Source organism: Chaetodon auriga, chromosome 8 (assembly GCF_051107435.1).
Source record: "Chaetodon auriga isolate fChaAug3 chromosome 8, fChaAug3.hap1, whole genome shotgun sequence".
Taxonomy (NCBI): Eukaryota; Metazoa; Chordata; class Actinopteri; order Chaetodontiformes; family Chaetodontidae; genus Chaetodon; species Chaetodon auriga.
In genome coordinates, this window is record NC_135081.1 from 22,718,707 (window position 1) to 22,862,885 (window position 144,179).

Genomic DNA, 144,179 nt, shown 5'->3' on the forward strand with positions numbered 1-144,179 from the left:
AACAGGCATAGATTTAAAGGACCCAAGTACATAATTTTAAAGGATAAATCTGGTGATATTTAATATTTTTATTACTGTCTACACATCCAAAGACAAGACCAAAGCCAACAATGTGCCTGAAAGTATTATGACAGACTTGTTTTTGGTCCTTTCATGGGATTTGTTGACAAAAACAAAAAAATATAATATTGCCAGCCTTGTTCTTTATGGAAAACTAACAGAAATGTGGAACTTAAAGTCAACAATTGAACAGTGTTTCTTCGAAAAGTTGTGTCAGTAGTTCCCCAAAAGTAGCTGAATTATTTTTGCTCTATAACAGATTGGAAAATATTTGCCCAGACAAGCTGTCTGCAGGGAAAGGGTAAAAAATGTCGAACATCTCTGAAACTCTGACTGAGAAATTACTTCATAAATCTGCTACTGTAAAATCAAGAGACTACAGCCACGTTAGCAGCTCTGTGAGGCTGTACTGTGACACAGTGGTGCTTTGAGCTAAATGCTAACAGCAGCATGCTAACATGCTCACAATAACAGTACTAACATGCTAATGTTTATCAGCTAATGTTTACTATGTTCATAATTGTAGTTTAGGATAATAGCATGCTAACATTTGCTAATTTGTCATAAACACAAAGTGCAGCTGAGGCTGATGGGAATTTTGTGAGTATTTGGTTGTAAAGTATCAGACGAACAGACGTTTTGACCTGATGGTGGCGTTCATGTCTGCATCAAAGACCGCCTATCAGACTGATATTAGCACGCCGCTAGCATGGCTACAAATATTCACAATGTGACATTAGCTAACTGTCTTGGATGAGAAAAGACTGGAGTGGGTACGTTCATATTAATTTTGTACAATAATTCCATCAAAATGATCTGTAAATAATCAGACTCATTATAGATATATAGCCATACTCTGAGGACTGACAAGTGTACAATAACTGAAGAATGGCTGAGAACTAAGTGTTAGAATGGTCCATCATAATTCATGCAGTCCATAAAACAGAAAAGACTGCCTGCTGATCCCTGACAGCTCAATATTATCTTATCACTGTGTCTGCTTCAGTGGCGCACGCACACACCCACACACACACGTGTTTCCATCACTTTTGAGGACACTGCATAGACTTACAGTCATTTCCTGGAGACTTACTATAACAATAACTCCACTTGCCTAACCCTAACCCTTAACCTCAATTTACGCTAATCTTAAACCAAGTCTTCACTCTAAAATTCAATGATTGACATTTTGAGGACTTGTATTTTGTCCCCATAAGGAAGGCAAGTCCCCACGACGTGACTGCGTAAACATATTTATGTCCCCACAATGTGAGCAATAAACGTTCACACACACACAATAGGTGAGTCACAGATTCAGACTCTTGTTTGTGGCGTGCTCCATATTCTTGAGCTGCATATAAAGAGCAGTGCACTGATTCATGAGACATCCATGAGAAACATCAGCGAGCGGTCTTCCCTCGGTTGACCCCCAATTATTCAACGTCTTTCAATGCATTCCATGTTTGTCTTATCACAGCTGGATTTCCTTCCCAGAACTATACGTATTCATGTTTATAGAGATGGGGACCAGTGAAGGTCTAACAGAAGGAGAATGGGTGGTCTGGTGTGATTAGAGAGAAACGTGACTGACTATTTATAGTCAGGGCCTCAGAGTTGCTCATTCCATAGTCTAAGCTTGTTATGAGCTTCTTAGTACTTTGCACAACGACATATTGGGAAATGTGCTAATTAGCTTTTTGTTTCCTCAAAGTTAGATAATAAGATTAATACCAATCCCATTCTTATATATAAGGTAATTATGAAGCTACAGCCATTAGACAGTTACATTAGCTTAGCATTGCATAGGGACTAGCAACATAAGTCCCTGTAAAACAATAACATCATTTTTAAACTTTGTTTTTTGTTTTTGCGTGTTGTTAATTACCACGATTTAGAGGTGCTGCAAGGTAGACATATTTTGTTAGCTTTGGACAGAGCCATACATTTTCCAGAAGCCTTTCAAAGAGCCAAATATTCACTCAGCAGACAGTCAATCACAGGCTATGCTTACATACACAACGGTTGTGGTATTACTAATTCAATATTTGCTGCTGACTGTGCCCAGCAGACGCCAAGTCCTGTGCTGGGATGGCCTTCTGGAGCTGGCGGATCCTCTTTTGCAGGTTGACATCTGTGCTGTGTAATTTCTCATCTGGGGGACAGAGGAGATAGTGGTGTGCAGCCTGTGAGTCAAGTTGTTTTCCCTGTATATCATCATCCACCCTCCTATCAGAGAGGAGGTTAAAAGGTAAAATTAAAACGTGACGCTCAAGATACAGCACTGACGTCAACATCCTGTGAGGCGAAAATGAAAAAAACAGCACTTCGAGAATCGTGCCATCATTCCTAATCTTCTCCATAAGTCTCCATCTAACATGTCAACACATCCTTCAATTCTTCTGGTGCCTTAATGTTTGCAGTTCAGGCCTCTTCGTGAGTTCTCTCTGCTACCTGACCTCTGGCTTCACCTCCCACAACACAGACACACCCTTCACATCCTACACGTGAGCCCTGACACAGCACCTCAGTCCTTCCTCACCAGGCCTGGCTTTCTCTTGGTGAACTGCTCCTTCTCCTGGTGAGAGGTGGAACTGCAGAGCTGGTTATAAAACCAACAAGGCAGACATTACTGCTAAATGAATCACAAATCAAACTGAGGTTGGATTTCAGTCATTCCTTCGAGAGGCTTTATTAATATTTTACTGTAAAAAATATTGCAATTAATACATCTGCGTGTGTGACATGGTTTGTTTGTGTTACTGACTCATCTTGTAACGTTGTACAGTGGTGGAAGAAGCAGGAATACCATAGTGAACAGAGTTCAGCATTTCAAATGTTTCTTAAGTACAAAAGTATTACCAGCAAAATTTACTTTTAAAAAGTAAAAGTACTCATTTTGCAGAACGGCCCTTTTCAGAATAATGCATATTAAATGACTGGATTAAGATTATTGAGACTTTAATATTTTCATCACTCTAATGTTGCAGCTGGTAAGGATGGGGCTCATTTTACTTTTATTTAAATATATTTTATGTGTATTACTTTACATACTCTTGGGTAGCTTGTGAATTCCCCCTGATGATTCATAAAGTCTTACTGAAATAATAACACCGTCATTTATTTGTCAAGGTCAATGTCACTCAGAACTGTTGGTGACTGCCGCATGTTTGCAAATATAAAACTGTGGCATTTTTCTCATGACTTCACACACAGCCTCTACTGAACCAAACAAACTGAAAAAAGGGAAACTTTTTTTCTTTTCTCACATCACGATGACACAAGCTTCTGCGATACCTACAATCAGTAGATCTTGAGCTAATTTTGTCATACATCCTGTTAAGCTGCAGTTTAGTTTCAGATGAAACTCGGCTCATTTTCCAGCTCAGTAACCAGGTCCAGGTTAGCAAGCAGCTGCTTTTTAAACCCCTGCAAGTTTCAGTTTAGCTGGACCTGTTCTAAACAGCAGCTTGACACAAAACACGCTTTATGCATTTCATTATTTTTGTTGATGGCTCATCAACATCCTTGATGGTTTTCAAAGAACAAAAGTGGACAAGTAGAAACCTCTAACAAAACTGCAGCAGGAAAGCAAGACACACACTCTTGAGCAGGGAGCTCCCACTCTTTTGCTCCAAATCCTTTCTTTTATAGCTGCCAGGTCCAAGTGTTGCACAGATGATCATCATTAGCTCATCAGGGAAACCTGCAGAGATGACAGCAAGAAGTACAAGAAACAAGGAAAAGAAAAAAGAGAGCAAACCAGGGCACATGCAACATTGTTTGTATTCACTTCAAAATTAAAGTTTTCAGTCAAAACAGCCTTTAAATAGAAGAAAAACGAAACAATAGATGGAAGGGATAAGCAGCTGTCTGTCCTTTTCACCTAATCAGCTGTATGACAGACACCTGCGTAGCTCAGGCCGCGGTTGTCAGATCTATTTGCACATTCAGATGCCTGGTAAACTCATTTATGAAAAGGGTGATTCAGAGCTATATTAAAGCTGACACACATTCAGTGGGTATTTATTTTAATTAGAATCATTTATGTAGCTGCTGTGGAAATTATGATAAAGTGTTGGCTGCCTGAATTGCCAGTGCATCAGTAGTTGACTTTCCAAAATTATATAATGTGGCAAGGGAGAAAGTCTCTAACCAACATGACAGATCCCACCTACACTGAGTGAAAGACTTTTAAAGGGATCTGCCAAACAATTTAATGAACCTCAGCCTCAGAAATGCCTGAATTAACGCCTCTGACAGTCTAAAAATAATAATGATGATGGTTCCTGTCACAAAACAGCAGGGCTTGGCTGCAGTTTTATTTCCCTCATCATTTGTCGACAGTGGTTGATAATTTCCAGCCTGACTATGTTGTTTTATAAGATAAGATGTTTGTGCAAGTTGTCAAAATCTGCCATGTGGCTATGAGGCTGACTGACAGATCCAAATATTTACTGGCATTTCACTTGATATATGAAATCACTAACATCTAACAGTGTCAAAGCTACACAAGGCATTTTTTCATTAACAATGGGAGAAATTAGTAATTTTTTTTAATAACCTGCAACTTAATCTCTCCATTAAAAAGCTATAAAAATCAATTGTACGCAACCCATCCAGCACCAAATGGCAGACAGAAGGCAGAAGTTAGCAACATTTACTACCTGCTAAAGGGCTAAATATGTCTCTCAAAAGTTGGTGGAGGCCGAGCCTCATCTGACAAGTTAGCACTCCGCTAATTCAGCAGACATCAGAAAGATAAGAAAATTACTAGTGCGACTACAAACCGCTGCTGACTAACAGTAACCTGAACTGAGCCATTGCCAATCAGATCAATGAACCAGATGACTAGCAGGAGAGCGCTGAGGAGGAAACAAGGCACAGTCTGAGGAACCCCGAAAGCTAGCAAGCTAGCAATCATTGAGTGCTAACAAGCTACAAGTAGGGTGGATATTGACAAGCATGCACCAAGTAACCAGAAACACAACACCAAATGAATGCTAATGCTGCTGAGCGTCTGCAGGAAGTGTAAGTAGGTTATAATGTGAAAATGTTCTTCTAACAGTTTACAGCTCAAACCCAGCCTAACCTAATCAAACACCTGGCCTTGGCTCTGTGCAACCATTTGTTTCTTATTGGGCAAACCTGATTTGACAGCAATGATGGCCAGAAGTGCAATTACAGAGCTGTTTCTGTTTCACTTTTCTGTTCCATGTGATTAAGTGCTGATTTAACAGAGGGTTTGGTCACAGTGCTCCTGTACCAATGTAAGCTAGAAACTGTGGCAGCTGTATTTAGGCCCACAGAGGGACACCTGTTTGACTAAACAGTGGCTCTCAATGATGTACGGAAATTAACACCATCATTTTGTCAGTTGGATGTTGTTGGGCGTAGGGGGACCGGGCTGTTTATGACAGTTAGGATGTGAACATAATCAGTGTTGAGTCCCACCCTGCAGAGCATCTGGTTTCTCACGGAGTAGTATCCATCTCTCTGTGTTTTTAATGATGGGAACTGTTGCTGCTCAGCAGTTGGTTATGATTCTCTCATTATGCTGTGCTCCAACTTAATGCATCCCTAGTTTCTTACAAATTTCCTAAAGTGAAGAAATGTTTCCACAAAAGAACAGATGATGAGTAAACCAATGCTGATGCAAGCGTGGCCTGAATTCAGCACAATTCCACACTTTCATAATATTATACTATCTGCCTTCTTTTGCAAAGGAGTTGCTCGGTGTCCAGTACCTGAGGTCTGTGGAAATACATAAAATTAGAGCGCGTATTTAAATGTTAAAGAACTATCAAATTACAGGGCTGATCCTTCCTCAAAGTGTGAATTTCAGAATTAGCATGGTACAAGGTCTATTCTTCCATCTTGATGGGAAACCTACTGTGAAATGAGGAAAAGAGCTATTTTGTATGACCTTCTTGATAATACTGCAGGGCTGCGATTTCTTAAGCCCTTAACATTAACATTAAGATTTTGCTCATAAAACCTGTGCACATATTAAATGGTTTTCAATTATTTAAACATTACTATTATTCAAAATTCCTTTCAAGGCAACTGCACATTTTATAAGCCTCGCTCGCCCACACAGGTGTTCTCGATTATTGTGGCTGATTAAAGCTCTGCTCGCACTGACGCCGTGTGGAGATAAGTGAAATCCAACTTCATGTACTAACCAGAACAACGTAGGTATAATTTGTCGCAACAGGTGCAACAAAGGGAAAGAGGCCAAGGGCTGTGGATGTTTGCCATGGCTGTGTGAGGAGGCTTTGAATGTGACAGATCTAACAACTGTCCTTCTCACTACTTCTGTACACCCTGCTCACACGTCTCACCTGGAAACACTCTGGCTCGTCAGTGGAAACAGCTCTGCAGAGTGTCAGTTCGGTTGTTTTCAGGTGTTAATTAACTGTTGCTGACTAGACTGGCTGGCTGCTTGCTTGGTTGGTTGCGATCCTCCATTTGCTGCCTGCTAAAATAAAAACTGTGTCTTTAAACTGGATTCCTTTTAAAGTATTCCTATTGACAGATAGACACTGGTGACTTGTTTCACTCTCTTTGTGGGATTGCAACACATACAATGTCAACATAAAGTAAGAATTTTACATATTTTGTGTTGAACCAACAACAATCTGGTAGTTGAGTTTCTTCTTGGGCAGTTCACTCAGTTGCATTTTGAAACTTCCTGTTTCTCAGTTATTCAAGGTTTAATAGACAAATGCAAGCTTCATATTTTCATCACTGTGCTCCTCATGTGACTTTTTTTTTTCTTAGCCTTGCTAAGAATATGGCAGCTGACATCGCCATCCAGTGGAGGTGTATTGAATGGACTGCCATTAAATTGTGTACAGGTTGTGATGGTGTGCACGCGATGAATCCTAAAGACTTTGTTGACTTTTCCTCTGGCACCCCCATGAGGTTAGTTTTATTTAATGACCAAATTACCTGCCAGGCTAATATCATTCACATCAGATGTAAACTAAGATGATGAACATGGTTGACATTGTTGCCGCGTCCCAAATCCAGTCTACATACTGATTCATAGGATGAAGTGTGTTCCCACCAGAAACCTAAAAATATACCACAAAATATAGTTTAGTCAAAGCAGACAGCAGTCATACTCAATACTCCCACGCTGCAATGCACGAAGGAAATGTAGGATCAGTTCACAGCTGTGGAAAAACATAAATGATGAGTGGCGGTGAAATAGCTTGGGACTCAGTGTATACCTGCTAAACATCAGTGTGTTATTGTCATTGTGAGCTTGTTAGTATGCTGATGTTAGCATTTAACTTAAAACACAGCTGTGCCTAAGTGCAGCCTTGCAGAGCTGCTGCAGTGTGGGTTCAAAGAAACGAGGTTAGATTTAAGTTACTAAAGATGAAAATGCACTTGTTATTGTGACAGATCTACATGTTTCTGCTGCTACTGAGTGCACTCCTGCATATTTTGGTTCCTTTTATTTCTTATAACCTGAAATATTTCTGATTTTATACATACAAAATGGCATTTTATATTTCAAACACTTTATTACCAAGACAAGCAAGGTAAAGCAAAGCATTTTATTGCAAGTATTAGTCAAAGATACACTTCAAACTGAAGCAAAGCAACACTAAAAGGCCAACAACCTATAAGAGAGAATTACAAAAGAAAGACATTTAAAACTGAAAGGAATAGAGCTGTTGGTACAACAGAGCCTTTGCAACATACAGAGAGACTGAGACATGGATCATCTGGTGATGAAGGTTCGCTGTTCCACGAGTACGTCCATTTGCTGGTGCCTCCCTCAGAGGTATCAGAGCCCAAGATCGTTAGCTTGAAATAAAACTGACACAAGAGTGAGATGCTACATTGAAAAAATGATGACATCTGAACGATCAGCACACACAGAAAAAATGTTCTAAATCCTTGGCCACTGTCAAATATCTGTCTTCAAAAACCATTATGTGTATACAAGGGAAAAAACAGCATCAGGAGCCTAATCTCTTGTGCAATATTTGGTTCAAAGTCATTATTGGAATGCTAATGGGATGAAAACAGGTTAAACATCTGATAGCCATGGGAGTAAACATTACAGTAAACATTTCTTAAACCAAAACGATTGGTTTAATGGACAGAGGGCCCATTTACTTTGGAACAGGACTGACAACACCAGACGCTCCATGTCTCTGATCCTCCAATGGGGTGAGGAACAACCAACAAAAAAATAATACAAAAAAAAGGAAAAAGAAAAGAACAGCAATTCATCACAACACAACTCATCCTTGGTTCATTATACAGGCACAGGTCTCTGTAATCCAGCACTCTGGGGAACGTCCTGGTTCCTGCCAGGCCTGGGTCAAACCATCTGAAAACACTGCTCTTTGGATTTGCCATCAACGACAACACAATGACAACCAGCAAGTTTACACAAAGACAGGGAAGTGTATCAAAGTCAAATTAGCATAATGATTTCATGCACTCAGAATTTATATGAAACCATGAATGTGCAGTGATGGATGGATGGATGGATGGGCGGGCTCTCTGAATTGTCCTGAGGCAGTAAGCACTGCTCATCTGGTTAAAACAAAACGCCAAGAACGGTTTCCAAACGCCGTTTGACCCAGACCTGGTTTCTGTTCAGACATCAGTAAAAACGGGACAATCAATCTCAGAAAGCTCACACGTGTTCGTACATCAGAGTTCTCTAAGTTCTGTAGAAATGTTAGTGGTTTACATGAGAGATGAGAGGAGATGAGGATGCCGGTTGGGGAATCAGGGCAGATCAAGTACGTAGGCTTGTCTTCTTGGTAGGCCACCCAACACAGGCATTGCAAAGTCACACAGAAATCTCACGATTATGTAAGAACGCACTTAAGGCTGAGGCATGTCTTTTCTTGTGGAATGAGACCTGTTCCTGCTGTAAAATGTTGTGGCACAAGGAAAAAAAACTGACAAGAGACAATTTAAGAGGAAAGAAGCAACACCTACGCTAAAATTTTCACCGCGATCCAAAGAATTCTGCCTGTCCGACATCTTTCCTTCCTTCCCCGCCGCTTTTTCGTTTTACCCTCTCTCACCTGCCCCTTACTGGCTCGGGGAATTTACATGGATAACGTACCAATTAGCAGCTTGGGATGAGCAAAAAAAAAGTCAGCTATTCAACACTCAAGTCAGTGTGGTTCATAAATGGTTCCCTTCGTCAGAGATGAGCTGCAACATGTGGGGGTTGACGTTTGGCCTTCTCTGGTGGTAAAAGAAGAGTGGAGGGTAAAAAACATTAAGAAAAGGAGGAGGGAGGGTTGACCTGTGAGTATCAACCAGAGCCTGACACACGGCGCTGCATCGCCAGGTCAAACCCACCTCCTCTCTTTCCTCCACCTCGCACCCCCCTCCATATTGTTGTGCTTGCGTGTCGGAGAATAAGGCGTCAACATGGAGGGGGAGGGGCTAAAGGCCTCGTCCTCCTGGCTCCGCCCCCACCATGCTGCAATATGATGCGGAGACTCCAGCCGCTTGAACGCACTCTCAATAAATACACCATAAAATATTCCGCATATATATATTTCATATATAAATTTAAAGAACGACACATTTAAATAGGACAACAAAATAAAAGTCGGCTCAAGAACAATTTCTCAAAATCGGATAAGTGTTAAGACAAAACAGAGAATATTTTTACAGTTATACTTATTTTGACTCTAAAATAGTTACTGTATAAGAATATCGCAATCAGGCATTACTCAAGCATTATATGTCATAATAAAAGCAATTTGCAGTTTTCTTTCATGTAGTATAACATATGCAGCATACCAAGGTAAGTGAGGTGCAGTGTTTTTAGAGATCTCTTGTAATAGAAAGGTTTCACCCCCTGGACTGAAAAGGTACCCACAGAACGACAGACCACCCTTGGTTTTTCAGTCCACACCCTACCGGCTCAAGACAGGGATACTGCTGGGCACATATTCCCTCCATCGGGGACGAGACACATGGCAGGGCATTGCACTAAGATGACAGAATCACATGGGCTGCTACCAGGGCTGGGCATCGTGAGAAAAGCTTCAATACTGACACTGGTTCTGTTGATTGCATCTCTATACCTGCTGTAAAATGACACTTGATTGCTAGCATACTTCGCTACGCAACAGACTACATTATTTTCTGTCAGTCATGCATTTTTCCTCCTTATGTTGGTTTCCTTTAGAAAAAAAAAAATGCCCTTCAAGAAGAAAAAACTCGATTCCTCAGTGCAAGAATCCACTGCTGTAAAACCATTTTTGGGGATGCTTCAAAATTCTGATGCCAAAATCTGGTATCGTGGTTTGACACCCAGCCCTAGCTGTAACAAAGTGTCAAGCGGCAATTCCAGAAGGAGAACCGCCACCGGAGAGCGGGCTGACTCAACCAAGCCGCCAACAAAGTCACGAGAGCATGAGGCACACTTTTAATGACCGACTGCTTAGTTTGGTAACGCCCATCCCTTCCGACTCCTTGTTTACACTGAGGTTTGGATCTTCTCCTCCTCCCTTCAGGAGGTAGAAGGGGGCTGGAGGGGCAGAGATCAAAACCTCTTGGCTATGTGTCTGAGTGAGAGTGGCAGTCTCTAAAGTGCTGTGCTATGTTTGTCATTCGTGGGCTGGGTTGCATCACACCACGCTAGTGTCAGCTACGACCCCCCCGACCACCCCACCGCCCTCCCACCCGAGCGCACATTCCACTGTACCAACGACACCATTGGTCCAAGACGCTAAATGCACTAGGAAGCGAAAGCTCAACCACAACCATATACTTGGCATATATTCTATTTCTATGTAGGCTTAATATCTAAATACATGAAACACGAGTTTGCATTTGCTGTCTCTAAAAAAACAAACGTGTACAGTGAGTGTGTGGAAACGCAGCCATTCCTGCGCTGCAACGTGTTCTTGAAAAGGAGATTCTACTTGTTTGATTTTACATTTCATCTTTCAATTGACAGCACCATCAAGAGGAAAGGCACTTTCTGTGGACTTTTTCCAACTCCGTTGCTACCTTCCACTGCAAATAGAGAGCAACCAAAATAAGGGATATTCATCGATTACTCGAAATGGAATACACCTTTACTTCCATTTACAAAAGGGAGACACTGACCTTTTTAAGTTAATTTAGCCATTTCTCTTCACCAGACAGTTGTCACTTTGTGGGTAAGACGTTTGTTCTTCAGCTTCCATAAAGATTCATCTGTATTGTTCGGCAATCTTAATTGAGGGCCAAAGGCCACAACTAGCGGCAAGCTGTGAGCTGAGTGTGCCCTTTAATTTCAGTCCAGTCAAACAAATCATTTTAATAGAACCGGAAAGACAAACAAGGACAACCCTGCTGTGCGACACAGATGTCTGTTGAGGAAAAATTGACCAAATAAATAACATCTTCTTATCCCTTCAAGCATTCACTTCCACAGGCCCCAAATGGTCTTGCTCATGTTAGGTCACTTCTCTACGAGCTAATATTTGCAAAGCAGAGCTGATGACATTTCAGTTGTAAGCGAGGCAAACACATCTGCTATGTAAACATGTGTTCAACTGCCCTCGAGAGCGTAGTTTATACACAAACTGAACATCCATTACAGACAGCAGACATAGTGAGTTATAAATGGATTCTCGCAGTCAACCTCCAGACTTGTTCAACTTCCAACGTGACCTGCCGCATAAAGTTACCGTTGATCAGGTTTGACTCCTTCCAAATCACACATACTTGAATGAATAGCAGATCCCACTGTATCTTACTGACCAGACCCCAACTATTGTCCTTCAGCTCTAATCTGTCTTACGCCTCCCAGGGGGATCGGATGGGATTGTACAGCCATGGAATGTACTCCTTGGCACAGGGGAGTAAACGGTCGGGAGTAAAGGGAAAAGAGGGCAACAATAAGATTACAGGCTTTGTCACACCGCAGATTTACCGGGAGGCTAACCCTTTGTATTTGTGAGCACATGAAGAGGCTCGGTTAAGGAGAGGAGTCTGAGGAAAGCAACAGAGGTTGCAATCCGACGTAAACCCTCTGAGGCTTTAACACAAATGGAATGGAGAGCTTTTGCCCCGTGTCACGATATTGTTTGATCACACGTGTGTCCTTGAAATAGATCGACAACACTCTCAAAACCACTTGCCCGTTCCTTTCCACTCTCGCTCTTGATAGGGAGCATGCACCAGTGGAAGGAAACCAGAGAACAGAGAGCAGAAACTCTGCTAAATGCATCAACCGGCTCTTCTTCCATTCTACCGTTTGTCATCCCAACGAGGATGTAAAGTCTAAATACAAAGCCTGTAGGAGTACAGTATGTAACATCTCTCTCGAGACTCTCTCTGCGACAAACCTCCGACTGTACGAACATCTACAAAATAGGAGAGAAATAAGCATTCAGCATCTTGCAGCTTTTTTTCCAAACATCAATGCAAGAGGCGGTTTAAGTCCACATCCCTATCGATAACAGTATGACAGTCCAAACACACGTCACTAGTTTTAACAACCCCACCACTGTTCACACATACACTGCACGTTATAGTGACACACGAACAAGTCAACAGTCTATTGCAATAATAAAACTTTGCTATTATCTTTTTAACCATTAATTATCATGATACATTTGTTACTAAGATTAATAATTAGACTACATTGTTTTTCTGTTAGCAAAAATAAGTGGTGTGCATTACATAATTTAAAATGTACAAATATACTTTCGATCTGGCTTTTAAAAAGGCTTTCAGACACAAGTGAATTCATGAAGGCTCAAAGCCACTGGCTTCCACACTGGAAGGCTTGCCTACGAAAGGCGGTCAAATGCAACAGCGGATGCAGGACCCTACATTACACCTCACTGTCCAAGGAAACGTCTGCCAGTGTACCGTTTTACAGGTTCTCAATGCTGATCGCAACTACCGAGTAAAATCTCGAGCTCCCTCGCACCAACCACAGCAGAGCGACCGTCTCCTGCCCGAAGCGAGTGAGGTTTACCTTTCTTCCTTCGACCCTTCCCACCTGCCCATCTACAGTCTCATATCGAGGTTCAGCTTCAGCTTCTAATTCAAACAGAGTAGCACCACGCCTGTGTTCGCTCCTGAAACACAGCTTCTTTTAGTGCAGATAACTTTCACAAAAAAAAAAAAAAAAACACCACCTAGACAAGCTTCAGGTCATCAGCGGCACAGAGGAGCTAAGCGGTGACTATAATCATGATCATATCGACAGTCAGCCGCAAATATAGCTCACTAACTTAACTCCTCGGCATTGTTCTGAAGCCAGTCGCAACTTTGGGCCGGTTACATGGACAGGAGTTAAACCTGGTACTGGACTCAGACTTGTATTGAAAGAAACCGTTTATTGAAAGAATTAAGTTTATGACGAGGCTGACTCCGTGCCCATGACCCCGGCCTTTTAGGTACAAACACACTGTAGCAGCTGGATACATGTCTGGTGACGATTAAGCAAAAAGACAACTCTGCTGCTCCAACAGCTAACACTGCTGTAAAGGCAAACACCACGAATGTATTGATCTTAGGATGATCTGAATGAGATGTATAGAAAAGTCAGTAGACGGTTGTTGAGAAGAATAAGAGGCATCGGGTGAAACTTTCTCGCTTTAAACCATCTTATGCTGTCCATTTGTTGGAATACGCCTTTTAATTTTTATCCCAGTGAAATGGGATCCTCAAAACGAGTTATGCAGCTTTTGACCATTTAACACTGAACTTCCACCAGGCACTTGAATACTACCTCTTTATGGCCTTTATACTCCACTTGGCTGCAATCAGGTGAAACGCTTTATTAATCTTAGGAATTAAGAAAATCAGCCTCATTAGCAAACTGATGATCAGGAATTCTGAAATGATGCCCGTTGAAGATAAAGTATTCTCAAACCACAGAGGCGCAAAACATCCTTCAGTTCAAGTAAAAACATGAAAATCACCAAAACTGCAGTTGCACCATTTTTGCCCAACAGCAAGGGCAAACTCATAAAGCACGCTGATCAATCGTCTCACAGAGGAGCAATACATGAAAGTGCCAAGTAAGTGGCGAACTTTTCTCTTTTCGAGGACACTCACTTTCAAATGAAATGTGTAACTGTTCTTTTGAGTCGTTCGAGTCCCCTACAATCCTCTTCCCTTCGCTTCGACTGATTATTGCACGAGAGGAAACCATTGACGTGATCTCTATTTACCCACCATCTCAAACTCAAGAGAGGAAACGTGAGATAAAGCACTGAGGGAAATGAATGCACGACGACTATTACGATTAAAAACATAAGTGTGCACGATTTAAATGATTTAAAAAAGTCAGAATCATAAAATGTTTCACATAATGTAGAAGAAAACTAACAACCAGAATTAAATAACAGTGTTATACTTTAAATGAAATCCATAGATGGCTGCAGCTGAGCAATTGATATATCAGCCAATATAAACTGCCCCTGTTTAAATGTGACAGCTGACTGCTAAAGATAAATATGGGCTGATCTGAAACCTTTTAAGACAAGTCCTTGTTGTGACTTTAAGGGGGCATTTATACCTCGTCGCCAACAGGTGGCAGTGTGCTCAAGAACATGTTGCTCCATACAAGTAACTGGTGATTTCACCCACTAGTAAAAAGTGACAGAAGAGAGGAAACAAGAGGAAAAAGGAAAAATAAAAGTGGCAACTGGTAGGACCTGTAGTCCGATAAAATAATTATATTCCAAAAGAAATCACCACTTAACAACTCCAGAGTCTGACCCTTCCTTATCTGCTCCCCCTATTCCAACACTGGGGAGAATCAACGACAAACTACAGTAAAACTGACAGAATGTAAAAGTGCTGCTGCTCAAACTGACTTGAGGTACTGCAGATGGCAAAGGAGCAGATTAGTAGACTATAGAGAATGACTGTGCCAAAGGAAGGGAAAAGTAAAAACAAACTAAAACACCCTCTAGGCCACAAGTAAAGGAGACAAACAGGGAAGAACAGATAGGAGGGGCGATGGAAAGGGGGCCTGATAAGGGTGAAGATAAACTGGTTGGCTGGTTTAATATTGCATAATAGTGCTGAGTTTCTCTCTTGTTTGTTTTTAAAGCAGCGTTTGCATCCTCAGTCCAGTGTGGGGGTGCCTCCTCCCCTCCCTCCTCCCTGCTTTCCTCTGCACAGTGTCAGGTCCGGATTGACTAGGCGTGTGGGGGGGCGGGACTTGCACATATGAGGACTCCTTGACTGGCAAGCCAGGTGTGCATGGTTGTCAGTGTGTGTTTGTGTGTGTGTTAAGGGTGGCGATGGTTGGTGTAGCTCAGGCGAAGTACATGGTCCTCAGGGTGTCGTGGTGAATCTGAACAGCTTTGGCCAGCGCCTGGGGGTCCCGACCGTTACTCTGACCAGACACGTGGCTGCCCTCAGCGCTGCAGAGTGGAGAGAAGAAGACCGGTTTTGATGGATAACAAACAATAATGGCATGCATGCAGGAAAATTGGATGCGTTCTGCAAGTAATACAAGACAGCTGCTATCAAAACACACACAGAGTTCAGGACCTTTACATCCACAGTCAAGCAAGAAGAGCCTCTTGTTTACACTCTCACTTCCTCACCTGTCATGTTCTTTGTCAACCAGATGGTAGCGGGCACGGAAGGCCACCAGGTGGGCGTAGTAGGCTGGCGCAGGGATGGAGACTGAGCGGGTACAGCGCACATAGGTGTGGCACAACTGGTAGGTGAGCAGCTGGAACTCGTCAGCAGTAAAACAATTGTCGTCCCACAGTACATGGTAGTGGGAGGGCCGACTGGTGCCCTGTGAGAAGGGAATTAAATGACACGCAAATGATACAGTTTGTTGAAGAAATGATAACAGAAACCACAGGACATCACAAAACTACACTGAGATTGAAAACATCACAGAGACAATAAATAAATACAACAAGCTCTTGCATAGCGATGTTATCTGCACCACAAATCAACTATGATGTGTATCACTATTTACATACCATTACAGTGTCTTACAGACAAGAACAACAACATTAGGAGTTAAAGCAAACAGGATCTGGCTAAATGCTGCTGCACAACCTTGTTGCCTAGATCTCATGCTGTTCAGTCATTTAAAAGAAGGAGGAAGTTTGAGTTCTGATGCTTGTACAGCTTTGTCAATCCGTTTACTGTATCATGCTCAGTAATGCGTTGAAAAGAAAAGACACCTGAAAATGATGAGGGGGGTAGAGTATTTCCTCTTTTCCCTTGTGGTCATTTCATTTCTGAATCCCCTTTACTGCCTATTTGCAACAATGCACAGCTCTGTAAAAGCACAGAGGAGACAAGAGGCCCGTCTCACCTGTATTCCAGCGTGACTGCAGAGGTAAAAGTCAAACTCGTAGGGATGCGTGATGTCCGTGTCCACGGTAGTACCAGCAGGAATGTTTCCACTGCGTCCAACCTGACAAAAGCAATGTCCACCTTGGTTAGTCTCCACTAATGCCCTTTCTTTTTTCCATGTTCCACCATGAAAGCAAAAAACAACTAGAACAGAAAATGGAAGATGGGGAAAAAGAGCAGCTGAAAAAAAAAAAAGCTTTTAAGGCACTAAATGAAAAAAGAACTAGCTGATGGACCGTCCCAGGCAAAGGTTTATCAAGAGCTTCCCAATCAACCAATTAAAAGCCTAATGCTCTGGAGAGCCTAATGCTCCGTATGGGAGTGACTGCACTGAAAATAAGGTTGTTACTAGCTGAGTCTTACTGTTGGGGCCTTGAGTGCCACTCCAGAGCTCTCGGTTTGCATTGAGCCCTAATGCTTTAATCGAAGGTAATTACAGGGGTTAGAAGGGTGAACAGTCCAATTGACAACAAAAGGTAATTAAGGAGACCCATTTTGAGTACTCAACGTGCTGGCACAGGGCATAAAAAAGAATATGGACTAGCACATAACACACTGTACTGACTTAATGGGCCGCGTCGTGTTATACTAAAAAAGAACATGGATGTGCTCGCGTTTGTGTGTGAGTGGCGGGGACTCACTCTCTCGTTACGGTCGGCACAGAAGAGGCGTGTATGGTGGCGTTTTTGCACAACAATGTAGGTGATGCCTGGCTGGTACTCCTTCTCCAGGCTTATACAGGCCTCACGGATGGCCAGCAGCTCATAGTACAGCACCTGAGGACAAAGAAGTTTAGAAAAACTACCCCTGAAGAAAACCCTGTCTCCACCTTCTTCATACATTGTACAATATATATTATTTTGTCCTTCTTTATATACAGGATTTTTATTTCATTTCTATGTTATACAGATGATCTGGATCTTTACTTTCTACAGACCTACTGTACAACCAATCACAATATCAACTTCACAGTTCAAATCCAAGGCAAGTTGGGAGTGTTGTCTTCCTTTTGTGAAAGAAAGTGGGAGCTGACCTGTCTGAACTGGCCCTCTGAAACTCCATCCCTGTAGAAAATGATCCTGGTGGGCTTGTAGCGTGTTGATTTATAGAACTGGATGAGCAGTTCCCGCACCATGGAGGCCAGGTCCTGGATGACCTCCTGCCTGGGCCTCTGGACTCGCACAGTGGCACAGTACCTGCTGGGGTGGGCGTCCATACTGCCTACCACCTGATAGACAGACGGGAGGAGCAGAAGGGATGTGAGTGAGGGGGGGTGATGATGGATTGCAAGGAAGGAATGCAGGAGAGAGAACGAAAGACGAAAAATCTGATGGAAATGTTAACTGACAGTGAAGGTGAGATAAGGTGACCATAAGTTAATAAATACAACCAATAGATCAGAGACTCACTGCTGCAATTGAAGGCTTCTTCCCATCTCCAGCAGGTGGATGTGTAACATCTGCTCCCAAGAAGATAACTGGCTGCTGAAACACTGATGGTCTATTGATTTAGACACAAACACATTAATTATATTGAGTTACATGACAGCATATTGACCGTTTCCTCACAAGGTACCATGTTTGCAACTATATGCATGTGTTTTCTTGTTTACTTCACACTCCTGTACACGTGACAAACAGTTGAAAACAAAATATGAACAGTCCGAATTACGAGAAGCCATTTAAAACCAAGTGTGAGGAGGAGGAGGAGGAGGAGGAGGAAGAGAGCATGACTGACCGTTGGTGAGGTACCAGGATGTTGTTGATGCCTCCCAGCTTCACATTGATCTTCAGGCAGAGGTTGGAGAGGGTCTGAGGTGACGTCTTCACCACGTTCTTCACCTGGACGCACTGCGTGGCCATGCCCAAGAGGGTGTCTCCCACACGCTTTACCTCCGCTACGGGCATCAAAAAAACAAAACTTCGTCACCAGAGCAGTCACACATGGGATACTTTAGGGTAAAAAAGGAACAGACTGTATATTTCTCTAATGCAATGGAAAGAATATTCTGTTATAATACATTCTCCTCAGTATGGTTCTTTCACTAACATACATTTGGGAAGCTGAGGAAGAGAGAATATTACACCAGCACTCGGTCCCAGAATAGCACTGGTGTTTCCGCAGCCGTAACCACAAGCATATCTCTGGACACCACTGTAATATTTGTTATGAAGCAGTTTTCTAACCATAGACAGGAGTCTTTCCTGGCAGGATCACGATGATGAGCTGCAGTCCGGCGTAAGTGTTCTTCAGGTGTCTGAACATGGGCTCCACGCTGTCCGCTCCCTGGGCGTATTTACAGAAACATGGCTGGCCCTGGATGGGCATCCCAGCATCCTTAGAGATCTTACGCAGCTGGTCTGTGAAACCCCTACATGAGGAAGAGGCAGGAGGAAAGGATGAAGAGTCATTAGAATGATGAATCAACTAGAATCAAAGCTCAAAGCTTCTGTCTTTTTTGCTTGGGGGGGGCGGCGGAGGAGCATTTTGTTCCTTGTAATCCAAGAAGTTATGTTAATGTGTTATCTTAAGATACTTTAAATTTCATTTTTGTTTAACCATGTTTGTATTATCTTACAAAGCCAAAAATCTAATTTCAGTGTATCATTGCATTTTTCCATGCAGGTGTCAGAATTTTTCTTTCTGATGTCTCTTGAACGCATCATGCAGTTTGCAGTTTTTAAGGGCACGCTTTTAACATCTGGTCAGACCACAGATGTAAACTATCTTTTCGTCAACCTTTGACATACTTATGGTCATTTTCTAGGAACCTGCATTGTTCCTTTGGTATTACAGAGTAAACAAAAGATAGAAAATAAAATTAAACTGTCAGTTCTGCAAACTGCTGAAATAAGAGATGCTACAATTCTTCTTCGTATTAATTGAAACAGAAACGATTAATTCATGCCAGATTACTATTAATGAAGACAGAAATATACAAATGAAATCATCTCTAACATCATTACAGATAAACAATGGAGGCAAAATAGATAAGTGACTCCAATAGTCTAACATGTCTTTTAAAGTATCATGAATATAATTCAGGGAACAGCCTCACTGCCCCCACGGTGGCTAAAGAATCTCAGAAAAGGACTTTACAGGAATGAAACATTTGTAAGTAATCATACTTTAGGATTTCTTCCCGACACTGCCTCTGTGTGGCGAAGCAGGCGATGGCCCACATCTTGATCTCCACCCCGGTGTGGAACTGCTTCCCCCTCATGTCCCACACTCCGTGGCTGGGCGTGGCTACCGTGCGGTTCTGAAACAACATTGCAGTCTCACCACATGTACTCATGATTATGTAGGCAAACACTCACATTCATACTGTTCATACAGATTCAGTGTGCACGCACTCACACACACACACACACAAACACACAAACACACACAAACACACAAACACACAAACACACGCGCTTACTTTCTGAAAACTCATAGAATCCACACACACTATTCATCCATACCAAAATATATTAACACTCATTTGTACATAAATGCACACTCGATCAAAGAAACAAGTCTTTGCACCAGAGAAACACTTAACCTTCAAACTGAATAACATATCATTAAGTGGTTTTGATGCGAACCTTGAATTGTATTGTAGCGGTAGTGTGATGCACTGTGTGATGGAATGTATAGTATGTTAGATGCAATTTGGTGTGTGTATCACACATAATGTGCATAATAATGTCATAGTCCTCAGTAATACACACCAAATGTACAACAGTAAAAGCATGCCTCCTCAGAGAAGGTAAACAGACAGATGTTAATCGGCCCTGTGGTTCAGTCTCAGTAAGTCGCTTCTTTATCCAACTTTTGCATCCATGTTCATCTCTCGTCTTTTTGACTTTAACAAGGAAAATTAACATAAGCAAATCCTGGCCAAGTTTTTTGCAGTCATGATTTGGGCATTCCTTTGTTTAATCAAAAGGACCCTTGCGGCAGATGGGAAAAAATGTTTGCACCACTGAGACTCGACCACTAGAAACTAAGCCAAAAAGACAGACACCATGAAGTACAAACAGAAGCCAGTGAGTTAGTTCCCCTTAAAGACAGTGCAATTAAGGCTGAGGAAGGGGAGAGCGTGTCAGACAAACAGAGAGAATGGGCGTGATTTAAAGGAAGGGTACCATAAAGTGCTCTGTGCTCACCCTGCCGCCGTACTGCAGCATGGGGGCGGGTAGCACTCGCCCCGTCACGTGGGCCATCTCGTCGCGCACTTTGAACTGGAACTCCTGCACAAACGGGTCTGCCTCGTAGTTGGCACTGCGCACCTGCGTGGAAACAATTTGACACAGAGTCAGGTCACGGTGGTTAATGACAGCATCATTTAAAGACCACTGCAGTACTGAAATGCTATAGCATATTGTCATGCATATGCTAATCGGAACATTTTACTACATTTGCACAGATCCAGGCTGGCCGTTTCCCTGTTTCTACTCTGTATGTTTAGCTAAACACCTGCTAGCTGTAAACCAATATTAATGGAAGATAGTAGAGTGATATGGTTCTCCTCATCTAAATTCCCAAAGCAAATACATTTATTTCCCACAAAGTCAATCTACTTAAAAGAGGAAGAGAGCAACTTCTTCCAGATGTTGTACAGTAGGACAAAATTAGTGTATTAGGAGACAGCTCTGATTCCTCATAAGAATGAAACCAAAGTGCAGCAATAGTTCAGTGGGAATTATAGAATTAAAAATGTGATCTCTACAGTGCTCGCCTCTGTGTCAAGTGCTTGGCCATCACTGTTTTAAACAGACCTTATACCTATGCTTGTAATGAGGCATTGCTTCTGTACTAGCTGGCATGCAGTATGTATGGGTATTCATTTTTCTTTATGCATTTTCTCTCTTGCAGTTCTCATCTATATTGTTTTCATGCTTTTCTAAGATGCTGGTGGATAGGAAAAATGGTGACATGCCAAGAGATGTCAGGTGCTAGAACTCTAATCCAAAATGACTGCAAGCGCAGTGTACAGTACATGATCAGTCCAGCTGGCATGTTATCCAAATTTATTATGTAGCTCTGACAGACACAGCTTATCTGCTTGATTTGTCCTTTTCTGTCTCTGAACCTCTGCTACTCCACCCACACTGCTCTATCAGTTTCAAGCAACTGTGCATCTAAATGAAAACGCCACCACAGTGATGTCTACAATGATTTCCTGTGAGCAAGTCCAGTCATTTTGCTCCTGAGTGAAGAGATAGGGACACATGGTTTAATAAAGCAACAACAGGTACTAAATGTGCATTGCTAATCTGATGGTGGCCAGAGGCAGTGCACAGTCTGTCAATCTTTCCATAAACAATATGCTGCAGACACTGTAGCAGCCTCACACACACATTAAAGCCATTATGACTGGCATTTTGTTGACCCTGGGCAGGCCAAATGCAACGGACAAGCATGCAGACATGCCTCTGTTCACAATATAAAATGAGAATCCGGGAGAGGTGATTACAAAACAGGCAATTTAATATCAAGATGAGCAGCATGGCAACCGAGCATTGACAAGCTTAGCAACGGGGGCATTTCACAAAGCCGTTGTGTAAATGCAAATGTAACATGGTGAAATCAACACAAAATGCTGAAGGCTGAAATATACCATGTAATGAATCGATGTTTCCGCTTACTAGACCTCTACAGGTACAGAGACTTTCTTTCCCTGAATTTAGCCATCCAGGCATTTGTCTTTGGCTGTGACCACACACACCTGCTTTAAAGTTAGAGACCCCAAAATGGCTCTAACGTTAAACCAACCAATCTAAACCTAACTACATGAATGACAGTACATGCTCAGGGCACTATACAACATAACACAATGTTCTTCCAACTGGATGTGTTTCAGTGGAGAGTTGAACAGTACATGATACACAAATACACTTTGTTTTTGTTTTCTGTTACTCCACCTTTTAATAAGACAATACATTACATTATGGTAATAATGTCAACCACACTCCTGGTCCCAACTCACCAGCCTGCTGATCTCCTCCTGTCTGTCGGGTGCAGAGCGAGCTGTGGCTTTGATCATAGTGGAGGTCTGATTATCAGTCAGCTTCTTGATGCACCGTTGACCAGCTACAATGTTACACACCTGTAAGAAAAAAAAAAAGTTTGAACAAAGGTTGGAACAACATAACTAACATTTTAGTTATCATGTTGCCAGTAAAACAAATTCTGGGCATACTGCAGGTGCCTGGCTTCATATTTCTACACTTGATACACAGGCACACCTGGGAGCTGCCCAGTAGACCATACACTGCAGATTTCATCACACTTGGAGTTATGTTTAAACTAAAAGCCAGTTAAAAAAAAAAAAAAAAAAAAAAAAAGAGGAATAGCAACTTATGTTCTCTCACCTCCAGAGGCAGGTAGGTGTGCTTTTGCTCCTGGCCCACCTGTAGACAGGGCAAATGTGGGTACTTCAGCTGCAGGTTGTACTTCTCCCTGAAGTACTGGGCTACAGTACGCTCTACAGTCTGACCATTTTCCAGCTGTAGAGGGAACCTGCGAGAAGCAGAGATGTGAAAAACTAGACTGCCACTCAGGAAAACTAAATCAGACTGATTTAATGAATGCACGTCAGTCATCATGTATAAAATCATAGCTACCGCATGCATTAAGAACACTTAAAAAGTGTGCAGCCATCTTCTATAAACCTCACAATCGCTATTCAAATATAATTAAATAGCTTTACTGTTAATATTGTAGCAGCACACTGCTAAACGCACCATTGCTTTATATATGGACCATCCTTTCTGATGGTATGGTGATGTAAATGCCATGTAAACGATAACACACACTAAGGTTTCCTGCTACGGATCACACTGAAGATCAGCAGCTGCACACAACAGCTAGTTCACTAACAGATGACTAATGTTGACTGCATGGTTGTCAGATGAGTCAGCCATTATCTGGTTTGTTTGGTGGTGGTGAATTGGTGATTGCATCCTCTGCGGTCCACGTTCCCCACCCCCACCCCGTCCACACACTCCGCCCAGAGTCTCCTCTTCCCTCGCCCGCCCAGAGGCTGACTCACGTTTGATGGCTGGCAGGCCGACGGGTCACGTTGCAGACACGATACTTCCTCCGCATGGTTCCACAGTGCGTCACCTCCACCTTCAAACCTGGTGAATAATATAAAGTGTTGGAGTGGCATGGAGAATGTGTCTGTGTGAATGGCTGCGACATGTGCTCTCCCTGCTCCTGTTCAAACTCTCTCTCTCACCCACGCACATAATGCACTTTTACTCATCTGATTTAGCTCTCTTTCTCAGATGCAAGCACACATTACACCCCTGTCTTCACCTTTGATTTCTTTGGTGAATTTGACCCGGTGTGAGTCTGTGAGAGGGCGAGGCTGCTCGTCTATGTTGTGGATGTCCAGCACTTCACACATGAACTGGATGACTGGCTGGGCCTTGTAGAAGGCTGTGGCAGACACTGTAAGACAAAGCAAGGACAAGAGTCATTTCAGACGTAGCAACAGTATAATATACTACACTACAATGAACGACAGCAACTTGATTCTGTAATCCACTGGCTGCAGTTATATCGTAGTTTGAATTTGATGGTATCCATGTTGAGTGCCTGCATGAAAAGAAAAACTGACAGAAATGAAATATAAAACGTTTATGCAGTTCCTTAAAGTAGGAAAGTAAAGGCAGCCCAAACAACTGCAGTAATACTTTTCACCAGTTTTTTAACTCCTTCAGAAGACCATGTGTTCAAAATGATATCTACTTTCTCAAACAAAGTGAGACTCAGCTTCAAGTAAGACAGGCAAAGCATGAACACCAGATGGACTGCAACACAGGGATGGAATATTTGTTCCTTCTGTTCTGATGTGATGGACCCTGAGAACTGTAAAATATGACAGGCGACATGGCAGAGCAAGACATGCAACATCAGAGAGAAACTAAAATCTAGGGCAAACAAGAACACATGTGACAAAACACAAAGGGAGATAAAAAGAAATCCAAAATTGGACATAGAGAGCTTGGTGCTTCGGTTGAGGACGTTGTTGAGGAATAATCTGGCTCAACTGCTGTGATGATAGAAATCTCTCTCTGACTTGGATGAAAGCTCTGCAGGCGGCCATCCATGAGCGATGCCTAACGAGACTACAGACGACTGCATTGTACACACACTCTCTTACACCTCTGGTTTGCCTTGTGCGACATGACAACCTCTCACCAGAGCCAGGAAGTGAGATCACTCCTGACTGTCCTCTCCATGCATTGGGTCTAATTTCTCTGTGTGTTTGAGAATGTATTTGAGTCATTAATGCAAAGCCAAAATTGAATGGTCTCATCTGTCTGTCATTACAATTATTTGGTATATGTGTTTTGGCTCACTCATGAAACTGCCTTCATGCACATGCATTCAAATAGGCTTAATCGTTTGCTTTGTCAATAAATTATGCCGTACAGAAGAGTTAGAAAACAAATGCTTTGCATACGCTCGGAGCTTTAGTTTGTTTGGCGGAGAGCGGACAAGAGACTTGAGCCGACCAATTGATTTCCAAGGATGAGAGGGCGGGAAAATGAGACAAAGAGAGAATCAGAGAGTAGAGTGGGAAAGGTTCAAATGCAGATAGAGGCTTCAAGCACTTGGAGCAAAACAAAGGCTGTCTCAAGGAATTGCTCCACACAGCTACCCTCCTGACCCCAGCAACACCCACCAGTCTCACTCATGCAGGCACAACCGCACACAGACAGACAAGCGCGCGCACGCACACACGCACGCACACACGCGCACACACACACACACACACACACACACACACACACACACACACACACACACACACAGAGTAGCTGCCTTCTGTCTCCACAGCAACCGACTAGTCAGTTCCCATCCAGCCAAGAACCCACCTTCCTCCAAGTTCCTTGGTCTCTCCCATCTCTCCAACAACCTCCTGCAGTGTGCATATGGCAAAACACATTCTCCACCACCCTTTCTGCCTCTTACTTTCCACAAATAATAACAGGCTGAAATCGTAGCTCACTATTCCAGGCCATCAAACACAGTTTTTCAACGCACAAGGGAGCAGAGCTGAAGCCAATTATCAGACTACATCTTGAACCATTCCATTTGTTTCCGAGAAACTGGTTCTCAGCCAAAAAAACAAACAAGACAAATTGGTCGACAACTCAATAACCAGTGATGTGATGTGAGTAGGAGTTATGCCATCACAGCGTAAAGAAAAAACTTGACAGACTTCACAAGTAACGCAAGCAGCAAGAAGAGTTTCAAGTTTGATTTGAAAAAAAAAAAATGACCAAACTAAAAAGAAAATGTGGTGGTTTCACTATAAAAAAATGATTTGGTTCACCGGCACCGTTCACATCAGCCTTCAGCCTCCAGCCTCCACAGTGATGAAAGAGCCTTAAGTATCTTGCAGACATTCAGCTCCAATGAAATCCAGCCATTAAATTTCCTCAAACATAACATCAGTGAAGAAAAATTGATCATGCAAAATAAATATCTAAAAAAAGCCTGTATCATGGAGGCGCCACGTCACACTAATCTATCTGCTCAATTATTAAAATCTCATTTCCCCAGCTGGACAAGAGGAACAGAAGATTTCTGTGTTGTTTTTTGAAGCAAGGATCGAAAACATTGTGAATCTCGCACTTGTATGAAGATTTTGAAACGTGGCTTTTGAAACAGTTCTCACTGTGTTTGAGGCGGTAAGCAACAAAAACAGCTTGTGTATTTACATTGTTGTAGCTGTGACAATGGATGCAAGAAGTCGGGGTGCTGATGATGAGATGTTTCATATATCCTCTATGAAACATCAGCATCCTGCTTTGACATACAGTATGTTGGTGTTCAGGTTTGCTGTCCGCTGTAGTGTAAAACATACGCAAATTGTTTTAAATAACTATTAGACATTAGTTATCCTTCAAATTATCATTTAGTATGACTTCATTACATAGACTGACCTTCCCTTAAATGGTAAATGGACTGTATTTGTATAGTGCTTTTCTAGTCTGAAGACCACTCAAAGCGCTTTTACAACTCAAGTCTGCATTCAGACATAAATGCAAGGTAGAACTCGGTTCTCACCATCAATGTTAAGCATCATCTTCCACATGGCAGGGCGCACAGATTGATGGAAACCGAACCAAACCTCTCTGCCCCCTCCCAGGGGATGGTCGTAGCCCTCTGGAGCCGAGAAGAAGGATCGACCCACCGGAGTGTACCTAAATGGAGATAAAGCATCGCAGTTATGGAAAGAGCGAAGTGACTGAAAGAATGAAAGATGATGTCGAGGTAAAAGCAATGAAAGGCTGTGAAAAAAGGCACAAGATGAAAAGGAATACGGGGTAAGTGGGAAAGGGTGCACGAGATGGCAGGAAATGTAACATTAGTTAACACGTCCTGAATTGAGAATGTAGGTCAATATGTGTTTATATGGTGTCACATTCAGCTGCTCTTCACCGTGGCCTGAAACTACATCGGTGAAATGAGAGGGTAGTGACACTGCCTGGACCTATCGACCTCATATTACTCTGCCCAGGAGACACATTAATAATTACAGGTGGGATACATTTTTCTTGGTGACTCCTGGACTGTCAATGTGTCATCATGCCACTGCAATACCGGTTCCCCCGGTGGCTGCAAACAGAGCTAAATGAAAAGTGTCGATATAACCACTTTTTAATAATGCTCTGAAAGAGATTTTCATTAAAGCACTGGTGATATTGTGTTCAGCTGTGCTCTTGCTGGGGCTTAGGAAACAGATATCGAGTGGAAGATGGTGTGAGGTCAAGCACGGCTCTCCGTGAGAGCCCATGTAAGCTGTGTTTGATTTCCGTTGGGATCTGAGTGCTAATGTTAGTGCCACTATGACAAAGCAAATATATAGTATTTGCTATGAGTATCAGAGGGGTCATGTGTTCTCTATCTTTTGACTTTGTTTGCTGACTGAAGAGGACTGAGGTGGGCTGATTAGGTTAGGACAAACAGACTATTTCCTTAAGACTGGATCCGCACTTCCAGACTTTTAAAGATCATTCTTTAATAGTATCTCCAAAATATCTAATAACAGCAATAAATGATATATTTAGACCTCCAGTTGTCATTAACAGAGTGAACACAGAAGTATTTAACATTTTTTTTAAAGAACGGGCCACAATAAAACATCAGCAGCTCACTTCATGGAGGGCAGGTGTCGCAGCACTACATCTACTGCGTGCACGGGGTTGGTGCTGATGGGTTTGTCCAGCTCCAGGGGCTCAGGCATGCTGCGGCCAGTCAGCACCTCGTGGAGCATGTGCCAGCTGACCAGAGACACGAACTTGATGGAAACTTTGAAAGGGCGATCTTTCCCTCCCTCACCTGGCAGAGTGACATCCAGGTCCACCTGAGGGGGGAAAGAAAGGAGGAAGGCGAGACAGGAAAAAGAAGGTTAGATCACAGCAGATGCATTTGGTGAGGGCTGGTTTCAAGCAGTGGTTGTCAAGATTTTGTGTATTTGTACCTGTATGTGTGTATACATGAGCTGTGGGTGATATAACGCAGGTATACAGGATGTTTTACAGACATCACACAGGGTCTTCATTCAGGTTCCACTGAAGATAAACGTTTTTTGTGTTTTTATGTATGTGTCTGTGTCTGTTCTCCACCTCACCCCTGTAGGTGCCACAGGCAGTGGGTTAGCAGTGTACAGGCTCTTCTTTCCATCATAGACTGGCCTGCGATCCCCGAAGATTGTCACCTTAAAGTGCTGCACCATAGAGTCAACCACCTCCCTGCACAACACACACACAATCTGAGTTTCAGTTATACTGTACAAGGCATGTTTAAGACTTCATAAACAGTGTTTATACCAGTTATCATCAATGAGTGTTAGACATCAGTTAAATGCCTATTTCTAAATGTACGAGATAAGTTTTAAAGATACTATTCAGAGGGTCCAGCCTACCTGTTGACTCGCCGTGGGCACTTGTCAGGCTTGATATCCACCTCGTAGAGGTAGACATCCATCTTGGGGATCTCCACCTGGAAGCAGTTGGCCAGCAGCTTGATGGGCTTCCCCATGGTGCCATAGCCAGGCCGCCGAGGCATGGAGAACAGGGACTGGGCCCCAACGGCTCCTGAGACGAGAACAAGGAGGGGTGGACAAATGTTAAATAAAACTTCATCTACATCTGATTCAGCCATTTTATATAAAACAAAATACGTAAAGCTTGGCTGATCCATCAGCATGCTGACATTGACAGATACAGGCTTATCTCTGATACTGTAATGGTCTGTGTCTTTAAAGTTTACTGATATGAGGTAATATCCTGCCTCAGTAGACAACAATTTAATACCCAAATGAAATCTCCTTGTCAAAAAAATACACATATGTTATTTGTTTATGTATAAAATTAACATGTGAACATCAAAAGAAATGTTCCTTGTTGGGCTCTATAAACAAAAAAGGGAAACTGTTAAAAAGTTAGCACTAAACAATGCCAGCTGATTTAAAAGGTAGTACAAATAACAAATACACGGTCAATGGTTTTTTAGTACTGGCTTGTAAAAAACACACAGTATAACAAGTGTGATGGTGGAAAAAAACAGTGAAGCACCAAATGTCAAGATAAGTTGCTGTGTAGGGGAGACACCAAAAATAAACAAATCTCACTTCAACATGTTAAATATTACACAACACAAACGCACACCCACCCACGACACTCTCAATGAAACCATACAGTGCCAGTTCTCAGTAACACGCACTTTACATATATGATGTGACCTACTGAGAAAAGAACAGAGATGATACAGACGCATCAGTGGAATAAAACCGCTTTCAAAACGAACAACACGCCCATGATGAAAAAAAAACAAAACACTCAGGATGATGAACACTCCTCTGACACGTGCGTGAGTGTTTCATGGGGCACCAGCTCTAAAGCAAACAACAGTACATGGGCCGACATGTGTACTGAAAACACACCCATGACTCAGGTGCATTGACCATATATGCAGCATCTAAATGAGGAAGTCGACTGCTTGGCTGGCGAATGAAGCAGATTTGACGCAATATGGCGATACAGCAACGCTGCCTTCTACAAACACTGTCACTGTCACATGTTATTTTAAAACACAAGAGCTGAATAATGTGACTTTGGCGGAAAGAATTTCCACTAAAACTATTTACTTTCACTGTGGTGGAAGTAAAACGAGGCTTTGTAAGATGACAGATTGAAAATGACTCACATTTCAGATGACGTAACCTTTAACATTGAACGTTGTATTTTATTGAGAATTTTGCACAATAGGATGTTACTACTAGCAGGCAAAAAAAATCAATGCATAAAGCTTAAACTGAATAAATAAACTGCTTCACACTTGCTCTGGGAATTGTTCTACAATAGACCAACACAGGGCTACGCTAATGACTGTTAATTGTGTAGTGCTACTCACAACAGAGCATGTGTTCGACAATCTACTTACTGGGTTAGAGTTTTCACATCTGTTCTAAAAACAGCATTACTGTGCATGAACACACACAGGCCATGAGATGTCTCAGACGTGAGTCACTTTGATCCAGAAAAAGCGAGTTCTGTTCAACTTAATGTGCCACACTCATGTTAGTGCTATTTTTGGGTCTGCTGAGGCTTGCCCTCCACATCACACTTGACAAAACAAAAGGCTTTGCTGACGTGCCAATGCAGTGTTTGGATTAAAGTTCTGCTATCAGACGTTTCGCTATTGTCATGCAATAGCCATTTTTACACAAAAACTCAGATGAGAGTCATCCATTTGCTTGGCGAGTGTTACTTTGTTTATGCTACCCTCCACCCCCATGGCCTTTTCTTTTTCAAGGCTGCCTCATTGTGTCTCCACAGCACTCTCCAGTCTCTACCAAAAAAAACCAAATGTGTCATTGATAAGTGAGACTCATAGTTAAGTGTGATTCATCACCGATTTGACTCATAGGCTCACATCTGTGGGTGATGTTAGGGTTGAGGGCCCTGCTGAGGGGAAGTTCATAAAAACCTCCCACCACCAGAACAGGAACCTTCTGTGAGGTAACAGCAGACAACATGAGCAACCTTGTTTGTTTACAGTCGGGCTTTGGAAGTATGCGCCTTGTGCCCTGCTCTCTTTTTTGGTTCCTTCTTTGGTGGACTGTGGAGTGAGGGCTAACAGGGTTGATGGAGGGTGAAGGCCTCGTGTTTGAAATAGCCTGCTGGGCTAAAATGATGAAAGAGAGGAAAGTCTGGAATTCCTGCCACGGCTGTCCCTCTCACACTAAACTATGTGCACACAAACTTTTGTTATGGTAATTCCCTCGGAGCCCTCGGTATAACTTGTGAGGTAAGCCCAATTTCACACACACGCGTGACAAATAGAAGGAAGACATGTAGTCTAGTAAATCTTCATTAAAGCTACATAAATTGTCTCCTAGGGCTGGATGAAAAAATAAAATAAAAATAGATTCACATTATAGTGTCAGTTCTCTTCTCCGAAGATTCAGAATCAATTCACAAATGTCAAAAGTCGATTCCCTAAATCTTAGTTTAATAAGGTGATGTTACACTGTCCGTTTAACCTAAAAACTCTGCACCTGCTTACGTCTTCTACAATGATGGCTTTTCCCGGAGCTAACAGCACAGAAGAGAGGCTGCTCTCCACTGCCGGAGCTATAACGTTATTAACACAGCAAAAAACTCCCCCTCATTTTGTTATTCACAAACAGGCAGGAGAATGTATGTATGCTTTCAAATTAATTCATTAATTAATGCTGTTAACTGTCTTAAATGAAAAGTCTGTGGATCATTTATCTTCATTGCCAATTATATTTTATATTGGATTTCATTCGTAGTGGACTAGAAACACCAGTGAATAGTCTGCCACAAAGTATGCTGGAGCAAGGGACTGAAAAGAGGTCTCGCTTTTCTATTCATTCAATCAAGACGTGGGTTTGAATCAAATCAGACACCCAATAACAAGAACTGAATGGCATTAAGATTCCCAAAGATTCACACCCTGTCCCTCCTAATTCCATTTCAGGACAGAACTCACTCAAGAAGTTCTTCACACAAACATCAAGACAGCTTTCTGTTGCAGAGAGCACTTTTTTCTGTCCTGTGATGGAAGTGGACAAGTAGGAGGAGGGTAGCAGGGAGTGGCAGGCTTAGAGAGTGGGCAGGGCTGGTGTTTTCCGGCTTTCATCTGCCTCTCGGAACTGGCTTCCATTCAGCATGAGTCACAGAGCCACCACAGGCAGAGAAACACACAGTGGAGCATCCTTGAGTCCCTGCTTCTGGATTCAGTAGTGGATGAACTTCAGTAGCAATGACAGGGTCTTATGGTGAGAAAAAAAAAAAACCCACACAGGCTTAAGTTTTGGTATTCCACCCACTTGCGCGCACACACACAAACGCACGCGGCCAGTTGGTTTAGTTTCAGTCTCAAACCCACACACAGACGCACAGTAAGTAGCTGTGGTTTTGCACAGACACACTGATAGAATGGGTTTAAATTTCCCATATTACATAGAGAGTTTATACTTCTGGCATTTTGCACAAACACAAGGGCATGTTCTCCCTCGTGGCTTTCAAAACCAATGGACAGACATTGACAAACTGCTATGAATTCTCACATTCACACAAATTATTCCTGACACAACCCAACCTCGAATAAAACAGTGTCAGGTCGCTCAGACTAACCCACCACCCACAGTCATGACTTGTGTTTGACTGGTGGTAATCTGACAAGATGCAAGCGGGCATCAAAACAAACAAGCTGTGTGGGTCTAATCAAAAGCCTGGCCCCATCGCCACGATATTTGGCTGGCCTGCCTCTGCATTCTTTGGCTCCCTGTGATCATGACAGTCCTCTGGGTGATTCTGTCACTTGCAGAAACGCTTTCAGAAATTGTGATATTTAAAATTCAGGTTCTCTCCGCATGCAACAAAGCTGTTCATACTTATTTAAGGGCAAATGGTGAAATGTTACAGAAATGTAATAGGTTAAGATTGACTAAAACGTGACTTGTACTTTCTTTACTGGTAAAAAACAGACTCAAACTTCCTGTGCGGGCTGGAGGATTTCTTGTTTCATGAAGCACAGTTTGGCTTTCTTGATTAATCCAGCATACAGCAGCCACTGGAGCAACCTGTTGTTTAAGAAAAGCATTCATCTATGGTGATTACTGCTGGCTGTGAACACAGATGGGACCTTACAACATCACGCACATGGCAGGCGACATGCTGTGATGTTGAAAATCAACGACGCGTGTGTTTTTGCAGGATTTTTCAACAGTCAAGCCGATCCTGATCATTCGCCAACACATCAGCTACCTCCCTCCCTCCTATCGGCCCTTCTTGGAAACTGTGTGTCTCTGTTCCCTCCGCAAACAGACATAACAAACGTGCTTGTCCTGCACAGCAGCGAGGGGGTCAGGGAGGGAGGTTTAACTGTCACTGGGAGAGCAGAGTACTTCAGTCTCAAGCTTCAACAGATTTAAGTAGGTCTGTCCAATAGTTACAAAATGCTACCAGCAATAAAAGAGATTCAAAGACAACTCGAGTAGTAATTACTGAAAACTGAATGTTCAGCAGTGTTATTGTTATGCAACTGAAACCTTGACTGTCAAAATGGCCATTCTCGGGGGTTGGTAGGCGCGTGGGAAGCTGAACAAACCCCTAACACACAAATACGCTTGCATGAGTTTACAGGAAAACCCAAATTCTGCAAGACAAAATACAGAATACTAATCAAGAACACGTCAAGGATACAATGACCTCCGCTGTTGAAAGGTGACGTGTTATATTTGGCAATGACAAATAGTGAAAACCACAAATCTACTCAGACACATCAAAGGCTTTTCAGATCTTTGTACAGTGAGTGTAAGGGTTCAAGGAAGCCTCCCCAGTTGAGTTGAAAAATGCCGTACTGACTGCGTTTGTGTGTGCGTGTGAGCTTTCAGATAATTACAGGAAGGACATGCTTTAACAAACAGAGAGTAGATTTCATCCTCCCCTTGTCTATCAGTATGATTCTCATTTCCTGAGCCTGGACATACAGCCAGTGAGAGACGACAAAGGAGTGCAAACTCTTCTTGACCATGAATGAAATTAGTGTGTTTCAGTGAAATTACAACAATTGAGTGTCATTGTGTGGATGGAAATTGCCACTCAAGCACTCGGCCTATTGGATCCTGCTGAAACAGTATCTTAAGCGTCTTTTCTTTTTTCAATCCTTTCTTTTGCAGACAGCATCACATTCATTCTATAACCTATGCCAGTGCTGCTTATCAATATAGAAGCTGTTGTTTAATGAAGACATGCCTTAACATTTTAAGATTCTGTCAAAAACAACCTGAAATGAAAAGATATACTCCAATTTCTTTTCATTTACTCCAACTGCAAAACAAATCTCAGGCGTAAAAGCAGTTGCATTTAGAAAGGATTATCACTTAATATGACGGCTGCACAATCACAGGTGAAGTAATCCATGTAAATCTGCAGGAAACTGTGTTGGCTGTGTTCTTCATTACACAAGTATTTACAAGGATCAGAAGAGATAATCATAATGTAGTAAGGTGAAATATTTTAATGCTACCAATATTCTACGAACTTTAAAAAGGTTATGTGCCAACTAAAATCTATGCTTTAATATGCTTAAACCCTGCAGGCTTGAAAGGTGGCTGTTAAACATTGGTAGTTTCCGCTTTCAGAGAGCAGCTGCTGCAGTCAGCCTGAATTCATGTCACATACTCTACTCCAATAGTAGCATAGTTTCATGGCAGAAATACTGTATCAAAACACTGATGGAAACTTCTCAAATTACTCCTACGAGTCCTGCAACATAATCCACTTTCTCACTGTCCAACAGCGTGCCCAATATGCTCCATACTCATATTTTTGCCAATTTTTTGCTGAACACACAGCATCAGTTTGCTGCTTGTGCACTGAGCTGATTTTGTGTGTCATTTGTAAGGTTATCTGGCAACCCTACTTTTGGACATATTCTGTTGCATTTCACACAAGTCAACTGGCCGGTGTCTTCTACGCTTTAAGGAAACCTCAAACCAACATACACACATATATGACATACTTATCTCGGTTAGAAATGGATTTTTGGCGCTGTTCTAACCCCTGCCTGGCAACTTACTGATGTTTGTTATCAGCAGTTTTCTGAATTCATTATAAGCAGTTGGAAAGTTTCAGTCTCTTCCCTGAGATTGACACATTCCTCATTAGTCATATCAGGACCAAACAATCACATAATTCACATGCAAATCCATGGTATGTGGAGCCAGTAACATTAGATAAGTTGCACTGGTGGTCTTTGTATCAACGGAAAATGTGTGGCGCGCACAAGGGTTGAATTTAGTCAATTAACTGGAACCATAGCTGAGCGATACCATCCAGCACGTGAGGCACCAGTGCTGCACACAATAGTGCACATGGAGTAAATAAATCAAAGACTATATAACAGCAATGATTGTAATTTCTTAATATGTGAATACGTTGTAGAAACATCTCAGAAAATGTGAACTCATTCCACTCTGCTGCTTTCCAACACACAGACTGTACACAGTGGGCTGCAAGCCAGAATAACTGGATAGTGAGAAGCCAGGCTGACACACAGTCCCTGTTAACCCCCTCAGCCACGTCTCTCCAGTATACAAATGTCCACACTGCTAACGAGTGCACGTCCACACATATATAGGCCCGCTCACCAACTCACACATACACACACAATACAGCTGTTGTGTTTCTAATCCAGAGAGGCCTGAGCTGTGGGAACAGGGCGAGTGCTCAGTGGTGAGGCACAATGGCGTCAGTCACAGCAGGCAGAACCTAGAAACATGCACGTGAGCATGCACATGCACAGACACACACACACACACACACACACAGAAAGGCTGATAGCTGGCAAGGAAGGATTGATGCACATCACACACAGTCAAACTCCTCCCTCCTCTTCCCCTCATCAAGCTCAAGAGTGTTGCATCTGGCACCCATGGGAGTCGATGCCACTCTCTGCCACAGATAAACACCCACAGGCAGCCACACACTGACAGGCTGACGAGGGCCTGGTCAGTCACAACAACATGCAAAAATGCTCAAATCCCCCTCACGCCGAACCTGAGTGCATGTGTGAGAACGAAGGAGAGCACATGGCAGAGAAATATTTTCAGAGAGCAGGAGTGAAGCGGGTGAGGGGATTTGGAGGGGGGTTAAGAATCAACTGTAGTGAGAATCCAGTTCTGACTCTGAGGCATTACAGAAGGCCTGACAGTCTTACTGACACAGGTAGGTGATGGATGGATACACACGCATATATTCACACACACAAAGTACCGGCTTGTTAAACTGATCAGGAGATTCTACTCGAGCAGGTTAAATGGAGCCTTCTGTCCTCACAGTCTCGCTAGTCCGACCTGAGTGGAACAGTGGACAGGGGCCAGGGGCTGTTGACTTTTTCTGTTGACTTGGGCAGGATGACTGCTCTGTTGCTCTGAGAGTTTACATGCGCTCTCATAAATTAATGAGAACCAAAACAAGTAATACTCAGATTGTTGCAACTGTCATGTGAACGTCTTCACAGGAATTTCTTGCATTAGCTTGTCCAAATCAGAAAAAGTGGATATTAGCAATGATGATGTATTTGCAGGAGCTTTGCTGACATCTCAGCCGCCACCCTGGTGCAATGGGGGTACCTTTTCATTTGTGATGCTCATAACGCTGACTGTGAGCATCAACACGTCTTTCCAGAGACAATGATCCTGTTAAGATGGACAGTCCTCATCCCTGCCTGCATAAAGTTTCAATGGGACTTTTTTCCCCACATAAGAAACTGTCCTGTAATTCTTCAGCTGATCATTCAAGGTCTACTAACACATACTGGGACTAACTTCTTCTCTCTGTTAAATGGTTGATGGCACTGACAAAATCAAGGTGTGTCCACACTGCTCAGCAAAGTGCACTTGTTTTTTGGCAAAGAGACAGCCGCTCATTTGGTCTGAGTAATCTATTGGCAGATGGATGGAAGGAAGACAATTGCTACCCCCTTAAATATTTCCCTCTGGTTTCTGTTTGTTGATGTTAAAACTGAACATCGGAGTAAAAACAGGGCTACATATTTAATTGCAATCAGATGAGAAACATTTCAGTCAAACTATCTACAAATACACCTTTAATTTATGTGGTAGTAAATTGCTGATTGTCCCTTTTAAATGTGAGAAAATGTAGTTGCTATTGAATTCTCTTAACGAAATAATTAAGAGATATTTGCAGTATTTCTCTGCCACTGACAGACAGACTTATGTCTGTCCTCCTGTGAGCCCCCCAGCAAAACACACAGACGTCCCCCTCCAGGTCTCTTTCTTCCTGTCCATAAGCTCCCCCTAAAATGAGCCCCTTGCAGTTCCCCCAAAACACAGATCTCAGGGAGGGGAAAAGCAGGAAGAGCAGGAGGAGGAGGAGGAGGAGGTGGTGGTGGAAAAGAAGTGTGGTCTGGCTGTTCTGGCTTCAAATCTCTGTGACACATCACAACCTTCAGCCCTCCTACTCCTCCTCACACTCCCCCACCACCATCACCACCACCACCTCCACACACACACAGTCCATCCCTTGATTTCCTCTCTGTCTACCCACTTGCAGGAGTTTGCTGTCTATCCCACACTCTGACAACAGCATGTGTCAGCCAGAAGAGTTGCCTCTCAGTCTGCTTTACAAACACATGATTAAGACCTTTTGGTGAACATGAGAAAAATATGTTCACACAGTACAGAAAAAGCTTCCACACAGCAAATTTGAAGCATGTATTGTTGGTATTTTCCAACTTAGTAGAACACTGGAAGTGCTGAGCTGAAACAGCACTTTTTCTTCCTGTTTAGTAGGTCAGAAAGCAGAAAAAACAAGACTAATGACACATCAGTGGGGATTTAACGTCAAGCAGCACTTGCCCAGGTTAAATTCTGGCACCGCTCTGCTTTTCAAATTTTAACAACTAAAAGGAGGCTTGATATCTACGCCATTTGTAAAGGCTGTCAGAGCAAAGTCACATTTTGTGGTAATACAACTAGCAAGCAGATCTGGCTCAACAGAAGAAGAATTGAGGATGGCAAAAAGAGGCAGCGTGCTACTATACATGTCCGACAAAGTCTGGAAACAGGGAAACTCTTCATTATTCAGAAATATATACAATGAAGGACTTGAAGGAACACTGTCTTTGTTGTTCAACTTATGATATTGAATATCAAAGGCAGCATGAACTGTTCAACAAAAGTAAAAAAAAAAAAATCAACCAGAATATACAAAACAAGCCATATCATGTTAAAGAGGTGTGTGTTTCTAGTCAAGCATTGTAAACAAGGAGCGGCGTCCATCAGACCCACTTTGCCTTGTGTGTTTGAGCTGCATATGGAGGCTGTCCTGCTGGACATCACAGTGATAAAAAAAAAAAAATAGTGCAATGCCATGTTATATCAAATGAACTGATATCAATTAAATGTTAAATATTTTCTTATTGAACTGTTGAAATTGTATTTTCCAGACTGAGATTTGAGTCTTTGCTCAGCAGCTCCCTGTAGGCTCTGCTCCTGAATACTTTTGATTGATAAACTATTTATTATCACCAGATCTTAACTATGGCATATGATCTGATGGAAAAAGTATCGCACATGAAAAATTTCAAAGAGGGGTTAATAGGAAGGGTTTTGAATTTTCTTCAGTAAAATAAAGGCAAGAGTAAATCTTTCTCATACAATGAGCCTCAAGAGCAACGGAAAACTGCATTCTCCATAGAAACCTGCAACAATATGCCAATGGTTAGCCTTATGGGTGGCTGGGGTTGCAGATGGGGGTTGTCTATTGTCAACAGGCTGCTTGAATGAACTGAGCATTATGGGGAGAGACTGCAAATCAAGTAAGCCCTCCCTCAAAGCCGACCCCACTGTCTGTACAAAATCCACAGAGAACCAACCAACAAGGAGAATGACAGGGAAGGCAGAGTTTCCCACTGAGGCACAGAGAGGGAAACAGAGGCAGTAACCAAGGAAGGGAGGGGGCAGCGGTGACTGTCTGTGAATCAAAAAAGAGCGGGAAATGTGGGAGTGTGAGAAAGAATGGGGGTATGAAAGAGAGGCGGGCTGGCTGAAGGACATGAGTAAGACATCAACAGGACAAACGACAGAAAGTAAGCTCATTTCAGATGTTCTGAAAAATACCCCAGAGAGACGTGACCCTCAGTGAAACTAGCACCATCCCTCTTTAGTGTTGTGCTAGTGCTGCCATTCATATCAAGCTGAGTCATCTCCAGCCAGCTCATATCCCACCTGGTTACTAAGTGTAGCATGACAGGTGGAGGGTAGGGGAAGACCCCCTGCTGTATTCTACCTGACATTTCATTGACTTCCAGTAAGCTGCATCTCTCAATATGGAAAATACAGCTCAATATGTGTACAGGGGATGTCACCACTGAACATTTTCTATCATGGTAAGAAAAATAGTTTATTCACATTAAACTACTACCACACTTTTTCACAAACACTCTGAGAATGCTCTCAGAAAGCTCTTAACTTAGCCTAAAAATATCTGGCCCTAGCTTAGGAGTGATAGACCTGTAAACCTGAAAAGTGGCTCCGCTTCCATCAGTTTGCATGTTTGCTGGCGTTATAGCGTTACTGCACTGGCTTGGAGATATCAGCACATCACTAATCAAATCAACCACAAACATTATCACTGCGCGATCTAATCTGTAGCATTTCATTAACTCACTGTCATTCAGTGTTTGGAGAATATTTCTCTAATCTCTTGGTGTTTCTGCCATTTTCTCCTCCACTTAAGTAATGCTTAAGCCTCTTAAAAGTCCTCCTCCCTCACAGTTTTTCACCTTAGGAGCTCTCCAGAGGGCTAAGATGCTTTGTAAATAAATTTTATCTTTGACAGGATCTAGTCTCAACTATAAGGGGAAATTCTTAGGAAATGCCATATTTCTAAGAATTGTCTTGGTACTCTGAAGCTTTATGAATACAGCCCCCTGATGTACAACAAACCACGATAAAATGTGATGAGTGCATGAAGACTGTAATAACAGAAGGGGGAAATACAATTAACTTATTTCACCACCTCAAGCAGAAGCACCCGGATGAGTAAGAGGGGAGCCTTGAGTCTCACAAGGGCTGCTTGACAGCTAGAGCTCTGAACCAAGCAGAGGAACGACATTGGCTCAGCATAGCATCAACGAATCCTTGGCAAGTTCTACTCCCTAACCTTGTATTTTGTCAAATAGTAAAGAAAATCATTATCGCAAAATACCCTGAAATGTTGAGATATTATTTTGGGACCACACCGCCCACCCCTACTCCAGAGGTAGCAAAATCTTCTTCCCAGCAGCTCAAAAGCTTACTAATTAACATGTTATATCTTGTTTGTCATCACCTTGAGGTTGCCAGATTACCAGCAGAGACTCTGGCCAAGAAATAGTCCACCACATTACGCCCCCTAAAAACCACAACCTGACATTTTTACATAGTGTTTTTGTACAGATTGAAGAAACAAGATATAAAGTGTTAATTAGTGAACATAAGAGGTGCTAGTAGCCAGATTTATTTACCTATAGACAGAGCCAGGCTAGCTGCTTACCGCCTGTTTCCAGTCTTTATACTAAGCTAAGATAACTGGCTGCTGGTTTAAGCTTAATACTAAACAGACAGATGTGAGAGGTGTCAATCTTCTCATCCAACTTGCAACAAAGCAAATAAACATACTGTACTTCCCAAAATGTCAAAGAGTCCTTTAAAGGCTGACTTGCCACTGAAATCAGCATTTTGTATAAAAGTCAAAAATGTTATGTAATAAAACATCTACCTGTTTGTTTGAGTTTAGGCTTAACAACAAGGCCTCCAGCAGCATTAATGAGGTTAAACCTATAATTTGAAATTCCTGACTAGTTCTGGCTTTGCAACTCAGCCATAATGTAACATCACATCAATATCAAGTGACAGTCTGTTTGTGGACATACCTCGGGGTTAGCACATCAAAATGGATTTGATTTGCTTAAGGCTCGAAAGCCTTGCACTCATTATATCTGCAGTGCTAAGCTCTCCAGAGCCATGGTTTCCATGCCACACGCTGATGCTTAGACTACTACCAGGGAATAGGGTGAGTCAGTTTCTAAGTACGCTCTCTGGGCCACTGACTTATGGATGGAGAGCCCCCTTTTAATCACTCACCCAGGCATCGGACTCACTGTTTGGCCTGTGGTGGTTCACGATATGTGACAATGAACCAATATACACAATATCAAGAGCTGGCGGCAATCTACATGGACAAACCACAAAATGATATCATAAAATGTGCCTCTGTCTGACAATATTAATGTATTAATGTCTTCCATAGAGAAAGCATCAACGACGCTCCTCAACACACTCAGTGTCGGACTGGCTAGAAGTATAATCTGCATGAAACTGCATTTGCTGTGCTCACAACCTGCTGTGGAATACTGTGCTGCAAAGCAAACACCGTTAAACTCTGGCAAGTCCCAAGGTCTGTTTTCTACGGTCAGTGCTGACTTGAGGAGCTTTTGATGAAAGTAGACACAACTCAAGTTCCTCGAAAGAAGAAATCAGTAATATCTGGTTGAACCTAATCGCATAATATTCTTTCACAGTTGCAGCCACAGTGTTGGAGAAACAGCCAACATGGCTATGCCAAAATTCTGAGTTGAAGACAGAATTTTCACACTTGGAAATCTGGTGCTTCTTTGTGGTTGCAAACTTCTCATTCGGTCTGTGAGAACAGACCAAATTTACTGTTGTTCACTGGATACTGTGAACTAAACTTGCACACCTGCCCCAACACATAACTGTTTTAGTCTATTTGTCATTACAGTAGGTGCTTGATTACTGGGAAAATACCTCATGTCCCCTTATGCTACCAAAGCTGGGAAGTGTCCCACCTGAGAGGTGCAGAGAGGCTAATGAGACAGGAGGCAGCAGAGAGGGATCTCCTCTTGAGAAGGGGGGGTGGATTAAGAACCAACTGCTGTATCGTGTGTCGCTGGCTGATCAAAAGTACCTGGCATTCAGTTTATGGTCACATTAAGTGGAAAGCTTCCGTTACAGCTGAGACAAAGCCAGACGGTCCGGACAGTTTAACTGCCACTATGACCAAGAAAGAAGCAGTTTACTAGCCATGGCCTAGGTTGACAATTTCAGGACAAGACAGCAAGGTTTTGTAGTTTTGTTTTTTCTTTTTTAACACAAACTGGTGTGTGGGTGGAAAAGCAAATATGTGAGATAAACCTCACAGGTTAAACTTGCAGCTTCCAAAAACAACCAAACGCCCTGTAAATAAGACAAACACTGCCTACCTACAAAGGCTACATTTTCCATTCACATAGCATGGGCAGGGCAAAACTGGTTAAATCTCAAACTGGATGTGCTAGAGGAGAATGACACTGCTAAATATGTTAAGGTCAGTTTGGGGTCAGAGGGCGATCAAGACCTGGACCTGGGGGCCTTGAAAGGACAAAATATACCCACTGTCTCAAGTGACTGGCTATGCTAGGTTTGAGCTGAACACATCCCATCCTGCACCATGACCACTAAAACAATGTCATCACTTAACACTGTGGAAGTCTCTCTGATAACGCAGGGGAATACCGAGCTTAACCTCAGCACCTCTTCGGTGAAACCCATACACACACCTGGCTGATGATGCCACCGGTGAGTGAGACTGAACTAACTCCCCAATACCCTTGGAGAATGGTTTATAAAATGATTTCAACAGCCAAATACTTTACTTTTGAGTGCAAAGAAGTTTAATTCAACGTTGCGTCACCGGGAGTGTTAGTAAAGGAAATTATTTTGATTGCCACTAATGACAAAGTAGCAGCAGAGGCTGCGAGACTCCAGCTACAGTTAAACACCTTCAGGCTTGACCCGCGGCTAGCAAGCTCCAACAGCCCCCATCATCCCGGCGTTTCATCTCACCAGCTAATTGCAATCCTCCAGGAAATCCAACGTTAACTTCCACTGACACATGTACTTTAAAAACAACTTATTAAAGAGACGATGAGGAATTATTTACCTGTAGTTCCGATTTCCATTCATGAGGTCCCTGCCCGGTTCACTTCCCGGATCACAGTTGTCAAACGTCTGGGACTCTTCCTCCGTTCAATCCGGTGTCTCCTTCAGCCGTGCACCGCCTCTGCAGCGCTGAATGGCGAGGTACCCTGGGCTCTGCTAGCTCCTGTCCCTGCGTGCTGTCAAAAGGGCCCTTCGGTACGGTCGTTTCGCCGGCCGGGGGTCTCCGGCGTCCCCACACACGGTATCCAATAGGGTTTCACTAAAACGGCGAAAGCTACTGGTTGCTCAACGCGACCCTGTGGCAGCGAAAGCCTGCTAGTTAGCCAAGTTAGCTCGCTAGCCAGGCTTTGGAAAGTGGCTGGAAAGGATGAGAGGAGCTGTCAGGATATCATCACAGCGGGGTCACGGAGTCCAAATGAATTCCTACCGACAGCCGAACATTAATAGAGACGACATAAAGTCGTGTCTACGGCACGGCGAGCGTCGGATAGCCACAGTAATTAGCTAGCTGGCTAGCTCGTCTGTTGGATAGTTGGAATTCTGACAGACGACGACTACTTTTATCGCGTTAAAAAACAGCCAACGACGCGGCCCCCTCTCCCGGGCACCATATCCCGACGACGTCGTCTTCTGAGGTTTGTATCCCGGCGCTAATATAAAGCTGTCACCACCGGGCAGTTTTCGCCGATAAGTGTCAAGCTTTTCAGTCCGGTTGACAGATCAACTCTGCGGGGCTTCGGCAAGCCAGCTAAATATGGTGAAGTTGCCGTTCTGACACCGACAGGAAGAGGTGGGCTCTGTGTCACCAGACGTCAGAAGAACCAGCTCCGCCTTCACTCAAAGGTAACCTTACGTTTACAATACTATGAATAAATTAGTGGGGGAATAATGTATTTTTTAAGCCTGACGTATTTTAGAAAATACGAATTTTTGGCTGCATTTCTGTTGAGACTGAACGTTTCGGCTTGTTACATTTCCTCTGCTGTGATGTGAAAATGTGTAAACGTCGAAAAGTTCCATTTTATTTTCTGCTGTCGTGAAATTTTTGAGCGTAGATTAAAGTAAAATCCAATCCCAGTGCACAGTACAGTATTACAGAAAACGAACAACAAGCGTAATAAAAAACAATTTTATTTTCTTTAAAAAATAACCCGCCCCAACAGAGTTCCCATACTATCACATACAGAGCCAAAATAATATGCTTCCATGTCCTTTCATTCAAATCTATTGGGAAGTGCTATGACAAGGACTGTTCTTGATCAGTGGCTTCAATATTGCTTAGTCAGACAGTGAGGCTGTGTGGAGAGGAGTGAACTCTCCCGTGTCCACATGATGCATTTCCAGGGTGACTGCCATTTCGTCTCCCCCCTTTGCAAGGTGCTTTGTGGCTTCAGTGAGTGAAGAACTGCATCTGGTTTCAGTGGTGCCCCAAAATGCCCCCAGACTGATGTTTTTTTTTTCTTTTTGTTCTTTTTTTTATGCACAGAATGAGGGATTGAACACTGACCCCAACTGTGAAAGGCCCGGCAACTGGTGAGCCAAAATACATAACAGGTTAATATTATATATTTATATATACAAATCACCTTGGACACAATGAAGGATCAGTAAAACGGTGTACAAAGGCATACTGATTATGCAAGTTAATAAACATGATTTAAAAATCAAACTCATCTGATCTCTTATCTTTTGATCCCTTTCAGCTCAAAGGGGCTCTGACCATCAGACAAGATTTGAGGCGCTTAAAGGGCAACTGAGGTGGAATTTTGAGACAGTCTCTACAGTGCCCTCTTGAGGATACACTCTGACACTAGTCACAATATTCATAATAATAATGACAAAGGAAAAAGCAGTCTTTATAACCATTACACAATCGAGGCAAAACGACTGACAGGCAGTGGTGAGCGCAATGCTCCTACCGCTAAGGAAACCAAAATAAGGTGGCTCAGAATATCCAGTCATAAAAAATAATTACATGCATTTTTTTCATAAATCCAGAAAGTGACTAGATGTAAAGGCAGGGCATATTAAGTAGAAGTAATAGTGGCCCACCCTGTCCAATGTAGCAATCCCCTATCTGTGCCGCCCATGCACACAGAGCACCAATGGGGATTGGCTAACACAAGCTAGGGGATTGGGGCAGGGGATGCTGCAGGTATGTGATGTTAAAAGTGAAACCGCGAGGACAGAAGGTGATGATGGGAAGGGTAATGAGTGATAGTTTGGCTTAGAGGGAAATAAGGGAACAAGTGCATTTGAAAAGGTTGCTCTGCATGCTAAGAAAGAGACTGAGAGGGCAGAGATGTGTGTGCTTCTGCTATCCAGGCTGGGTTGTAAAATGCCTGCAGAGGGAAGAGCTTTGTGTAAAAATGGGGATAGGTGTGTACAGGTAAGCACAGAAGTGCCTGGGTGGAAGTTTAGAGTGCACGGTGTGGCGTCATCTCCACTGATACATGTTGGAATGTGCAGAACGATTGGAGCAAGGTCAGTTGCTGAATGAGAGTTCAGCTTTGCAGCACTTGAGTGATCACAGACTTTATATTTGCCTGCATTCAAATCTACAGAGGAGTGTTGACCTTGCCTATTGCCTTAGTTACATCTTGTTCTGGAAGTTATGCAAGTGCGGGTGTGAAACTTCAAAGCAGTCCGTGTCAAGCCTCAGGACAGTCTCACCATTCTGAAGTGAAATAAATCAATAATAAAACAAAAAAAGTGCCTCGTATATCCTAAAAGAGCAATACAGAAATAGGAGATTATCTTCCTGTTTAAGTGCCCCTTTTCCATTGGTTGGCATCACTTTTGGCTGGTTAATAATGCTGGTTTAGGTGCATGGGGTGCAAGTATATTTGATACACTCTATGCAAATGGTCCCTCTATTGTTATGCTAAGCTTGCCTCTATAGGCTAAATCTCTAAGGGACTGGCCAACCAGCACAGAGAGTGCGGCAGGACTTCTCTCCTGCATCTACGATATGCTACACCTGCTCTTCTGTCTGCTAATATAAAGACCAGAGGGCTAGCCTCACAAGTACTAACAAACTCTTATGTGCAGGACTGGTGGCACCTACATGCTATCACTAAGTGCTAATGTACCATACCTCAGACTCCTCAATGCTGTTTAGAAAAATAACATTATTCAAAAACATTAAAAACATGAATGTCGTTCATGACAACGTTTAAATGATACATGTAAGTGTGCGTGCCCAGTACCACCCTCTGGAGGGTCCCCACACTAAGGGGCTTTGAACACTGGCATCCGGCTTTCGGATGGGTAAAGAGGCAGCATCGTGGTGGCAGTTAAAAAAGTTTTTTGTGATTTTTTTTTTCTTTTTATCGCCTATTTTCTTCCCATCCGTATTGCATACTTACATACACAGGAGTGTGAAGGTAGCGTACAATACAATAACATAATAATACCCAAGTTTTAAAAATTCAACATAAAAAGAGCAATAGTCCTGGAGAAGTAAAAACAATAAAATGACAATAATAATAATAATATTCATAACCTTTTGAGTGCATGAGGCTGTAGAGTCTGCCTGTATTTTACAGGTGAAGGGCCTTATGTTTCTTGGATTTGGGTGAATGACTGGCAGGTCTGCGGAGAATGTGTGGTGGGCAGTCATTGGGAATAAGGGATGGGGATGAGGTGGTAGTGGTGGGCTGAGTGCCCACTCAGGTAGAAATGAGGTGGAAGGGATCAATGGTGGTGATGGTTGGTGTAGCTCAGGCGAAGTACATGGTCCTCAGAGTGTCGTGGTGAATCTGAACAGCTTTAGCCAGAGCCTGGGGGTCCCGACCGTTACTCTGACCAGACACGTGGCTGCCCTCTCCACTGCAGCGAGATGACAGGGACAGAAGTCGCAGAACAAAGATCAGTGACACTTCAAATTTGACCATCACAATAAAGGAAAGTAAATGTGTTTTAGATTTAAAGAAGGCCTCGGTCACACTTAAATTTACGTTACAAAAGGAATATTTCCCAATTGCTGTGGTGGCAAACCAAGAGCTATCAAAGCTTGAGAAACCCTGTGTTAAATCTTCGATAACCACACTAACCTGTCATGTTCTTTGTCCACCAGATGGTAGCGGGCACGGAAGGCCACAAGACGAGCATAATAGGCTGGCGCAGGGATGGAGACTGAGCGGGTACAACGCACATAAGTGTGGCACAACTGGTAAGTTAGAATCTGCAACTCATCAGCCGTGAAACGATTGTCGTCCCATAAGACGTAGTAATGAGACGGTCGGCTGGTACCCTGGAGACACAGAGAGGCAATAAAAATGTGATGAAACATGCAAAAAAAAAGAAAAAGACCATGTAAAACAATGCAATATGTAAGGTTTGGGGGTTGAAGGCATTCAGTCTTATTATAATCTGTTGCTGTTGTTAGTACCTGTATGCCTGCATGGCTGCACAGGTAGAAGTCAAACTCAAAGGGATGAGTGATGCTGGTGTCCACTGTAGTCCCTGCAGGAATATTCCCACTCTTCCCAATCTACCCAAAGAAAACACAAGATTATATTTATTAAACATATGAAAACAAGTGAGCATGAAAAGAAAACTTAAAAAAAAAAAGTGTTAGAACACAGAAAGCTCACCCTCTCAGACTTGTCAGCACAGAAGAGGCGCGTGTGGTGGCGTTTCTGCACCACGATATAGGTGATGCCTGGCTGATAGTCCTTCTCCAACTTGATGCATGCATCTCTGATGGCCAGGAGCTCGTAGTGGAGAATCTACACACAAAAACATTCTTTATTAGCACTCTGACTGACTTAGTTTCTTTTACAGAAAAATACAAAAATGCACTTTATGCAAGTGAAGTAATACGAAATACATTATTTTGGACAATCCAGTGGAGTCCAGTATATCAACCCTTAAAGAACCACCATGATGCCATCTTACCTGCGGCAACTGTCCCTCAGGAACTCCATCTCTGTAGAAAATGATCCTGGTGGGCTTGAACCGGGTCGATTTGTAGAACTGAATCAGCAGTTCACGCACCATGTAAGACAAATCTTCAATGATCTCCTGCCTGGGTCTCTGGACTCGCACTGTGGCACAGTATCTGCTGGGATGAGCATCCATACTGCCTACCACCTGGAATTGGGTGACAGAGTTAAACAGGTGACTTGATTCCCAAAGCATATGCAAAAAGAAAACGTGCCATTGGGTATTATACTTTGCATAGAGGCATCCATCAAATGTGTGATGGAGAAACAAAGAAGTATAATTTAGAATAATCAGTTTGCACAGACAAACATAAAAACATGAAAAAGAAGAATAAGAACAAAACTGTTATCAGTGGTTTGTCCCAATGTGTGTATTTGTAAACACCATGTACACAGGCAGCCTCTAGTCTAGAAGATGCCTCTAGCTTCCCCTAGAGGCTGCTACTGGAAAGTGTGGAAGGCTCAACATCCACCTTTTATTTTTCTTCCCTCAAATCCTCACCCAGCACTACAATCACAATTTTTCACCAGTTTTCTCCTCATTCAGGAGGATCAAGATAGACCCACTCTCCTCTCCCATCCTCTGTGTCTGTGTGTGTGTGTGTGTGACTCAAGCGTTTGTCATAATTGCCAGGCAACAACGCAGCCAACCACAGCTGAGCTGAGGTCAAGGGCGGACAAGAGTTGACGTCATTTCCTTTTTGAGCGTGAGTCAGTGATGAGCCATTTGTTTCCCTTCATCCCTCACTAACGCCTCTCTTACTACTCTTTTCTTTGTTCAGCCTCATTTAGTTTGTATCCGAGTCGAAAAGTCGGACTGACTGCAGATGTTTCTCTTGAAATGGACTTCGTTTAGGTGAAATGTTCTGATCAGCCAAGAGACTCAGAGAGTTCTTTGGGCTCAGTTGCTTGATAAGCTCTCTGACTCGTCTGACGGGACACGATACTTAATAAAGCTGTAAGGAATCATTGCAGTTAATGATGGTTTTAATGGAAATGCCAGAATGAATTACAACTGCCTACCCAAGTTACCAGAGCCCAAAGTGATGAACTCATCTCATCAATCCAACAAATCTAATAGTACAACACCGATTCCAAAAAAGTTGAGACACTGTGTAAAACATAAACAAAACACAATGTCAATTGTTTTTTTTTTTTAATATCTGCTTATTCTGAATCTGATGCAGCAACACATTTCAAAGACTGGGAAAGAAGTGGGATGCTCCAAAAACACCTGTTTGGAACATTTCACAGGTAAACAGGTTGATTGGTAACAGGTGATAGTATCATGATTGGGTATGAAAGGGGCATCCTGCAAAGGCTCAGTCGTTCACAAGCGAGGATGGAGCGAGGTTCACCACTTTGTGAACACATGACTGTATGAAGGATGTTACTACATGAGCTCAGGAACACTTTGTAAAAAACACTGTTTGCAAACGACAGCATGAGCCGAATGGAATGACATTTGCTCTCCAGTGTTTTAATTAACGTTTCGTCTGTGTTAAAGATTAAAGGTGTTAAAGTGCCTCTGCCTCAAACATACTACTGGAGGTGGGATTCTTCTCTTACCAGCATCGCTGCAGGCAGTGACCCGGTGATGCTGTCACCTGGCAACCCCAACCATGTGGCGTTTGCTTTTCTATGACGTCTTGAGGTCATTCGCTTTATTTACATGCCCCTGCTGTTTTTTGATTTGCCTATAAAAAGAAGCGCTCCTGCCAACTTAGCATCTGGACAACCACCGGAGGAGCCACACTATCACTGTGGCAATATATATACTTACATACAACAAGCTAACAAAGCGTTTCTATGGCTTTGAAAGGGACTGGAACAGAGAGAGCAGGGTTGCAATGCCTGTGTAGGCCACCATCCGCTATTCTTAAAAGCCGACTATTCCCCAGATATAGGATTGATCCACTTTTAGCCATCTGTGTATCAGAGCTGGCACAGAGCTGCTGTATCCAACACAAACAACAGCAGTGAACAGAACCTGCGTTACACTCATGCTGATCAATTCCATGAAGTGTATAAATGCCTTGCTCTGTCTCGACAAGGTACATCTACTATATTTACTGAGCCAACTGCCTTAAGCTGCTGTTCCTCTTCCAGTGAACACGACTATAGATGCTGATTTTTAACAAACCCTGACTGTACTGAAGCCAAAGACATATACTGCTCTTCTCTTTTCAAACATAACAAGAAGTATGTTTCAAATTGTTTCTCAGTCTGTCCACTTTGACCAGGTCTTAATCCTCTGGCTCCAGTCCTTGACAAAAATAGCGACAAACAGCAAACCCAAACCCAGTCTTCAGACACATCCCTTCAGAAACCTACCGGTAATATCAATCCTCTTGTTTTTCTATGGCCAATGATGTTTAAACAATGAAGATAACATGGAGGTAGACGGTTACGTACATACTCATAGAACTGGAGTAACATCCACTGACTACTATGTTCCTATTTTACTGGACAGCCTGTTGAATTTGGCGTTAGCATGCTGCACCAGTGTGTGCTACCACATGTAAATATGTTTGTATACATGCCCCGTGGTACACTGACTGTTGTACTTATATAATATACTTTGTTTTTTCTGCCAAATAAAGGTTATTGACATACTTATTCCTACCTTGTCTAACTGAGAATGAATGACATTACATTTGCTAATTAACCTACATTATAGGGATGCTACTCCTTCCCTGTGGATATAGGCTATTATCGTTCCTATTTGGGGCCAATAAACCCTTTTTTTTTCTTTTATCGTGCTCAAGATATGTTCCCTTACATTGCTAATAGAGTGAAAAGAGGTTTAAAATCGCCCATTCCTATTTTTGATTAATGAAGTAGGTCTGTAAATAATAATGAGAAACACCCTTCACAAGTCGCCGTATGCTCCGACTTCGTGTGACTTGCAGTCGTTGTACATTCCCCTCGTTTTCCTGAGACACTGTTCAAGGTCAACAAGCATTGTTTAATGAAGGCGTTATTATTGAGACTTACAGCAGTAATGGAGGGCTTCTTGCCATCTCCAGCAGGGGGGTGCGTGACATCTGCTCCCAGGAAGATAACCGGCTGTTGAAACACTGCTGACCTGAGAGAGTGAATGGAGGAGGAGGTGCAAATTACACTTGCTCGTAAAAGAAGCGCAAGGTTGCTTTTTAGGAGCTGTATTATCATTACAGGCTGAGATGGGTCAATATACGGTCTGTAATCCAGCGGGACCTTGTGGGCACCAAATACTTAAAGTGAAACAATATGGAGCGTATAATTCTGTGGTTTAACAGTGACATATATAGCGAATGTTGCAGTACCAAGTCTTTTATGGACAACACTGTCTGGCATGAATGGGTTACAAACCTCTTTATATGCGACAGTGGTGTTATTAAAATTCTCACTGTTGTCCTCCTGAACATAACTGTGTGCAACTAATTAAAAAGCAGCCCAGAGAAAAGCTCACCGTTGGTGAGGCACCAGGATGTTGTTGATGCCTCCCAGCTTCACATTGATCTTGAGGCAGAGGTTGGAGAGGGTCTGAGGTGACGTCTTCACCACGTTCTTCACCTGGACGCACTGCGTGGCCATGCCCAAGAGGGTGTCTCCCACACGCTTTACCTCCGCTAAAGGGGACAGTTTGGAAATAGGATTTGAAGAACACCATGATGCTGAAGGACTGAGGTGGCATTTTGAGAAGCTTTTCAACTGAGTACGTCTTTAGTTGGTTTTGCTGTTGCACTTTTTTCTTGTGGTACTTATTTGTCTGTGCAAAAACAATAACAGACTTTCAAAAGTCATGACTTTAATATAGCCTACCATAGACGGGAGTTTTCCCTGGCAGGATGACGATGATGAGCTGCAGTCCAGAGTAGGTGTTCTTCAGGTGTCTGAACATGGGCTCCACGCTGTCCGCTCCCTGGGCGTATTTACAGAAACACGGCTGGCCCTGAATTGGCATCCCAGCATCCTTAGAGATTTTACGCAGCTGGTCTGTGAAATTCCTGAGAGGAAAGCAGAGCAGCTGAGACAAAATTCAGCAGGTTTCTCATACTTCATTGTTGTCTTACACTGTATCCCTGTCCTGTTATTAAGAAATGTTATTGATCATATCATAAAGAAATGAATCACTTTGAGATAGTAAATGTAGGCTAAATATGGCATTGTCTGTGCACTTTTTTTTTGCTAGCAGATACATTAAAAGTGGATCTGATGGCTTACCAATATAAAATACACAGCAGCCAAAGAGTGTTATGGGAAAATGACTTAATTCCTCACAAAAACTGAATTCCCACTGTTATTATTCATTAGTACTTACTTGAGAACCTCTTCTCTGCACTGTTTCTGGGGGGCAAAGCAGGCAATCGCCCACACTTTGATCTCGATGCCGTTATAGAACTGCTTCCCCCTCATGTCCCACACTCCCTGGTTGGGGGTCGCTATGGCACGGTTCTGTGGCAAAGAGGACCAGAGGAGATAAAGATTAAACCAAATCAGGTCAGATATACAGCAAAAATGTCCCTTAAGTAATAATAAATGACTCATGTTTTACCCGTCCTCCATACTGCAGGATAGGGGCTGGAAGCACCCTGCCCGTCACCTCAGCCATGTCATCTTTCACCTTGATCCCAAACTCCTGAATGTACGGGTCCAGGTTGAAGTTAGCGTTCTTCATCTGTGGAGAGTGAAGAGCATCCATGATATCTCATGAAATCACAGCGTCGTCCATTCCTGTACACTGTTGTTCCATCAGTTGTGTGGTCTCCCCACACCAGCAGTCTGTACAACTCACCAGCCTGCTGATCTCCTCTTGTCTGTCGGGTGCAGAGCGAGCTGTGGCTTTGATCATAGTGGAGGTCTGATTATCAGTCAGTTTCTTGATACATCGTTGCCCTGCTACAATGTTACACACCTAGAATGAGCCAACCCACAGTCGGTTATTCACATTCACTAATCGTATATCAAAACAGTCAGTGTTCATGGTGTTGTAACGTATGGACACTAATTTACATCTTTAAAGGATAAACCCAGTTATTTTATCACAGTTAAATCATCCTTGAACCCGTCCTCACCTCCAGGGGCAGGTAGGTGTGCTTCTGCTCCTGCCCCACCTGTAGACAGGGTAGGTGGGGGTATTTTAGCTGCAGGTTGTACTTCTGCTTGAAGTACTGGGCCACTGTACATTCTACTGTCTGCCCACTTTCGAGCTGGAGGGGAAACCTGATGAAAAAAAAAAGAGAACAAACATGAACTACTGCACGATCTGGTGAAAAGATGAAGAACATACTTTTGGATGCACGCCTGCATGGTCATGAACGCGTGGCACATTGGTGACAGATGTTACTGTCATTGCAGTGCATCACTGGCCACCTCCTGACCTGCTGATTCATCCAGGCTGATGTAAGTTCTGGGTAAAATACTGGTGAGTATTTCTTTAATGGGGGCGTTTCCACCTCGAGAGGGCAAGTGAACGAATGAGAAAGGAGGAGTGGAAATGAAAAAAAACAAAGTGGGTGAACAAGAGAAACTTTAGCCAAAATAAATAAGCATAAAACACTCTGCAGAGCATCAGTCGTGGAGTTTTCAGTATCCTTTTCTCTCTGCATGTCTCCCTTTCATTCACTCATCGCGAATCAGGTGAAAATATTCAGGTGCAAGACAAAAAGACGACTGTAGGCTCAAAGGACAGAGGTCTGGACAATGTTAGTCTCCAAATAAATAATTCATCCCTCTTTTAGAGACAGGTAACATTTCGATCTGTAAGATCTTCCCACACAGACACACACAGGCCCGAGGAAGACTTCAGAGTTCACAGCATCTGTCTCGAAAAGAGAAATAAATTATTTATTTGGAGCTCGACAGTGTGCCTTTGTGCCCTCATGTGTGCAAAATGCATTTTAAAATGCCACAATAGTTTTTCTTAATCCAGACGGTTGGCTTTATTTGCATGGTTCTTCAGATACAGTGGAAACACCAACAGCAAAGAGGAATTTCCAGTTCCTAGTTTACTTCCTGAAATTTGTTCCAGTGGCTCCGTGTTATCTGGCACTATTTGGTCGAAACAAGGTCCAAGACATTGTCAATGGCAAACGTAGATTATTAAGTTCCATACAGCTCAATCTGAGGATCCTAATAATCCTAATAATGTAGATGTATAAATAAAATAAATGAGTGTATCTGATCATGTCTCTTCATATTATTGTAAGTCACTTACAAAAGCATCTGCCAAATAGATGTAATATAATGTAATTTAATGCTGTCCGTATACTTACGTCTGGTGGCTGGCAGGTCGGCGGGTGACATTGCATACACGATACTTCCTCTTCATTTGGCCACAGTGGGTCACCTCCACCTTCAGGCCTGGTTAACACAAACAGACACAGAGAGATAGACATGGTTGTTAAAAGCAAAGCAGTTAAAAGAGCTTCTCCTGAAAGAACAAAACACAATGAAGGTTAAAAGAGAATTGATAATTAACAGCAGTGACTTGTGAATAAGATCTAGACTTTTGAAATGCGTCTGCCATGTGTAATGTGAACAAAGAATCATTAGACATTGGCGTGTCATAGTGTGTTTGGAAGGCACTTTACCACTTGTTTGCAGCCCACCTTTAATCTCCTTGGTGAAGCGGACCCTTTGCGAGTCAGTGAGCGTCTTGGGCTGCTCGTCAATGTTGCGAATGTCCAAAACCTCACACATGAACTCAATTACAGGCTGGGCTTTGTAGAAGGCCGTAGCGGACACTAGAGGGAGACAGACAGCAACAGTGAGTCCATCTGAGTGACAGAGGAGCAACTGAACAAAAGGTACCACTTCTACGAGCTTTGGCACCGTTTAAAGCATTTATCAGAGCCAAACTAATGTTAGAATAAAAGGTCAAATTAAAGCAGCCAAAAGAAAGGAGAGCGGCAGCCGACATTTATGATATGATTATAAATCATATAAATGGTGGTTTGAATCCTCTTTGGTCCCAGAGTAAATTTCACTTTTTCACCTTTTCTGTCCCACTGTTTTTCGCCCAGTCATGCAATGTCAGTAAAGAACAATGAGATCAGTGACTGACTACACACTCTCTGGTGGGCATGTCTTCAGTGACTCACCATCAATGTTCAGCATCATCTTCCACATGGCGGGGCGCACAGACTGGTGGAAGCCAAACCAGACTTCCCTCCCCCCACCCAGTGGGTGGTAGTATCCTTCAGGTGGGGAGAAAAATGAACGGCCCACTGGAGTGTACCTAATCGGAGGAGGTGGGAAGGTGAAAATGACAAATGTGCAAAATGACTTCATTGAACACAAAGCATGACCTAAGCATGACTTCAAATCCAGTAAAGTTGTCGTCTCATGTACAAGGTTTCAGAATAACTCTTTGTTGCATGGAAACTGCGTGGAAAAACACCTAAATGGGAGTCATAAGGAACAGCGCTGAGCTTTTCTTCTGGAGCAGACAAAAAATGGGGAAACATTATCACTGAACTGACTGCTTTTTCCACAAACATCTCTGGCTTAAAGACTTCCCTTTGGACCCTTTTCAGGTCAAGTCCTCAAGCCAGTTATCATTATTCCCCTGCTCAGCATTGTGCAGTGGACACTTTCACACAGGTCTCAGCTAACAAGCATCTTTTGTTTAGTGACTCTGACCCCTGGAGCTATGGATGGTCTGCTGTAAGTGAATAGAACAACCTGTTTAACCTTGCTAAGCTGCACAGTTATAATGTCAAAAAAACGAACTTGACTTTCCAATCTGCTTTTAAGATGTAAATGCATATAACTGATCATGTAACCAAACAGAGAATTTAAAAGGAATGGGTGTGCTTCAGTATGTGTATGTATATGTGAGAGAAAGGGTTCCTATGGCGTACCTCATAGAGGCCAGGTGGCGCATGGCCACGTCCAGGGCTTGAACCGAGTCGAGGGGAACCTGCAGGCGGCCGCTGACCAGAGTCTCCTGCAGCAGGCGCCATGACACTTTGGCCAGCCAACGGATGGACACCTTAAAGATTCGGTCCTTACCCTCACCTGGGATAGTTACCTCAAAATCCACCTGGAGAAAGAGAGCAGAAAGGACAGAAAGGGGAGGAGAGGAGAGGTAAAGAACAAAGCTGCAGCAGGAGAACAATAACCAGAAACTGACTGAAGATGGACTATGAGGGAGAACAGCAAATTATCAGGTTAAAAGTATACTGATAACCCTTCATACAGGATTCATTATTCAAGAAGGTACTTCACATTACAGACGGTGGTTCAAAAACACCTTCTCTACCACTCATAACTTTAAAGATGCCAGTCTGTGGGCTCTTTACATGGCAGTATGGCAAAGCACATGGGTCTGAATCCTTAAAGAAACTGACAAATCACTTATTCACTCTCTTGCTCAAAGTTGGATGAGAAAATCGACAACACTCTCAAGAGTGTACAATAAATATGAAGCTGTAGCCAGCAGTCCATAAGCTTAGCTTAGCACAAACATTGGGGGGAAACAGCAAGCCTTGCTCTGTCCAAATCCTCCTACCAGCACCTATACACCCGACTAATTAGTATGTTATATCTTGTTTGTTAGATCTGTACAAAAACAAAAGCCTAAAAATGCCACGCTGCAGTTTCAGAGGGTGTTATGTGCTCCACTACTTCTTGACCGGGAGCACTGACTTCCTACTTGCTTTGCCAGCAGAGACTCTTTTCGATAGAGCCAGGCTAGCTCCCCACGTCCAGTATCTATGCTAAGTTAAGATAACTGGCTGTGGCCTTATGTTTACCAGACAATGATCTCCCCTAACTCTCAGCAAGAAAGCGAATAAGGGTATTTCCCAAAATCCGAAACAGTTTTTCCGATTAGAGGTTACACAGAGCAAAACTCTTTGTAGCTCACATGCACATTAAAATTAGAAGTCTCCAACCAGACCGCAGTAGAAGTGCTCCATAAAACAGTAGGTGTTTGTGGCTGTTGTGAATACTGGGATAGACATATGTGCTCTGCAGGAGATACAAACACTAAATACTGCCATCTATTTAGTGATTTTCAGGCAACCCTCCCTCCTCCTCAAGAGAGAGAGGGAGTGTAATTCCTGTTTGAACAGGGCTTCAGATTGACTTTACTGATCCCTGAGGAGTAATGAGTTGGTGATTATGTCACGGTGTAAGAGTGTAACGCAAAACCACTGCAAACATCTACCTTCTCACTCCCAATCGGAAGTGCTAGCACCGTGTAGATGTTCTTCTTGCCGTCGTACACTGGCTTCCTGTCACCGAAGAGCTGGGGCTTGAAGTGTTGCACCATGTATTCCACCACCTCCCTGTAGGCAGCGACACACACAGAGACAAAATGGCATTAAGGTGCAGCAGAAACAGAAAGGGACCCTGCTCGGCCAATTAAACCCATCGCTTCATCAGGATGCTCTGCTGTGATCAGGAGGGGGAAGCAGGCCTCAAGATGATAGAATATTGATCAAGCAGGATACAGCTGGTGGATGCAATATTTCATGGTCACAGAGGGAGAGGCAAGGACAAAAAGAGTGCGGGTGTGTTTGGGGGGGGGGGCACCTTTCAATGCCTTGGCCTTCATATATGAGTGGGGGATGAGGATTTGTTCTGAAAAGAAAAGGTCAAAGGGCTCGACCTTTGCATGCCTTCTTGGAACCTTTGTCTGAAACCCTAAAAGCGAGAGACTGATGCTCAAAGGCCCGCTCTGAACGTTTGAGGCGGTGGTCCGAACACATGCAATATTCAAGGACACCTCTTTAGAATTTCAAGTTTTCTGTGCAAGCAACTCTGTTTAATTACAAATAGATCAAGTTCATTTGTTTCTGTTTCTGTTCACATCCTTGTTAATTAGGAAGACAACAAAAGCTCAAGGACTCTCCTGGAGTGTTCGATGGATAACCTTGTCTTTCAGCTGAGATCTTCCAGGATTTGAACAAAAGATTGTCTGTTTAATCAGAGTAATGGGTCAGGGCTGTTTTAATAGACAAAATAAATCATGTTATTCCTTTCCATTTAAGAGAAAAGTTATTTATTAGTGTTGAGGAAACGTGCAAAAATGTAATTCATTAAAGCTGCAATTAAAATTGTTAATAATCATGGCTATCAAATCATTGTATAATAACATCTTGCTTCAAATAGCCAGGAGGAATTTTTATCCAGAAAAAGACACACAGAATATATATGAAGGTTTTGTGGATTGAAAAACAGATTCTCCTCATTTTACACCCATCTTTCTAAATGATAACTGATGATTACCCAAAGGCCCAAGGCTATCAGCACAATGACAAGGGCACAGATTGGGCTCATGCCAAGAAACTGACAGAAAGTTCGCTTACGTGTATTGTATTACTGCTGCTAGCCTGTCCCTGACACCCGACACATGACTCCACACGAAGAGCAACTGTGCAACGTGATAGCCAATCATATCCTGCTGTCACAGTCACAAGTGTGATGCTACATCTTTTTTTTTTTTTCGGGAATTGAAAGCAGAGAAAGCTGAGTGAAAGAGAAGATGACATCCGTGCCTTCATAGAGGGATAAATTCTCCTGGATCAAACGTGACGAGACGTATGTATTGTGTGGCGTGTTGCCATCTCCTGTCAAAGACAGTGTTTTTTTTAAAAAGGAACTGGCTCTCTGAGGAGACGTGACAAACGTCGGCGAGGCAGACAGCACATTTCCCCTCTGAATTTGGTAATTTATGTTTATGTACTGTTTGATGCTTGGATTAAAGTAATAAACACGACAAATCACAATCATGGCAGCTCTTTTGTGTTTCTTATTTTTTCCAGCTGAACAGAATATTTGGGGGGGGGGGGGGGCACTAAAAACTGTCTATGGACTAATAGCTCCATTACAAAAATTTGATATTGAATTAAGCACACAGAGACAAACACAGCAGTCCATGGAAACCTGTATGAATACTGAATAAACCAAAAGAGGACCCTTCACTCTCTTCACCATAAACAGAATACTGTTAAGCAATACGAGATTTTCAAGGTACGATCAACATCTCATATCACCTATGACATGATCCCCTTAAAGTGGGAAAATATACAGAGTTTTTATTAATTTTATCAATTTAACCTGAATTATTACAACAACGGTTCAACCGTCCAATCAAATGGCCTCTTCAAGCATGCATAAACACCAGCCAAGGTGAAAGGGTTAGTTAAGTTAGATTCACTTTTGACTCCACCATCTGTCCGGTCTGGTCTCTGGCACAGTGACTGCGGGGAGAGAAGGCGTCCTACTGCTTAATGTGACCTGAATGTGTTTTAATTTTTGTCTGATTCTGCACAGATGCAGGTACTTTTCTCAAAACGCTTTTTGCTCCTCAAGGCCTCACGAGGAGTCCGACTACGTATGATTTTCACAGCGGCATTGCCTTCAATATAAAGCAAAGCAATAACTGAACCCAAATTTTGGGAAATGCACTTCATTTGCTGACAATATCAGAAGGAGGTCATAAGGTTCAGGTTTTTTGCACCCAATGTGAGTACTTTATGGCTGAATATCTATTTATACTGCACCAAACTAAAATACTCTTTCTCCTACGTAACAGAGCTGCATGGTGCAAACATAAAGCATGTTAAAGCTAGCAAGACCAATCTAGCTAAGACACAACTGAGAGTTGAAGAGCTTTGCTTTAGCTACAAAAGCTTTGTTTTTTTTTATTATCCCCACTCCAAAACATGGTAATCAGCCTGTAAAAATAAATAAATAGCTGTAACAAAGAAGTACATTGAAATCTCAGTCGCATTGTTCATGTTGAAAATAGCTGTTTCTGCTGCCTCCTGAAAGACTGACAACACAGTGATTACGAGTGACTGTTGGGCTTTCATTATCCAATTTCAAATGGTTCCACACTGCAGGCATTTCAGCTGCTTGTTGACTTCTTAAAATGCACGCTGCCACAAATTTTTAACCGTTTATGACACACGACAACTGTCAAGTACTGATCTCGCAGATTAATGAGGGACATCACAGAAAAAAAAACCACAAGAAACACAGAGTGTGATCAGATGAAGGTGTAACCACAGTCTTCATGTCTTATTACCTGTTGACTCTTCGTGGGCACTTGTCGGGCTTAATGTCCACCTCATAGTGATAGACGTCCATCTTTGGGATCTCCACCTCGAAGTAGTTGGCCAGCAGCTTGATGGGCTTGCCCACGGTGCCCATGCCTGGCCGGCGGGGGGCATGGAACACCTGCTGCAGGGGTGGGGGGAAGACCCCCATGGGCACTGGACAGACAGGGGATAAAGAGCCATTGCCAAGGACAGGTGACAGAGGTGAGGAGATTCAGAGCACAGAGGGAAGGAATGAGGAAAGTGGATGTGTATAAAAACAACAGTGAGGAACAGAAGAACAAGTCAAAGCAAAGGAAGGGCAAAAGCAAAGCAGGCAGACAAGAGATAAAGAACGGTCAAGTGAGGAGGAGGCAAAGGAAGTGGTTGTTAGCAGCAGGATGAAGAGGGCAAGAAATGTGGCATAAGGCGGGAAGGAAGCGTAGGCAGAGGCCAAAAGGATATGATAGGTGGAAACCAGAGTGAGGGCCAGTAACAGGAAGATGGGATGTGGGAAGATCGGAAAAGAGAGAAACAATGAGAATGGAACAGTTAAGCAGCAAAATGTGCATTTGTGGCCAGAGAAAGGAAGAACGATGTGTTATATAAGCATTAAGATAAAGGGTGATGGAGGAGGATATTGACAAGGCATAAAGAAGAGCAGGAGGACCAAGCAGATTAGGTCAAATGAGGAGGGACAGGGGAGAGAAGGGGGAAGGACAATGGAAGGAGAAATTATGGAGAGGGAAGAAAAGGATCACGTTAGAAAAAATGCTTGTTTATGGAGCAACGTAGCAAAGCTCATAATTCAGCTCCCATTCATTTATCACATGAGTTTCAGTTCTGTTGTGCTTCCTTTCTGATCACACAACATTCGAGGATTTTCAGCTTCTCTCTCTTCTGAGTTCAGGTTTTGGACTGTTTAACTGACAATCACTCTGAGAACGTCACAGATGGCTCTGGGGTCATATGATGACAATTTCCCACAATTTCCTCCATCATTTGATGTTTTATTGGCCAACTAATCTACCAATTAATTGAAAAAATAGATAAAAGTGATAATGAAAAAAACGATTGGTTGCAGCCCTCAACATATTTTGCACTTTCAAAATAAGACTAACATCTGATCTCATTTCATCCAGCGCACACTTCATGCGTCAGTTACTACGTCACATCAGGAGTCCACAGAATACAACTGAAGATAGAGACTATCTGTGTGCACACTGGCACCAGGTCTTAAAAACAAGCCTGAGCCGGTCAGGAGGTCTAATACAGAGGGGGTCCTCGACTGGGTGCTAGATGTGAGGCTAGCTGTGACTCCTGCCTGAGAGGGGCCCAGTGCCTTAACCTCTTGGTCCCCAGAGACCAGCCCTCCTCCACCACAACAAAGACCCCAGCTGCCCTGCTCCTCCGTCTCACACTCACACAAATACACGGGTGTGTGACAGAGGGAGCGCCCTTGCTACGGTGAACACACACACACACACACACACACACACACAAACACGGGGGGCCCCCTCTACATTCCCAGCCTCACCATGGAGACACCACGGCAACACAGCATTGTCATGGATATCAGGGGACCAGTGTGTGTGTGTGTGTGTGTGTGTGTGTGTGTGTGTGTGTGTGTGTGTGTGTGTGTGTGTGTGTGCGTGCGTGTGTCAGGCTGTTGGAGGAGATGTGAGGAGGCAGGGTGCTTCTGTGGTCATGCCGAAGAGACCTTGGCCTTTTTGGTCCTGCACTGAGCCTGTTCCCACATCGGGCCAAGGCGCCTGTGTATCCCAAACTGGGAAAGCCCAGCTTTAAATAGCTGCTATGGAAATCCTTAGGTCAAACATACCACTCGATCATGTGTTCACTGAGCCTTCAGAAGAGTAACACTACCCATAAAACACGCAGAAGATGCTCTGCTCTCAGTGCTTATTGTGTGTGTGTGTGTGTGTGTGTATCCATGTTTGAATCACACTTCACTACAACACATCTGACAAACACCATAAACACAGACATCAGACATGTGCTGACCACACAGACTCCATGTGCAAGGAAAGCATGTATGTTTGTGAATGTGCGGGCGTCTAGAGTGCGCCGTGATCGTCGCACACTCACACAATGACACACACTTCGCCCTTGTGCCAGTAAAGGCAGATGGTGAGAAGCGGAGCCAGCGCTCTCACATATCCCGAGACAATAGCAGTCTTTCCTGGGCGGTAAGACTTAAAGCAGAGCTTTGGTGCTGCATCACAACATGAAGACGCTCACTTCTTACTGTCTTTACAATGACGTAACAAGCAATAAGCCCAGGTCACATGGGAAGGACCACTTTAAAAATATATCCAGGGGAACATAGATTTTTTGCAAACTTTTGGTTGATTAATGGCCTCAGTTGTGGCCTAAATGCAAGCCTTTAAAATCTCATAATAAGGAACAGTAGTGGATGTTTACTAGGAGAGCCTTTCCCTCATCAGGAGATCACAAGCCAATGCATGAATGAGAAGGATCAGCCAATTATGCATCAATTGTTTTGGCCAAACTAGTTGGCTCTCTGAATAATTGGCTGTTGACCACGAGCTAAACATGGCAATCAGCTCAATCTTGGAAAATAGCACATTGAATAATCAAACACAAAAGCAGACTTTGAGGTGGGCCCCAGGGGCCCTTCACCCATCCTAGAAAAAAAAAACTCAGCTGAATTCAAGGTTTAGTATCGAGACCGTCAAAGTAATTTCAAATCTCAGGCCTGCTTGAGCAAACAGCCTGAAAATATCCAAAGAAAACTCAGAGGAAGTTAACTGGGTGTATGAGTTCACAACCCCACCACCCTGAAAAAGACAGCGTTCAATACATAAACCCTGACTTCCAGCCGTACAGATTCAAGGCTGATTTATTAAAGCCAGGGTTCAAAATCTTCCACAATCAGTGGACTTCAGACCTGGGCAGGAAGATAAACACTCGCCAGTCTGTGTTCTAATTGGCTGCCTTCTACACCTCAGTGTCATCCAAGAACACTGCCAAATAAAGATCATCACTGGCACTGATTAGCACTAGCTGTAAATCTGAAGAGAAGCATGCAGAGCAAAAAAACAAAAAAACACACAAATGCAATGCACTGCTCCTCAGTCGTCCAAAGCCTAAAACAGATTGTGTCAACCCTAACTGCAGATTAGCAGATATCACAATTTCGGATTATTTTTGGCACCACAATCAATAATTCATCTGCAGATGTGAGGCCTGTGTCCCTCATGTGCGCATGTAACGTATCGGTGTTAAACACTTTTCAGACACCCTGAGCAACCGTAACCTGTCAGTGAAAAGGGAGGCTGGTCTGCTGTGAGGGGAGTGCGGGGTGCAGCCAGCTGCTGCTGCTGCTGCTGCTGCTAGAAGGCGGGCTTCACCTCGTCCCTCCTCACCGAGATTCCCACGACCTCCCTGCCCCCGCGCATGGCTGAAGATATTGTCAGCGCTACCAAAGGCTTGTCTATACCTATAAATCCGGAAAAATCACGTTCTCCGCTAAGTGCTGTGCATGCAGACTGCAAGGGAGCCCCCCTCCATCTCCCACTCCCTCTTCTGGAAACGTTGCGATGCAACAGACGGGGTTGTCACCAAGCCTCCTTGTACATCCCCCCTGACGCTAAGGCCAGGCTACGGTGCCCCGTTTTTATATCTGCAGCCACGACTCGGGTATCCGGGCTGATAACATGTATCGTTAAAGTAAAAATAAACCTACCAGCGCCAGACGGTCCCGGCTCCATCCCATTCACTTAGCCGCGCGGGTACAAGCTAGCTAGTCCGGGTGCTGTGGCCAAACCGCCGGCCCCTTCAGGCTGGAAGCGTCTCAGACTTCCAGCCCCCTCCTCTCGGCGTGTAGTCTTCTCCTTTCTCGGTGTACCCCCGCCCCCTGCCCCTACCAGAACCCCCCAGACCCACAGAGGAGTTGAGGCTAACGGCGATAGCTGCCAGTTGCCTGTCTGCCCGTTGACCCTGGAGCTAGTAACGGCAGAGCTGGAGGGAGATGGCGTCTTATTTCTGAGCAGTCTTCCTTCGCGGAGCAGTGTGGTCCCTCCCGGCGCCGTGATTTCGCCGATTGTCCGCGGCGCTGTGATTTCTTGTCGGTCTGTTGTGTTCAAGCAGGATTCTCCAGCGGAACAAAAAAGGCCAGCCCCTCACCCCCGAAAAATCTGAAACTTCTTCTCTGCCATTAAAAAGTGCAAAGGAACTGTTGATGAACTTGCTGTCACACCCTAGAGGTTGAAGGCGGAACTACACTGCAGATATGCAAATACGGGCAGCTGTCGGGGCAGGCGCGTTGTTATGACCCAGTGTGTTCAAAACGTGATAAAGAAACAAGGCATTATGTAACGTAAGTGTATGCAATAGGCAAATAATCACATGAATAACTACATACAAAATACAACGTCATAGAATTGTGGATTGTGAATATTTTAAAACTAATTTAATATCATGATATTCATCTCGTGTTTATTATATATACAATTATTTACTGATGGTTTCAGAATTATTTTATTGTTGTCTCTACATTGATAAAATCAAATTTTAGTTGTTGTTTTATTTCTCTTTTTGGTGAGATTTTAGATGAGCACATTGCTTTATTTGTTAATTTTGTGTCCTTGGATCCTTTAATGCATTACGTTTTTTCCTCTTTTTTTACTTGTGCAAATAAATAAGAATTTGTTAGTCGTAGTTATTGTTTTTGAACCTTTCCTCTTACTCTTCATCCAGGCGTGTTGTTCACTTGCAACACAAACGCAAAAGAAAACAGTTCATTTGGAGAAATAACATGTGAAATAAATTAAAAAAAAAAAAAAAAACTATTTTATTGTAATAGCTTTTCATAATAATGAGCTGAGTTTTTAAATGGATTACATTGTTTCACAATTTTATGGCTATGTTATATATCCATATCATATTTCTTGAGCAATTAATTGTTTTCTGGATTAACTGACTCGCTGTCTGGTCTATCAAATGTCAAAGAACTGTGAAAAAACATATTACAATTTCCTGAGGCCCAAATTAAAAACAACTTTTTGTTTTGTCTGACTTCAGTTTACCTGAGAAACTGACACAGGGGAATGTTTTGTGCTTTGGCTTGAAAAATTGATTAATCGAGTATATCATTATCTATTTCATATTGTCTAATATATTTATTTAATTATGAAGACTTTGGGTCACCACTGTTTGTCAATACTTAAACTTTAAATCCATCTGTACACTTTATTCATGTTTCAGAGCTATCCACCCATTAAAACCTTTTAAAAAGTCGTCTGAAGACCAAGTAGGGTATAGATATAACAAATAGTACGGCCATCGTGCAAGGTAGCTAAGTACATTTACTGAACCACTGCATGTAAGTACATTTGTGAGAGTAGTAGAGTTTTTACTTGGACAGATATGATCACCAGTCAGTTTACTGATTAATAAGAATTACACAAAAAACATATAATCACTTATAAAATCTGATTTCTTTTTATAGATGACACTACCCAGCTAAATTAAAGTTAAAATTGCCTCCAATTAGCGTCTTAATGGATCAGTAATAATAATTCAATAATATAATACCTACTGAAATAACATTCACAGGACGTGTTTTTCTCATTTTGAGCACTTTTACTGCGATACTTGAAGTACATCTTGCTGATAATACCTCTGTAGCCTACTTTTACTCAAGTAGCGTTTCAAATTCAGCACTTTGACAGTACGATGACCTTTTCTTTAGGCCGTCAGTGTCATTTTTGGTCAAATAACTGACTCAAATCCATCGACGCAGCGTCCATCCGCATGCTTTCAAAATCAGCCAACCCCTGACAGGAAGTCGTCACCGCGCTGCTACGTCACTTTACTCAATGCGGAAGAGGTCGTCATCGTAAGAGCTGTGAGTTGGAAGGTCTGAGAGATGTGATAAGATTACAGTGATTTTGACGCGTGGGTCAATAGTTTGAATGAGTGAAGCGGTTTCCAGTAAGAGTAGGTGTTTTCTGGTCATGTGTGAGTAGATTTGTGCTTTTTTTAGCCTCGTAGCTGTTGAGTTCCATGCATGTCTCGTGAACCAGTTACCGGAGAAATCAATCACTTGCTGCAGAGAAGATGAGATATACCCTCAAGTGGCACGTTATTAAGACATTCAGATAATTCTCAAGCCGTACAAACAACAATTTGGTCATTTTGCTCTGTCTAGTGTCGGGTGGGTGAAGTTGACAGTCATAAACCCATTTGCAATCATTGAATCGCTTATTTTTAGACGGTTTAAAGTCCGAACATGTCGTGGATAAGGGAAGGTGAATTAAACCTGCTTGAAAAGATTGCAGCCAATATCCTGAAGGTAAGACCAAATCTGTATATTCTTGTATAGCAGCTGCCTGTGTGTCGAGCCACAGTTGGTGCCTCTCTTGTGTTGCCGTGACATGTGAGTCACAAGAGCTTGGAATCAGTTTTCCGGAAAAGAAAAATACACAGCGATGTCTGAGGGAAGCGGAGGGTCATTAAACACCACTCAGCGCAGTGCTGGAGGCTTTTCCCAGAATCCTTAAAGAAGCTTTGAACCATCAAAATGATAAAATGTTCAGTTCAATGTATCATAAAAAAAAATATTTCTCAGGTTGTAAAACTGCACAAAGATAGTAGCTGCAAATTAAATATCTGTACGACCTGAAAAAGAAGTAAACATTTTAGTTGCATTTGTCTATATGCATCTTTCAGTGCGTTATTCTATATTTTCATGCAAAGTAATGTGTTTATATTTTTGTTGTGTCATACAAACACGTCCTGCTGGCTTTTTTTTTCTTCAGTTATGGTGCAGATGGAATATTTTTTGCCATGCAGATGATCAGAGGAATCTTTGAGGATGCTGAAAATGCCTCCAGAGCATTGTGAAGAGTTTAACTTTTTGAAGATCGCGAGCTATTTATTTTTCTAAAATTACGGCTGCTGAGCTCTGTGACTTGAACGTAACGGTGATACAGGAGGCACAAACTTGGGCTACTGTCTGTCACCTAAGACTGTGAAGACTGTGAGATGCAGTTGAAGCCCTGGAAAAGCTTGCAAGTGGACCTTGAGTGAAGATTGTTTTTTTTTTTTTTCAAAACACTGTTTCTAATGTCAGGAATAACAAATAACGCTTAACAAAGATAATCAGCATCTTATCGTGAAGCTTGAACCAGAAGTTATTTGGCATGTCTTCTTCAAAGTAATCGTTGCCATATTACTTTTCTCTCGATCAACTAATCATTTCAGATCTAAACTGTATTAGAAACATGACTCAATGTCTCTCTCAGTGTAACCCAAACCTCTTCTGTGTCGCCCAGGCTGGACCCATGCCTAAACATGTGGCCTTCATCATGGATGGTAACCGTCGCTTTGCACTTAAGAAAAACATGGAGCGGCAGGAAGGGCATATGCAGGGCTTCAACAAGCTGGCAGAGGTGAGCTTGTGCTGGGATTAAAGGCTGCCTTCTCACTTGCACGTGTCATCTGGTCATAAAATATTTTTCGCTCACATATGTGTAACACTTGTCCCTTCCACAAAAGACGTTACGCTGGTGCAAGCATCTGAACATCCAAGAGGTGACAGTGTACGCCTTCAGCATCGAGAACTTCAAGCGCACTAAAGACGAGGTGGATGGGCTGATGGAGCTCGCCAAGCAGAAATTTGAGAAGCTGTTGGAGGAACGGTGAGTTTCGAGTGAAGGATTCTGGAGATTTAAAATAGCGTTCCACTTTGCTGTTTGTGGGACAGGTCACATTTTATACACCATATGATTCACAGCTTCCTTAAAGTAAAGTTGAGAGGAACCAAATGCGTTGCTCGAGCTGTGCTGTGTGCACACAGTCAGGTTTTTCTTTGCAAGACTGAAACCTTCTTGTTTCAGTTTCAGGCTTTGCAAATGTGGACTGAAAAGGACTGCAGATGGGTAATAAGTAGCCGATTGTAACAAGAGCTTTTTCAAATGGCCTGTTCAAAGGTTTCAAATCAAATCATTTCAGAGTATTCACAAAGTGGAAATATTTTTTTTGCTGCAACAGTATCGACTGTTGCATTGACCATTGAGTAAGATGCACTGTGGACTGATGCCAGAAAGGTCAAGAGGAACAAAGACTGACTTACAAGTAGAAGAATATCAGTTATTTCCATCGCTATTTTGGCTGATGCTGATTTTTTTTTTTTCCCTGCAACGCTCCAGAATATCTAGTTTACGGCTGTATGATTGTGAACAAGCTGTAGCACTATCAAGTTAATTAAGATCAGGCATCCTGGTAAAAGTTATGTGAGAGCTGAAATGTTAAAGACAATGTTCATCTTCTACTCGTTCAACTGTTCATAGTTATAGAATTTTGAGCAGGAGTGCCCAAACTTTAGCGTGTTCCTCAGTACAAATATAGACGTCCAAAAACACTTATTATACAACTATCACGGTGAATGTTTAAGATCATACGGAGGCACGTTAATCTGCCTTTCCACAAATGGCCACTGGATGTCGGCCCAAGACAAATGTAATCTTGGATTTCCAGACCTCTCTTCATGTTTCTCCACAATGGAGCATATTTGCTTGGGTGACAGGTTTAACTTGTCACACCCGGCTTTGCTGCTTCCCACTTGTTCGACCCACCTCATCTCTGTTCTTCAGCTACCAAAATCACATTTTTCCCTACAGCAGTAACTCTGTAGAAAATGTGGTTAGTCACTGCGTGTAAATCACCTTTCCACAAGACGCTGGACAGCAGACTGCTTCGGGGAGCCTGTCCTCAGCGACTGCTCGGTGGAAACTCCAATGTGTCGGCACTTTTGTGTATCCCCGGGTGGGAAATGCTGACGGACACGCCGCAGCAGCCTCTTGTTCCTCTTTATGCTTCTGATTTTTCTACTCCTCCACACACCCCTCTTGTTTGTCCTCTTCTTTAGGGAGAACCTGGAGAAACATGGTGTGTGTATCCGCGTGCTGGGCGACTTGAACATGCTGCCGCTCGACCTCCAGCAAATTATTGCCAAAGCTGTGGTCACAACAAAGGCACACAATAAGTATGTGTTTGCTTTTATGGCCCCTCATCATTAGCGACTAACTAGCCATATAACAGATTCTTAAGCATACGTGATAAATGACTACTGCTATACAAATGCTTCTTTTGCAGATGTTTCCTGAATGTGTGTTTTGCCTACACGTCACGATACGAAATCACCAATGCGGTCAGAGAAATGGCTTGGGGAGTGGAGCAGGGCCTGATCAAAGCAAGGTAAACAAACAAATATAAGACGGAGATGTTGATACCGTACAAACATTCATGATGCAGCGGAGAATGTGGAAAGCTAAGCCGGGGAGCTGTTGCTTTAACAAGCTGTGTTTGTGTTGTTCTGTCGTGCTCAGCGACGTTTCAGAGGCATTGCTAAGTGAGTGTTTGTACAGCAATAATTCTCCCAATCCTGACCTGCTCATCCGCACCTCTGGAGAGGTGCGCCTCAGCGACTTCCTTCTTTGGCAGGTGAGGATGAGAATGACTGCACGGAAAAGATAAGAGTTGTCTTTAATGAGCCCATTGAGAAATCTCACTTAAACTTTGAAACCGCTAATGTAAGCTTCAGATATGAATTCCTAAGATTAATTGAGGGTTTAGTGATCGTTGCAAGTTAGAAGCAAAGCCTGTTTTTCTGAAACAGGCACAGTATCTGTGACCCTGGCTGTTTGGCTTGTATTTCAGGTTATGTTGCTCAAAGCATTTCACCTCCAAACACGATTTTAAACAAGGCTGTCAGTTCATGGAGACTTTGCCCAACATTTGCCTTTGATGCCAACAAAAAGAGTTATGTGTGGCTTGTAAAGCAAAGCAGACATGATACAAGTCTGCTTTTTGTTTTCCGCAAAGTCTTTGCGGTGATCTTCAGTATTCACTGAAGTTTGGGTAGAGTCACAGTCTGTCATGTGGAAGCCATTAGTGATGAGACTTGATACATGGAGTTCACCAATAAAAATGTGTTTTTTAATGAGGGATTATTTTATAATGGCTTGATAGCTACAGTATGACTGACTCAGCTGTCTTACTGTATTAAGATTAGAACCAAATACAGGAGATTTTTTTGTGTTTTGCATTTCTCTTTAGATCAGTAGACTTCCAGCAAAATAATTTCCACCAAATTCTGGGTGAAATCTGCGATAGACCGTATTAACCTAACATCAAACACTTTACTTCTTCTGCTCTCAGACTTTTATTGATTGCTTTTCATCTTCCATTCTGCAGACGTCCCACTCCTGTATAGTGTTTCAGTCAGTCCTGTGGCCAGAGTACTCATTCTGGAACCTGTGTGAAGCCATACTCCAGTATCAGTTAAATTACAAATCCATTCAGGTAAGGCTTACATTGAGACACAGTGCTGTCACCAGTATGGGACTCTGCAGTGGAAAAGGTCATTGACTGTTATCAAGCTAATACCCTCTGTGGTGTCTTTTCAGTCCATGCATTGTCTTTGCTGTATGCCAACACATGAACACAATACTTTATTTTTTAAGGTTCCCCTCTCACATTTAAAGTTTCACATTGTTGCAGAGTCTGTCTGAACTTCAGTGGGTTGCCATATCTTGATTTCAAAACTGACCAATATAATCAGTCTTAATTGATGAAAAGCGTAGTTTTTTTCTGCCAAATATCCTGGGATTCAAACCCCGAATGAGCCAGTTTACAGGGGAAATATCTTGGGCCAGTGTTACAGTAAAGCAGTCTGTGTTGCCTACCATCTGTCACATACCGTGTTTGATTTTAATACACTGTACATCTGCATTGTTGTCACCAAAACACATAAGCACATAGAGCATTTCTTAAAATGGTAAATTAAACCATTCCCACTTGACTTGACTGATTGGAATTTCGATGTCGTATCTTAGAAAGCCAGAGACCTCCATCGAGAGCATCAGGCCTTACAGCAGCTAGAGGCGGATCGTGCCTGTGTAGCAGAGCACCTGCAGCATCATGGGAATGGAAAGCCTGCTGACGCCCAGAGAAGACACGAGGCGCTGCTGCACTACACCAACTGCAGGGAAGAACGAATTCAGGACTTCCTAGAAGCACTGAAGCACAAGAGAGACTCTTACTTTAACAATTTACGTGACGAAGCCGTCTTGGCCTAAGAAGGCTCTGAAGAGCAAACCCCATGTTGAAGTGGGGATTAAACCTCTCCTGTCCTCTTCCCAAAAGGGCTTCAGTGGTAAAGGGAAGAGTGAACAGTATCTGCGAATGGTTTCATTGTTTTACTAGTTTGTGCAAGCAGAGAGGGCAATTTTACCCCTATGGGGCTGTAGAATAAATGATATTTATGATTGTAGATTTAACAAAAAGTCTAATATGTGGAAATGTCTGGTCAAGATGTAGTTAAATAATTGTGTAAACTGTCTGTCAGATGCATGCCATTGGGAGATCCTGTTCTGTGGGTGCAAGCCGGGGATCCTGTGTTTTGAAAATGTTTCTGAAGAAGCCATCCAGATTAATCTATATCAGTCCAGTTTTGCATTCTTGTCGAGTCCCAAAAACAGTGTCATATGTTGAGTGTGATATTAATGACATAACTAGATTTTGACCAGCTTTCTTAAGCAGAATAAAGTGATTGCTGTATGTCAGTTATGATTAAATGATGTGTGATTCACTTCTTTGTACTCAGGTGTCACATGTTAATGTTATGGGTGTCTTTGAGCAGTTGGCCCAGTCCTTGCCTCCATCTGGCTTTCAATATATTGCTGTCTAATGTCTTAACTTGTGAGGCAGGAAAATATCACTTCTGTCAGGTATAATATGTCAGAGGAAACCAAACCAGAAAGTGGAAAGTTTTCCAAACTGTTTGAGAAGTGTTACACCTTTCACCTTACTGACATAGTAAACATGCAGTTTAAATGAAAACATTTACTGCCTGTAGGAAGTCAATATGTTTGTATATCATTGATCAGAGCAAATACTTAGTTAATAGCTGTAATGTTGTAAGATGTAGTACACATATAAAGTTGGGTTAACTCAAAGCAGCACTAATATTTAGTTCTAAACTAGAATGAGGTCTTTGAATGTCCTTCCATTGGCAATACTAATGTTTTATTTCCAACTTTCAAAGAGGCAGACTACATGTAACACCTGTGTCACAATGGAGGAAAACATGAGATCTTTTAGTAGCAATACTACACTATATAAATACTCCATTACAAGTAAAACCCCAGAAGTGTTAGCAGCAAAACGTAGTTTCAAAAGTCAAACTTTTTCAAATGAGAGGGCATTTTAATTAATTATTGTAATATTTGGCAGGGTTGAGTGGTGGGAATGGGGAAGTGCACTTACTCCTGCAAATCAAAAAATCAAAATGAATCTTAGTTTAAAAATATTGTGATATTATCATTAATGTAGTAACAAGTAAGTAGTAGTTTAATGTTGTCAAAATGGAGGTAATTTTAACTACTTTATACTATTTGCTTTATACTTTTTGATAGTTTAATCCACCACATTGCATAATAATATAAAATGATCACCTGTCCATTTGTTTATGACTATATCTGTGAAACATTCAGTGGAATAAAAAGTACAGTATCTCCATCAGAAAGCACACGTCAGTATAAATCACTTGAGTAAATGCACTTTGCTGTTAGTTATTATGACTACTACATGTGTTTTGACAGGATATTTAGTCATGGCGAGATTTGTCAGCACAAAACTTTGGTCAATGAGGTTGAAAGTCCGAAAGCGAGGCGGTGAACTAGATCAACTCTTCGTTACAGCGCCTCCCCGCGGCACCAGGCAGCATTGTTCCAGGCTGCTTCCTGCCTCTTTAACAAATGGGTGGCGCCTGGAATCACGTGGCCTATTCTCATCCAATGAGAGGCATCGAAATACAAAACTGGTTCAAACCGGTTTCGTTCTTATATTTCAGTGTATAAACTACAAAAACATTCTTTTGCATTATACATTCGCCATTTTACTCAGCGAGTGACCGGTTGTCGTCTGTTATCTCTCCGGGAAAAAAAGCCCGTTTTGCGGTTTTATTTTTGTGAGCTTTCTGGTCATTTCCTGTCAACAACATGGGTAAATCAAGGGTAAGATATTTATTTTATTTTAATTTTTAAGTCTGTGGATTAGGTTCGTGTTTTTAACTTGGGGTTAACATTAGGCTGCGTTTGATATTTCTGCATCAGAGGAACGTCATCGTGTCGAACTAACAGTAACGTTACAGCGATGGTGGTCCGGCAGGAGAGACCTGCTCGGGCATCCTCCCATTCGTCGAAAACAAGTTTGTACTGTAGGTAGTGACGTGAAAATACTCTCCTAATCAGTTAAACACGACGGAAAATGTACGTAGTTATATTTTCGCGTCCTGCGCCAAAGTTTTGACTCGTGCAACCGTTGACATTGCGTTTTGCAAAATGTCTGGCTGTTGGGCTTTTCCCTCGTTGACAGTGGGTTTGGGGGGTGGGGGTCTTGACAGGTTAAACGCAGCAAACTTTCGATACACGGTGCAAATGCGTCGCTATCAGGTTAACGTGAATGCACAACTTATCATCTAAATTTAGAGTGTTTATGGAGCAAACAACCGAAATAAGTTCAAGCACAATCTGTGAAATTGAGGAAGGAGTTGGGGGAGGGGAGGTGGCTGTTTTTTTCTTTTTTCTTTTTTTTTTTTTTTCCACCGTCTGTTTTGAATAAGAAAAGTCAGGCTCGTTCACGCAGGTTGATTCAAATCAGGTTTAATATTTCGGCCGCCAATTTGAATGTCATCAACAATGGGTTTAAAATACCAAACTCTGTTGTCATTACTGTAAGTGACACCAGTGTGTAATCAGTAAATAAGGGGGGGGGGGAAATGCGATGTGAATTGTTTAACTGTTAATATGGTGTCCTGTATCCTGATGAATATTTAATTTCATTAGAACTAACGGTAATTTTGCGTGTTGCGATTGCGCATTTGTCGCAGTTTGTAACGTTACTATTAAAAAAATTTATATACATATTTAGGGGGCGAAAATGTTAAAAAAAAACAAAAAAAAAAAAACAAACTGTTCCTCGATTAAGTTTCACCTTGAATGTAACTTTAATTAGCCGCAATCTCTGCAGCGTTCGGCTGCATTTATTATGCGATGCTAGCTCCAGATTAGTGAAGGAGTAATCTTATCAGTTTCACAACAGCTGTGTGTCGGCGCGCACTGATACAAAACAAAGGAAGCTGTCAAGGCGCCAAGGCGCTGTCATGGTGACGGAACTGCCCACATTTGAATTCAAATAAGCGCGGGAAGGCGGTCAAAAAAATCAGGTTTTAATTTGGCTTTTGATCCTGTGGTCATTTTCTGCCAGTACGAGATCATATTTCCATTTTAAGATTACAGTGTTGCTGTTATGAGACCAAATGCTGTGTGTGGTTCAAATTGTAATGTGTTTTTGTTTTTCTCTCTTTCAGAAAAACATCTCCACTGAGGTTTGTAAAAATAACCGATGATACCCGTGATATTAATGCTCTGTTATTGCAAGACCCGCACATTCTCAGAAAGTGATTAAGGTTGTTTTTTGCTTTTTCAGCACATTGAGATTTGAGCTAAAGTGCTGCTTTTAATGAAATTTACTTACAATTCAGTTTTCTTTTTTAATAATTTTGACAAAACAAACAGTCTGATGCCCATTTTAGGGCTGTGAATATCATACTTAGATAGGGTCATGTGTTAAATTTAGTAAATTAGTTACCTCTGCAATTATTACTAAGACATTCTTCCTCCTGTCTTAATAGGAAAGAAGAATTTCCCAGCGGCTGTTGAAGGTGAGCTTCAGTCAATCCATAGGAAAATACGACGATCTTTGTGATTAGTCTTATTCCTCATGCAAAACTTAGTTGTTTCCTAACAACAGCTTCCTCCGATGATTAGCCCAAGCCTTGAAATGGAAACGTTCATTAACCCATCAGCTGTCTGTTTGTATAGATGCATGCTACATACTGTCAATTTATTAAAGTGTCATAATATTCTGTTATCTTTTGTTATTACAATATAATATTACAATATAAAATGGGGATTATTTTGAAAGATGGTCACAAAGCCAACATGCTTAGCATTACCTGCCATTATTTGTCACTGTTGTGTGAACTACTGTTTCTTGTTTTGCAGAAAATTAAAGACGTACCAGTGGAGAAGAAAAAGGTTGCTGCGAAAGTATGAAACTGACACAACACAACACAAACAGGACATCTCTGTTGTAGATCACATGTGAAGCTGATTCATGGCCTTGAGTTTCTTGAAGGGAAATTAAGTTTGCTTTAGTTCCAGGGCAAATGGGAAAACACGTTTGAGAACCAGTTTAGATATTTTGGTACACTTGATTTTGCTCATTATTCTGGAGCATGTGATTATTACGTGATGGCTGGAGAGCTCTAATCTGTTAGTAACCCAGTGTCTTGTCATTTGTAGAAGGCACCCAAAGCAAAGAAGGCCAAACAAGCTGAAAATGGGAGCGCCAAGGCTGAGGTTTGTTTCTGTTATAAGAAAGCACTTCTATTATAAATCTTACACATCAGTTTGTGCCAGTTTACTAATGAATAAATCATGTGTGCAAATTAGCAGAAGATACCTTTTAATTTATGTTTTTAATCCTCCTGTCTCAAGAGCGTGAAGAGGACGAGAACAAATGTTAGTAATGTGTTAAACGGACACATGAATATGAAGGAATTAATTCAGTATTTGTAGGCTCCACAATACCAAAACGCAGCTGCTAGCTTGCCGTGAAACTTTGTCTTTAATTTCTTTTGTCACTGTAACTTCACATTCATCCTAATTCAAGTGTTTTCAGTTTTAATTTGAGAACACACAAGTTAAAATCTCTCACCTGTTTATAAGAGTGATTAGAAAAAGTCATGGTCCTGTGAGCAAAACCTAGAATTATAAGCTAAAAATACACACTGCCAATCAAAGGAAAACTCTGGGAAATGAAGTTGTGATTGGTTGGTGCATGTATTGTTTGTCAGTAAAGGCAAAAATGATTTTTATGACTCATAATAACTAAGCTTTTCCATTTTATTTGGTATTGAAAGGATGTGCGAAGGCTTTCTGACAGGATGAAACTTGCAGGCGCCCTGTAATATACTAAATATGATGAAACTGATGAAATCAGATGATGATGATCACTGCAGAGGGGAGTGTTCTGTCATACTGTCGAAGTAAACAACGTAACTAACGTGCCGCTGTCTTACTTTCTGTCCCCAGGAGCCAAAGGCCGAAACCACCGAAGCCAAATGAATAACGGTTCATGTGCTCACTCTGTGTACTTGGTGATTGTACAGTTTTAAATAAGTATTTTTTACCAAGTTTTATATTACAAATGTCATTTATAGGTTTGTTTTTGGCTTGCACTTGATGTAACAGAAGTTTGTTGTCACATTCATATCCATTTAAAAATGAATTCCATCCATATCTCGTGGATGTGGCAGTTTAGTCTAATTCTGTTTGTTTTTTAAACTGCTGAGTAATAGATATTTTCAACAAGTTGGATTCTGAATCTAATTTTAAACATGATAAGGCAGCTAAAGCATATCATTAAAATTTGAGGGAGAATAGGAATTTTGCCTTTGATCTCCTTGTATTTTAATGTTGAACTAATAAAAAAAGTCGCTTACCAAATGCTTTGAAACACTGTATGTCGACATGAAGGCCACAGAAGGAAACTCATTAGGTCAAAAGTTTTATACATCCTCAAAAGACATGATATGATGTGAACCCGGTCATCATGAAAAGTTAAGTTATGTTTCTGTTTGGGGAAAAGGAAGCTTTTCTGACTTCAATGGTTGATCTAAATGTTCTTGAATAAAAATTTTCAAAATGTCTTCCCTTGCACTTTGTTGTGACACTAAATCTCAAAGAATGCAAAGTAGCCTTGTTTCATATAGATAAACTGCGACCGTCCAGTGTCCCGTCATGTTGTGCAGCGGCTGACAACTCGTCCCCAAACCCACTGTGAGGTCCTCCATCTTGGCGGGCAGGACATCCATTTTAACATAATTCTGACCTGCTGTGTGCTTCAGCTTTTATTTTCAACCTGCTGATGTGAAAACGTCGTTTTTTTCCATTATTTTTGTCCAAAGTGGATTTCTCCCACACATATGTAAAAATATACTTGTATGTACCAAAGTTTCCTTGGAAACAATATAAATCCTTCAGCTGAGTTAAAGTGAAAAGGTCCTGCCTCTGAAAGATCACTTCGGTAAAACTGAAGCAGTGGGACCAAACTAATGTTCAAAAAATCATCTTTTTGATTGTCTTACAGTTTTTAATTTACTGATGCTACAAGAGCAGTTAATGTAATCCAAGGTAATAAATAAACACATCATATTTTAGGAGCTGTTCAGTCTGTGCTAACAGATGACGAGTGGTGCACAAGTCCAGTGTTTATCTCTGAAATAGTGGAGGGAATTTTTTTAGCAGGTGTAAATATCTCAGCAATAATCAATAATCTTGAGTTAGTCCAATTCACACACAACAACAGAGACACTCACACCACCTGTCCTCTTCATGGTCTCTGTTGGACTTGAGCAATAACTGAACACAATACATATAGTTTCTACTGTATGTCATATGATACATCTATAATGATCTTACTCTGAGCTTTATTTCTGTATGTGATAGTATAATCGTGTAATATTCAGGTGTATGCTGTCATATTCTTCTTACGTGTACTATGCTTTGCTGCTACTAATCACACCTCTATGAGACTTAGCATTTGATGTATGGCTGTTTAAGATCAAGTCTGACACTGCTCGTGTGTCCTGTATATATAGTGGTTGTAAGTTTTATTGTAGTTGTATAGTTCCCATTTTATTCTATGCTTCTTTTTATTGTATTATACTTGTAATTATTTTTGAGTTTCTATTTATCTGCATTTATTTCCGTCCCAGTGCTGCTGTAACAGCCGGATTGCTAATAAATCACTGTGTTTTTTTATTGACTTCGCCGCTGTTGTGAACCGTCGGTGTCTTTGCTCAGCGGCGCCAGTAGAGGGCAGTGTCGCATCGCTGCAGACGCATCAGATAGTTTATGTATATTCCAGCAGGGGTCTCCCTGCACTTTGACACGACACAGCCCGTGAAAATAGGTCAAAAATGACACGTTTTGTTTTCACAACTTTAATAAGAGAGTGCATGAAATGTACCTTTTTTTATTTATTTATTTTTATTTTATTTTTATTTTTTTCAATTAAGTAAAGCACAATTAATATACTGGCACTGTGGTTACAGATTAAAATATAATGCAAGAAATGCTGTTAATGCTTATTTTGTGTGATAACGTCCCTCTGCAGTCTATTTGATTCAATATGAATCTTTTAAATGGGTCTTTCAGGAAATCTTCAGATCTTTTACAAGGGTTATTTCGGATTATCTGACACACAGTTTGTACATTTTTAATACACTGGTCTGTTGTTTAATTCCCCCCTTCCTGTTTAAACTGTCATATCTGTCATTGGTTTTGTTAATCAAGTTGTACATCAATATTGTAAGCACACACAGATGTTTTCCATTCTTCTCTATTCTATTCTCAGTTTGGTTTCAAGCTGCAACTTTCCAACTTTGGAAACATTTGCTGTTGACAAAACCATTTCTCACCACAGGAGGCATTTAGTAGCTCTTCTGGAGCTTTCAATCAAATCTCAAGATCTTCCTCGTCAGACGGAGTTTGTCCGGTTGTCGTGGGAATGTAGATGCAGATTTTCAGCCTACATTTCTAAACCAACACGGATGAGAGGTCCTTTAAGTGCTCATTGGAAAAAAAAAATGTAAATCTGAACATCATTTCATTAATAGCTGGGCAAACTCCATCAGCTGAGGAAGAAGAGCAGCTCCTGAGAGGACCTCGTGGTTCTGTCTCCAAAACGCACAGAGCTGCACGTTATGTTTCCATTTCCTGTTTGATATTAGTTCTATAGTTTCATAGTCACTACAGGCCAGTCACACAGCATGTGCGGCAGAGCACCAGGATCGCATGTCGGATCAGCGCCACTTGTCATCGCAAGCAGATGATGTGTGAATATCGATAAAATATCTGCCAGGGAGACTCCTGCTGGGTGGGGTCGGTGTGTTTATGTGCATTCCTCGATTAGAGACGGTATGGGGCACACCGGGCCCACCGGGGAGTTAACACAGACTTTAAATCAATTTACTGTCACTGCATGTGTGCTGAAGTCGGCAGGGGGGAAGATGACACCAGGACGAGCGTATGGGACAGTACAGCAGGACGGGGGCTCTATGAATATGTTGAAAAATGCAGGGACAAATGCCTGAGGGGCCATTAATGCGTTAGATTGATGTAATCTCTCCATGAAGTACACTCACTGATGAGCTTCATGTTTCCTCCCTGGACTTACCACACGTGGAGCGACATAACAGTTGACTGATTTACACTGTGTGTTTGCTGTTAGTATGTGGAGCTGCAGTGTGGAGGGCACCACCCTTTTCCTCCCAGGTTAAGAATGCGGACAAGTCCAGTGGGCCCAGTCGAAAGGATGGAGGGTGTTTCTGCAGTCACCTTTTTATGGTTTTTGCTATTTTTCCTCCCTGATTCAATTATTCAATCTGCTTCAGTGAAAGTGATGCTGGTTTCTCACACATAGCCCCAATGAACCTTTAATTTCTGTACTAAACATAAAGCAGGGCTTATCGAGACGGTCTGCAGGATGGAACTTTATTCAAGAAAAAAAGTGTTAAAATAGTGCTGCGGCTTTGATTTTAGGATGGAGGCTGTTTGAATGTCTTCCCCAAAGTGCTTTACCTTTGATGCTCATTCACATGTTCACACACACACACGCACACCAATGGCAGCCAACTGGGAGTGATTCGAGGAAGGTCGTTTGAAAGCTCCAGAACATCTACAAAATGCATCCTGGTGTTAAGAGTTTTTGGCAACGACTGTATTTGCGAGGACAGCTGACTGTGATGCCAACACCTCGTGGACTCTGCAGTTCTAACCAGTCTGCATCACTTTGCCAGAGTCATGCATTTCGTAGTCCAGCAGCATTTCAGAATGAGCAGCCAAGCAATGCAAACGCCTCAGAAGCGCCGGTTCGCTTCGTGTTTGGCAAAGACCAACCAACCTATGTCAGCCATGTTTCCAGGGCGCACACATGATGCGCGCGGCTTCTGTAAAAGCGTTGGCATTTCACGACATTTGGTGAAATTAAAAAAAACTGGAGACAAAATGTTCCAGCTGACAGTACACGTGAGCTAATGTGTGGACGAGCTCATTCCTCCTGGTTGTGGGGGTCCATGTATTTCACATGCATACTCACATGTAGTGTGTGCTGAGTGCCCCACCCCCCGCATTACAACATACAACATGTCCCGGCCTCATATATAGACTTTACATCCCGACCGCAGCTTACGATCCATCCAAACGCCGGCTGACCATCAGAAACCAGCGCAGCTGCAGGTAAGAGTTCCGCTTTACAGTTTGTGCTTTAAAAATAAGTAAACAAAGGAGGAAGTGATGAACCAGCGCCTGCTGCTGCTTTTTGCAACAGTTTGCGCCCGTTTTCCCAAACAGAAAAGCGTCCTATTGTCTGTGTGTTTGTTGATCTGGCGTCTTTGTCAGCTTTTAAAACTTCATTCAAACGCATCCTGAGTTTGACCACGTGTTCACGGATGCAAGAGGTTTTGGTATTTTTTCCCCTTTAAACGTAAAAAAGTTCGTGTTTGGCTGGCTCTCACTGTTGACTGTGGGAAAGATCGTTTTGGGGCTTGAGGAGGTTTTAAAACGATCAAAATAAGGAAATAATCAGGAATAAGTGTCTCGGTCCATGTGGCTTTTAAATTTAAAGGAACAAACGGGCTTAAAATGAAGAGCTGCGCTGAAGAGGTTCATCAATGACTGACATTAATTAACTGGACTAATTAACAGTTTCTAAAGTATTCTAACAGTGTGTTTTGCATGTTTTACCAAATTCAGATTAGCATTGTACTTTTTTCTTCTGTTTTCTTGAACAGGTTTTTGGTTCAGATATATAAGTTACAGGTTAAAACAGTTTTTACAGTTTTTTTTTTTAATTTGACTGGGTGGCTGGTCATGTGGATACCTCTATATTTTGGTTTTGTAATTTGAATAACTTCATCTTTAATGTTGATTGCAAGTGTAAAGTGAACTTAACTTCTAAAAAGCGTGTTTTGTTGCTTTTTGCATCCAACAATCTTGCAGATTAAAAAAAAAACTGGACTCATCTTGAAATGCTTTTGGATTCAGTTTGTCTTTGTAGCACTTATCTGACCTTTTTCTCTGCAGAGGCCTTATTTATATTGTATGTTGTCTTTACATATTGTACATACTGTACCCTGGTAGCATGGTGACGAGTGAACGCAACGCCCAACTCCAACCAGTTTGAGCCTGTGGCCGAAAAGATGCAACTGAATGGAGCTTTTATTTTGATGAGTAATCTGCTGCAGCCGAGGAATTATTTGACTTCTTTGAGTCGACATGACGACATTTCTAATGTCACAGAAAGCCAATGATGTTTACCTTTCTGCTTTTTTGCTTGCACACTTTGGTCAGCTGTTATCATCTCCGTCACTGGTTGGATCCAATTTTGGACTTTTGGGTCACTTTCCCCTCCTTGATTAGATTTACGCTCATTTGTCAGGTTAGTGGGGGGTTTCTAACAGTAGGTGGGCAAAGAGTGCTAATCAGTAAGCTTGAGATTTGGCTCATTTAACTGACAAAGCTTCATTCATCCATCTGTTACTCTCCCAAATCCAACTTCTTTGTTTCTGTGGGTTGGCCATGTTGGGGCCTAGAATATAGGCTTGTGTGTCTTTGTCATGTGCATCTTGACGAGGCCACAAATGGAAAAAGGATTTGTATGAACTTGTTAAACTCTGACCTTCCTTTAATTAACCCTTAACTGGCAGGAAGAATAACACTTTGTCCTGTTCACTGTAAACCGAATACCTGCGTCTGCTTGTTCCAGCCACAAACTGACGCTCGTAGCTGCAGATTCCTTTTCAACATGGCTGCACCGTGATGGAAACTTGCCACGAGCACCATTTCTAGAGGTGAAACGATGAGATCAAAAACAAATTAATCAAGATAACAACGTTCGTTTCTTGTCATTTTGCACAGGGTTGCACACTGAAATGTCAGCTTTCAGCTATTTCGATAGCTGATTAATCATGTAGGTTTTTTAGCAGTCAGATGTCACGATGGGCTCTGGGGCTGTTTTCTAATGTTTTCCTGACTTTGCGGGTGTGAATAGTGTTTAGCTTCACAAAGGTTTTGCATTGATGGTCGCTGTTACTGAAGTTTTAATATTCATTTGAAAAACACGAGCAGGCTTCTCTCCAGTAGTTGCTAGTTACACCATCACGGCAAGACCCCCCTGGTGACACAGGGAAGCCATGGCTGGAGTCGTGGACATGCTCATGGATGTTGAGGATTTCCAGACAGCAGAGCGGAGCGATGGCACACCGAGTCAGTCGGGCCGATGATGTAGTCATGGGCTGGGGTTTTAACTTTGTAGTTTCGCTGCAGCTACGGATGCCTCCGTCTTTCACACGGCTTTTGTCCACACTCGCTCACAGGAGATCCCCTGCTGTAGGCGGATGAGCTGCAGAGGGGAGTAAAAATGACAGGAGAAGGCGGGTCCAAGAGGGGGGAAGGCGTGCTGATGGTTTTCCATTGGCTGTTTGGAGTAAAGTACACAGTGTACCAAATAAATGCTTAATGGTCTCAAGCGTTCTGATGCTGATTTCGTCTTTCATGCTTTTTTTAACCATCTCTGTGGGAAAGATTAAGCAAATTAACCCTTTTTTGTGTTTTCACAGCCTCTCCTGACGGAAAGGCGTCGCATTTTTTTTGCCATCACTGCATTTTCTTGCAAATCAGCTTAAGATCAGAACTCTGAAAATTAAGAATCATTTGCATTTAAGACAACCAGGAAGTTGCCACAAAACAAATGCCACTCCTAGATGTTTAAGCCTATAGTCCACCTGTTTTCAGTGACTCAATGCATGTGTGCATTCAGCTGGTATTTTGAAATGTGGTCACAAGTGATGCAGAAATGTGGAAACGCCCTCGTGTTTTCATGCCGGGCCTCAGATATATCTAAATAGTTGGCAGGTGATTCACCTGGACTCCAGCCGAAGCATGTTGTGAACCACTCCTAAGCACTGAATCAGCTGGATCTTTTGCATTCAGACTGGTGACTTGTGATTCTTGACCCTAACTGTACACACATGAGAATTAAGATTATCATGGCACAGCCCAGTATCAGGGCAGTCCCTGAAATAGTGACAAAACGGAATCTATTAGATTCATGTGCATGACAGTACGACTTTCAAATGTAAGGACATACGTTGTAAAAGAGCGAGAAAGTCTGCGCAAGGAGGTGAATGAATGGGTCAAATGCAGGAGGCTGGAGTGAAACACTGTTTCCTGAGGTGTCCCTTTCTTATGGCAATTTAGTTAGCAATGCGCCCACATCAGCCTGTTGTAAAGTCATTAGACTGCCAGCTCATCACTGGCAAATGGTTTTAAGAGAGCCTCAAATAACCTGTATTTTTTCCTTGATCTCCTAATGTGCCTCCACATACACAGAAATGCAAGTGAAATCTTTGCACACATTAGTATAAAACCACCTAAAAGCAAATTATGCCGGATTACTGTGTCCTCTGTAGATGCACTTTGAGTCATATATCAAAATTTGACTTACTGTAATCTCTTAATAATACTGCTGTAAAGACATCTAATAATTTGCCAGCATTGTTTGTTGCACCTGTTTGACAATGAAAATAGTTGCTCCAGATCACTCCTTGATGGCATAGGTCAGATGCCAATTTGGAGCCAAATTTGAGGTTCAGGCAAGTTCTTGTCAAGTTTGTTCAAGGTGTGACTTGTATCTGTGTATGTGTACCAAGCTCTTCACTCCACTTCCAAATGTCCTGATAACACCTTGTGTGATGCTGTACTTCGGTTGCATCACCCCAACAAAGAACCCTTCAGGAAGAGTGGATTTTTGGCGAAATTCTGGGACCTCAAATTTCATGATGTAAACATTGGCTGAAGATCCATGGAGAGAAGTTGCAAGTTTTTGTTCAGTGAAGTGGAAACAGATTATATAACAGAAACAGCAACTGGACCAGCTAAAACACAACTAAAACAATTGTAATCTGGAGGTTTGTCAGGTTCCTGATGGACAGTCCTGACATCCAACAATTAATTTCTGCTCCTGTTTGAGACACTGTTATGTAACCCTACACTTTACCATGCGTGCTGCTTTAAGAGTGCCGTGTCGCTCTGTATTGTTTTGTTTGTATCGTCCCATTTTACCTTTTACAACTTGACGAAATAAGCAAATCGTACCCGACACTTCTCAAAGAGCTTTCCTTGTTTTGGAAGAGGTCGGAAGGGGCGTGTTTGGGAAAGCAACGCACTGAGAGTAATGCATTTTGACAGCGGTGTGTATGTGTTTGAGGGTGGGTGTGTGTTGTAGGCAATCCTGCAGATCTGGTTGGGTGAGAGCAGGGTGTATAAAAAGGCGGAGCGCAGCACAGAAGCTCTCTCAGTAGTTCATCAGTGTTTGGCATCTGTTAGGATTTTCAGCGTGGCTGGGAAGTAGAGGGTCCCACTGATCGGTTTCAGGCTTCTTTTTGCCGTCAGAGGGCCTCTGGAAGGTGAGGAATAACAAGCTTTTGGTTTTTATGAATAAGACCGACTTGTCACACAAGGATCAGCTTTGAAAGCTTGGATTGCATTTCTTTTCTCATCGGGGTTGTAACTCCGACCAGGTTGGCACATTAATATTGACCTGCCCCACAATCCTCTTCACCTTCCCTGGAAGCTTGATCATGCAGTGGTCAGTCCCAGCTGAAAGTGACTTTCCTTGTTGTTTATCAAGCTAACACCAAAGGGGTTGTGTCTTAAAAGCACAACCTCTTCTGCTCCTGACCTTTCTGTGATGCTTTTTAAGATGGCCCTTTTCCCATCTTTGCACCAGCAAAGACAGTCTAGCTTGAAAATTTCAATTTTGGCTTCTCCCTGTTGGGAACTCTTTGTTCTTTTTGTCATGCTTGGACGGACGGATGTCCATCCATATGTTTTTCTTTAGTGTTCTTTCACAACACATGGTGTCCAACAGTTATGAAACACCACGTTCTTCATCAGTTATGCATGGGACTGCCCGTGTGTGAATGAATGAAATTGTTAGTTTCTTTGCTGCGTCACATTATGACATAGCATAAACAGACGCTCTGCTGCTTTGGTTGAGAGGTTTGGATTTGGGGGTGTTCAGGGTAGAAATGGTGCCAGAGGGTCAGAACTGAGAGAATTCCAGATGTGATCTGATATCTGCACTTGTATGTCGGGTGTCTCGGCATGGGGTTCAAGTGGATCTGCACTCAGGAGTTAAGTGCCACGGCTGCAGGCGAGAGATGTTCCTTCCTCATGCATTGATCAGATGGTTTTGGTTTATTTGCAAGCCAACGGCAATGTTCTCTTCCTCTTGTGGCAGCAATACTTTTCAGAAATGCAATGAGGGTTTACAGGAACAGTCGATTGAACCTTCATTTGAAGCTGACGCCTGCCTGGATTCATCATCCTCAAGGCAGGACTAGAAATACTAGCTTTACTTTAGTATTTTTCATATTTTTGGAGATGCAACTCCTGCTCACTTCCAGCATTTTTCTGTGGGATTGCTGCACGGTTACTAAGTGAATTCTCCTTCCTCTCTCTTTTTTTTTTTATTGCAGGTCTTGAGAGCCACCCCAGCTCATCTCCGTTTCACCCCACCTCACACCACATCAACAGACATGATCATCAGACTGGGCAGGCTGACTCCTGGATATTTCCGCCTCCTCCAGGTATGTGTTGCTTCTCCGCAGTTTATGCATCCATCAGTTGTCACTGTGCTTTGCTTATACAGGCAATGGTTCTAATCTAACCCACTTTCACACAAGGGGCCCAGACCTGCTCTGTGACCCACAATCCGCTTTGATCGCTAGTATAATTAGGGGTGACACTAATCATTGTGATATCATTTCCTCTTTCTATTGTTCCTCCTGCTGTCATCATAATCCGTTCATCAGTAGCCACCCTCCATATGTCTCGACTGCTGTGCAAACTTTTTGTTCGTGTATTAGCACTAACTTGGAAACAAAGGCTGTCTCCTATATGGCCTCACAGTGACTCAAAAACTCAACAGACCGAAGAAAAGCAACTGGCTATTACATAAGATTTCACACGTCGGAGCAACAGTAGATTTTGATTGTTAACGCTGAGTAGTTGCAGTATAGTCGGGATTCTGCAATGAAGGACTACTTTTAGGTGGATTTCAACTATGCACATAAGGACAGACGGTTTAAAATTTTGAGGAACTTGCTGGAAATGTTTCCTTGTTGACAGCAATATCTGAAAAAGAAATCATAATCACAGTGTTCAAAAAAAATTTTAATCGTCTGCAAACCTGCCAGTGGCTCTGAAAACATTAACATGTCATCATGGGTTCCGCACTAAGTGTGGCTCTTTCTTCCAGCACGGACAGGTCGTGTGTTATCTGGCGTGGTGTGTACGGACACTTTCTTAAAATGAAAGGGGGGTATTTTGGAGTTTTGGCAGCTGAGCGTTTAAAATGCTCACATTCCCACCTCTCTGCCCCGGCTCTCAATGGGTCACAGAGCACAGAGGAGCTGCCCTTTTTAGAAACCACATACAGTAGCCACGATCTAATATAGCTCCTTCTGCACAATACAAGCTGTTTGGTTCTGGTCACAACTTGCACTCTACTGTGCGCACAGAACATTGTGTTCCCGATCCGCCGAAGTCGCTCCCCCTCCTAAATGTTTAATAAGGTTTGGTCACATGGCAGAGGGCTGTTGAACTAAAGTTGCAGATGTTTTAAGGAAGAAGCCTCTTAGGATCAAGTATTTGGTGAAAGTTTGCTTTTTTTTTTTTTTTACAGGTTTGGTCAGTCAGGTTTAGCATCTTCGCTGACAAACATATCTTGAATGGCATTCATTGTTTCCACTGACGGCTGACCTTTGACCTTTTGTCCTGTGTGTTTTTGCCTCCGCAGAGGCAAGTTGCCGGGGAGGTGCAGACGCAGCCACAAGACCGTGCCGTCAACCAGATAGCCATGATGCTGGCCATCATGGGCCTGAGTTTGTCCTACTACAGTGCCAAACAGATGACGGAGAAGGTCCAGGTCCAGCCTGCGCCCTGAAGAGACTTGACCTCTGATGGATGAACCAATGAGAAGTGAAGGAGGGTGGAGCATGGAGGCAGAAGCAGAGAACATGACAGTGTCTTCCAGGACTGCACTTTTCTCACCTCACAGTCATAGTCGCACTCAGACACTGAATTTGTGGGATCCCTCTCTCACCACGCGCAGAGATTTCAGGGCTGCTGTTAAATGTTTTCTATACTTTGTGTCACCGGGACCTTGAGGGGTTTGTGGGGATGGCTCACTTGGGGCCAGGGGTGGGCCTGGTTTGGGTGGGTGATCAAAACCAGCTGACTGCCAACTGGGTCTGACCACTAGTCGTTACGAAGGTACGTGCTTGCAAGATGCTGTCAGATACTGTTCTGATCTACAAAAAAAAAAAAAAAAAAAATTGAAAAAACTCTAAATAACTGTGAATTTTGCCAGTTCTCAAAGCTAGTCCAACTAGGGTCAAATAATATGAACAGTAATGCCTCCTAAGAGGAGGCTGACTGCAGTCGAGATGCACCTTGTAACGAAGTGACGGCAGGCCCAGAGCATGGTTAAAGTGGATGAAAACTTAGCTCAACCCTTTAAGGTATTCTGTTGTTTTTCCCTCCACGAGAAAACGTTGCAGAGAACAGATCAGGAGCGGTAATCACAAACTGTCGGGATTTATACTTGTTAAACGTATCTGTCAGGTGTCACAGGGTCACTGAATATTTGCACAGAAGTGCAGAAACACTTTTAAATACTACAATGGATCTGCAAAGGGACTTAAACTACTCACTACCTTTTTTACGGTGTTTTTTTTTTTTTTTTGTCTGTGATTTCACGATATTTTAACATGAACCTTTAAAGTCCTGTTAATAAGACATGTGACTACCTAGATGAACACCCTGGTTAAGAACCCTTCCTGCAGTATCTACTACATGTTAATGCAAACATTTAACTTTACTGAGCATTGCATGAGTGTGCAGACTTTTAAAGCAACATCTGTGTGTCTGTCTTGTTTTTATTGAAGAATGAATGTATGACTTTATTTTGTAATGATTTAATAAAGCTGTGAATATTTTGAATCGGACATACAGCAGATATTGGGTGATATTGTCTCAAATATTGAAAGCTGACTTCTATTTGTCTGAAGCTCCGACAGTTCCTTAGCTGGCACTGGAGGCTGCAGAGTATTTCCTGCATCAGAGAATCTGTGGCATGATCTGCCCGCAACAGGAAGTGGTCAGACTGATGCACACGTTATGTCTCTCTTTATTAGTGAGGAGGCATTCTTTTTACCCATCTGCTAGTGTGCTCTGTGCACACGCAAGCCTGTAGGAAGCTCATGCAATGAAGGCAAATGTGTTTCTGATGGCAGTGAGCATGTGAGCAATGAAACCGAGACGGAAGGAGAAAAAAACTCCTTGAGTCCATTTCCAGGTAGACCCTGAGCGTTTCCTGTGACTTGGATTACAGACTGAATGGTTTAAGAAAAACTTAAAAATGGAATGTGTGGTCAAAGGGACAGCTGATGACAGATGAAGTTCTAAAACTCGAGCAAATAGGATGCTGGGAGAAATCAGGGATCATTTCGTTTGGCGAGCTTGTCGGTATACCTCACTGTGATGTCTGTGGTTGGAAAATTAAGGAACAAATAAGTCTGCGAGGTCGGTCTTCCACATTAAGCCTTCATTATTAAGTGGCAGCCATTTTCATCACGTCTCATCATGAGTATTCATGGAGCATTCTTCATGTTTTTTAGATTTACACTTCCTCCATGACACTGGGTCACATCAGCAAGTGCGAGAGACTTTGACATGCTTCCCAGACAAAACCGATTTCTTGATGTTTCCACGCTCGATTCCCATCCTCCTGTGCTACGCAGGCAGGTTTGAGGCAGATTGGTGGCTGCTGTTCTGCACGTCCTCTTTCTCTTGCAGGGCGTGGAGTTTAGGAAGTGCGCATGCCTGCTCGCCGTCTGATGTGATACCCTGTGACAGGATGAGACCTCATTGGGCGCCACGTGCCCCTGTGCCCATGCCACAAGCTCCTCCCCGTCGCCCTGCCCCCTCGCACATCACTGGGCAAAAATCTCACTTTGCCGTCTCAGTGAGGCTGGGCCTGGTACATAACCCTTAACGAAGGGCGGCCATTGGCTGACCGTTGATGCGTCACCAAAATCGGCCTGATTCTGAGCCACAGAGACAAAAGGATGGGGATAAGGTCATTGGTGGGGAATGTGGGAGAGGAAAATCATTATTTGGGATGGGAGTCGGGGCTTTATTCCCTTCATTTTATTTTCTTTGAACATCTGACCAATTCTCACAAAGAGGCATATGATCGGACAGAGAGAGGTGGCCTCAACAGTCAAAACCTCGTGAAGCTCTCTTTCTGTCTGTGTCCGTGTTTGTGAAAGCCCTCAGTAAAAAAAACAATTATTCAGGAATTAGTGGAATTTGGGGCTGCAGGCTTGAACAAGAGACCAAACAGGACTGTGAAGCTTATTCTTACATGACTGTCGCCTTTAATTTTCCCAGTCACTGAGTTCATTATGAGAAATATAAATCTGTGTACTGGATGGAAAAGAGCCAGTTTATTTTTTCTGCATGTATCATCTTGTGTCATGAATTTGACCTCATTCTTGACAGGCTGTATAACAATGAAGAAATATTGTTTAGGATATTTAAACTGATTCAACTGAAAATAAGGTGTGCCGGCACTAATGAAGGAGCCTTCTGTCAGAAAGTACTGTATGTACCCACATGTGAGCATAATTTATGTTTTGTTGCTGCTTTATGTTCAATAAAGTCATTAAGATATAATACACGAGATGTGTATTTTATGTGTATTAATTTACTGCTGAAAAGTCATTTGAAGTCATCTCCAACGTAGGTATTTAGCATATAGCTATGAGCGTTTGATGGCCCTGTTTGATCAAAAACCTTTCATGAAAGAGAGTGACATGTTTTTTCAGCATGTTTCTTAAACCACAAAAACACGTTAGACTACATCCATCTCACAGAAACAAGGGCATGAAAGAAGCAAAAGAAAGGTTATTTCATATGATCTCCCAGCACCACTGGGTGCTAATGCTAGCTAATGTTATCATTAGCAAGGGAGCTTATTTTGCTAGCTAAACCTCCTGGCTCTGTCTCTCCACAGGCTGCCTCATTATTGTTTTCATTATCAGCTGTTTTGGTAAGTTTTCTTTGAAATATGTTGTACATCTTTATTTTATATCATACGATTACTATCAGCATTTTTTTTTTTTTTTTTTACATTTCTGGGGCACACTTTCAGGTGAAGCTGCGTTCGTCTTGGCATGTGTCACAGGACTTTCAATGAGTGCTGAGAGCGGGATGCTTTACAAACAAAAATTAAACGTCATTACAAAAACAAGCTCTCCTCAAAAGACATTCATAGTGTTGCACTCAGTGGTTTAAGTGAAAAATTACAGAAATAGTTGTGTAGTGAATGAAATGTGAGACCATGAGAGACCTCTGCACAGCTGGCCAGTCACTGCATGAAGTAGCTGCTAATGTCAGGTTGTCAGTTTCAGAAATGGTCAGACAGATCCTCCAGTTTTCACATCTGAAAGGTGTGGCAGGACTTCCAGAACTGTTCGACCAGCTCAGATGTATCCTGTGTGTTGAATTTATATGATATGTGACATGATCTTGAGCTGTTGCACAGACATATTTGTTAACTTGCAGTCAAAGCACCCGCACATAAAACAGCATACTGAAATCACGAAGAGGCACACATGAGGACTGTAAACCTCCACTGTGCTCAGCCATGCTCCTGTTTATGTGCACAGACCACATGAGGTCACATCTCAGCATCCCTGGCAGAGTCAGGCTGAGGAGACGGCACGTGCCCTGCTGGAGCATGTGCTGGATGGAGGTTCACTGGGGTGGCCTGCCTGCCTGGGGAGCCACTGTTGTGACTGGCGTCCAATGTGCAGACAGCAGAGAACACAATGTCTCTTAGATCCCAGACACCCCCGCCCTGCAGCACCATCAGCAGCATCCGCTTTTATCTGCTGCCACATCAAGGCCTCCGATCTTTAAAAAAGAGATGTTTACTAAAAACCCCTTCTAATGATTAAAAGACTATTTCTGAGCCATTACAAAGCTTATTTTGTTTTCCAATCACTTTCAGGAAAACGGTTATGACCAGAATACAAATAAGTAAAATGCATATAATTCCAAAATAAGTAAAATGCTGTATAAGTTAATCTGATAGTTGTAAAGTTGTAGTTTACGTCCACATCTCAGCCCTTTAACCTGCCAGGTCAGTGATGTAGGACGCCATGTTCTGTCTCCTAATCTCACTCACTTTTTTTTTTCTATCTCCCCATGGCTCCCTTTTCATTAGGATTTACTGAAAAGCGGCTTATCTCTGAACTCGAAGGCTGTTTGTTTCTCTATTTATGGGCTCAAAGGTTTTTTTCCCCACAGGGTTTGTGATTGTGACAGTGCACAGCGATATACTGCCACACAGGCGTATTGCCATTCCACCACAGATATCAATAAAGTTGCACTCAAACATACAATTGATAGACCTGAAGACAAGTTTTATATATTGCACAGTACCAGGTTTTTTCATATTTTTCAAATGTTTCTGTTGACATGCTAACGGCTCGTCAGTCGACATTCACTAATGACTAAATGAATGATGCTCCTGGAAGCCTCAGCTGTGTGCTAATAAGCAAATGTTAGCAACATGCTTATTTATTATTTTTTATTAACAGCATGTTCTTTTAATTAAACCTTATAACCATCCCTGCTCTGTCACACAACCTAAAACTACTGACTGTTCATCTTTCTTCATGCCACAAGGAAACACATGGAGGGTATCATTTGCAGAACCTGTTGCAAAACTTAAACTGGACTCACTGCAGGAGGAAGTGGTGACTTGGCAAACCACAGCTATTTGACAGTCACGCAAAGTTAGAGCCTATGCTGTCATGAAAAGTCTGATGCAATAATCTGCATATAAATCAAGACTGCATTTCATTTCAGGGCACATGTTTGTGTGTTTTCATCCTTCAGCTTGGCTGGTAAGGGATCACAAATGGGAAGCAGTAGGCTGCAACACCAAAACAAAGAATAAATTATTTTACAGAATGAATAAAAAGATTGTGATTTGATTTGGTGAGAAACTTCAAGTTATTTTAAATGTAATTCATCATATTTACAGGATTCACATAAATCAAATGAAAACTTTAGCTGTTTTGAAAGCAGTGACCTCCATCAAGTGCTGTAGTGATGGAAAGGCTGTCCCACTATTTTAGCAAAAATATAAAAACAAATGAACGTATCCCTTTTTAAAATCATTCAGGTTCAGATCATTATTTTTGCCGCAGCCTGAGAATGTTGTTTCAACAGCCCACATGGTTTTCATGGGCACATTTCTTTGCTGAGCTGCTGTATGAGAGGAGCTGGGACAGTGAGCCGCTGATTTCCTGTCTGTATCGGTGGGGAATGTTTGTAAGAATACCAGCGGCTGTGGGAGCCAGACCTGGGAACAGTGGTTTGGGAATTACAGACTCTGACCCTCAGTTTGAAGCTGGTTTCAGTCACTCATTCATTTCATTGTTGCCCTCAGAGTTTTTTTCTGTCATGAGAGGATTGCTCTGACAGAGTATCTACATGTGAGATGTTTCCACAGATCTCAGTCATAAAGATTCATGTCAGTTTGACAGCTTCATTGTTGGTATTTAAAGTATTTATATGTGCAAAGTGTGCATGGGAGGTTATTCTCCTTACTAAATAACTCTAGTTAGTGACTCCTAACTCTTTCTTCAGCTTTATGTTCACACACTTTGTGCCTCTTTCTTAACAGCAGTGTATTACTCTGAATTAGCTTGGTTAGAGGATATTTGACCCAAACATTTGAAGGCAGGAGGAGCATTGCTGAGAACAGATCACCTTTCACAGCTACATGTTAAATGACAGGCCTTGACACACACAGTATATCGCTCTGAGGGGTATGCCTGTGGGCCATGTGGCCTACTTCTCAGCAGTTTTACATAAGTTGTGACATGATACAGTGCACACCTGCACACAGGCATACTGCTTTTCTATTGTGTGCCTGTTGACTTCAAATGGCACAGTCTTCAAATATGAATCTTTGTGAAATGGAACAATGTTTTTGCTTCATTTAAGGAAATAAATCTGTCTTCAGCAAGTCAATCTCACCTGACCAATTAATGTGTCTTGGGCGAAAACTAAAACAAGCAAAAATCTCTAATCTTATCACGAGCACACATAACTCAACATATCACCTTCTGGCAATAGCTCTGTGATGCCAAAGGCTCCTGCAAGTTGTCTTCTGTAACTGACTGAGACATTATTATCCTTATATTTCATTTTGTGAGTAATTTCCTGGTTACGCAGCATTGAGCTGTCAAAAACATGCAGGAAACATTTGCCAACATTTTGCAGCCACATTGGTCGTGCAGTTGCCTTATGGGAGTAATTATGGGTTAAATGTCTTGCTCAGTGGCGTTTTGGGATGGCATTACTCTGTAATACTCCGTCACAGCGAAGATTTTTCCCACGAGGTCCAGGAATTTGAACCAGCAACTTAACGTAGCATCTTTGGTATGTTTGGTGCTCCAGACTCCTTTTAGATTTTCACTGATTTCCTTCAGTCACACGTTGTTGGGCTTCTATGTGCTTGCTGACGGCAAACAAAGATTTAGGCCCTGAATTCCCTGCAGTGCTACTAATGTGTGCTGTCCCTGTGTCAGCATGTTGTGCTTATACCTGCATCTTTACGGGCTTTTTTATTGGGCTTGCATGCCAGCGAGTGTATTTGGTGTACATGGCAAATTCAAAAGCGAGTTGTTACTTGGCTTACAGTGAACACATGTTTGCTGCTGCTGCCCCTGCATATGTTGTGTCCAGATGAAACACCCACTGCTCTCTTCACTGTCATGTTTATCTCTCATTCCTTTTCTGTCAATGCTATATCTAGAACTCATCCTGCAGCTGATCAAGTTCCACTTACACCAAAAGATGTTCCGGAGCTCCACACCTAAGACTGTTTTAAGTCTGAACTCTATAATCGTCTCATCTTCCCAAGTTAGATCGCTTACATACTCACACATGACACACACATGTTCACGAACACAAGTACAGACACATCCATGAATTCATGTCTGCAGTAACACACACATGCATGTGGAGTGTGTGTATATGGAGCCACGTGTACATGCTTTCATTTCAGCTTCATATCAGCTTGAAATCTTTAGATGTCATCTGTACACCATGATAGTTTTAAACTCTTCTCTGTGTGCGAACTCTAAATTCCTGTTGAGTGAAACAGCACGCCTGCTGTTGGGGAACTGCCTCCAGCCATACAATAAAAACCTCTTGTAACCGCTTCTCAGCCGGTTTGAACAGGCTACATCCTGAAAAAATAAAAATGCACAGACGAGCACACAACCGCATGTACAGTTCAAGGAAGGAGTTGGGATTTGAAGGGGCACCTCCCAAAAAAGATCTCCTCAGTATCCTCTCTAATGTGACTGTGTAATTATACAAACTGGTGCCTATGCAACCACGAAAACACATGTGATTATAAATGCTTTATTTATCTCTAGCTTTCTCTGACAAACACTTCTGTTTACCTGTAAGTTTGTGTGACACCAAGCTGCTTTCTGCTCTCTGGTATAACTTGGTCAATAATCCTGGAAAGCAAGAGGGCATTCCTTCTCTTTTGTTGAATCACAGCGAGCTAAATGCTAACGTCAGCAGGCCAACATTATCACAGTGACAATGCTAATGTTTAGCAGGTAGCCTGTTTACCATGTTCACCATCTTAGTTTAGCCTGTTAGCATACCAACAGTTGCTAATTAGCACTTAACACATAGTACAGCTGGGTTTGATTGGAATTATTGGAAAATTTAAATTAAAAATTTGATCTGATGATGGTGTCACAGGAAAAGTCGTCACTGAAGTTGTAGCACATGATCCTGCGAGGAGCATGAATGTGTGTACCAAATGTCATGGCAATCCATCGAACAATTGTTGGGATATTTCAGTCTGTTGAACTTGACCACCACATTGCAAGCATAGCTAAAAACCTGCACTGACAAGAAAACAAGTGACTGTTGACAATCAACCATTTGTCATATTTCACCCAACTATGCTTCATTTAATATTCATTCATAACCGTTTATGTCAAATGAATGGATGCCAATGGCCCACATTACAAAATTTTTACATGATTTATTTTTCATGGACTTAAACATCCCAAACCAATGTGAAAGTCCTTGAAGAAGACCAATGCATGCCTTTTGGTTATGGTTACAACGTTAACCCGTATGATCTCTCTTACAGCGTCATGTCAGTGAGTTCAACACCTCTCGACACAAGCAGCTCTGTGAATATTTACGCCACCATCAGGACTTGTAAACTGCAGGTTCACCTGCCACTCCTTGGGACCCTCCCACACACGTACAAAGAGGTTTTTGTGTTATAACTTCATGTAAATTATCAATATTATTGCAGTGCAAAAGTTTGCTTATTTGAGGTGATTATTCAGCCTCAGGAAAAATCTGTACAGTAGATGAGATTCCTGACAAGTTTGTGTATTTTTCAGCTTTTCTTTACTTGCTCATCTCGAGTTTATCCTTCAGGGATTGTTAACATAACATGTACAAACAACTTCTTGTCTGATCAGAACATTCTCAAGAAAAGCAGGACTGTTTGATGAATTCAAGTGTTTAATCACCGAATCAAAGCACGGCATGTTTGCTTGAGCTGATTTGAACTCTTCTGTGGACTTTCTCCGGTCTCTGCAGTTGAAAGGGCGATTTAATCATCAGTCTTAGACCTCTGTGTCTCCCGTCATTCACCAGAATGCTTCACTATTTATTGAGAGATCAAGCTTTAGGCAGGGCCTGTTCTGGAAGGATAACCTCCGTGTGAGGAGAAGTTTTGTTTGTGTGTTTTCAAAGACAACTCAGAGGTTAGGACTTAAGGAACTGTGTAAACCTGCGGCTCATAACAAAGACTTGAGTGACGCTGGTGGATCGACTGTGCTGATCAAGTACTTCACAGCGGCAGGAGTAATATGTGCATGTAGCAATACACCAACAGCTTGGTTCCTTTGTGTGTGCTTTGGATTGTATGGAAAATAATAATAAAAGCACACAGAGTCTTAAAATGAGCAGTATTTCCCCTTAAAACCATTGTCTTATCAGAGCGCTGTTGAGGAAGTCATGAGCAATGTGTAATAAAACAGCATATAGTAGTGTCCTGGGGGGAAGGAGTATCCTCCCAGCAAGCACTGGAACAATAGATTTAAGGTGTTCCTGCATTGTTATTCGTGCTATTGTGTTCCCATACTTCCATTATTGTTATCATGAGTGAATGCATTTGAGCTCAGAGAATCTGTTTGTGAGCTTCGTCTTGAGGAATGTCCTTTTCTCTTTTGAACGTACTATAGTGCATGACGAGCTGATGACGTCAGCAATCTGGAAGAGGACTAATAACCTTAAGAGTTCTTACATAAAGCCAGTCTGAGGCCAAGATGCTGATGGAAACACGGCAACAGTAAAACCTTGTTTTGGGAGGTCAGAGGAGCTGAGAATGGGCATTTTATTGTGCGTTACACAACTGCTGGCATGACAGGAAGCGCCAGAGCTGAAACTCACGCATCTGCAGGGCCTCGTAAAACATGAGAACATTGACGGATGTGCGTCGCGTGCAAGTCGAGGTGTTTATGCAATGTGCATGGCATGACCTAATCTAACATTTCAAACAAGCGTATGTGTACACAGAGAGCTAAATAAACATGTGCATACACACAAGCTATTGCACATACACACTAATCCATATGTACCTGTGATGGAGACGCAGATTTTATAAAGCACTTTGCACCACAGTTAATGTGATCTACACACAAATCAGCATTAGTAAGTTGGAGTGATCTCAGATAAGAAATGTTTTATAGCAAGTCTGCTGTGAGTTAATGCTTAATTCTTTGTTATTCAAACTGACATAGTTTGACTTTAACAACGAACCATGTGACACATGACATTTACGTTTAGGCTGTGACTTTATTTGCATAAACAAAACTACACTGGTTCAACCTTCACCTGACTCATTGACATCAGTGCTGTTAGATGAACTGAAATTTTAGGACAAATACTGGTGGTTTCACTCAGGTTGACACAGATTAATACCCTTTTCCTAATCCCGCAGAGGAGATTATCCAGAACATCCACAGGATCTAATAAAAACAGAAAAACAGTCATTTCTAACCTGGGGAAGGAAAATAAGATTGAGAAATCAAAACATGAGTAATAGGACATAACAACAATAGGACACTGTTGACTGAATATGAGGCAACAGTTAGCATCCAGCGAGCTGACTTTAGCTTATCAAACGGAAACAGGGGAATCAGCTAGTCTGGGTCAGTCCACTGAGACAGAATCTGCCGACCATCACCACCAGAGCTCGCTAATTAACATGTTATATCTTGTGTGCCTAACATGTTGTTTTACAGGGGGATACATGCATGTTCTGACCTGGTGCCAAGTCGCCTTTGGACAGAGTAAGGTGAACTGTTTTTGCTAAACATGAAGCTAAAGTCAGCAGCCAGGCCTGGAAACAGGTGCTAAGAAAAGCTAAGAGACAGGTAGAAACAGGTAGAAACAGGTAGACTAGCTCTGCCCAAAGGTAACAAAATACACTTGGATAAGAAACAGTGCATAACCACTCATAAAAACTTGTCATTTACACACTTCAGTTTTTAAAGAAAATTAGATATAACACTATTTGTTCACTGCACTCTACTCAACTGAATACTACTTGGCCTTTATTGTCTTTGCACTTGCACTGAAGAAATGTAATTTGGATGCCCTCTATGCTGAATATTTTATATGATTACAATGACAATAGATTTTACTCTCAAGCAGAGGCAGGCTAGCCATTTCCCCCTGTTTCCAGTCTTTATGCTAAGCTAAGCTAACTGGCCATAGCTCCATATTTGCCATACAGACATGATCTTCCTATCTATTGAGAATATGTGTTATTTCTTAAAATGTCAAACTATTTTTTCAGTCTGCTGATTACATAAGCCAACTGGCAGCTGTCCCAGCCTGAACAGCTGTCCTGCAATCTGACCTACAGACCTACTACATACTGAAATTTCACTACATCAACAACCACATAGATTTATATCTGAAAGTGGAAGTCAGATGGTTTTGCCCTGAAATGTTGAGTCACTCAGGTTATATCTGACACTACGCAGCAGAGTAAGTAGAGCAAAGTTCAGCAGGCTCCATGTTTTAAACCTTTCCACCCTTTCAACACATGGCTTGTACTGAGTTTGAGGACCAGCCAGTTTTCATCTTTCCATGGCTCTGTCTTTACATTCAGGTCTATTTTGGAAACATTCTGCATGGTGATGGTTTACACATGTATCAGCTTTATAATGTGCAGGCACACACACACACACACACACACACACACACACACACACACACCGGTGGGATTTCACTGTGCAATCCAAGTTGTCGCAGGTGGTCGAACAACAGGCTCTTAAATGGCTGAGTGTTATGTGGACCCCAGTGGACATGAGCAGGGGGGAGGGGGTGACAAGGTGCTGCAGATGGGGAGCTGAGAAAGATGAACGCAGGTCAGTTGGTGTTTGCTGCAAAATGCTTGATTCCAAATTGGTAATGGGGGAAGATCACTTGGTTCACCTGCACTAACCTCTGAGTGTTATCGGCCTCCTGCAGTGTGTGTACACACACCTACATATGTACATTTAGCCACAGCAACAGGTATAATTACTAAACCTTGACCAACAGCATTGAAATACTTCTTGCACTTATCTATTTGTGGAAAGAACTTGAGTATATTTACTCAAGTACAGTAATTAAGTAAAATATTCATGCACTTGCACTTTACTTGAGTGTTTCCATTTTCATTTATACTTTAAATTACAGGTATATAGTTTCATCGATAACAACGACCAGCTACTTGAATATTAATGCCTCAGTGTTAATGCCTAGAAGACTTGAAGAGTGCACTCAGTAGAGTTCAGATCTCCTCCAGCTGTGTCTGTTGGCATGTAGGTACAGAACAGGGAGTGCAGGGCGGCTGTGTGTCCAGTGTGCATGCAGGAGAGCGGTGGAACATGCAGGTTCCAAACCAACAGCAATGTGAAACATCAATGTCAAAGTGAAAATGGCGACAAAAGAAAACACCAAAGTCACTGTCGTGGAAGTTGTCCCTCATGGAAACAAAACTCCAAACTGAAGCAGCCGATCACTTGCAGCCTGTTGTGGCTGCTTAAGAGGAGTGAGGAGTCAGCAGTCGGTGGAGGTGCAGTTCAAAATAGAGCGGTCAGTAAAAAACTGTGACTCACTGCAGCCACGAGAGGACATAATGATGGACATAATGGACATGGACATAATGAAAAAATGCACAGTAACAATCAGAATGGTCCATTTTTTGACATAACGAGTACATTCACTTTTTATACTTTCAGCACACTTTGCTGATAATACTTTTTAACCATTTTGAATGCAGGAGTTTTTACTTGTAATAAAGTGTGTTTGCACTGTTGTGTTGTTACTTTTACCTACATGCATCATCTGATCACTTCATTCACCACTGTGTCAACACAAAACATGCATCAGTATTGGCTAAAATAATAACTAACACTGTTCTGCACAATGAGTACTTTTTCATACTTAAACAAACAGTTCACTCTAAAAAAAATGCTGTTTTTCCATCTTTGGTGTGAGTTCTGGAAATACACCCACCAATCGTATCACTGCACAGAGGGAAGCGTGCATCTGCTCATGAACGAGAGGCTCGTGGTTATGAGACATCAGGCGTAAACATTAATGGTGTCCTCCTCTGATGGAGGAGCTGAGCTGCAAAGTGGGCTCGCAGCATCGGTTAGCTATAGGCTAATCTTCATAACCTAGCAAAGTCAGACGAGGGTTAGCGAAGCAGATGCACTGATAGCAGCATCCTATATTCAGACTTAGTGGAGAGGAGAATCTCCTGGCCATGTTAGAAGTCAGCAAAGATTTCCATCACTGTGTTTCACCTTCTTGTGTGGGTCACTTTCCTTTTGTCTGCAGGATTATCTTTCATTAATATTTCTGCCGGGAGTGATTTTATTGGAAATGCAACCCAACAGAATCAGCCTCAAACACACTGCTTTCACATTATGTAATGCTTTTACATTCAAATGATCTAAAACACACCCTCCTCAGAGAGAGATCAGCAGCTGTTGACATCTCAGTTGCATTTTGCGCATGTGTGTGATAAACATGCTGGAGTAATGTGTTTGTACACTGTGTTCTGTACATTTTGTTCTATACCTCTCAAGCGCAACGCTGGAGCGACGCATCGTCCCCCCCTAGTGGCCAAGAAAGGTAGGCAAGGGTGATGAACAAAACCAAAAATAGATGCCTATGATGCATGCACATACGGACTCGAATGCACACATTTTGTCTCATTCAGTTAATGTTAATGATGGAAATGAAGTATCTGTCCAGGTGTCATTAATGCAGAAGACGCTCTGAGAACCATAAACTGTATATCAATGAAAAGCCTCCACAGCCAAGAATAGTGGAGCAGGGTCCTTTAATGTGCACAGTCTCTATTCCTCACCCACAAGTTTCTGGTGCAAAAAGGTAAATAAGCAAGTACTCGAGGAAACACTCAAACCAGGACCCTGAGTGCTGTGAGATGAAGGTATTGACCCACATTCACAGAGACCTTTGGACCAGGACAATTCAAACAATGACTCATCTTTGCTGGATACTGTAAAACAAACAAACAAACAAACAAACAAAAACCGGTTGGACTGACCGACAGAGGACAATTATGGCGGTAAAACTGACAGCTTTGCTGAACGTTGCCAAGAAACAAATGAAATAAACAAAAAAAAAACAAAAAACAAAGTTATCACAAATCAGATTAATTCAGCAGCTACATGTAGAAATTATATTTTCAATCTGCAACAAAGTCTGTATGACCAGCGAAGTGCTTCAAGCCTCTTGTTTCTTCTTTTTAAGCTTTAATTTTCCTTTAAAGAAGGTGTTTGCTACAGCAGCAATACTTCCCCCCAAATACTTCTGTATTTGTTGCTATTAATGATCTAAATTATGACTAAATTATTTCCCTCTACTTAACGTCATCATTGGCGATCGATGATAAAATAATGCTAATAATCACTTCACATTTGAAATATTGGAGAGGGCAGCTTCCTCACAATGTCCAGATCCAGATGTTCGTCACCATGACGGACTCTTGAGCCACCTTGTGGTAATCTAAGGCTACAACCCGTTACAGTATATATAACACGTTTCTCTTTAGTGTTTGCTTTTTATCTGGAAAACATCCAGTGAAAATACCAGTAAAAGTCAAAGTAAGAGGCAACTGAAGCAGGATTCAAGAAATTAGAGGATAAATGGAGAATTCACTGGTCTTTATTAAGCACAGACATGACTGAGGTCACAGTGCAGCGCGTTGTTGTCGTATCACAGGTCAGTCACAATCAGCAGAGATTTAAAAATAGATCGAATTAATTAATCATTCATTAAAATAAGTACAGTGGGAATAATGATGGAAACAAAGAGGTGGAGGCCACCTCAAGGTTAGAGAAAACAGTGTGTTGTTAGAAGACAGACAGTTCATGATCATTGACACGCTCTGAAAATAATTATACTCAAATACTGCACTTAAATACAAAATTGATGTACTTGTACTTTACATCATTTTTTTAAATTTCCTGCCTCTTTATGCTTCTACATTTCAGAGGGAGATGTTCGCTAAAGTTATGTTAAACAATGCATTTTAAAATACTGAACAATGATGCACATCTTATAAAATGATGCACTGTAATAACTGAAACAACCAGCGGCACACGAAATTAAAATGAGCTCCACCTCAACCAGCAACAACTTTAACATGCTCCATACATGTGAATGCATCATTAATAATGATCAAATAATACAAAATATACAATAAAACTGTGAAAGGGGGCATTCTGCATACCGAGTACTTTTGACTCTTTACTGCAGAAGGAGATTTGAGTAGTACTTCCAGCAAGCTAGACTGACCTCTAGTGAGAGGTGAGATCATAATATGCAAATACTTCTAATGCCTTTAAATACAGGCTGAGTGAGACCATGATGTGTCATATTCACACCATACTTGCAGCTGTTTATTCTGTATATAATGTCTTAGTTTTGCCTTTACTTACTGCTTTTTGCACGTTTGGTGAGATGCTGAACTGCGTTTCGTTGTCTCAGTACTTGTACTCTGCAGTGACAGTAAAGTCGATCTGATGCATCGGCCTCATCTGACTGTAAACTTGTTGACTGTTTCCAGATCAAATGCATAATTCTCTAAAACCTCACTGTTGTGCATGTTTACTGTCACGATAAAGCCTTCACTGGCAAACATCTTCTGTTATATAGTGGTTTTCTAGTCGATTTGTAGAAGTACACATATGTATGTAGGTCATGAAAGAAGCCCTGCTTCCTCCATAACAATCCGCTGCCTTGGTGTGGTATGTTAAATTCTTGGGTGTGTCCTTTCCAGTCTGAAACATGAGCTGCTCTGGCCACAACCTAACTCTTCAAATAACCAGCGTCAATCAGTCTGTTTGCATGGAAGTGTCGTCCATAGACCTGCATTCATAATTCATGTTGATCTTATAGAGCTGCCCGGCCTCAGTACTGTCCGACTGTGTGGTAATCAAAACCTATAGGACAAGTTAGATCAAATTTCTCTGGTGTATAATCAAGATTTAAGCTTTACATATCGAGTGGAAAAGTGCTATATTACTATTGTTTTCAGTAGGGTTTTTGCATGTCACAATCATTGAATTGCAGGAGATAATTGAGACATTTCAGTTAATATTAGATGTTAGCGTACGTGTTTGAGCGAATAAGCAAAACAGAGTGTATCTCTGTAGTCGGCTGTATTGTTGTGGGTGGCTGGTGAAACCCAATCAGTCATCAAAGCTTTATACATCTCTCTTTATCTACACGACACTCGCCGGCGCTCTCAGGTTGCCAAGCGACCAGTCTCAAAAAACCTTGCGGTGCACCTGATTCTGATTGGTGTTTGACTGATATGCCGGTGCAGCCAATGAGAGCAGAGGGGGAGGACTTATAAGGAAGTGGCCAGGTAACAGTGGATGATAAGTGGGATGTTTGGTGAGATAAACCTCCATAAATAAACTGCAGGTGTGGAGTTAATTCATAGGGAATTACTGTCAGGTTACAGGTAATTAATACAAAAAAAACCCCCCAGAACTTCCTGCCTTTTAATCGTCTGTCTGCTGAGGTGCATTAGGAAAAGTTAAGACCCAGCTTTGATGGAAACTAATTTGGAAGGAGGGTTTTATCTTCAGATATGAGGAAACATAAAGGCACCGAGCTGCCTTGAACAAAGTTTCCATCTGAACACAAATATGTCAATACTGTGTGTGTGTGTGTGTGTGTGTGTGTGTGTGTGTGTGTGTGTGTGTGTGTGCGCGTCAGGTTTACAGGAGCCAGTCTGCCAACACTGGCTGACAATGGACCTCTGGCTCTGGGAAAGAGATCCTCTGAAATATGCATAAGGAAATCTACACCTGTTTCCAGGTAACCAAGGCAGGGATTCTGAACCGTGACGCTGAATTTAGTGTGTGTGCGTGAGTGTGTGTGTGTGTGTGTGTGTCTGTGTGTCTGTGTATGCACACCTGCGTGGGCGCATGCACAAACAGCGCAGCTTCCTAGCTTTACCTGTTCAGACACTGTGTGGGGACGAAAGCAGCTGTCAACCTCGTTGGCTTGACGAGACAGACATAATCTGACCAGGAGAAAGGCGATGACACAGTGTGGCCCTCGGTGCTGAAGAGGGTCCCAGCGCCACCAAGCTACTGAGAACTTTACGCATGGAAACAGGTCACAGCTGGCCCAACTGACACGAGCCTGAAGCTGGACGTGGAGACTTGGTGGAGGTCTTGTCCTGAGTGTTGAGTATCTATTTGTCCAAGTATGAATCCAATGTGGAAGGTGTATAAGAGCAAAGTGCTGAAGACCCTGAACCCTGAGTATGAGGAGGATGCTGCAGAAGAGGTACAGAATTTACCACTTTCTCCATCTTTGTTCCTCATACTGGTTCATTTGCATACATTAAAGTGTCTGAAAGTTCACCTGGTTGCTGGTATTGAAATCAGAAAGTCACCAGGTTTTGTTTGCCCATCATTTTTTATTCATCACACGTCAGATGAGCTCGTGAAGCTGTTTTGTTTTCTGTGCAGAAGGAACTTAAGGCAGAAGTCAGGCCTAAACAAACAATAACAATACTTCCTCTTGTGCATTTCGGCAACTCTGAGTCTGCCAACTGAAGTGTTAACTGATAAAACTGTGTTTGTTCACACTGGATGCAGTAAACAAGGATCGAGGTGTATTAACAGCAATAAAGCAGCTTGTAACTGAAGTACTGGACATCGAGGCAGCGTTACGAGGCACGTTCAGTGTTTCCATCAGCTCAAAGAAACAGAGTACTTCATTTAATTGAGAACTTTTGAAGGCACTTGTACTTTGCTTGAGTATTTCCATTTTATGCTGCTTTATACTTCTGCTCCGCTACATTTCAGAGGGATTTATCGTGCTTTTTGCTTCACTGCTTTTTTCTAAACACTCTCATTACAAATTACTTTTCAGATTAAGATTTTACGATAGTTTATAAAACACAATAGTTTTGCCTGGTGATCCCCTCGCAGACGTTTCCCCTTGTAACCTCACCAAATGGTTTCATTTGAGTAATTGTTTGAGGCTCAAATAGGTAAAATTGTCAATTATTTCACAAAAAAGAAAAGAATGAGATAAAGGTCCAATAAATTAATATAAATTTGTGCAGCTGAAGTTGTTTTCTTCTGTCCTGCACCATTTTCCAGATTTATCTTTACCGATGGATTAAACCACCAAACTGTATATAAATTAACTAAAACTAGCTCCACCTCCACCAGCTAACTGGTGCATCAGCAATAGTTATTTAATGAAGGACACTTTTACTTGTCATGGAGTGTTTTACATTGCTGTGCTCTTCCACCATTGGTTTTCACGGCCTCACTGCGACACCTGCACTCCATGCAGGGTTTGGTACCAACGAAGCAAACACAGTCCTGGGCTGACCCAGATCTGTGGAAGGCCGAGAAACTCGATCCTGCACGGGAGCTTAACAAACGGATTAGTTGGCATTCCACTGACTGACTGACATGGGGGACATGACAGATAGCCAGGACCTTGGGGTGTACTCAGACCAAACTGCAATGCCAGAGTGAATACTGTGTGTGTTCAGAGAGATAGTTTCCATTTAGATGGATGTGCACAGAGCTGCTATTTGAGTCGACGCTGCTCCACACGCACATGAAACAGGAGACACCTACAGTGTATGAGTTCATATCACATACTCTGATGTGGAAATATTCAAGTCATTCCATAAAGCAAACATTAATTATGGAAAAAATATCCTGAAGCATGAAAAGATAAGTTCAGAGAAAAAAAAGATCATGTATTCTGCAGGTTGTAGTTTCCATAACGTGCACTAGATGGCGACTAATGTGCACAAATCCTGTGCAGCTGTTTTAGTGGCAAACAGCAGGTTGTACATAAATTCACAACATGGCTGCACCCAGTTTGTCTTTTTTCTGCTGTTGCAGGTCACAGAGGTGGAGAATGATATGATGAGTCCAGTGCAGGAGGATGAGGGACCCACCGCTGTGTCCCAGCTGGCCAGGAAAGTATGTTGACACTGACAGCTCTTACTTAAGCTTTTATATTATGTAAAAGCATTAAAGTGAACCGTAGAAGACATATACTTATTATTAAGTGGTCTCACAATGATTAACTCACTGCACGGCCTCAGCGCTGTCAGTAAGGAGGAATGTCATAAACATTTAGAAAATCAACTGCAAAAAAGAGTCTTCCTCTTCTATCTGAGCACTCCATCGTTGAACTGATGATCTGTGTACCTTCTTTGACCTTTGACCCCGTGTGTATGATCATGTCCAGATGCAGGGGGCCGGGACTAAAAGCTGGAACAGGCTATCAGCTATCTTCAACAAAGATGATGAACACCAGCTTCTTGAGGAGACCGAGAGCCCGCCAGTCGCCGACCAGTGAGTGGAAATCTTTCTCCTCAGTTAGATATGTCCACTAAATATGAAGCTACCACCACAACTTAAACGTTTAAGCTTTTTAACTTTTCAAACCTCAGATTTAGGTCAGTTTTAACTCAATTTAGACTAGATGCCAGATGCTACTAAGGTTGATTGAATACTTTGTCATCATCTGGCTGCCAGTAATAGCCAGATTGTCCCACCACTCTCTCAGTCCACTTGCAGTAAAGCCGGAGGAGCCTCCTCGACCCACCAGGCGCTCAGGATTCTGGGATAGCTTTGCAACCAACTGGGCTGCCAAGAAGCAGGCAGAAGCTGCAGCCGCTGCAGCAAACGAGGCAGCAGCAGGCCAGGATGAGGAGGGGGTGACGGGGGCCGGAGGAGAAGAGAGCCGGGACGGGCAGATCACTGAGGGAGAGGAGAGTGAAGGAGGAGGCGGAGGTGGAGGAGGCGGAGGAGGACGGGGCGGCAACAACAGCTTCTCCAAATACATCTCGCTGGGAGGAGGGAGCGGGGACAAGTGGAACTTTGTCACCAGCAAGCTGGCAGATCTGAAGACCAAGACCAACTAGCTGCTAATGATGAAGGAATCTGGAGACACCATGATGAAGGAGTTGGATGTAGGAGTGTGGAGGAAGTTTAGGAGGAGGATATATTTTACACAGGATGTCCTAAACTATACAGCTATTGTAGAAGTCCCTTTTTAGCACATTGTGAACTATTGAACTTATGCACAATCTCCCATAAACGTCTTTTTAGAACCACATTACAATGAGCGCAACAAGTAACAATAAACCTTTTTTTTTTTTACCTTTACTTCTCCATGACCCGATTTGAGACCTAAACACAAATGGAGAATAGTCTTTAATAAGTTTTTGTATTCTATCTTTAATCCTATTAAATCTCACATGTCCCCGTGTGCACATCTGCACACACAAAGCACATAAATACAGTACAGGCTACTGCTTGAGTTTGCATCATTGAGGGGACTTTTACAATTGCTTGCTCTTAAAGAGAGATACTCGAATTGATGAAATTCTTTGTTATTCCTTGGAGATTAGGAGGCTGTAATATACGTATCTGTGTAACAGGTGATCAGTATGTTCAGGTAAATGCAACAGATTTCTTACTTTATCTAGTGCTGAACCTGCTATGCTGCTTTGTAGGGGTTGTATGCTGATATCTTCTTTCCCAAAGGGCTTTTTAAACCACAAAAAGGAGCCTTCACACCTGTCAGCAAACTTGATCTAATCTCGAGTTTAGCAAAAACTGGATTAAGAGATTAAAGGCAGCGATAGCTGGATTAGTCGAGGATTATCTCACTTAACCTGTTCAGAGGGCAGCGGATTTCAGTTAGGAGATTTGGCTGTGTGACACTACGATTACGTAACACAAACATTTCTAAACCACTTTTTCCTCCCCTCAGACATCAGGAGGCGGAAATGTGCTGCACGGTTACATGAAATATGAAGGTGTGTGTGTGTGTGTGTGTGTGTGTGTGTGTGTGTGTGTGGCGACATAATGTCAGGTGCACCGACATGATGACTTCACCGACTTGAATTTTCTGATTGTGACTGAGACTGACACGTGCAACGTGTGACTTTTTAAACATTCCTAATTTTGTGACATGAACGAAATGAGGCTTTGATTGTCATTTTATCTCTGATTTTGGTTTTGTCTTGTTGTTTGTCTTATTCTGTTGTTTTGTTCTCTGGTATGAAATAATAAAGGCTGCTGCACTGAAACAAAGCCACAGCATGAATGAGCAAACGTCATCGTCATTCTTCTGCCACACAGGATGAAAATCAAACAGAATCACTCCTTGTTGAAGACAGATCACGACAGTTTGATGCACCCACAATACAAATCCAGTTCATTTATAACAGATGCTTAAATAGTAAATTAGATCTTTTTATGTCAATCTATCAAATCAGAAAAGAATTACCAACATGTCTGTAAGAGTGATGCAGATTAAGGGACATCTGTCTTATATCCTCTTCTTAAGCTTCATCCTATCAGCATGTGTTATCTTCTACCAAACACCAGGTTCAGGTATGATTCAGGTATTTAGGGGTGAATGGAGGTATGTGTGTTTTATATGCCAAGCTAAATTAAACTACAAAGATGTGGAGGTCAGCAGATGTTGATGCCCAGCAGGAGAGAGCTTCACCTGGAGAGCAGCCCTGTTGTCTCTCACCTGCAGGGTGGACAGGAAGCCAGACAGGTGGGCCGTCACAAGAGAACCACTCCAGCATCAGGGTGCAGCAAAACCTAGTTCGCTTAATGAGTACGTTTCCCTTCAGGCTATAAAGAAGAAAAGGTGGAGCGTGAAACCAGCTTCCTGCAAGCACCAAGTCCTTTTTGTTAAAATGAAGATTTTTTCTGAGGTTATTGGTAGAGCTACGTTGAGGTGAAGTTTGGGATTGTTTGGGGGGAAGCTCTGTCCAATGGGCCCTTCCCTTTGCTCTTTCTAAGTCTGGTCTTTTCACTATTGTCTGAGCTGTAATTTGGCTTTTTAATCCAAAATGAATTTGTGGCGTAATCAACAGAATTGACAGGGCATGATTTTAATCTTCCTCTAACCAGCAGGGGGCTCCCTTTATCTTTTGACTGGAAATCGTTTGTCTCCCCTCTTCTGTCTCTCCATCACATACGCTCTAAAGCCATCACTTATAATGGAGTCAAAATTCAGGTCATATTCCCTTGAATAACACTTAATGTTCCTCTCTGATATCTCTTTTCCTTCACCTCTTTTATTTCCTGTTTTTTCCCTGATCTACACCCATTTCCTCTGGTACTGTGCCATGTTTCCTCATATACAATACGGTTTCCTTTTCAATTTAGGGGCCTTTGTTGACGTTTCCACTTGAATTTGACAATACACCCTAATAAAAGGTGAAAATTACGTGAGCAAACGTACCCAGAGCTCAAGTTCATGCTTTTTTTAGCTGACCAGCCTCTATTATTTCCATGTGCTTCCAATGCCAGTCAGATTTCAGGCTGTCATGGTGGATCCTGTGAAAGTTGGTGAGTCTCAGTAGTTTTGTCCAGACCTCCACAGCTGTCAGTCTCAGTTTGAGTCAGAGCAGATCTTCCCCTGCTCACAACTCAGCGACATGTTCAGCTTTTAGGACATATTTATGTAACTCACCCAGATTCTGTGTCAGAGACCATAAAACAAGCTTTAGAGGTAAATTTATTCCAAAAAAGCAGATTTTCTTCAGGAAGGGTCATGAGAGCGGCTTGTTTGACTGAAAGCTGATGAATGCTGCTGACTATTTGATGCTCGTGTGCAGAGCTGACGTCCACATTGCAGTTTTATGACACCAAGTGAGCAACACTCAGAGGAAATGGGGTTTGTAGAGCATGAAAGCATCAGAAACTGAACTGTAATAGTTGGCAGTTTGTGCAAGGGGGGGGGGGGGCTTGGTGGGTGAGCACAGAGATAAAATTGGAGGGATGAGAAGTCTGTCATGTTTGGTTGAACTTAAATGTGACTTTTGGGGCCTTTGAAATAGAGCTGCTTCTAATCATCAGTGGAAAATTATTTTTTGTAGCGTAACTAATTCTACTATTAAAAAGATATTCAGGGTAGCTCCCAAAGACGTAGATGATGTAAACAAAACACTAGCATATTACCACCTGAAGTGGAGCACATGGACTGTAAGAAACATGGACGTAGTCTCCGTGATGTCTGAAGAGCCACTGTGAAGATCAGTGTCAGTGGCTCCAGCCATCACCATGTCAGCGTCTGAGTCCACCAAACTAACAGCTGATCCAAAAATGGGCAAAGAGGTGAAGCATGGGTGGAGCTGAGGTGGGTGAGCTGTCACTAAAAGCAGCCATGCCAGAAATCATTGCATAGCCTTAATATAACTTAAACTAATTAGTTACAGAAAAGTTCATCCTCTGTGAAGTTGTCATGAACCGGGAAATTAGCTGTAGAGACCAAAACTGTTTTTCTGTTTTCCATTTTAATATGGGGGTCTATGGGGACTGACTTGCTTTTGGAGCCAGCCTCAAGTGGCCATTCGAGGAACTTGAGTTTCTGACACTTCCTCCTTGGCTTCCTTTCTCAGCCCCAGAGGTGACCGCCCGGCTGAGCAGTTGCCCATTTGTACACACAGCAGACACGGAGCAACGCCTTCATTCATTTGGAGCCACGTTTCCGACAACTGAATCTCCGACTGAACTGTCGGCAGTCGAGTTGCATTGTGGGCAATGTGGGACTCCACAAGGAAGATGAATATGTGGAACGGGCATATATCTTTATTCTTTTTCTTTTAGCTATCCATCGTGAGTCCAACAGTGTCCTCCTGCACGCTGCCGAGCCGGGTGATAACGCTCCGTGGGTTCATCACTTTTCACATTACTCTCTCCACATTTGATTCACTGTTAGCATGAAATTATCCGTTAGTGCAGCTTTAAAGAGCAGCTCTAGCATGCTGATAATCAGTGGATCAAATAGCTTTCTGGATGGAGGTTAACTTTGAGATTTTATGGATCTGTTCTGGATGCCTAATGACTTTCAGCCCTTTCACATTGATCACACGTGACCATGTTACACAGAGCAGTCTTCAAAGAGCTTCTCCAAGTCACTTATCAGGGCGAAGGTGGGGTAATAATCAGCCTTTCTTTTGTGTGTCTCCTCTGCTTGGAGGCTTAAATGCCTTCAGTGCACCCTCACAGGTGTTTTCAGTTTACCTGCCTGATTAGACCTGATCTCAGCTGTGTTAAGGTGTGCTTGATTGGGAGCTCCCTCACGGTGCATCCTGAAATCCGCCAGGCCAAAGTGAATACGTTGCATTAATTTGGCAGACACATTTTAGTCTTGACGCAAGCACACGAGCAAGTTCAGGCTTTAGAGTCAATGACAAAAAGTCCTCTTTCATGCATACGTGCTCACATCCTGTTGCCAAAGTGTCCAAATCTTTTACATTTCAAGTCTTTTCAAGCAGGTGTGTTCACTTTTGGCTCTCGGTGCAGCACAAACATTCCCCCAGTTCATCTTACATGACAAACATCACTCAGACTCAGTGCTTTCTCTTTTCTGCTGATGAACAGCGATGACTAAACTGCTTCACACCTTCCTCTGGGCTCTGTTCCACACGTTGTAATTACTTCAAACAAAAGCAGCCCACAATGTTGTATGAGCCTGCTTTAATTGTTGCACACAGCCCACAATGCTTTTCCTTCTCTCTGCTGGCTCATCTGGACAGGAGTCGGTTAGAGAAGATAACAAGTTAAATCTGTTTATATCCATGATTGTCTTCTGTGGCGGGATTACTTTTGTAATTATGATGATGCATGGCAATAATAAATGGTAATTATGGCAACAGGTTAATGCTGCAAAGATGTAGTGGCTCTGATTAGAGCTTTTATATCGCATTTTTCAAGTTAAGTGCAAGCTTAAGATAAGTTTAGACAAGCTGAAATACGCAAGAAAATTAAAATTAGATTTGTTTTATACATAGATGCTTTCTTAATCCTCTGAGGGAAATTTGGTTATCCACAAAACTCATTTCTGTGTCGATTGGTATGCTGAAAAAAGAAAGAAAAAACATCACATGAGGTCAGTGGGACCGTTTTAGAGACATAGTGCAGTTTGATGAATCTGGATCAAACTACCATATGATTATGTTGTAAGCTGATGTTGCGTTTCCAGCGTCTGTCTCTTTGTGACTCCTATTGGCCAACAAAAGACATAAATTATGCAGCCAAAGTGAGCAGACTGTGCCAGATTTGGGGAAGCTGGTCGTCAAGATTACAACTCAACGTCTCAAAGTTGTTAAGTTTATGAAATAGCATCAGTCAGAGAGAAACATGCATGAAACTCTGGCCCTGAGGTGTCGTCTGTCCGTCGTCAGAACCCCAGCTTGTTTTGTCTGTAAAATGTGAGATCAGAAGTTCGTCGGGGAGAAGATTTGCAGGTGAAATTATGGAACAGGGGCTGTAAAAGCAAACAGGAAAGGTGATATTTGACTTTAAACCTCACACACACATTTCTTACATGAAAGCCAGACAGACATGTCTGGTAGCACTCAGGTATGACGACGCTGCGGCGAGCGTCTCAACAGACACGGTGACTCACACACTCAAGCAGCCTTCCCATCTGGAAACCGACCTGCGGGTGCAAAGATGTACACAAAAACACACAGTCTGAGGCTTTCCAGACAGCACAACTGCCACACCTGCTTTAAGCAAGGATGTGGCAACTAGTGTGAGGAAAACAAGCACACACACATATTCAGTGCAGGGAATGACACACTTTTCCATTGCTTTGTCCCCCCTCCAGCACATCTGATTTGAAATGTCCATGAAAGCGGAAAGACCTGACTTTTAAAGGTGTCCCTCCGTGAGCAGTATGCACAGACGCCCATTTTGAAGAGCAGGACAGTGATCCAAGAAATACAAACAACACAACCAAGCAGTTTTGTTCTTAACTCGCCCAGCTGACCTCAATTAAACTGAGCTTGTGTTTCACCTGCTGAACACTAAAGCAGGAAGTGAGGATGGCAGCAGTACATGGCACCAAGTACTGACCAATATTGCCATATTACAGTCAAACTTTAACATTATGTTACCCTAAAATTCAGAGTTTGACTCAACCAGAGAAACAAATGCTGTACATGTGCTCACATACCCTCTCCCAGCAGATCTACAGTCAAAGACACAACACTGTACCTTCAGGATGCACACGATGTGTTTCGTGAGTAACAGTGTTGCTTTTCCACAGGGCTCCTTTAATGTGGCCCCTTGACTAATCTTGCAAAAGTCTTATCTCTTATTTGATTTTCATTCAAAGATTAAGCTCAGCATCATTAACACTGCAGCGCATTAGACAAGCAGCATTTTAAAGCAAGGCCCATTTGTGCTGTGAAATATTATTTATAGTAAATTTAACATGAAATCCGACCCAGGGGCACTCGATATGAAATATCTCCGGAGGCTGCTAATCTCTTCTCTAATGGTTCCTCTTGTTTACACTAATTATACTAATGTCCTGAAAGTAATGTGGTCGTATTTAACCGATTGGACCTTTCAGAACTGCACGGAGGTCATTTTCCAGCAGAAGACTGGGAGAGATTAGCTGTAACTTTGCACCAGACAACACTCTGATAGTTTTATCAGCTAAAAGCAGGATAGCCCCCCAAACAAACATGTAGCCAAAGCAGTCGCAGTGTTAATCTGCAGTATGTCTGCAGAGATAAGAAGGAGGCAACTTGATTTTTTAAGTAAGCCTGACTCTCCACTGGGTTAGCATGACCTCTGTCTTGCAACCTGTAGCCTTGTTAATCCTCAAGTGAAAATGTGCAGATCCCTGTGAAGGTTTGGCTTGATTTAAAAAGCAGAGCGCTCGTCAACTGATATTCAGAAACAGAATAAATCCTCAGAAATGTTACTATTTTGAAATGATGTAGCTTTAAATTATTCATAACGGCAACTTTGAATGATTTAGATGTACTCCCATAACATTTTAGAGAATATACTGCAAAATCTGAATAAAACGAGCCTTTTTATCTTTTTATTTGGAGGAGCGGTGGTAATTCTTTAACTGGCATGTCATCGTATGGCCTCTCTGAACGGTTTTATAGTGTTTTAGTGGAGGAGAATAGAGCCAGGGAGGTGAGACCGCCAATCCTCAGTCCCTCACCTCTTGTTAAAGAGGTTCTCACAGGACGTTTCATCCCTCTAATCTACAGGCTCAATCTCAGTTTTGTAATCCTGTGGCTCTTTAGGAACGGATTTGGGCCCCCCCTAGAAAAGAAAACCTGCCTCCTGTACCCCCTCTCTTTCCCAGCAGAGGTGTAATCTCTTCGCTAAGCCACCCCCCCCCCCCCCCTCCGGTCACATCCCAATCCACCAAAAGCACAAATACACACATGCACAGGCACAGGCACGCAAACACAGAAACACACACACACACACACACCCCGCCACCCATCAGCCGTCTCCATCTCTGTTGAAATATGACCACCCGTCTCTAAATGTAGGTCCCTCTGCTGTAAATAGGTCGATTTTTCTACGGCAACTCTCTGACAAGAGCTCAGGGCTTAAAAGGATTGTCCCATGACCACAAGTCAATAAGATTTCAGTCAATATGTGCGGCGTTTTTTTCTCAATCCATGTTTGTATTGCGCTGATCATTTCCACATAACACGGGGCCACCTACCAAGAGCACCACTGAGCCTGTAGAACATGAGCCTCGGTACTTCCACACATGACACAGAAAATACAACTGAGCAGCTGAGATGTTTCTGACTCCAAAATTATAGTTTGTGGAGTTATTTTTAAGGGAACGATATGCCAGAGGGTTACAGTTCTTCATCAATCACAGTGCTTTTCAAAGCCGGATTGCCAGGTTGTTGTTCTGGACCGCTGGTTCTTGCGGTCGCTCAGACAATAAAAGTGCTGGTGTGTGTGATATCTTTAGGTTGTATATTTGGGTATTGTGGTTGCTGGAATGCTCATTGATTCTTTAGCCTTCCACGGAGTCCCTGTCAGGCTCATGTTACTGTTGCTACAGCTGTTTAGGGTTGTTGTTCTTTGCTTTTGCGCTCGACCTGCAGCTACAACCTCTAAGCCTAAACACACACACACAGAAACACACACATACACTCGCAGAGCTCACCGTGAGAACTCCAGCAAGACGCTGAGAAGGTATTCAAGAAACGAACCTGAGAAAAAGACATTTTTGTGGATGATGGAGATAAAAATTGTACTATTTTTTTTAATTGATCAAAATGCTTTAATGGGTTTCAAAATCCCAAAAGTATAGCCAAGTCAAAGGTAACAGGGTTTGCTGGGTTTATTCATGCAGACATTCTGCAACCTGAGATACTTAATTGTTTTGGGGGGTTTTTTCCTAGTTGCTTTCAGTCTAAAGTCTTAGATTGCCTATGTGAAACAAAATGCTTCAGCAGCATTCATTTTTGTAATTTTAATCTCACACTGAAGCCCACTTTACGCAACCTCGGGTTAAACGTGTGGTGTTGAAGGAATAGTTTGACATTTTGTGAAATTTGCTTATTAGTTTTCTTTCAGACTGTTAGATGAGAACATAGATACCAGTCTCTTGTCAGCCAAAAGCTGACACTGCAGAAAGACAACGCCCCCGGCCAAAAGAGTCTGGAACGTAACCCCCCTTAACACCTCAGCTTGTTCTTTTCATACTGTACGGATTAAACAAACCAGATTAGAGCGGCAACAATTAAATGATTAATCTGCAACTATTTTGATCATCGATTAATCTGAGTAATTTTTAATAAAGAAATTCTCTGATTGCAGCCTCCTGAATATGGATATTTTCTGGTTTCTTTACTCCTCTATGACAGTAAACTGAATATCTTTGGGTTGTGGACAAAATGAAACATAATCTTGGCCTTTGGAAAACACTGATGGACATTTTTCACCACTTCCTGACATCAATAATGAAAATAATTGCCAGTTGCAGCTCTAAAACCAGATGTGATGTGTTATTTAGTCAGCTTTAGAGGTGCTGGTAGGTGGATTTTGTTTCTTTCAGACAGGGCCAAGCTAGCCATTCACCGCCTTTTCCAGTCTTTATGCTAAGCTAACAGCTAAGATAACAAATCAGCATGTTTTCCCAAGATATGAAACTATTTCTTTAAGATTTGAAACTTTTCTCGGTCACTCTCTGTTGTTATTCTTCATACGACTTCTGTCACTTGTCTTTTTTGTGTGCATTTGAGTGCAACACAAGAGCATCAAGGAGAAACTCTCTGAAAGGTTGTGCTCTTGTCCCAGCACGATTAATTTGCACAAGACTTGTGAGAACATCAGGGAGGCAGAACTATGCAGCCAGGGGAAAGCTATGACAGTAGACATTTAGAACAAGTATAAACACTTGATGACACATTGTGCAACCGAGTTCTTTTCAAGCATGGTGAATCCTTTACTGGTGTACTTAGAAATAAAATCCCAAGCCTGTAAAACCAGTTACAATTCTGACTCAAGACACATAAAGCAAAAAGGAGAAATGGTATTTGCAGCATTTTCCCACCGCACCACAGATTGATCATGCATCCGTGCCCAGCAAATCGAGCCTGGAGGGAGCAGTGGCCCGTAACATAACAAGCCAAGTCGGATATTACACACTGATGCACAGCTGGAGACTTCACTGCTCCTGTTTCTCATCATGTATGATCAGTGCAGGTATGGAGGCATGCAGGGCTGGAGCGTAACGGAGCAGACATCTATTCACAGCTATACAAGCCCATATGGCTCGTCTTACACCCCTCTCTTCCTCTGCTCCTGCAGGAGCCGTGCATACTCCCATCCAGCCTGTCATCAGGATGTCATTAAAGCCCCTCCGTTTCTCCTTCGCCTGGTCATTCTTTTGCTTTTCACCCCCACAGGAATTCCTGCGTTCCTCTGCATGCTGCTTCTCTTCAGGGTCGCCATCCTTCTGTCCATCTCTATTTCTGACGTGGGGATCTGGGGTGTCACAGTCTGTCTGGCTGTAGAGGTGGTGGGTGAGGAGATGTGGCGGAGAAGACAGTGTCACTTGATAAGGAGTTGACGGAGGCTGTCAGGAGGCCGAGCTATTGCGGGACAAAGCTGTTGTGGGAGAGTCTGCATTCATTAACACGTCTGTGAATCATCAAATAACAATAAAACTGGTCAGATCATGTGAAAAGTATATGCATTTATCAAAAACTGAAAAAAACCTTCATACAAGATCGACTCAGCACAACAAAAACACACGCTTGCGTACACATTTGTTTGGATGTATTTTATAGTAAAGATATTTTCTTGGGAGAAGCAGTAAACTGGATAAATACTCACATCTTTAGCTTGGATTTACTCAGAATCCTATCAATCAAACAGTCAATCAAGTACAAGCATCTCGCATTTGGGTCAGTGTGATCCATGAATCATGGATGGAATTAATTATTGATAATCCATGAATATATACGAAAAACTGAAAATTCTCCTTTAAGGTGGAAAAAATTTCACATCTAATCCACACACGTAAATTTATGTCCACTAAATTATTATTCCAGACAAGATCAATCGATCAGGTGAGACTACAATTCCTGTTCTTATAGCGTCAAACAGTCCAGGCCTGTTGTGCTGCTTTGTAACTACTTCATACAAACTCTTACAAAGGGAAGAAGAATGCTCACTTCCCCTTTAAAAAATCTACATGTAACTCATCACAGGTTTAACCTTTTGTCTGTCTACCATCATGTCTGATGTGTCTGCAGTGGTGGAGAAACCTAACAGCAGGCCTAATCCTTTCATTCATCTCCTCTGGAAATCAAGCCTCTTTAATGGAGTGACTAATCGCTCCTTTCAAGGACCTTCACACCTGCGTGAGTGACACACTAATTGACCGATTAGACACCTGGATCACTCACGCTTCCCCTGCAGGAGACCCACTGTCAGAGGGCATGACCCAGTCCCAAAGCTGGGTGTCACATACAAGCAGCGTATTGTGTTTTAGACAATTCAATTCAGGTTCAGCTGTGGCCTCGTGCATTGCTGTGCTGTGCCATGAGGCAGTTCAGTGCAAAATACTTCACAAAAAGAGAGCCTTCAGACTTCAGTCCACTTTGAGCCAAACGAGGAGAAGAATTTGGACAAAGATGAACATCGCAGTAATTCTGAATGCACCACCGCATCGTCATTTGTATGATTCACACGACTCTTCATTACTAAGTCTGCTTCAAAAAGGTCTTCAGCGCAGAAAAAACGTGGTTTATCTATAAATATGTCTGCTGTAACTGGCTGCACAGTTTGCTTTAACTTTTCTGCCTATAGCGAATAATAAACCACCTTTACATAACTCAAACACTCTGCAGTATGTACGTCATAGAGCTGCATTCCTCGCTGGACTACGCACAGTAATTCAGGATCTTGGCACTAAGTCATGAGAGCTCATGCTGATGGACCGAAGAAAGTAATTAGAGGAAACAGACTGTATTAGATCCCATTAGACTTCACTGGGTCAACAGGCAGTTCACATGTAATTTGTTGACAGATAATTTGTTTTTAAGTTTCTTGTCTGTCGGCTGTGATCAGCATTGTGGATACTTACCTTCAGAAGGAATTACTTCACTGGGTTTATTCTTGCATTTAATATTCCTCATTTATTTCCAAAAACTTGTGGAAGCAGTTTTGCAAAATGTAGTTGATTTCTGTATGTCACTTTAAAAAGTGATAATGTAGATGTAGATAATAAAAAGTGACAATGTTTTTTTTATTCCAATGCAGGTAACCAAAGAAACAAACAGAACAGATGCTAAATCAATGTTAGAGAGCTACTGTATGCAGAGATACCAAATAGTGAAGTGATGCTGTTCAAACAAATTAAACTATCCATGATGTGATAATCACATAAAGAAACAAGGAATTAAAAACTAGAAAAACAGTTAAGAGCTAATGTGTTAAATCCAAACACCACTTATGACAAACAGGTGTTCTCCATAATACAATTAGATCCCACAGAGGATGACACGTCAGGTGGGGATCCTCTGTGGCTTTTGAGGGCTCTCATTGGCCAAATCCTCAGGGGAGGCCCTGCCCAGCGTGGCGCCACGGCGATGGGCCTTCCCTCGCCCAGGCAACCAGACTGGGGTTAAATTAGGAAAGGCTAACCCCAGAACTGTGGTGGAGACGAGGGTGAGGTCAAACGCTCTGGTCTGCTTTGATGCTGCTGGAGGTTGGAGAGAACAGCAGACAGACGCTCTTCATCTGGAGCCTGACAGCTCCCGAGAGGACGGATCAAGCGCTGCTGATCGCTAATGCAGCTCCTGTTGTGTGCATGCGTGTGGAGATCGAGCTAATTCGTGTGCATGTAGCTTAGAGGGACACATCTGTCCAAGGTCATCATTCAATCTCATAGTGTCCTCTGCAAATGAGTTGCAGCACTTTCTAGCTATTTGAGCCGCAGCTAGCTGCATGATTACGTGAGCGTACTGGTGAGGAAAAAGCCTCATTCAGGACCAACACATTTACTGTGTCAGAGAGAAGACATAAACTTGAGAGTGGAAGCTAATGTTAGCAGCTTGTCCTGATCTGAATTCTGTCGTTTTTATTGTATTTGTATTTGGGTAAATGTTACACTCTAGCTAGTGTTAACCGAGACAGTGTTAGGTTTTCCAAACACATTAGCTACGCTGCCCAACAAAAACCATTTCTATTAGCTACGTGAGTGAAACATATTGCTTGCAAATACAGCAAAAAGCCAACTTTTCGCCAACCTTTTCTAGTAGCCTGTTGTTGCTCTTTTTAATTCACATCCAAACTGGATTAATATGTCATGAAATACTTTTTATTTAATGCATTGTTATGTACTTTAGTATAATACTCAGGCTAATTAGCTCAACATTGCAGTACCAGAACAAATGCTACTCATTTAACATGTCTGCAACATTAGTTACAGCATGAACCAGCTACTTTAAGCCTGTACCAGGCAGCTTTAGCCTCAATTATTTAGCATTAAATCATACATGCAGTGCATGTTTAAGAGCTTTCACATGTTCTTGTTTTAAATCAGTCAGCTACAAACATTAAAAAGTCACCTGGAGACACAGTTTTCAGCATTGGAGTTAGTATTAATTAGCTAGCTAGGTAGCTGCAGCTAGCTAGCAATTACAAAGTTTTAAGTGGTACATTTTCCACTGTTATCTATGTAAAATGCATGTGTGTTGTACAAGAATGGAAAGCCTGACAGCACCTATCCAAACATTTAGTTTTAGGCAGATACCTGAGGAGCAGACAGTGATTTACTCTCCTGTCCTTCCTCTCTTGGTGTTAGCCACCGCTGAGGCTGCATAGCTTCCTTTTCTCTATCTCCAGCCTGAAGGTTACAGTCTGAACCTGGACACAGTCTGTCTACACTGCAGCTGAACATTTAATCTGTTCTGCAAAAAAGCTTTTCGCATGCATGCTTGAGGCAGAAATGTTTTAATCTACAAAAAATTAATAAACAGCAAAAGGAATTTAATTTGTTTAATAATTGAGGATGTTGGAGCATTTGTAGTCGACTTCCATCTGTGAAATATTTCCTCTTTCACCTCCTGAACATGTCTTCAAGATGCTGTTGGTGCCTAAAAATGAGTACATTATGTTTATCTTGACCTTCCTGCCACTGACATCCTGTATGTGGATGTGTCCTGTCAAAACATCAGCTGCACATTTATGAGCTCCACATTCCAGCAAATGGGAAATGAAATAGTTAATGTGCAGACCTGCAGTTTTAATTAGAAATCATAGTGGTTCTCATGTAGTCAACCAATTTAATTAGGCAAGTTAAAATTTCTTTAAGGGGATCATATTTGATATTTAGTGGCAAATATCTGGAGAAAAATCCGGAGGAGCAGAGCCATATCTACTGTAACATGAGTACATTTACTCATTCATTTATTTTCTTCTTTTTACTTCTACTTCTCTTCTATTACTTCTATTTCTTTGCCCACTGCATTTATTTGACATATAGTTGCTTCCTTTATAGTCACATCTTACAAAGCAGCAGTGTCTGATTGAGGTGCCTTGAAAAGTTCCAACTTCTTTTTTCTCCCGTTGGTCATCTCACAACTATTTCTTGTGTCCCTTTAAGGGGGAAAACAGTTTAACAACAGTAAAATCCTCCTTTTGCTTTGATGTATCAGTAGCCTATTAAGCTATCATGTCAATGTACTGCAAGGTCCATGAAAACAGTTGCTCTGTAGGAGCTTTGTCAAAAGTCTGAGAAAATATACTTGACTTGAGCTGAGAAATGACTTATTTTTAACAGGGTGCTTCTGTTTCAAATTAGGAATGTAGACTTTGAAAGGTGTTGGCCTCTTACAAAAGATGCAATCAGATTGCATTGTGGGAGTTGTAAGAATTTAGGTGACCTACTGTGATTGTCCCAGTCCTGTTAAAGTGAACTGTACCTGCATATTTTATAAAGCATTGCTGCTTCTGCCGCAAACCTCTGTTCTGTTGACCTTAAGATAACTGCATCACTGAAAGCTTGTGTGAGGAGGAGGAGGAGGAGTTGCTGAGGAAGGCTATTTGAAGTTGCGGATGATTTGTCTTTTTTAAATGTACATTTTCCCAAACAAATTTAAGTGGCTGGTGAACACATCAAAGCTGCCATCGAAAAAGGAACGGGCCTGTCATTGCTTGCACCCAACACATATTGTGAACACATGGTCCCAGAAAACGCTTTACCGTGTTTGGTGGAAACATCAAGAACTGAAAGTGAAAGAGAGTAAACGAAAACCATAGGGGTGCAATAAAGTGACCAATAAAGAGGCTGTATGGTGGAGTTTAGGTTATGAACTCTGTGCCCTGGTGGGAGTCGAATATCAGAGCTGGAGAAGTGTAGATGAATGCTTTCATGGATACAGACGGGGAGCGAGGGCCAGCTGTCGACCTGATGTTTTCTTGTTCCCACATGACCGTGAATAGATCTGACTGTATGATTAGGCTGCTTTCTCACTACCCACTGACCTAAAATGCTTTCACAGCGAAGAATGCATTGCAGAGCGTTACTGTAAGCCTTCTAAGATATTTTTGGACATAAAATGTATTGAAATTACATTTGTTTTTCAACTTAATTCGCTGACATGAGTAGAAGACACTCATTTTTGAAAATATGCACACACCCATGTTTTTGGACTCTCTCAGGATGGCATGTCGGGGTGGTAATCATAGAGTCTGTCTGCTCTGCAGCAGCAAGTTCTCAAGCTTGAATCTTCAATAGTTCCTCGCCATCATCAGTGGTTGGTCATCAAATCTTGCTATCAGACAGCCAGTGTTTGCAGCCAAAATGCACCACGTATATTTAAGTCAATTAATCATTTGCAGAGAATATGTAATGCCATTGGACAAAAGCTTTTTTTTTGGTTTTATATGGATCAAGATTTTCAAAAGCTTTAGTTTTTACAATTAATGACAGCAACGGGAGGATGCCAGCACACTTCAGATCCAAATTAAATGTGTTGGCATTGCAGCTTTGTCACCAAAAGAGAGCTGAGTTTGGTCGCTGCTCGCCGCCCTGTTCACCAACATCATCATCTGACTGGTGAAAGCTGTCATGTGGCTGCCTGTGGATTTTTGATTTATCTCCAGAGTTTTATTATAAACCTGTTTACTTCTTGTTTTGAGGAACATCTGCTCTCAGAGCCAAAGTGACTTCTCTAACAAGCCTGGATGAGTTTTAATTAACACACCTGGAATTACTAACAGTGTGCAAGCATTCGTGAACTGCTCTTCAGGCTCTATTATGGTTCATTTATGAAAACCTCCTTTGTCATGAAGTCACATCAGTACAGAGACAAGAAAGGAGGGAAATGTCAGTACTGCCCTGGCACGACAAGCCTTTTGATTATCAGCAGATGGGCATATTTTTTCACATAACACCAATTTTAATAATCATCTTCAAAATTATGGTCACGAAAGTCACAGATTATTGTTCCTCTTCTCTCACCAAACCGCCCACCACAAGTTCTTTTCTCATTTGTTTGTTAAATTCTCATCATTCTTAGTCACCAAATGGGAGAAATACAGCATGTAGAAAGCCACAGTGTTTGTTTTTGATTTAATATACTTTACAGTGAGAATTTTCCTCCTTCTCACAGCAAAACGTGCAGTAAACCCTGCTAATCTGCGCTGCTAGCAGGTGAAAACAAACACTGGGGATTATTTGTATCCAGGATTCGGCCCAGCTCTGCTGAACTCTCGACCACACAGCCCCAGTCCCAGCTATCCAAGACTCGACCCTTGTCTCAACAAAGAGCATTAATTTTTCTCTGTCATGTCACAACACATAAGTCTTTGAGTAATCATGTTAGTGTGCGATACAGCACTGTTTTAAACACTGGTTGATTTTATAGATTTTATTATTTATTATTTCACAGCTGGCGTCAATAAATGTTTATTACGGAGATGAACATTGTGTTTAAAACACTCATTATAAAGGATTTTATGCCAGAAAAAAAGGTCAGTACATAGTACATAGAGTGAATTCAGTCTGAGTATTCTTACTCTAAGTACCTAGTTAAAAATTGGTTAAAATTGCTCCACTACGCTGATGTTACTGCAGCAGGCAAACATACTGCTCATTGCTTTCCGGTTTTGTCATGTGCACATTTTCACATGTTTATAGCCAGTTGTAACAACCTCTCTCAGATATGCAGTATATCTGTGTACAATATGTACACATGTAATGAGGGAAATCTGAAGATACAACAGTCAAAATACGGTTGTGACAAGGATAATCATGCATGCTGATAAACAATTAAAAGGTAAGAAAGCAAAAAGGAGAAATGTATTCAAATAGAGAAAATGCATTCTGGATCTAGATTTGACGATAACTAAAGATATCTATGACAGTTTAGGGATTTCTGGCAGTCTAATCATTTTTTTATTATTATAGTCGGGGGAAATAAAAGTACTAGAAAGAGCTGATAATTTGTTTTTTTCTGCTGACATGTAATGCAGCTTGTAAGAGTGTCAAGAAGATTGCAAAGATTTGCTGGCTATTAGTAGCTGAAGTATCTCACAGTGCTGATTCAACAAGAGAGGAGATAGCTGGCAGCCCTCTGATAACTGTGTTTCACTGTCAGTCTGTGTGGAAAACCATAAAAGCACAGCCTCTTTATTGGTCTATTCATACACAAGGCAGCAAAGGTTAAGGTAACTATTCAACTGACATTACACCTACACCAGGAAACTTTGACTCGCTGAACCACTCCCTGAATGAAAACAGTAATAACTGTCAAAGCCTCAGTTTCAGCCCAGCTGTAGTCCCCTCGTTCTACAGTGAGGGTCAGCTGACCTCAGTGGACGCTCAAAAGGAATCACATAAAACTCTTGTCTCCTCTTCCTGTAAGTTTCAATCGGGGTTGACTCAGAGCCCCTCCGGCAGTCCTGCCGTTGTTCTGCTGTAGCTTCTCCTGACGTCAGATAGTTATTTGAAGAGGGTCCTGGTCAGGTTTCTCACAGGCCCGAGGCTCAGCCCATCTCTCTGACCCCCCGGGAAGCAGAGGTCACGCATGGGAGAGGCAAATGAAAAGGGCCACTCCTCTGATTTATGACCCGACGTAGCTATAGGATACCTCCAGCTCAGGGATGGTTTTTGTTACGGAGGTAGGGAGCAGATTCCCGCAGCACCTCCTGCCAACGTTGGTTTAAGATTTCAGCTATTTAGGGGGGAAACCTGGCATTCAAAGGGGCAGTGGCTGAAATCATGAAACTGGATTTTAAAAGTGCTTTGTGGCAGGTTTGGACAACAAGCAGGTCCAACACAGTTACCATCTTTTGGGCCGACTCTCTGGTCGGTTGCATTCCCAGATGGAAGCCAGCTGCTGGATCTTGGAATCTTACATAACTGAATCCACCGCTACTGTTTTTTTTTTTATATCATTCCAGTCATTCCTTGGAATTGGTTATGAGGATTTTATTTTAGTCTCTCCGTTGTGAGTCAGTCTGCATCAAATGAAACTGTGGGGTCCTGTCTCTGGTGCCCCCTCCCAATTAAGACCTGAGATGCTTCAGTTTTCTCCATTTTGCATTAGAAAAGAGAACGTAGAGCAACATGGTGCACAATGGGTCAGACGATGCATTTTAGGTGCACTTTAGGAGGCGCAGCTTGTTGCTGTCATACACAATGAATCCTAACTGGTCATTACAGATCAAATATTTAATTTTTGTCCCCACATTCAAACAGAAGGTCGTTGAAATTACTACATACCACAACGAATCTCAGTAGAATTCATGTAGTATTCCAGCAATTAATTTATATCACCTTTTTGTTCAAACAAATAATGCACGACACGATGTGACAGACAGTCTAACTAATGTTCCTGTCACCATCTTTGGACAATCCTGAGTTTGTCCCACTCTGATGAGTCATCACGTTTGTTTGTATTGCATGGTGGGACAAAGTTATGTTTAATCAAGTTTATTTTGCATACTGACATCTTTAAATAAATATTTGACATATATCATAACTGCTGTCCCTTCACCAACCAGCATGCAGGCTGAGATCCTGCTGACTGTTCCCAGCTCACGCTTGAAGACTGAAGGGGGCCGAGTGTTTGCTGTCAGGGCTCGATCTGCCTGAGGAACTCAAGCTTTTTGCATCAGAATCTCCTTTCAAATCACTTCAGAAGACATATTTTTATATCGACAGGCCATCTTAGAATTTTTGCTTTTAATTTTAAGCTTTATTTTTATTCTTAACTTTTGAGTTACACTGTACTTTATCCTGACGTTGCACTTACGTCGTGTGCTGTTCTATTTTAATTCACCCGCTGTTTTTACATTTCACCCTTGATGTTTTATTTATGGTTTGTTTTAAGTTTTATTCCTGCTTTGTCCTTTATGTCGGCCTGTTTCTCCATACATTACTGTGGATTTTATTGCTGTGTTTATGTGTTTGTTGTAAAAGGCAACAAGTTCTCTTCAAATAAACTTTATAATTATTATAACTACTTAATTTTTCCATTGTTGAGGAGCTCCATACTGAAAATCTGGTCAGAATCAGTGTGTACAGTAGCGTGAAACTGTCCTCATCAGTATCTTCAGTTCCAACCCACCACTGCCTCTGCGAAGTCCCCCATGCTTGTAACTTTTTGATGCCTGTAGCACATGACTGATGAAGCTATAGCTTGTAACGGCTGCTAATTGGCTAAGGTGTATTACTCTTGTCATGGCAGATCATGCAGACCTGTGTGCTAGTTTTGTGTGTGTTCAGCCTCTCTATTCCTGAGTCATGAACTGAGCTTCTCTCAAGCGTAGACATCCACAGTCTGCTGAAGCTGCTGGCGCAGAAGAACTAGGCCAGATTTGACACACTTCACAACCCATGCTAACCCTGACACACATTATTGTTTCTCAGAGCAGAGAGGAAAAGTCCCAGCTACAAATGCATCATGGTTTGAGGCCAGTCGAACATAAAATGTTGGTATTTGACCTGAGTTCTTATCAGCAGCTGGACCGGAGGTTTTTATCCTGAAAGAAGCTCATGTTCTGCCTGCCTGTGCGATGTGACACTTATAAAATCTTGTTGTGACAGTTGCCAGAAGCGTTCAAGACCGCAATGAGTTTAAAACTCCAGGCAACGAGGGAATCAGATTTTCATTTGTTGCCCTAGAAATAAGTCTGTCGTGCTTTTGTGGCCTTTAAGCAAGGCTCTTACAACATGAACAAAGTAAACCCACAACTGCTTGTATGGATTATAAACTGTTTGATTTTGTGCATTTGTGGCTTATTAAATTGCTAAGAATAGCTCTGTGAAGTTTCAAGAGATGCTTTATTCAATTAAAACTCCAAACCAGTATGTCCGGTCATAAATGGGTCACAACTTTGTAGGACAGGATTCGGCTGGTGGGCAAAAGTGTAAAGCAGGAGGTCTTTTGACCCCCTGTGGTGTATTTTAATGTGAGTGAAAAACCACATCAGCACCATCAAAGCCTGGAGTGGTGGATCCCTGCCGGTTTATCATCCACTTTTCAAACTAACAAGTATTTTTGCAAGCACACTAAAGTCTTGAACAGGTACACCAGCTCGACTTTCCCCCCCGGGAAAGCTCCACACTAGTCCTACATAAACCCTGTCATTCCTGTAATAGTAAGATCTGATTTGTCCTCTACTGTGCCAGCTGTTGTCTGTTTATTTCCAGGCAGACTGAAGAAGAAAGGCCCAACCCAAAACATGACCATATGTCCTATGAACCCAAAACAGGATGTCACAGCAGGCCCTCCGGTCAGAGTAACAGACATAGACACAGGCACACAGGAGGGCTATTGTTTTGTTCTACTTTGGGAGAGACAGAGTGAGGGAAAAGGAAGTGTGGTAAGGGATAGAGAGATTGGATGTGTGTAGTTACACTGTGTGTGTTGCTGTTAGAGACTTAAAGACTTTAGGGCTCTCTGAAGAAACAACCACCCAGCAAAAATTTCCTCAGTGTCTGCACATCGGAGCCCTGGGACTGTGTCGGACGTTTGTATCCTCAAATGTCCGTAAACCATTTTGGGCTTCTTTAAAAAGAAAAGTCCTTCATCATTACTATCAAAATCGCATATTTCTTCCTTTGTGAATTTTAAGTTCTTCCTCAAGCTGAACAGCTGATGAGGTCATCCACAGACAAACCCTGGAGCTGCTCCACAGACAGTGAATAATGGAGCGACTTAGCCGGACAGCAGACATGGTGATTTTATTGGGATGTGGAGACAGTCTCGAATTCACATCTGTAAGACTAAGTACAGCTCATTTGGATATCTTAAAGGAATAATTTGAAATGTGGGGAAGTAAATGATTCTCTTTCTGACAGATGAGAGGAATGATACCATTCTCATGTCTGCATTCTAAGTATGTAGCTGGGGAGAAGTTAGCAATTAGCTTTAGCATAAGGACTGCAGAGGGTAACAAACTACACCTACCAGCACCTCTAAGGTATTCTCTACACAAAATAAAGCCTTGAAGATTCATATGGTAGACTATTTCATGGCCATAACCTGGAGTTTCCACTGGTTTTCTTGCAACAAATGAGAAATTGTAATATAACACAAAAGTTTCTGTACAGATTAAACAAACCACACATTTCAAGTTAATAAGTGAGCTTTAGAGACAGAGCCAAGCAAGCCTTGTTTCCAGTCTTTGTGCTATGCTAAGCTAACCAACCGCTGCCTGTCACTACATGTTTACCATGTAGACATGAGATGGCTGAGCTAGAAAACTTTCATGTATAGATCTGGAGCCAGTGATTAGCCTAGCTTTCTCCAAAGTACAAATTTCTACATTTCAGCACCTCAAAAGCTCAGAAATTAAAACATTATAGCTGCTTTGTTGAATCTGTACAAAAATAGGAATCTAAATATGAGAAGTTGTGGTTGTACAGGGAGTTACAAGCTGTAACCATTTTTTGGTGAATAGTAGCTAGGCTAATAGGCTAGCTGTTTCCCCAAGCTAAGTTAATCACCTCCTGACAGAAGTGGTATCAATTTTCTCATCTAACTTTTCGCCACCAATTTCCCGACATTTCCAAATAGCGTCACCTTTTTCAAGATTCAAGTTCTGACCTCCAGCTCAGCGAGAAAATAAAACTAGTTCTACATTTTTTCCCCATAAGAGCTGAACAGTTTGTGAGTTGGTGCATGTGGAGACAAAAGCTGACTCACGTCTAAAAGGGAGAGAAAAGACAAAGGGTGTCAGGAGGAGCCTGCAGACGGGGGTGGGGGGTCGGCTCTCGGACGGCGTAGACATAGCATCAGGCCACACAGAGGCCTCCTTGTCTGTAAACACAACCTGTTGCAACTCACTCAAGAGCATACTATGCAGGGAATGCTAAAAGGATTAGCGCATAGCCACTTGAGATAATGTGAAAAATGAGATGTAATGTGGTGGAGGTAGACACCAAAGAGTCAAGGACGAGGCAGCGTCATAACACTGACTCAGTCGACCATTAACCTCTAAGAAGATTACAGAACAACTTAGTTGCAGCTTTTCTGTGTGTTTTTATATTGATAAAACAATATATTGCACTGTGTTTCTAATTAGAACTTTTAATTATCATCTATGCATCAGAGCTCTCTGACTGCAATGTGTGATATTATACAGCACTGACTTTGTAAAATCACCCAAAAAATACAACAAAGACAACAAATAAATGACCTACACACAAACATTTCTTTCTCGGTGTTTATTTGCTGTGTACATTATACACAAACTTCTTTGGAATAAACGCTAAATCTCTCATATATATCAAATAAAAAGAGAGATTCAGAATTTTGTGGAGCCACTTTGCGAACATGCAACCAAATTTAGCAGGGAGATATAAAACAAAACAAAAAAAACAGTCCGTTTGAAGGAATTTCAGGAGTGTTTCATGCTGATGATAAATACAGAAAAAAACACATCATAACTGCAAGTAACTGTGTTAATTTATCACATGTACAAATATTCATGCCCTTGGGTCCAGTAATACTCGGTCCAGAATGCCTCCCTGTCTAACCTCTACATACCTCAGCAGACCCTCAGTTCATATTTCAGTGGCATCATCCAGGCCAAGTGGTGGAAATGACCTTTCATGGAGATAAAGTGAGAATCACTGAAGGATGGATGAAGTGAGGTAGGATCTGTGGTTATCAGAGGAAGGAGGGCAGTTTCAGCCTCCCTCTGCTTGTTTTGATGGGAAACGGGCTGACGGAGCCAGCTGGGGAGGTTAAACATCTGTAAACTGCCAGATGGTAAAAGTGACATCCTAAAAACACTCACAGCAAAGGACTGACAAATTGAGCTCTCCACTTTTAGAGGTGAATATATTATTTGTGAGATTTTCTTCATTTTTGAAACCTATTTTGAGAGAATTTTTTCTATATTTGTTTGCAAAAGTCCAGTTTTGCTCCCACCGGAATCTTTCCCTTTCATCTCTGTAGCTTGCACAGCTGTGAGCTGTGAACGTGCATGAAGCATTAGCAGTGGTAATCAATAACTGTGTCACACGTGATTATTGGTCAGTGTATTCTGTGTGAGATTTGACCCTCTTTGGGGTTTAAAATGAGATGAAAATGATGTAAATTACTGGCCAAGGCCTGGCTGCTTGTCCTCCACTGCAGGTGCTCCTTTGAATCTAGCTCAGTGTTACATGTTACATGAGATGAATCTCTGCAAAGAGTAAAAGCTATATCACTATCTTTCATTTCCTCTCTCTCTGTCCAGTTCAGTGCATTAACAACCCCACAGGGGCGCCTCTCATGTTTGTTCCAACGCCTGCGTTTAAGGAGTAAAAAAAAAGCAACACACAAACTAAACTGGGACAGATCCGAATGAGGTACTCATGGTTCACTTCACACTCACACAACGGTTTTCCAGTTTAGAAAAAAACATAGCTTAGTGGTTTTCCATTTTACTTTAGTCATTGAGGGAGAGTGTTGGTGTCAAGGACACTAAACTGTGTCCACTGTGTCATGACTAACATACACTTATGTGCCTTGTGAAGGGTCACAGGAGCTGATTTCAGATCAGTTCTGAATCCAGTTCGGTCAATAAGTGAAAAGAAGCTACAAATGGAGAGGACAGCAGTGTCCAATCTAAACACACAGCCACACACACACACACACACACACACACACACACACACACAAACACACACACACATACATACACAGATACCAAGGGGAGAAATGGTTCCATTCACCAGTAAGGTCTGTCCATACCCACACAATACTTCCATAGGCTCTATAAATACAATATATCAGTTTGACAGGAGATAACGAGTAGCAGTCGTTGTCTGCTCATTTGAAGAAACAGTTTCTTTGGAGTTGGAGGAAGTAAGAGACTAAAGGTGATCATGTGCCGTGGAAAGTTGACCCTACAAACCTTGTTGTTACTATCTTTAAAGAAACCTTCAGACTCTCTGCACTCCATGGCACATGGTTCCTTGTCCCTATATTAAACAGTAGACTCTTTGGGTCCCTCTCGAGCAGCGTTCTTACACCCGTAAAGCCACTTGATGACACGAGCGTTTCTCTCAATGATTGAAACACCAGTGGGAAGCTGGTCAGCCAGCTCCTCCTGAAAGAGCCCATCTCCCGAGTGCCGGGAGAATTCGCTGGGCTCTGAGCCGCCACAGCCGTCCCCGCCAACACTGCGGAGGGCCAATGAGAGTGTGTCTATGGAGCTGGCACCAGAGAGGAAGTTCTCTCGACCCAGACGCTCTATCATGTCCATGTCCAGCCCACAGAAGTCAAAGAAATGTTCCTGCTCTGATAATGCTATCGAGCAGCGCAGACGCAAGTCTGACTTAGAGCGCTGCAACACCCCAAACTGCCTTCTGGGTGCTGATGGGGGTGACGCCCGCTTCCATGGGTCATTCTCATCATCATGGTTACTTGAGTGGTCGCCATTGGTGATACCATTGTGAGCGTCGTCACTGGTACCATCTGTACATCCATTCTTAGTCCGTTCAAGTGTGCAGGTAAACCCAGGGCTGGGGACAGACCCTGGGCTGCGTTCTTGGTCAGTTTTACTAGACCTCCTGCTCCCTGGTCCACCATCCATAGTGTCTTTGTCATTGGTCCAAGACATGCGGGAGTCTCCATCTCTTGATGGCGCTTTTTCTTCACCGATCACCATCTTCTGGATTCTACCTTCACCTCCGCTACTCTTCTCCCTCATGGAGCCCTGGAAGAGGCGGCGGACGAAACTGTAGCCCTTCACCTCCATGTTGTTGTTCTCTCCCACTGCTGCACCACTGGGGCTCTTGCACTCTTTCTTCTGCCTGTAAATGATGAGAGAGTCTGGCCTCAGCATGCGTTTGCCTGTGCTTCTCCTGAGTACAGGGGCACTGTGTGGTGCCACCAAGCTGCTATTTCCAGGAGTTCTGGGGTTAGGAGGCATTACATTGTTCACATTGCTCCTGTTATGTGCCTCAACGTCAACAGAAGTCCGTCTGTTCTCCTTGCGGGAGTCGTCATTCTCGTTTTCATCTCTTGAGGTGATGGAGCCAGAGAGTGTAGAGAAGGGAGTGTTGGATGAGCGCCGTAGAGGAAGGTGGGGTGTCAGGCTACCGGGGATGGAAACAGCTCGCCGGGGCTGTGGGGGTGGAGTAGCACAGGGCACCAGTACAGGCTCCTGTTTGGTGTTGATCACCTGCTGGCTCTTCACATATTTGGCTTTGTCTGCCTCAAGCCTCTCCACAGCGCTGATTGAGCGGCCGTGGCCTCCACCATCTATCTGCCTGCGCAGGTAGTCTGGACCTTTGTTGAGGAGCCTCAGAGGAGAGGGGGATCCAGCTGGGGTTAGGGGCTTCATGTTGATTCACTGAGCCGGGAAAGACATCAAAACTGCAGCCCCCAAATGACTGACAGCTTCCAGTGTCCCCTATAGAGCAGTTGTTGGCCCTGTGAAGATTTCAAACGAAGTGAGAGTGTTTGCAAAAGTTTCTAAGTGTAGAAAACTGAGGCGGCTCTCATTCCTGTTCTCTTGAGTCCTCCTTGAGGGGTAATAGAAAGGTAGCAATTCTGGAGACCACAGAGTCCAAGTTTGTTGTAACGCCGTCTATAGATAGCTCACAGTCTCTTTGTTGGGCGACGTTAGAGCCCAGACGAAGTGATATCTCTATCCAGTATTTATACAGGCATTTGGATAGGCAGGCAGGGCACAGGGAAGTCCTTTTCTTGTCAGCCAAGAGCACTCCCAAATGAGACGCTCCCTGCCCACAGCACAGCAGAAATAGCAGGCAGGGTGCTCTTTGAAAGGGTTACTTTTTCCTCCCCCACTTTTTCTTCTCTCTTTCTGTCTCCCAACAACACCCTTCACTGTTGATCTTTTCAGTGACGGCTGCCTTGAGAAATTAGATATAACAGCCTCAAATATTTGCTTTGTGCGGGCTGTCTGAGGGACGCCGGGTCAAGACTTTTATTGTTTGGCGCCCGTCGTGGTTGAGGTGACCTGAGGGTGGCCGGCACCGAGGCACTCGGTTCGTTGATGGAGAGATGGGGCAGATGCAGATCTTGCCCTTGTCCTCACCTCACCTGCGTAGACCCCTGGGAGACACAGAGAGAGAAAGAGTGATTTTAGTTGGAAGAGTTATTCTCCAGTGCGAGCAGAAGAGACCAGATGGCAGGAAAGACTGTGGTCCCTAAAGCTCAGCTCAGATTGTGCTTATTTAAAGCTGGAGGGAGTTACATGTCTGGAGATGGCTGTTATGCAGAGCTGACACATGCAAACATTTAATGACCCTCTATTTTACATATCAAATCCCAATAAGCATACTACTTTTAGACAAGTAGGTGACACTCCAATCTAAGTCAGCATTCAATGCAATGCTAACATGCTGCTGCTGAACCAGTGAGAAGTAGAAGAAGGACAAACTGCATCAAAAAATGCATTTTTCCTTTGTCACGGAATGTGGTGTAAGCAATTTTAGAAATGTGAACACAAATATGACACATCTAAATTAACAAGCACATGCAGGTAACATTTCCTATGCAAGCATTTCTTTAACTTTTCTCAGTAGTCCTTATTTAAAAATTATGGTGACAAATGAGAAAGTCATTTTCAATGAAAGCAAACAAACTGACACCAAACACTTGTTGCTGCATGATGGACTTGATGGATAAATAAAATGCAGCTATTGCAGGAGTACCCGGTATGCAATGGACATTTTTAAATGCACAATGGCTAGCTGTGGTAGTGTTTTTTAGCTAACTGACGCTGACAAACAAAAAAGGATAGCTGTCTCCCTAGGTGCTCTCATCTGATGATCCGTGGTGGCAGAAGGACACAACTCTGTGACGACAGAACTACGTCAGTGAGCAACAGTTCAGCATCGACTCGGCCCTGCAGCTAGCCACACTTTGGTGTTTTGTAGCATTGTCGCTCGTAGTGTGACAGTACAGTTGCAACATCCTGTTGGCTGTAAGATGACAATATCTGTTGTCCTAGCACATGCTGATGTGTCTGCAGAAATCAGTTTTCTGCATCAGTTCTGTATGACTTTTAAAATTAATGTTTGAGTGTATATTCAACTTCTTTCTTCTATTATGTAGCATCGCTATGAGCAAACTGTCTTGGCACCAGTTCTTCTGTCTGTCATAGCCAATACATTGATACCAGTAATTCAAGGGGCTGAAATCTGTCAAATATTGTTTGATTTCTTGATGGAGCAGTATATCTGACAGCTTAAAGTTTTAAACATGCATCTGTACTGAAAATTAGACTGAGGCTGTTGCAATTTAAATGCCATAAAGTGTCGCTTAGTTAAACCAATAGACTTCTGAAGTAATAACTCTTTCATAGTCACAGTTAAACAGCTTGTTCTTCAAATTAACAAGCCACTAAAGCGAGTTAAATGACACTTTAAACCAAACATAAGGCATGACTCTGTGAAATGGTGCCACATTTTGTATTTATGATGTGTTCTGTGAAGAGAGACGTTCCATATATTTTATGTTTTCTTGCTATATGAGGATTTGGGAGCGGGAAGTGGGGGGAGGAGGCTGCACATGTCTATAATGGGAATAGGCTCTACCCGAGGAGTATTTATAGTATGAAAACATCCCAGCACTGTTATCATGTGTCTATGTATGTATGCATGTGTATGTGTATGCGGTCGTGGTTATATTTGTGTATCTGCTCTAGCTTTGCGCCTGAGCGTATAAGCATGTGTGTGTGTCAGCACGAGGCAATAAGAGGTTTCCCTGTAAATGAAAGAGGGCCGTATGCCTGGAGTTGGGCTGCAGATCATAAAGCCTTTCTCTCATTCTTCAGCTTTTTCATGTCCACTAAAAGATGAGTTTGCAGTGTGCAAACTGGGAAGACAAAGAACACATCTTGAGGCACAGGTGGAGCCTGTTTTTCATTCACCGCTCTTAAAAATGTATTAAGAGTCCATCTGGAGAGATAAATGCTCCTTGTGCTGTGCTAGACAGCAGGAGGGTGTTATATTGTTGTGCTTATTGTTCCCGCACGTCTGCCTCAAGTGTTATCAAATGCTATTTTAACTTTTCCTTCACATGAGGTAAAACAAAGAACAACCTCCTCTGGCAGGAAATAGGATCCGTGTCTCAAGACAAACCATGTGACACCACTGATAGTGGCTGAACCTCAGGTCTTATGTTTATAAAGCAATTTGACTTGTACGTAATAGTGTGACAGAATGACATGACACATTAGATGGTGACACATCTCACAGAGGAGCTCTGGCCTGTCAAATGGCATGCCACCATAAATTCACTGAGGGAGGGGGGCTACTCCCTCTAGCTCTAGCTAGCTGTTTTTTTCCAGATGTCGGGCTGTCAGAGGTCGGGAAAGTCAGCCATTGTTGAGGTAGAGTTCCGGGAAAAATGTCTCATAACAGGTGTGGAAGGGGAAGAAAGGGTTTGGATTGAGCATGAAACAAGAAAAATGGGTGGAAAATGCGGAGGAAGTGGGAATATTGTAACGGTGTACAGGTATTTATTTGAACTTTCTTTCAGACCAATCTGTTTCCCATCTGAGCTCAAAATGCTAATGCTATTGAGGCATTAAACAGGATTATCACCACAGGAGCCTAGACAAAGTCATTCATCCTGATGTTGGCTTTCTGTTGAGGGGGTGGGGTAAAGAATGCATAATTATATTAAGAATACACGGGGCAGCACCTATGGATACAGCAACTGTTAATCCCTACTGACCCAACTGTCATAATCCACAACAATATGGGCAATATCCTTATTTGTCCTACATCTAATGTTTGGCTCTACTCTTCACGGTTGTGTGCGTTCATTGAATCTGACATCCAGAGCTTGAAGGAAACCAGCTACTTTGAGAGGTTATCTCTTGCTCTAAGTCTTATCTCGGACATCATATGACTCAAAGTGAATCACAATGCTAAGCGACAGTTGTTTGGGACACAATGTCTTCGTGGGAAATGGTGCTAAAAATGGACAACTGATGAATTCTTCTAAATATAAATTTAAAAAAAGGCTAAAAGAGAGCAAGCTGCTGCGACAGGGAGGAGAAATTTGCATGATGAAAAGGTTTGAAAACACACATTTAAACACACTCAGCTGGGAACTGCAGCAGAACAACAGTCACCATTAGGTCCATTGACCATAATGAGCCAAATTAGTGCCCAGTGTCTTCTCCTGTGATCGCCAGGTTTGTGAAAAGCGTGAGATGAATCTTTCTCCTGTTATGTGACCTCCTTCCTCTCTCACTGTAGGTTGTCATTAACCTCTAAACTCTTTCTCATCTCCACAGTGACCCCCTCCCCAACCCTGTGCTACCTAACCTTGTCTTTCATTCCTGCACTCCTTCCCACTCGTCATCTCTTTAAGTCTCCTGTATATGCCACAGGGCGTCCATACCCTCTCATTTCCCTCCCTACTCTCTCTTCCTGTATACACCCTGCGTATCTACCCTCTCTCTGAATCTCTGAGTCTCTCTCCTCGGACAGAAAAAGAAAAACAATTCTGCCTCAATTTTTTTTTTTTTTTCAGACTTTTCCAAAATCTTTTCTTATTTCTTGAGAAACACTGAGTCTTACCTCCTCTGGACTCTAAACTATTCAAATGAAACCATCTGAAAAGGGAAAATCTCACTTTGGTTAAACTGGTTGCAGTTCAGAGACTTAAACAACCCATGACAAGGGGTTGGGAGTTTGGCTAGAAAAGGTCAAAAACCAAAACCATTAGTCCAGAATCTTATTGATCTTTCAAAAAGGAAAAAAAAAAAAAAAAAAAAAAAAACATCCTTTGTCATGCACAATTTTGTTTTTTAACCAATCAGCTAGTTACAATAAAAAAACAGTTTGTTTTCATCAGTTTCCCCACATGCAAAGTGTTGCGTGTGCTTTAAAAAAAAACTGTTCATACAAACTTCAAAGTTCATATAAAGGCAAAATTGTTCAAACCTCTTTTGAGTAGCTGCACTTAAGTCGGGGCCAGAAGTCAGTCGGTATAGAGAGAAGTGAGACACACGCAGTCGTTCAAATTGGGATAATGATGCAAACTTTCTAACAGTCACTCCTCAATGACAGTCATGCTGTTGCGCTTGATTGTGCAAATGACCATAGATGGAAGTGGTTGTGTAAAAAACGGGGAGATAGAGAGGTTCACCTGATACGTCCTTGCCTCTGCACACCTGGGAATTTTCTGCACCCAGGTGGCAACTTGTCCAACTAATCTTAGAAAGTCACAGAAATAGTCAGCTGCAATTGTGATGTCAGAAAGATGTGGGGGGGCGACGGCACAATTTGACGATTCAAGCACTTAATTTGAAGCATGCTGGTCTCCTCATACCTTAATATGTACTACACAGATCTACGTGAGCCTTATTACAGGAAGTGGGCATGGTCAGTCTCTGGCTATAGTACATAACACCTAGACTATACATGACCACATGGATAGTTAGCAGATGTAGCCTACATGGTTGAACAGACAAAGACACTAGTGAAACCTTCAGGCAGAGTGATCTCTGGGACATGAATCGCAAACGATGTCACCATGTTCAGCATGTGACCCCTCTCTCACGCCTTCTATCTCCCTGTTCTTTAATAAAACTCCTCTGTCTGTCTGTCTGTCTGCACTCTCCCATCCTTTCCTGCCTCCCCCGAGTCCTCTCTGTGATGGCCCAGCCTGCAGGGGAGGCTTAACCAGGCGCCCCCATGCAGCTAAAGAGGAACCAGATGTTCTGTGTCATGCTACATCAAGATGCTCGGACAGCCCTGACAGAGACCTGTCACGGGAAGGGACCCTATGCTCCAGTTTTCCTTTTAATCAACAGCACTGTTTAGGCTACCTACATTTGACCCACTGAGAAAAGGGCCGTGTTTAAGTTTTGTTATTGATTATTCTGTCACATACACACATTTGACAGTGAAAACGTAAAGTTCTGCTTATTTTTGTGATGTGAAAGCGGTGCCCCTGAAATAAACACCCCAAAAAATCCAGTGTGTCCAAGTGTTTGTTTGCTTCAAGAGAGCCCACAGGAGAACAACTTCATCTGGGCTCGCTGGGCGTACCCAAAGAGAGAGCAGCTGGCCTGGGATCAGAGGGTTAAAGGAAGTTCCACTGTGAAATATGTATTCAGTGAAGTAAACACAAGATAAGAGGTTAATAAATTCACAAGGACCACCTTTGAAGCTCTTGGGAAATGAATTCAGCACGCTTACCTGTCAAATTAATCTTTGGACAGATGAGAGGCATCTGCTGCTGACAAGGAACCAACTGGACATCTCCAATGTCCTTCCTCTCTTTCTCTGCCGTCTAGCATTCCTCACTTTCTTTATACTAACACCTGGCACTGCTCTCAGGGGTGACACAGACTAATGATCATCACTAACAGACTGAAATGTCTGAATGTTCAAACGTTAACCAAAGCTCATTCAAAGATGCCCTTATGTCATGACGCAGCATCTGTGCACATCGATTCTCTACAGTATAAAGCGTCTGCGTGGTCGCTAATGAGCCACGATTCATGACGTCGTCCCGTTCGGTCATTAACCAACACTACAGACGCAGACCTGAAGGAGTCTGTTATGAGGCAGGGCAAAGAAAAGGAGGCGCCGTCTTCTGTGATCCACACAAAGACACATACCGGCCCTTCTTTGCATTATTAATGGACCAAAACAAAGGTCCTCCTCCAGGTCTACAGATGCATGTTGACCTGGTCGCTCTGCCTCATTAGTCAGAGAGGGAAAGGGACAAATAACAACATGGTGACAATAAAATGCAAGAGATGGGGCCATGGAACACATTGGCTACTGTCCCCTAAAAGACAAAGCCTGGTAGCCAATTGTAAATCTTGTCACCATTGTGAGGCCTTGAGCGCCATTAGCTGCTTGATCTACGGTTAGAGGCAACCGGAGGGCTTTCTCCACATTCATGTGGAACAGCAGTAGGCCACCTGGGACAAGTTTAGGAACCCCCGACCTGAATAGACCTCCCCCAAACCGTAAAATGGACAAGATGGGCCCTTAACTCACTGCTGCAGCTCTATTGTCATTCAAAGCAAATCATCACAGAGACAGCTGAGCTGCGGAGCCACAAGCCAAAGAAATCAGGCCTGCAGACTTTGAGATGGCAGTGATATGTGCCACTCAGCTGCATGTTAGGTGGTTGTGCAAGTACACAGCACGCTTAGCTAAAGGTGAGAAGAAATCTGCAAACGGCAGCAAGAACATTTTACTCACAATAAACAAAAACCTTCAAATGTCACAGCTAATTAGCCAGTAAACTAAGAGCTAGTAAATCAGCTAACAAGCTAAGTATTAGCCCACTGGTTTATAAGCTGGAAGACAATCAATTCATAAGCTAATTAGCTTTTTAGATCATTTTCATTTTAGCTAATTTGTAAGATTTGATGAAACTTTGCTTTATACTATTAAAATAATGAACTTTTACAGTATCAGTATTGAAATATGTAAAATAAACCTTACACCATCTCATAAGAGTCTGGTAACCTGTGATGGGAATTATTCTTATATTGAAGACTACATCATAAATCATTCTCTAAAAATCACCAACTTAATCACTTGCTAAGTAATTGTTAATTGGCTATGTTCCTCTAAACTGAGGTCATAATTAAAGCAATTATCACCATCAGATTTCAGTGACAGCTTTAACGTGTGATATAGTCATCTTATGACAGCCATTATACTGTAAGTCAGGCCTTTATGAACACTGTCACACCCGTGCAGTGCTAACACTGATAACGTCTGCTGAGATAACACATTCACATGTATTCTTGCGTTCATCGACAGACTGGCGAGGCCCAGGGAGACTGCTGAGACTGTTGATAATTAAACAGCTCTGACCTATAAAGTTTTATGAGTCACTATTTACCTTTTCGGGGTCGACTATACTCAAGCTTTGCAGAAGAAAGACTCAAACTGACAAAATCTACCCATCATTGACTTCAAAATGTATCTTAAATTCAGGTTTAGAACATGAGCCTAATGAGAGGACTCATTATCAGCTCAAAGTTTGAAATAAGGGACCTAAAAGTCACACAGATGATCCAAATTAATAGTCCACACGGCAATGCAGAGACACCTGAACCTGTCTCACAGTCCAGGAATGTTAAGCCAGCTGCAAAAGCTCACTGTCGACAAGGGTGAACTCTTACAAGATGACGTAAACCTGGATCCTCGTGTAAAAAGTGCACAGAAGATGTACTATCAAAGCCAAACAATGCAGCCGAGGAGAGAGAGACACTGGAGGAGGATCACTTGTATGTGTGTTTGTTTGTGCAGTGGTGCTGCCCCTCTTCTTCATCGATCAATAAGTGACTCATCTGTCATTTTGCTGATTGGTTGATTAGTGTTTTTTGTGGTCTCTCTGGAGAGAATGAATGATTAGTCATTGTATGAAAGGTGCTATATCAATAAACTGTATTATTATTATTAGTAGTAGTAGTAGTAGTAGTAGTAGTAGTAGTAGCATATTGAGGAACATGCCTTGATAAGGTCTAAGCCTTTGGGGATGGATCTATTAAAGAATAAAAAATGTGTACTAATGGCGGCTCAGAAAGCTGCTGACTCAGCAAATATGCCAGAAAGGTTTCTAGTGAGGTAACTGTGCTAAATGGACATTAGTGTCAAATGAAAAGGTTCTGACTTCTGACTGAAGTATGAATATTAGTTAGTTTTTCTTAGTCCTCTAATTGGTTACTGTCAGTCGGACAAAATAAGCCATTTGCAGACATCAATTTGGGCACATTTTTCTCAGGTTTCTGACATTTTAAAGACCAAATAATTCATTAGTTCATCGAGAAAATGATTGTCTGATTAATCACTGTAGAGCTACGTGGTTCAGTTCAGTGTGGCTTTTAAAGTTTTAGCCCTGATGCTCCATGTTTGATACTTGAAAAGATTTTTGAGCTCCTTTGTTTTACAGCAGTATCTTTTTAACAGCCAAAATCTTTTCTGAACACTTGCATGTCAAATGGCCTGCAATTCCAACAGTGGCCACTAGGGAAGAAAACTGAAAGAGGTGCTTTTTGAGCTTGATAGAAGACAATACCAGTAAAACAATTTCAGTTTTTCAGTTAAAATGATAAATTGAACGCCAGAAAAAAAAAAGATTTCTCTGGTGGAGTGCAGCCAAAGTGTGCAGTGTGTCAGGAATGTTTGTGTGGGAGAAGACAGAGAGAGAGTAACAGAGGGTGCAGGAGAGAGTGGAGTTTGTATACCAAGCGCTCAGATCTGGGCTACATTAAGTAGACATCTCAGCCCTGGACAGCACTGTTTAGTAAATTATGACCACCGCTGCTGCTCCCTCCACATGCCAGCCTGGCTTATGTGACCAGCAGCACAAACCGCTGTGACCTACTGTGTGCAGCACAGCCCTGGACTGGGAATGCACTTTGCAACTCAGGGTAACACAGATCTCCCCAAAAAAGCCTGCCCTCGGGCTGTTTATGCTGCATGGTGCATAGGCAGAAATCTGGGCACATCCCTCAGTCTCCCAGAGTCTTAAATTATGAAGGCCTGTTCCCACACTGTGAACCCTCATTAAGCTCTCAGCTGGTGAGAAGGCTCTGAAAGACAGCACTGTCTGGCGAGCTGCCAGATGTTTTATTTCACCAAGTCGGCACATTTTTCACTCTGCCAGGCGTATGTCCGCTTCAACAACGTGATAAAAGACGCTTCGGTGGATGGTGGCTGTTAGACTTGCAAAGAGCAACTAGAATGTCAAAACATGGTTCGTGGAGGTGTTAAATCATACACCTGTGTACCTGCTTATGAGCTGACTGAAATGTCCTAAAAACCATAGCAATAAAAAGCCACTCGACCGTGATGGATAGAAGAAGTGCATGCAGGTGGAGAGGGTGGCATCCACTACTTCTAGGTTTTAAGATTGACAGTGATGAATGAAATGCTGGACTTGGGACAAGAGGTTTGGGTGATACTCAGTACTTGGAAAGAAGGGGTCACACGTGAGCAGAAAGGCGCTCGATGCAGAACTCCCAGAAAGCCTGAAAGAAATGAGTGTAACATGTGCGTGACCCCACCCTCTTTTCACACAGACACAGCAGGTTGCCAAAAGGACATTCACACAACATTTGCAGAATTATTCTAAACACATGCTGCTGATGTTAGCAGTAAAAGCTTTACACCAACTTGTGAGGACTGTGACGGGGCTGTTTGGGGTGGGTTAGGGGCTTAAAGCTGCTCCAGCTGTGCTGTGTCCCCAAACACTGGGTCATCTGTGGCTGCAGTGCCAAACCCCATCCAACCCCTCCCCTCCTGTGTTACTACACACACTCCACCACTTTAAATGTGCCAGCATTGATTTGCTATCTGCACAGCTGAGCACTGGTTCATAGAGTTAATGCACACCTCATTCATTGTATTGAAAGTTGCAAGCTAAAGCGCTGAAGGCCCAAAAAACGGCCTCTATAACAATTAATCAAGGTTGAACTTGGGGAAAGCTAATCCGCTTCACCAGGAAGGTGAAGGTGAGGTTTTTATTGGATTTGATCAACACACAGTTTGACTCAAATGTTGCTGAATCCTGATTGGTGCAGACAAAGAAATAGGTGATACCTTTTTTCTGTCCATTTCAAACCAGTGAGAAAAAGCAAGAATGTCGCCAAGAAAATGTTCACGTAGGATCCCATCGTTCACAGTAAAAAGCTGATTCAGAAAGCTTTCAGGACCTTAAATCCAGCATTAATGCTTTGCAGCCTCGTCAAAACAAAACCTCAAACAAGCATGACTTCTTCCGACGACACAGACCCTCAACTGAGCTCTTCTGTTTTTCCTCGCTGCCATCTACGCTTAGCTGTTAACCTCCGCTGAACCTGCCAGCTGTCCTCTCTCATTACTGATCAACCGACCTGCTTCCCCACGAACAGCCCCCCGAGTGCCACGGCAGAAGACCCCTCCGTTTGTGTCTCTTCTCCTCCTCCCCTCGTCTCCTCCCTCGCTCCTGTCAGAATCAGAAAACATCTGGAGGAGCCGGAAGAGATCGCGGGAGCGGCATCGACGGTCCCCTCCCGTGTCAGAGGGAACGTCCAGGCCTGTGTCGTCTCCCTCATGGTTGAGCGGACGCAGCGCGACACGGTTGAGCATGATGGGATGTGGCAGAGCTACAGAGGCGCCCGGTCGGACTGTGAACAATTACGGGGATGTGAGAGCAGCGGAGAGAAGGGCTGCTCTCACAGCTGTCACCCACACACAGGGGACCGTCAGGAGATGGAGATCTGTCAGATCACGTTTCACCATTTCGTTGCTCACAATTAATTATGGATTGAGTTATGAGCCTGTCGAGATGGGAGTGATGTAAGAGCAGAAACTTCAGGCCTGGGAGAGATTTCAAAACTGATAGTGATTACATCAGCTGTGGTGCCAAAGTTAGATGCAAACATTTGGTGCAAATTTTGATTTCTGCTAGCAAGCTAAAACATATTGAAAGACAGCCCTTGTGAGTGCAGCATCGTAGATCTTTCAGAGACAAGCCAGCGAGTAAAGGTTTCGCTCCAAAAAGCTTCATATGTAGGCTCACCCATTTAGAAAAATATGTCTGCTCATGATATTATCACTTCAATGAGTATGATTCCACGCTCTGGTGTTTACAAAGCAGAAGAAATACTAGCTTGGAACATAGATGGTAGGTTTTACTTCTGGTTTCACCCAGCAATCCTTTGCAAGAGTGAGTATTACTCTATCATAGGGTGCCTGCCTGAAAGCGTTGTTTCTCGGCTGGATGGAGCTGAGGAGCTCTGACTTTTTGGACAACTTCTTCCTCTTTTTCAAATGTTTCTTCCTGAAAACGGTCGAAGAGGAAGTTCCCAGAGACCGTTGACACAATGCGCCAAACAAAGCGACAAGGAGCAATAAAGCTAAATTATAAGCCTGACGGTTCGTGTTTGAAGTCTCACACACTACTGAGAACGTCGACTGTCTAAAACCAGCTGCTGTTCAGCAACACACACTCCTTTAACACAGCGCCGGGGGGAAGATGATGTCATTAGCAGGGTATATTTTCCCCTCTAATTAGAAACTCTAGCCTCTTGCCATAACTTGGGGGTCTTTATATGCAACCATGCAACAAAACGGGGATTAGACAGCGCAAATGTTTGACATCCCCCTCAAAATGCAATCTTTTCAAGGCTGCGCTCTGCAGAAGGGAACGCCATGCCTTGAATGTGGCTGTGGTACAGCTGAACTTTAAGTGATAAGAAACACATGAGCGGCCCATTGTGAACTAAAACCATGAAATATCCTGCGGCTTCCGCTCGTTCTCCGCAGTCAGCACTGATGTGGCTCAAACCAATCAGATTATACACTTGTAAAGCCTCAAAAAATAGTGTCCAGGAAAGATGAAAAATCCTGGTGTGCTCTTATACCCCATTATATGTTCAACTGTTTGACCTGTGCAAGATCATGCTGAGGTCAGTGATCTGGTGGCTGCCGAGCTTCTGTTTAGAAGGCTGTGATGTGGTGAGAGCATGAACAGTTACTGTATGGGTGAGTTTTCTCAAAGGTCCTGAAGTCAACATGATTTCCAAAGTGTTGCACCACCAACACCATCGTCATCAATATCCCTGCTGCTGCTATGAGCCAAGCGGGAAGGCAAAGAGCTAAATTACATTTCATTTAGTCATGTTAATGATGTCAGACCTCCTGTCAACACCCCAGACGGAGACTGCAACGAGCAGCTCTGCGCTCGCTGCCCGAGGGCTCCCTGCTCTGCGAGGGGAGGAAGTATTCTCGTCTGCTCCGCCGGGATTGGCATCAAACACAGTTGCAGCCGTATTACAGCTGGAAAATTAGCGCACTGCCACATGAAACGGGGAGAAAAGGGGAACGATTTACGAGCGCTCCACACTGTAATTTTGCAGGTAGGTAGTCAGTCAGAGAGTTGTTTGTATCCTGCATTTAAACGTGCACAGTGCGAAGGATTGATGTCGACTGGTGGTGTTTATGATCTGTGACTCAT

General features: G+C 42.5%; 5 protein-coding genes and 2 long non-coding RNA genes across 10 annotated transcripts in view; 4 read left to right on the top strand and 3 right to left on the bottom strand.

Moving 5' to 3' along the window:
- Nucleotides 1-7,614: 7,614 nt before the first annotated feature.
- ago3a (argonaute RISC catalytic component 3a) lies at nucleotides 7,615-43,199 on the bottom strand. Of its 2 annotated transcripts, none has more exons than XM_076737828.1 (19): nucleotides 42,468-43,199; nucleotides 28,346-28,517; nucleotides 28,052-28,172; nucleotides 27,576-27,784; nucleotides 26,485-26,621; nucleotides 23,719-23,853; nucleotides 23,450-23,537; nucleotides 22,770-22,917; nucleotides 22,385-22,504; nucleotides 20,562-20,684; nucleotides 19,536-19,669; nucleotides 18,594-18,778; nucleotides 18,145-18,304; nucleotides 17,817-17,907; nucleotides 17,441-17,635; nucleotides 17,049-17,183; nucleotides 16,367-16,468; nucleotides 15,633-15,832; nucleotides 7,615-15,446 (listed from the first exon to the last, which is right to left on the bottom strand). In XM_076737828.1, the coding sequence occupies exons 1-19, from the start codon at nucleotides 42,484-42,486 to the stop codon at nucleotides 15,338-15,340; spliced, it is 2,583 nt and encodes an 860-aa protein (XP_076593943.1). In that variant the 5' UTR covers nucleotides 42,487-43,199; the 3' UTR covers nucleotides 7,615-15,337. The 2 variants fall into 2 exon arrangements, with proteins under 2 accessions (XP_076593943.1, XP_076593941.1); XM_076737826.1 differs by having other exon boundaries at nucleotides 20,541-20,684.
- A 745-nt stretch (nucleotides 43,200-43,944) lies between these two features.
- On the bottom strand, nucleotides 43,945-63,660 carry ago1 (argonaute RISC component 1). Of its 2 annotated transcripts, none has more exons than XM_076737830.1 (19): nucleotides 63,181-63,660; nucleotides 59,444-59,630; nucleotides 56,576-56,696; nucleotides 55,266-55,447; nucleotides 54,504-54,640; nucleotides 54,012-54,146; nucleotides 53,676-53,763; nucleotides 52,476-52,623; nucleotides 52,196-52,315; nucleotides 51,956-52,078; nucleotides 51,722-51,855; nucleotides 51,223-51,407; nucleotides 50,870-51,029; nucleotides 50,413-50,503; nucleotides 47,369-47,563; nucleotides 47,065-47,199; nucleotides 46,860-46,961; nucleotides 46,522-46,721; nucleotides 43,945-46,297 (listed from the first exon to the last, which is right to left on the bottom strand). In XM_076737830.1, exons 1-19 carry the CDS (start codon nucleotides 63,203-63,205, stop codon nucleotides 46,189-46,191), a joined length of 2,577 nt encoding a protein of 858 aa, XP_076593945.1. In that variant the 5' UTR covers nucleotides 63,206-63,660; the 3' UTR covers nucleotides 43,945-46,188. The 2 variants fall into 2 exon arrangements, with proteins under 2 accessions (XP_076593945.1, XP_076593944.1); XM_076737829.1 differs by having other exon boundaries at nucleotides 53,994-54,146; nucleotides 63,181-63,642.
- Nucleotides 63,661-65,309: 1,649 nt separating this feature from the next.
- Nucleotides 65,310-71,099, top strand: dhdds (dehydrodolichyl diphosphate synthase). 2 transcript variants are annotated; one of them, XM_076738253.1, is made up of 9 exons: nucleotides 65,310-65,343; nucleotides 65,710-65,790; nucleotides 66,773-66,889; nucleotides 66,996-67,138; nucleotides 68,368-68,484; nucleotides 68,595-68,696; nucleotides 68,828-68,942; nucleotides 69,696-69,803; nucleotides 70,337-71,099. In XM_076738253.1, the coding sequence occupies exons 2-9, from the start codon at nucleotides 65,728-65,730 to the stop codon at nucleotides 70,577-70,579; spliced, it is 1,008 nt and encodes a 335-aa protein (XP_076594368.1). In that variant the 5' UTR covers nucleotides 65,310-65,343; nucleotides 65,710-65,727; the 3' UTR covers nucleotides 70,580-71,099. The 2 variants fall into 2 exon arrangements, with proteins under 2 accessions (XP_076594368.1, XP_076594369.1); XM_076738254.1 differs by lacking the exon at nucleotides 65,710-65,790 and having other exon boundaries at nucleotides 65,327-65,343.
- A 1,278-nt stretch (nucleotides 71,100-72,377) lies between these two features.
- Nucleotides 72,378-76,278, top strand: LOC143325200 (uncharacterized). The gene is made up of 6 exons (XR_013077510.1): nucleotides 72,378-72,517; nucleotides 73,873-73,890; nucleotides 74,197-74,226; nucleotides 74,570-74,614; nucleotides 74,870-74,926; nucleotides 75,662-76,278. It is a non-coding gene; the product is annotated as an uncharacterized LOC143325200 (long non-coding RNA).
- A 7,715-nt stretch (nucleotides 76,279-83,993) lies between these two features.
- On the top strand, nucleotides 83,994-87,705 carry LOC143324025 (uncharacterized). Its single transcript, XR_013077428.1, has 3 exons — nucleotides 83,994-84,099; nucleotides 85,174-85,284; nucleotides 86,496-87,705. It is a non-coding gene; the product is annotated as an uncharacterized LOC143324025 (long non-coding RNA).
- A 15,949-nt stretch (nucleotides 87,706-103,654) lies between these two features.
- On the top strand, nucleotides 103,655-106,355 carry LOC143324374 (uncharacterized protein C1orf232). Its single transcript, XM_076736763.1, has 4 exons — nucleotides 103,655-103,735; nucleotides 105,325-105,405; nucleotides 105,677-105,783; nucleotides 105,998-106,355. The coding sequence occupies exons 1-4, from the start codon at nucleotides 103,655-103,657 to the stop codon at nucleotides 106,353-106,355; spliced, it is 627 nt and encodes a 208-aa protein (XP_076592878.1).
- A 22,075-nt stretch (nucleotides 106,356-128,430) lies between these two features.
- The window catches only part of fam110d (family with sequence similarity 110 member D), a 17,712-nt gene continuing 1,963 nt past the window's right edge, over nucleotides 128,431-144,179 (bottom strand). The window contains exon 2 of the mRNA XM_076738195.1: nucleotides 128,431-132,293. Within this exon, the coding sequence (XP_076594310.1) occupies nucleotides 130,198-131,559 (1,362 nt within the window). The 5' untranslated portion in view covers nucleotides 131,560-132,293 and the 3' untranslated portion in view covers nucleotides 128,431-130,197. The remainder of the gene's footprint in view (nucleotides 132,294-144,179) is intronic.

Excerpts from the sequence above, each read along its gene's own strand:
- ago1 (XM_076737829.1), bottom strand. The coding sequence starts at position 63,205 with ATGGAGCCGGGACCGTCTGGCGCTG. Across the intron at positions 51,856-51,955 it reads TCCTGCAGTATGGAGGACGG|AACCGTGCCATAGCGACCCC; the intron begins GTAAAACATGAG and ends TCTTTGCCACAG. Across the intron at positions 51,030-51,222 it reads AGGGAAAACTCCCGTCTATG|CGGAGGTAAAGCGTGTGGGA; the intron begins GTAGGCTATATT and ends TGTCCCCTTTAG.
- LOC143324374 (XM_076736763.1), top strand. The coding sequence starts at position 103,655 with ATGAATCCAATGTGGAAGGTGTATAAGAGCAAAGTGCTGAAGACCCTG. Across the intron at positions 103,736-105,324 it reads AGGAGGATGCTGCAGAAGAG|GTCACAGAGGTGGAGAATGA; the intron begins GTACAGAATTTA and ends CTGCTGTTGCAG. Across the intron at positions 105,784-105,997 it reads AGCCCGCCAGTCGCCGACCA|TCCACTTGCAGTAAAGCCGG; the intron begins GTGAGTGGAAAT and ends CCACTCTCTCAG.
- dhdds (XM_076738253.1), top strand. The coding sequence starts at position 65,728 with ATGTCGTGGATAAGGGAAGGTGAATTAAACCTGCTTGAAAAGATTGCA. Across the intron at positions 66,890-66,995 it reads GCTTCAACAAGCTGGCAGAG|ACGTTACGCTGGTGCAAGCA; the intron begins GTGAGCTTGTGC and ends CTTCCACAAAAG. Across the intron at positions 68,485-68,594 it reads ACAACAAAGGCACACAATAA|ATGTTTCCTGAATGTGTGTT; the intron begins GTATGTGTTTGC and ends CTTCTTTTGCAG.
- ago3a (XM_076737826.1), bottom strand. Across the intron at positions 23,854-26,484 it reads GATGATGCTTAACATTGATG|TGTCTGCCACAGCCTTCTAC; the intron begins GTGAGAACCGAG and ends TTTGTCTTACAG. Across the intron at positions 17,636-17,816 it reads AGAAGCCTTCAATTGCAGCA|GTGGTAGGCAGTATGGACGC; the intron begins GTGAGTCTCTGA and ends TCTGTCTATCAG.